Here is a 144179-nt window from a genome sequence, read left to right on the forward strand (position 1 = left end):
TGTAGGTCATAGGAACATTGTACTAACCTTTCTTTAAGTAAAGAGGTATTTTCGGAATTTTCTTATTAATGTGTATATTTTCACACTTATGTCAAGCCTAACTGGATGGTGGGGCTGGGGCGGGTGAGGAGTGGTACCGAAGGCTCTCACGTGCTTCAGCTCCATCATCCGGGGCAGCTGCAGACTTCCTTATATGTTTCTGTCGGACCATCACGGGGAGTACCCGTGTATGACCTGAGGTGGTTCGCTGGAAACACCTTTTTATTTTTTCTTTGTACTTTATAATATCAGTTATCTATATTATATCACTTTAGGGAAGTGTGATTTGATTTAGTAACAATTTTCATAATGATGAGTATTCAAACCTCTTTACAGTATTAATTAAGACCCGTTTCATTTAGGATGGTGACAGTTTTCTTTGTTAAAATTGAATATTATTTCCTCAGTTTTATCTATTCATACTATTATATTCGTGCAGACGTGAAAAGACTGGAACAATTAAAATATTATAATATTAACACGTGCAGACGTAGTGAAAAGACTGTTTTATAAATATCAAATAATTAATTTTCGTTATTCCTATGTTAAAGTTTAATATGTTTATCAAAGTCACCATGTATTGTATCAATAAATTTAAGGTTCCTTTAACGGGTACTTGGGGCGCTCTACACCCCAAGATATATGTGATTAATAAATTTAATGAAAAAGAAAAAAGGCCAGTAGGACCTGTAAACAAACTCTCATACACACACTCTTCACTCATCGTGGCGCTCTCGCATGTCCGAGGCGATATAGAAGACCGATGTCATATATAATACTGTATTCGCTGGTATTTTCGGTTGATATGTTTGATTGCTTAGGACGCAATGAATATAGTGTATTTATATTTAATCGAAGTGAGCTCATTGTTGTTTCTGGCGGTATTCAATTTCTGGTAATAGTTTCGCGATTAAAGACGTCGGTTCTCGGTTAGGTTTGGAATGTTCTTATTTGTTAATGTGCCAAGTGCTTAAATGCGGTTTATCGCACTTTATTAGTCGGCGTTTCAAGAGAATGGGTAATAAATGCAAATCAGTAGGTGCTTAGAAGACTTAAGTACGGCAGGAACCACAACTCACTCTGCTAGGAACGATTACCACTGCCTGTCTGCAGCAGACGACAAATGATTCTGCTCTAGCAGTGAATGTATATACCAGCTTGTAAACGCCATTGGCCAGTCTAGTGTTTATCATTAAAATATGCACATATTGGCTGCTTTCATGGAAAACGAGGCTTAATGCACGTCAAATAAGATTAGCCTGTGCACAATGATAAGCATATGCAATGCGAACAAGCTAATCAAGGACGACAACAGCGAACAACTTCAGTGCCTTCAGCGCTTTGATTTATAATATACATTATGTCCTATGTTATATGGCGTATAGCTACTAATATATGTGTGTATAAAATATGTTAACCGTCTTTATTTTTTAAATAAATGAAATCATACTGAAACTCTACGAATTGAGGATTTACATGTTTTTATGAGCTGTCAAAGATTATTACAAACAACAATTATTATCTTTTTAATGCAGACACTTTAAAAGACTGTGGGTGCGGACCCAGGATCCTGCGATAAATCAAACGGAAAGGTACTTTAGGTACTTAAGCTACGTTGAAGAAACTCGGACATTGTTGACGCCCTGTCTTCAATAAATACTGTTTTTGAGTGAGGTAAAACTTACAAATGTATTTGTTAGCCAATTGACGTGTATCGTGGTATTTTGAAATTATTTTTAAAATAACTGGGCTAAGCATTGGTTTCGGTAGAAAAGTACTGCAACAATTTCGCTAGATTTGAACACATTTTAACACTCCGCATTATGATATTTTGATTCAATTTTTCATATTTATACCAAGTGAGTTTTCATTTGACCGCCTTGCGGATACAGATCCATTAGCATGTGCTTGTGTATTATAATAACAATTAATGAGTTAATTTACTACTTACAGTATCGTTATTTTCATCAACATCATCGTTATCATCGTTATCATCATCATCATCATCATCAACATAATCATCATCTCATCATTATCATCATCATCATCATCATCATCATCATCATCACCATCATCATCATCATCATCATCATCATCATCATCATCATCATCATCATCATCATCATCATCATCATCATCATCATCATCATCATCATCATCATCATCATCATCATCATCATCGTCATCATCATCGTCATCATCATCGTCATCATCATCATCATCATCATCATCGTCGTCGTCGTCGTCGTCGTCGTCGCCCTCGTCCTCGTCCTGCTCCTCCGCCTCCACCGCATCATCAGCAGCAGCATCGTCATCAGCAACAGCAGCAGCATTATCGTCACTATCACCAACAACATCGTTATGGTCGTCATCGTCGTGATCATCATCATCAGTGTCATCATCATCATCATCATCGTCATTGTTATCGTCGTTGTTCTCCTCCTCGTCGTCGTCATCGTCATCATCGTCGTCATCGTCATTCTCATCATGAACAATTTCAACAACCGTAAAACCTATCGCTCAGCTCATTTTTGCAGTGAATTCGGATGTTATATCAAATATTTTTGATTAATAGAGTTTGCTGCTTAATGTATTAATAACTAAATAATAATGTTGATAATATTGAAAATAAATGGTTTCAATTTTATTTATCCGTTTAAGATGCAGTATTTGACCAAGTCAATTTGTCGCTAAAAGTATTCATTACACATTCAATCCAAAAAGCGTTACGAGTTGCTATTGAAACTATAATCGCATTCCGATAAAAATGGTGTCTGTATTAGGTCCTGTTTAATTTCTACGCTTCATTGCAATTCATAAAAATATTTTTAAGGGTACCGGTGTATCTAGACGCACTCTGTTATCCAAACAATCCTTGTGATCATAAACAAATAAACAATGAAATATAAATAAAATTAGATGATAAAAAATGGTATCATTCTATTTGCTGTTGCTAGTTATCAACAGAGTAGCAAAACTTTTAAATATAAATTATATTCAATTCATAGCACGCTTAAAGATTTGAAGTTTATCTAAATCTATAAGCACAAACATATTTATGTTTGTTAACACAAAGCTGTAGCAGTTTTCTGATTGCGCTTGAAAAGATGTGATTGTTGTTGTTGCATTAATAGTATCATTAGTTTGTATTTCCAGATTAGGTATTCCACCATACATTTTGTTTTTAATCAGATGTCTTATAATTGGCATTGCAATATTTCAATAACGAGTAATCAACACAATTGACTTTATGTATTTTTAATTGTTTATCCATATTATCATTAACACTTGAGGGAAAAATAAGCTGTGTCATTTTTTATTTTTTATTTTACTTATGGTTCAGACAACTCTGCTTTTACTATATGCCGTAATAATTATAAGTTTCCGTTCACTTAAAGATATTTTGTTTCGTGTTGGAAAATTTAAATACGAAAAATATTTAGAGACAAGTGTGTTATGTTTGTTTGTCAATTATTTAATTGAAGTAGAAATAATACATCAGTGTACATAATTTTATTGTGTTGTTCCCTTCGTTCTTTACTTTAAAAATACAACTTAACAGCTTTGCAATCAACTGAAATAATATATAAAAAGTAAAAACAATAAACGTTTGGCTTTCTTAATACGATATCATTTCAAACGCTGTTGGAAGGAACCATTGCTTATTAGAGGTTTACAAGGTAATTTACCCAAGTACGCAAATGTAATGGTCGATTGCCCTTAGGCATGATTCTGTTTTATTACTTTAATCCGGTTGTAAAAATGCATGACCGAAGGGTCATCAGATAAGCAAAAACAGGGCCAAAATCTGATAAAATAGCGCTGTTTAACTGACTGTACGAAAATCCGTATGTCCGAAAATTTAGAATCATGAAAACATAAATATTTTGGCTTAAAAAGGAAATGTAAGAAAATTTAGAATGTAAGAGAAAATACGGTGGTTTTATGGTGTTTAAATCGATTAGAAATAGCAAAACCTAAAGACATTATCTCAAGTGTGATTTTCAAAAGATTTTATATGAATGTACACACACGGTAAAACTAGTCTATTAAATATTGAAATGTACACGCATACTGAACATAAAATCATTAGCATAACGGCTAAGTTGGTTTTTACTAAGATTGCAATAGTGTTTATTTTATTATTATGAATCTTATGAGGATAATTTTGAAAGTATGACACAGAGTATCTGAAGAAGATATATACATAATCACATATGTTGTTGTTGTTGTGGTTATTGTTTCAATATTTTTATGAGTATCATACATTCAATGACGAATAGCTATTAATTTGTCATACAAACACCATAATTATTATTGGATTGCGGAGATTAAACAAATCGATTCCCTAGTAACTGATATAACTGATACATTTTTTAAGCGACAATTTGAAACTAAATCTAGTATTATTTAAATTTGATTATTTTAATTGCAGACTTTTTTTATTAACCCCAATTAATGTGAACGCAACGTTTCTTTTATTTAAATCGCTGAGTACGAAGCATCAAGCTATTTTTTAATTAATTGACATTGATCTTAAATGTATGTCATAATATAAATTGAAATCAATCTTAATTAAAGCTTGAGTGGTTGGTTTGTAATAAGTTTTGTAAATGTTGCTGTAGGATATGTATGCACAATAAATACTAACGCTCTGGCATATTGTGATGGTGATATGATTATATATTGCACAATGAATATGTGATGATGTTCTTGTGATAATATTGAGGCTATAATTAGTTTTTGAATTAAGCTAGCTAATTTCAAATAAGATACAAACACATCCCAATCCTAAAATTATCAGTAAGTTATAGTATTGTTTGCCTCTAGGCGCATAATTAATTGAAGGCCTAGTTTATCTGTTAATCCTCGCCCCATGTGGTGTCCCAGTGGGTACACTGATATTAATACACGATGTATTGGTCCACAATTAAATCTCTTATAAAAACATGTCTCTCAGGTGACTGAAAAATGGCTGTGTAGATACAACAAATACTACTACAACGGAGACTAAGATAACACATGTTACAATTTATTTGTCTTCCTTGCGTTCTTCTTATACGACAAACACTTCTAAAACAAAAAAGCAAAAAGCCGCTACTGCTACTGCTTCGGCTACTCTTACTGCTACTGCTACTGCTGCCGCTGCCGCTGCCGCTGCCACTGCCACTGCCGCTGCCACTGCCGCTGCCACTGCCACTGCCGCTACCGCTGCCACTGCCACTGCCGCTGCCACTGCCGCTGCCAGTGCTGCTGCTGCTGCTACTGATAGTGCTACTGCCACTGCTACTGCCACTGCCACTGCCGCTGCCACTGCCGCTGCTGCTGCTGCTACTGATAGTGCTACTGCTACTGCTGCTGCTGCTGCTGCTTCTGCTGCTGTTGCTACTGCTACTGTTACTGCTACTGATACGGCTACTGATACGGCTACTGCTACTGCTACTTCTACTGCTACTTCTACTGCTACTGCTACTGCTAGTGCTACTGCTACTGCTACTGCTACTGCTACTGATTCTGCTACTGCTACTGCTGCTGCTGCTGCTGCTACTGCTGCTGCTGTTGCTACTGCTACTAATGATAATAATTATCCTTCTACTTCTCTTTCTACTATTGCTAGCGATGCTTCATAATTTATTTTTAAATGTATCATTTTGTTAAAACAGGAAAGAACTGTTATATATATTTTCTTAAAGGTGTAAAGAATCTAAACTTTTCTGCGATTAAAGTTTTATTTAACTGGATTAGTATAGGCCACATAACAGACGCTATTGTACTGATTTGTACTAAACAACATTTTGTCATAATCAACAGTTTTTACATGCCGCAGTTTCCTTGGAAGTTAACCTTTGATTGGAGTTATGTATAAAACATTAACAAGGTATTTGTTGACAGTTTGTCCTGTCACAATTATATATTAGTTGAGCCAAACGTGTGATAAAGATCCCTTTTGGGGTGGCGATAAATACGATTTATATTGTTCAACAGTGGGAGACTGAGAAAACATATGTTACAATTAATTTGTCTACTTTGCCTGCTTCTTCTTTATATATTTTTCTTGCTAATCGTTTAAGTTTAGTTTTAGTTATGTAGGTATATCAATTTACATTTTTTGATAGATATTTATTCGGATAGTAATAGTATGTTTCATTTGACTTGACATCATTGAACCGGTTTATTCATTGATAAGATCGGGATCTCCACAGGTGTTTAATCTCGATTGTTAGGTGGGGAGAAGGGTCCGAATGATAATGTTGTCGTCGGCTTACGAATCACATTTAACAAGTTTTAGACAAATATGCATACGTCATAAACCTAATTTAAGTATAACATAGATAATAACTTATCTTTATTTTGATGAACTACGTTTAAGGTATAAAACTATAATTATCTATGTGTTGTGTGCCGCATACATACCATCTTGCTTTTTTAAATTTGATCACAACGGTCCGAAGTCATAAACATTCATTATGCATGGTTGCTAAAGCACAGTGTATACTAACTAACCTATGTTTATTGTTGTTTGTAAGGGTTATTATTATTATTTATTTTTTTTATTTGGGGGGGGGGTTAGGGCTTTTATAGAAGATTTCAACTAGTCCTTCAATTAACGAAAAAAAAAAAATTGGTATAGGAAATATAAAAGAGTAATAGACAGCTTCATTCATGCTGTTCTATTATGGTGTTTTAACGCATATAATTATGTATGGTTGATGAAGCACATTGTATGCTACCGATGTTTATTGTTGTTTGATGATGATGTTAAGTTGGTGTTGCTGTTGTTGTTAATGATGATGATGAGGAGGAGGAGGAAGAAGAAGAAGATGATGATGATGATGGTGGTGGTGTTAGTAGTGACGACGACGACGATGATGATGATTTTGATTATGATAATGAGATTTGAATTAAATTAATGCGCAAAGATTTATCTTTTTAGCGGCCAAGCGCAGATATCTGCGCTCGGCCGCTGTAAGGGTTATGTAATATTTGCAATCTACATAGGAGTCAATAGCAGATACCAAGCACCATATGCTTATGAGAAACAAAAGCAAAATATTGGCAATCGCTGAAATCTCGAATATGACTTAATCATTTTATTAAATGAAAACCGGTAACTATTTTAAACGGTTATTATATTGCAACAACTTAGCGTTGTTTATCCAAAAGACCATTGTTATAATTACAGGGACGTCAATAGGCCAAACTATTCAGGAAATATGATTTGAGTCGTCAAGGATAGATTTTGAGATCAATGTACGCCCGATGAGATTTAAAGGGAGTTGGAGGCGTAGGGACAGATTCGTTCGAGTACGCGATCATTTGAGAACAAATAATGTTGAAGCTTTATCGGAATTCCGGAAATTTGCGATCGGTACCGATTTTTCCTGGTTCTTTTTTATTGATTCTGATAAGTTAGCGGCCGGCACGGACATGAATATTAACTGACGAAAACCTCTTCGCTACTTTCCGAAAATCTTCGACATGTTGCAAATATCCGTAATATTCCGCATTGTACTCACCAGAAATTGCAACTAGAAAGACTACAATATATCAATTAGCTACGGCTCGGGCGGGGATTTACCTTTTATCCCTGTAAGGGACCTAATGCCCCAGACTACCGGCTATTTTTTCCGGAATTCGAACTTGATACACTTGATATCCCTGAATAAAATATTTATATCCGCAATTTTGATCTCTAGAGCGCTGACTGTTAGTATTGTATTTGACTGGAATGACTGTCGATTATGTGATTTTAAGATTAAAACAAGCTTACGAAGAACTTTGTGTTTGCTTTTTTGTACGCTTTCTTTTTAAAAATGTATTGTCCGCCACGGAAGCAACAATTGACCAAATGTACCAGATTGTGGTCTCTTTAAAGTGCTATGTTTTTACTGCCATGATATCTTTAACAAACTACACATTATTGATCGTGGACGTTTTATACTCTTATTGAATTTGTTTCCCCAAAATATGCTCTTTTATTAGTAGATGTTTAGGTGACGATGTTCTAATTATAGATCTTACACGGCCAAGAAACACTAGATAGGTTTTTGCAAAGAGAGCTGTTGGATATCGTGAATGCGTTCAATGTGGCCTGTTTATTTCAGAAAGCTATGTGCAATGTTTTATGGGGATTTCTATCAAATTGCCAATTGCAAAATTTGATTTAATTCATTCGGACCTACAAGCGGGAAACTTCTTCATTAAAATTCAATGGGCTTTTAAGAAGTTCGTTGAAAGGCCAAATTTGACGTTAAACAGCAACGCCGAAAAAAATGCTACTCAGTCTTATTTATCACTTTTTTTTGTAAGATTTACCAGTAGACGTTCTTCAGTGAAATTAAGCAAACACACAGTGCCGACAAATATGGAAGGGTATTTAGGTAAAAATTACATCCTTCTTTGTGACTGTGTCATGATTCTTGATGGTACTTTCAATTAGTATGTAGACACCTTTTCATGCTTGATGACACTTACATCTTGCCTGATGTCCAATGTCTATTTACATTCTGCTTAATGGAATCATGCATGTGTACAGATGCAACATTCTTGTTCGTTAATTGCATGCTGCATATGTGTATGTTGGTTTGTGCAGAGAGACTTGTGCAATAGGCGCAGTGCATAATGGAATCAAATATTAATGCGTTTAATAAATTAACGCGATGGTAAGATGTGAGTTTCACCCAAGCACAAAGCAACATACTATCATGCATGATACAATGATGTCAATTGACAGTCATTCCGAAATGCTACGGAGGACTACGGAAATGTACGGCGTATAACGGAAATTTTATGTTATAGGAGAAGTTGCGCACCTTTGTAAGATATTTGCTACTGAACCGAAATTAACCGCGTGTTTGTAGACTTAACTTTTTTTTGGTTAATGACTAACCATAATTTTTCTACAGTAATTTACCTTCAATAACCAAAGAAAGTCTATGGACATATTTCAATATATGCTACTAATGCATGTATGCAGAGCTCCAGATAAGACGCTTAAAGTCGTAAAAAATTGAATTAAATTTAGTAAAAAAGTAGACTTAAATTCTGTGCGTACGGTTACACATTGGAAAAATAAAATAAGAATTCAAAATGTGTGATCATGCGTAAAACTCAATATCAATGCATATAATGTAAACATTTTATCAATGAGTTCCCACTCGTCTAGGCCCTCATTACAATTATGAAATCAACAGCACTTTTACGTTATTATGAATAACAGACCATCTTTACAACAGTCGAAAAGCCGAACGTTTTCCATTATCTGGTCCTTTTATCGCAAAAAGTCTGCTGTAACCCGGCAATTGTCATGAGCTCTTCTAAGACTATAAACCTAAATGCGGATGTGCCAAAAAATATATTTACCTGAAAAAAAAGAATTAATAATAGACTTTAAGGCTGGATTATTATAGAGTGTAAACCAAGATTTTGCTGAAAAAGTTATCTGGAACTTTGCATGTATGTTGAGAGGAAATCGATTACATAATTTCAAATTTACTAGAGTACTTTTATATTGCACCACATAAAATGCTATAAAACTATAATATTGAAGTGCACATATAAACTTTATTATAGATGGGTAGGTATTTCGTGTCAATCTCTTTCACATATGAAAGAGCTGTTGGTCATGCTGCTTTAAGTACATATAGATGCATGACACAATTTAGATTAAGCAAAATAAAACACTAGGTATTTGCCAAGAGTCAAATATATACGAGCAGTAAGAGCGTAATCGTGCACAGCGAGACTTACTCATGTAGAATTGAAACTCTTTTTGCTTTCTTTCGAAATAATTTCATGTGTCCGATCTAATATGCAATATGCCCGGTGTTGTTTTTTTTTGCGGATTAATGTTCCGTTTTAGATCCATAATTAACGAATGCCTCAATATTTGCAAAAATTAACACCGGAATAATGTTCATCGACATTTTTTCATACAGATTGGATATAAATATTATAGAGCTTAACAAAAAATACATTAAGCCCTATTCTCCCGGCACACGTGCTGGACACACAGGTGGTTAGCGTGTGGCTATGATACTAATTAGTGAAAACATCTTTTTGAATGATAAATAATCATATTAAAACGAAAAATCAAATTTTCTATAAAAAAAAATCACTATCGTTTTATATATAACAAGGTATCCAACTCGAAATCATCCGAAAACGGGGTGCATCGTTTTGAGCAGCCATTACTAAATTAATTTTGCAGCGATTTTCATGACACGGTCTTATTCAACGCAGAAATGAATTTCCTTTTAGGAAATGTATACATGTTGTATATATTGTTATATTTCTACACATGCTGGGTCAAATTTTAAGAAATAAAGCTATACATACTTCGCTTGACCCAGTTGTGATCGATCAGACCGTATTTATGAATGAAATCTCCAGTTGTAAAGACACAACTCCGCATTGGAGCAATGAAATCACTCTTGTGTTTAAAATGTCAGTTGGTTGAAATGTATGTAAACAAAGGTTTGAAAATGCGCTGGACAGTTAGTTTTGATGCATAATTCTACGGCAAGCACGGTAAGAATGTTTTTTTTTCATACGTTTTATTGAATTATGGTATCGAGGTTCGTGAACTTTGCAGGGAAAATGCCCTTTTCCCCGTGAAGATTTCAGTCATGAATACTGTCTGATCGATCACAGCTGGGTCACGCGAGTTGTGTATCGTGTTATTTCTTAAAAGTTGACCCAGTATTTGTAAAAATATTGCAAGACATATACATTTCCAGAAAGGAAATTTATTTCTGCGTTGAATAAGACCAAGATCGTGAAAATCGCTGCAAAATTGATGAAGTAATGGCTGTTTAAAACGATGCATCCCGTTTTTGGATGATTTCGAGTTGGATACCTTGTTGAATATATATTTAACTTATTTTTTTTAAGAAAAGTTGATTTTTCGTTATAATATGATTACTTATCATTCCAAAATATGTTTTCACTAATTAGTATTATAGCCACACGCTAACCACCTGTAGCTGGACACTTTTAAAAAACACTATACAAATTCAAGTACTTATGCACTTAATTGATTGTAAACAATGACGGTTGAAATCCGTGCGTGGGAATTTTTCTGGTAACCAAGAGCGACGTCAACGTTCATGACAAACCTGTTTATATGACATTTATTTATTGATTTTTTCCAACTTGATTGAAAATTATGTTTTATGATATTTTAATACATGTATATGAAATAGTTGTTTTCTCAACGAGGAGTACAATAGTTGTACAGTACTAGACACGAGTACTTGTAACTTTCAGGTTTCTCTTTATACCACAGACATTATATAGTCATAAAATGATAAATATGTGTTTATAGAAATTGTAATTATAGCATGGTAAACAGACTAGAGAAATCTGAAAGTTTCACGCACAGGTCTGTGGCAATAGGGGTTTTGGCTACTTTATAAATATGAGGTCGATATGCAATGCACATCGGTAGATTACGTCTACTGTAATTATTTGGACTAGGGAAGGGCCACAATTCCAACACATCAGCCCCGTTATGTTCTGAATAAAATACATGTATAATTTCTTGAGTGCCAATTGCATCTTACAAATATCAAAAACATTCACGGCAGTCAATTCATTGTGTAAACCTACTGGTCTTCATGGCAATAATGAACGTATTTAGTTTAATGGAGATTATATAACGAAGGGAACTAATTCAGCTTATTCAGTTTACTAGTCAAAATGATTCGGATGTTTTCGCTTTTTTTCCGAAAAGTAATTTATTCAACATACGGAAAATAAACGCGCGCAACCTGTTATCATAATTTAGTAACTTGCATTCTGCTTACTGCCTGTTGCTAACTGCCGTTGTTAATGACGCTTAGTGGCAAAACCGATTATGACTGGTTTCAGGAATAATGCACACACAAACATTGGATAGCCACCAAGCATGTTGAAACAATCCTCAAGTATAACCGATAGAGAACAAGCATGTTGGAACTGTCATGAAGCATGTTAGAATAAACATCACGCATAATGTAAATATTCATCATGAATGATGTAATGTTGCAGCAATCATCAAGTATAAACGAATAGACAACAAGCATGTTGGAATTGTCATAAAGCAAATTAGAATAAGCATCAGTCATAATGTAAATATTCACCACGAATGATGTAACTTTTACCTAAATATCCTTCCATAGACATGTGTTGTTACTAAAATAGACATAGAGATGTGAGCATTGGGAGTGTCCTAATCATACTGTGCTTTAGCAGTATTACGGAATACCGTTAGTGCCATCGTGGTTACACATTAAAATCCATAGGGCTAGAACGCGAGAACGCGATAGTACGATGGCGACAATGTGACAATACGATGATGACAGGGTGACAATACGATGGCGACAATGCGATAGTACGATGGCGACAATGCGAGAACGCGATAATACGATGACGACAATCAGACAGTGCGATGACGACAGTGCGACAATACGATGGCGACAGTGAGATAGTACGATGGCGACAATACTACAGTTCGATAGTGCGATAATACGATGACGACAGTGCGAAAATACGATGACGACAGTGCGACAATACGATGGCGATAGCCGACAGTGCGATAGTACGATGGTGCCATTGCGGTAACGCGATAGTATGATGGCGGCAATTCGAAAATGCGATGGCGACAGTGCGACAATACGATGGCGACAATGCGATAGAACGATGGCGACATTGCGATGATACGATATGACTATCGCATTGTCGCCCCCGTACTATCGCACTGCCGCCATTGTATTGTCGCACTGTCGCATTGTCGTCATCGTACTAGCGCATTTTCGCAATCGTACGAACGCATTGTCGCCATCGTATTGTCGCACTGTCGTCATCGTACTTTCGCGTTCTCGCATTCTCGCCCTCTGGATTTTAATGAGTAACCACGGTGGCCCTAACGGTATTTTGTACAGTTAAGTGCGTAAAATCTGGTTTGGAATAACAATTTATATGCCGAAAACAGATGTTGAAAACCCGACTTTGTTTTATAAGTAGTAGTCTAAATATACAATGAGTTTTCCGAGCATTAAATAAACATATTAAAATAAAATTCATGTTCGTATCGGTTGAAGTTCTCGTTAATAGTAGAAGCAAAGAACACAATAAAACGCTGATTGGGCTTACTAATTTGAGGCAAGAAAAAACACATCGCGCTATTATATATAACATATAACGCGCATCCGCAAAGTTCGAGCGCCCGTCTCGGTGCCGTCGTTTCCGGTGAAAGTTTCGCACAGGAGCTACCGAGTTTGGATATGAGACCACGAATCATGGCTTGACTTTATATATCAGTCAGCGTAGAACCTGACCAGACTGCGCGGTTGGACAAGCTAGGATGGACCAACTTTGGCCGCATATGACATAAGACCCATTTTCGCATGACGCGGGTCATCTGACCTTTATAATGTGTATATAGCTTTGAATGGAATTTGCACATAGTTTTTGGCATGGACTTATTGTTATGTTAATGTGTTGCACGCTTTCAAAAGCAGAGGGCATATATAAGATCAATTATACTACGGAGTTCATTTTCTGTTGCAAAATGAAATGCAATAAAGATTGTTACTCAGCGGTGTGTACAGTATGACAGCGTTGTCTGTCTGCGATGCATTTATACTGGTTCTAAGCTGGCATACTCACCAATTGGACTCAACCATCTGCTCGAACAAGAAATGATAAGTTCTACTAGCATAAACCTTTAATTGTAACTCATTTTAAAAATATTCATGTTATTTATATTATTCAATTTATTATTCAAAATTATAATTATTATTTCCTTTATTGTTGTTTTTCGCATTTAGAAACTTATTCGGCTTACGAAACTGAAAAATCCCATTGGAAAAAAAAATTTAAACACGACTAAACGCATTAAAATATCGTAGTTGTTCATCATTTCATAAAATATGATGTTTCTGAAAGTTTCATGAATAAATCTCTCAAAATAAGAAAAAAATCCCATGGGATTTTTTTCTCCCATTTTAAAATGGGATTTTTTTATTACTATATATTTTTATATATAATTGGCATAAAACCAATATACAGTCCTTAAATAACGTTAAAATACTTGCAAACGCAAATAAAGCATGTTTTTTAAAATGTTCAAAATCCCATGGGATTTTTCTCCCATTTGCAAATTATGGGAGAAACAAAATCCAATGGGAGAAAAAATCCCATGGGAAAATCGAAAATCCCATGGGAAAATGCAAAAATCCCATGGGAACACCAACTTTGCTCATAAATTTCATAGTGAAGAAAACGCGTTTTTTGAGTGAAAATAACCAATTATTAATCAACGATAAGACTTTTATCAAATACTATGTCTCAAAGTAGCAAATCTTTAAGAAAAAGGGTACTTAAGTTTGCGAAATTTCGGTTTCGCAAAGTTTTTCCGGTGGCCGTTAAATATATTTTGGAGATGACTTGTCTGTATTCCAAATAGTGTTGAATTGACACACACACTTTTGCAATAAACGATACTAGTTACTCTGTATGTTGGCTTATTATGAATGGCCGCTCAACCTGTCACGCAAACATATTGTTCGAAAACATCTCACTCAGGTTAAGAAACTTGACAAGTCTCGTTTGGCATGCAACATCTGTGTATACTGATTTTGTTAAAAGAATACAATTAAGTGTATGCATGCTCATTTACACATATTACTTTTAAATCAAATACATTAAACAAGATACAAACAATTACCATGAAAGTAAAATGGAACTTTAGCTGTTACATAGCCCATCCAAACGCCTGAGGTCGGTAGTTTGCCACTGGTTTCGCTCACTTCAAAGAAGACGTTCTTGTAAGAAAGTTGTGGCGTAGCCATGTTACATTTTGCTTGAAACAATTCCGTTGGGTATCCAATTACTCTGTATTTCTCGGCTAAAATTGAACACAAACTCGTAGAGGTTGACCGTTTGATATTTGAAACAATCCACACTAGTGTTACATGTTTACAAAAAGTATCATGTTTGTATATACCTCATACTTTGCAAAGATAAAACAACAACTTGTATATAAATGTATCAATGTATACATAATAATTAACTTTTATACCATGTGCTGTGATAAAAACGGGTACACAAGCCAATTAGAAAATTGCTAAAAAAAATGGTGTCTTTTTTACTAAAGAGCACATTAAATTTACATGCAACTTTCAGAGAAACAAATTGGCAATGTTTCCTACACGGAAAATAATGTCCTTTTAACCTAAAACTTATTATACAACGCTTGATTTTGTAAACATAGTAAACTACGACCTTATATTTTACTCTTTCCAAACTCACAGTGTGTTGACTTATTCAACACTATCAACACTCCTAATATTCCTAACCAACACATATTGTCACTCTCACTCAGCCCTGAACTGGAAGAAAGTAAATATGCATTTGGTAATGTAAAATTTCATTGTTCAAAGAGTTTCCGGTTTTGACAAAACTCATTAACTTTATATTATAACATCACACCATCATACAAGTATGATACTTAGAAGTTATAACATGCTTAACATTAATGGAAACACAAAACGCAATGTTAAAGATATTGACTAGTGTTCATATCTCATCAGTGAAACGCTTGTTGTCATTTAAACAGTATTCATATCCTTAAGAATATCAAGTATAATTGTGAACAAAAAATTAGTTGCAACTTAAACATGTTCCATTATCACAATACTACGAAAACTTAATTAAAAAAGGAAGTTAAGTCCCTACTTTCTCAAAATGCAATCATTGCTATAAGATAAACAAATAATCAAATATCAATGTAATGTAGATGTATTATCTATCAGCATAAGGATATGCTTCTGTGAAATCCATAGTTTCAAAAGTCATATGATTTTCGACACTGTTCATAAGCACATATATTTCTTCCTCATACAAGATTGATTGCCTATTTGATTTTCTATATGTTCTGTTCTAAGTATGTACGTTTAAGTCTCTGAGCAACGTATACGTTTAATAATCTGTGACACATATACTTTAAACTCTTTATAAAACGTTGTACTTTTACACTTTGTGAAACATACACGTTTAATATTTTGTGAAACATATGCTTTTAACAGAGTGTAAAACATATACTTTTAACAGTTTACGAAACATACACTTTTGACAGACTGTTCAGCACATGCATCCAACAGACTGTGCACCAAAAATATTTTGACACACTTAGAAAGTTAAAGTCTTACAGCCTATTAACATATATATTCAACAGTCTGTTCAAATGTGTGCACAACAGTCTATGCATCATATAAGGGAACAATCATTCAAATGAACTAAACTTTAACCATAAACACATTACATGTCTGTGAAAAATATAAATGAAATAGTCTTTGCAACTTAAACGTTCAACACTGTGTGCGACCGGCGATCAAAGTAACTGGAACACAAGCGATGAACATACCGAACAGAACAGAACATAATAGTTTATTAGACTTAAGCATATATATACAGCTCATCGTCATAAACGTACATATGCAATGACAGCATGACCTTGAATTGAATAAAAAACATACCATATCAGCTTATTGCAACAATTTTATATATATTACATATTAAAATATTTGATTTATGTATATTTCCAATATTGTACTATAAATTGTGCAATAATGAGGTTACATGCCGAACACAAATAGTTGGACACCGGAATCTTAAAGTAAATATTGTTCCGCCCGAAAATCTAACTATTCCGGGCTCGATCCCTACTTAGGGAGCGTTTTAAAGATCTCCGATACATACGCAAGATCAGTATTGTTTTATTTCTGCATTTGCGAGTGGTAGCTAGATAGAACTTTTAATGTCGAATAAGTAAAAAAGAGCACAGATGAATATTCGTGGATAGTTTCTTTTACTTATTATAAGCTCTATAGGATAGTATAAATCATTTTTGTATAGGTATTGATTGCATGAATATTTTGGAAAAATGTACAGAAATATACATTGTTTTCGTAAACTTAGATTGCAAACAAATGATCATGTGCAAAAGAAAACATTTTTAAACAAAAGCATCATAGCATGAAGATATTTCTTGTGGAACTAAAAGATGGAAACATATTTGTGTGCATAATATAACAGGCTGTTTATCAATGATTTACTTTATATTGATGCATTAGTATATTTGATATAATATAAGGTACTGTTACTGTTCTTTTTTAAATCAATTATGCATTATTTGCTTACGAGTACAATTCAACAGCAATAAACATAAATATAGTTATTTCCAGATGGTCATGTTATAATATTATTGCTTTAAATGAAGAATAACGATCCTTTACTTGATAGTTAACAGGGCAAATATAAACGAATTACGCAAAATAGACTTCACATTAAATCTGGAATAGGAAAAGAGGTTTAGGTTTGGCGCACATACTCGTGTCGATAGGGATAGGGTAAGCGAGAGCAGATAACTTTTTAACACCAAACTACATACTTAAATGGGGTTGGTACTTAATCGATCAATGGTTTCGTTTTAGGATGAAGAACCAACAACATTTTCTAAGTAGTGTGGTGTTAAAGGTTGTTTGCGTCCGCTAACCCTATCGTTTTTCAAATTCAATATATTTTACACATGCACACTTTTGGTCATGATCTCGTCTATATTTATGTAGTTTTCTTGTCATGGATATGCATATGGTTTCATTTAAAGACACATGTTGATGGTAGGTTAACCAGATTATCATAAATTTGTCGATCGGTTTCCTGTACACTACAATCACGTTGACGTAAATATAATGAACCCCTTCATCAATGTCCATAATTTCAGATTAAATTTTGTGAATATGTTGGTCCATTTTACCATTGTCTTTTTACAGTTTATTATGAGGTGTGAAGCAAAGTCGGACGCTTTCTCTTTAGAGCGTTTTGAATATTTCCCATCATTTCAGGGCGTTATATATTGTATATATTCCTATAAATATTTCAAACAAATGGCGTTGTTGCTTATAAAAACATTCACAACGCTGTGGGAATAGACTTGTACTACATGTACTAATAGTTATGTGTGGTGACAAAACTACCAAGGGGGTTATCTAGAAAACAAACAAGTTTCTATTTTAACTCTCGATTTATTTTAGAAATGTCATACCATCATCTGATATCTAAATCTGTGAATTGTATGTCACTCGATTTTAAGACTTTATTTAGTGGTTTTGATTTTTTTATTTCATTAAAAATGTATAGTTACAATAAGTTAGTATACAAAAATAAGAACACTACACCTCAGCTGAAACAGAAGGAAAAACTCGTATTTACCGTTAGGGCCTTTGTTTACGACATGGAACCAAAAGCCGAACCGGAAAAACACACAAATACACTAGACAAGACGTCTAAGTACACGCACAAATGACCACAACTGGATCAACGCAATGGAACAAATTGATATATCGTGGTTGTAATGATATATTAGCGGTTTTGTGGAGCTCCGAAACTCATACATCACCCAAAGTAATTGACTTAAAAGGAACCTTAACACAATAGACAACACGGAAAACATTATTAACGTGAAATCGAGAAATATTAATAAAACTAACACATTGTGAAAAGTAGAATTAATTATAATTGCAAATAATATTAAGTAAACTGCATATGCTTGTATTTACTGAGTTTGGAAATAAAACCTTACGCTCAACCTCTACACATTTAAGGTTATTGAAATGAACAGCTCATTTTTAACGTGATGTTAGAAATACGCGTAGTATATAACTAAACCTTGATAAAAATTGTTACAACTACCTAAGTATGTAAACGACTTCGTTTGATGATTTTCTTCAAAAAATCCAACATGGTATTTTTAGTTTTTTTATGGAATCCAAATATCGTTTTGCTTATATTACACAATTTAAGATAAGTGCAATTTTTACAATTCTTGAACACGTCCATTTTATTCCGTTTTGTGTTACAGAAAACAAGATTCCTTTTAAAATTGAAGAAATACAAGTGAATAGAATATGAACCATACCACTGGACGTCCGAATTTTGTCTCAGTAATATATGTATCGGCATAAATGAATATAGACTATACATATAAAACTACTTGTAAAGATGTACAAGGCGTGTATAAATGTTACAATGAATTAAATCAATGTACGTTGACGTTGCATTCCATCTAGTTGACGAAGAACCAATATATCGAATTTGAAAAATAATGTGCCATGATAATAATGATGAATGATTCCATTTCAATATACATGTAGAAAAGTGTCAGTCTTAGGTTCTCAAACATATGCATAATCGTTCTCCATGAATTGTTTGTAAACGCCTGCGTATAGCGACATAAATACTCAAAATCAACGAATATTTCGTAAAATATTTCGTTAAAAATCATTTTGTATCTCGTTAACTTTATGCTACCTTACCACATCTAGCTTTGGAATTTAGGCTTTTGCTATAAGGAACACTGATTTTGTATGGGTAAATATTATTTTACGGACTAGTTTACGAAATATTCATTGATGTTGAGAATGTATGTGGCTTTAAAGTATGTCCGCAATTTAGGAAACGCCACGAGAGTTGACGTACGTGTAGGAAAATCTTTGCGAGCAAAATAGTAATCCTATTTTTAGTGGTTTAGGTAATTTGAAAAGCAACTAGATCTAACTTCAAGTTATAGGTTGATATAGGCTTTAAATTGACCCAAAACACATTTTACAGAACATGCCATCTGGCATAACTTTTTGTTTCATTAACTTCACAGATGCTTAACAAATAAACAGACATATTACACGATGCAGATAAGAATTACGTGTTCAAGTATAATACGTAATTGAAACGGAATATAATCAGGCCCATAGGGCATATGTCAAGATCTGTATGCATTGATATTAAAGTGGTTTCAGTCCTAATATTACGAAAAATACTATTTCTAAATTTATATTGATTTGCGATGACTGCTGATACAGATTAAAACATGTATTGATAGTAATGTACGGCAGGTTATGTTTATACATAAACTTACAAACATTGATAATGCCTACGCGTAATGTATTATTGCATTGAGAAAGTGAATTATTATGTGCATGAGTAATGACTAGCCAAATCTCCTTTTCAATTGCAGCAAAAATATTACACCTCACATTTTATTGAGCATAATTTTAATTTATATTCCATTTAACATACAACACGGTTAATCTATTCCATTTACCGTGTAACCCCATACTGTTGGGAAATGTACAAAAAAATGTGTTTGCTTTAAATTGCGATTCAAAATAATATTATGTATGCAAACCTAGTTTAAAATTCGTCCAAAAGTATCAATATTAAACACATTAGAGAATAAGCTATTTGTCCATAGAAAGTATGTGTGCTGAGGTGCCTTAAAAATTATGTAAAATTCCTCTGTGTGTTTGCATGGTTTTACTTGCTGGTAACATAATGGACCCACATTTCAATCTTGCACTATTTACAAGCATGATACAAATAATGTCGATAGATACAAATCAAATTAATTGTTAGAGTACTTAGGTACTATCTTAAATCAACAATCCGTTTAAATATACATGCGAATAACTCCTGCAGTAACATCACGCGACCGTGCGGGTTGTTGTATTTGTTAGAGGCAAACCTAGATCTGTTGTCGTTGACTACTTAAACTTTGACGAACGAATTTTTTCCATGACTGTCATCAGGCTTGTCTTATTCAGCAGCAGAGCCTCTTGCATGCGCCGCGCTCTTCACTGCTGAGCTATAATCGTCATCGCTTGACGAGAGAGCAGGTGCTTGTCCCATGCCGCCCACATGGTCATAGTCGTCGTTTTCCCGTGGACTAATCGCCTTTAGAGTTGCAGTCGTATCGTAATCGTTGTTTGTCGTGATGTAATCAATCTGACACGATCCATTGACGTGTTCATAGTTACCCTGGCGGTAAAGCTTCAGTTTATGGTATACATTGTCATGGATTATACAACACGATGTTGCGGCTCCGTCAGTGGTGCAATCATAATCAGTACAGTCGCCTTTGACGTTTCCACACAGTTCCGCCGCCGAATCATCAATAGAATGGTAAATGTTCTCATCAATAATGTCATTCTCAAGATCCTCTGTTCTGTTGTAATGATCGATTTGTTCGATCACTGACTCGTTTTGTTTTTCAAGTACAAAGTAGTTAGGGTTAACCACAGTTTTATGGACCCTTGCTACATTTGACGCTGCATTTGGCAACATGTCGTCATGCTTCTCATCCGTCCTATCGGGGGCTCTATTCTTCAAACAAGCAGGAATAATTCCTCTGTAAATAGTTTATGATTAGATTAAGTGCACAAACAGCTGAACGTACGAGTAATCTGCAAACAAAAAGTTTACGTTGGAAATAATTATTATATTAGCTTCAAAGGAGTTGCTTTCATAAAGAAGTATTATGCATTCTGTAGACCTGTCATGTAATTAACAGTTAATACACTTATTTCAAAATGTCAATTGTGTTTTAATCTTATTTATCTCATAAACATCCTTTTCTTTCTTTAACATTATTAATAAATTATGTCAAACACTTAACAACTGCAATCATTCGTATTATTATCTTGCTAATTTGCAAAATAATTTCCTGTTTTATATGTGATTTTTGTTTAAACTAAACATTGTTTACCGTCTTCGAAGCATCAATACGGCAAAACCTATTCCTACTACAACCAGTACGACAACCAACACGCCGATGCCTGCCCTTAAAGCTGGTGACTCTTCTGAATATGAACAATTTAAAAAATATAATAATACGTGTACGATTTTCACTCAGCGTAAACGTTATATATCAACAAAAACGTATTTTGAAATGATTTGATCGTTTCAACATACCTTTCAAAATGTAAATTTAGCCTTCATTTAGATCATTTTGATTAAATGCTTGCAATGTACAGACATTGTTTTTAATAGGTTGTTTAGACACTTTATTCTGTGGATATTTAGAAAACAGTACCATGTATGGACATCCACTATACACACAATCTAGTGATGCACATTTAGCTAATATGTACTAGATCTAAAAAATGCGTTTACAAGTCATTATAAAGTTTCTGCTCAAAACGCTTTCAACCAAAACGGTGTCTGTCATATGTCCACGGCTTGTGCTTATGTGCGCTCCCTGTTTTCGGTTGCAATATGTAAATAACCTTTAATAGGTTACCCTATGATCGTATTCTAAATTAATTTAAAATAAATTTACCAACGGTCATAATAATCAAAAAGTAAGAGTACATGTATATAAACTAGGCATAGCAAACCTTTGGATTTGGTCGTAGTCGCTTCTCCTTCAGTAAAACGGATTTGATGTGGTATTTTGGTTGAAATAGACATGAACGATGCTCGGTTAAAAATATTAAACACATATGCATACTTTTTTTACAGTACCTGTTAACATTAAAAAATTAGCATTTAACACAACGAAGACAGGCGCTTATGGTTGAAAAGCTGCTATTTATACATATCATTGAAGGCTTCTACATGACCTATTCAACATTCTTGTGTAGCTCATATGTATCATCAGTTATTAAATACGTGGGTAAATTTGTCTTTGGACTTTTCAATCACTTAAATCATATTGAAAAAGTAATGTTACCTGCGAAACACAGGGCCTGCTTTTTTCCCGTTTTTACGAAATGGAGCTTCTTTCCACTTCCTTTTACGAACGCGTATTCAGCATCCGAATACTTCGTGTGTCCTGAAGTGTGATGACTTCGATGGTATCTCAATCGTACCGTTTAATTTAATTGGGAATATGAATAATTATAAGTTAATTTTGTTCTATGTTAAAATGCATGCACGTATATCTTTGAGATTATTAAAAGGTTTGCGTTTAGGTTTGATTGTATAGCTATAAAATTATTATACTGTGAAATCAATCATGGTGAAAATTTTATATAAAAAGTTGAATTAATTAACATGTTATCATGTGAAGTCTCTCATTTTATGTTACTTTGACTGATAAGACAGCAATTAGGTAATGGTATAGGTAACAACATACCCAACAAACGTATGCCTGCCTTATTAATCAAGGTGGCTTCTCTTATTATCCCTGTCCAGTGCTCTTGATGTTGACCTGCATTTAACACAGATACTATAATACTCGAGAGGGAAGCTGGATGCTTGTTTTCCTTTAAACAGATTATATTTCCTTGGATCCAAGTATTGCTTTGTTTCGTTGGTACATATGCTGTAGCTGACGGATCTGATAATTAAGAAATAACAAGTATATTTAAGTACGCATTATTGAAACAAGCCTTTGATTATTTCAAAGAATTAGCCCAGAAACTGTGTCTTCTTCGTCCAAGTGTATGATGCCTATCCGCAATTGACGTTTTTATTATTATAAGACTGTTTCCTGTAGTATTTTGAAAGTTTATTGTTGAATGTAATTATATATAATTCTGTAAAACAGTACTTCTTGTACATCGCTATAACATTACATGTGTTAATGTTATAGCGCGCATCAATCATAATTTGAAAACCAAAGACAACATAATTAGAAAATAATAGTATGTGATTATATGCAAACAAGTCACATATGAGTACCTGCTGTTGGCTTTTTGCTACATATTACTTTTAGATTGCTTTCGCTGGCACATGATTGCCATTGGAAGCCTTGGTTCTTATATCTAAGGCAATCGCCAGTATGTTCCGTACCACGATCGATGACCATTGAATCGTTTACTGTGTATATAAAGCAGATAAACATGCATATGGGAATTAGAGACCAATGGAGCGAAGTATAAGGTAGTCAATTAGTGTGGTGTTTATAATGTTTATTTTGTTTCGTATGTCACATGAAAGTATCCATAAATAAGTCATTTGCAGATTAACCCGTTTACAGATTTTTATCCAGAATACTTTAAAACCTGTTCATGTAATCAACCCGTGTCCGTAAATTTTACATCCAAATATACGACATATTCAACTCTTTACGTATTTCTCGATGTATTATTATGTGTAGTGTCGGTGTACTTACCACTGATTTGAGTGAAGATGGCATAACCGTCTTTTTCACAAAGATTCTTTTGGTCGTTGTCGAAATGCCCAAGTGGGATTTCATGTACCGATGTATTGAAACAGATACATTCCTTTAGCGACTGAAGATAAAAACATCTTAAGATATATACATTGCTTACAGAAAACAGCCAACGTGTACATGTAACATGTAAATGCATCTAGAAATCGTAACATGAAATACATTTTGATATGTATGGAATCGCGAAATATATTTTTTAATTTGACAGGTATATTTATACTAAAATCAATATTTAAAACAAAGAACAGAATTAAAGCTTTACATGATTTAAAAAAAAGATGATTACATTATTACCAAATTCAAAATTTTGCTAAATAAATCATGAAAATAACATCCACAGGAAAACCAAGAAGATATAAGTAGATATGAAAGTGTTACATATTTCAGATATCTTCCCAGTGGGCACCCAAACGTTGCTGCAACGTTGTATTTAGGTTGCAGTCAAACGTTGCAGTTTGGTTGTACCAATGGTGTATATGAAAGTTTTCCCGACGTTTTTTCCAAACGTTGCTGCAACGTTTTTTCCAAACGTCGCTGCAACGTTGTATTTAGGTCGCATTAAAACGCGGTATTTTTAAATTCTATTTAAAATAAAATAAAAATATATAATAATATACTCTTTCGAGTTTTTACGACATTTTCGAGTCCTTTTCCTCGAAAGAACCAATACTGGATGTTTATAGAGAAGTTAATGAAACGTGCCCCGACTGGGAATCGAACCCACCAACTCCCGATCGCTAGGCGGACACCTCATCAACTACACCACGGCGACTGTTGAAAGTTTCAGACAAAAATGTTGACTATTTATTTTTGGCTGAAGCTTTGAAACTAGATTCTACCATTTTAATGCATAATACAACTTAAACAATATATTTTATCCGGCGATTTTGAGTTAAAGTTCATCTTTAGCATCTTTAAGTTTAAGCAACTGATTTGTATAATTTAAAACAATGAATTTCTAAAATTTACAAGAAATCAAATTTTCATTGATGCTATGCATGAACTGTATTATTATAAAGTACGATTCCTACTAGACTTGCGACACCTTAAGGGTTTCGCCGGATGGAATGAGTGGAGAGATGAAATCAAATTGAAAATCGATTATTTCTAAAAAAAAATGGTACGAAAAAATATGCGGGTAGGAAAAAAAAAACAAATTTGGGTACGAAAACAAATTTGAGTACGATAAAAAGGGTACAAACAAAATAAGGGAACGAAAAAACTATTTTGGTACGAAAAAAATGGGTACAAATAAAAAATAAGGTACGAAAAAATTTGTGTACGAAAAAAAAATGAGTACGAACAAATGGGTACGAAGAAATTTGGGTACGAACAAATTTGTGTACGAAAAAATTGGGTACAAAAAAATGTGGGTACGAAAAAAAATTGGTTATGAAAAAAAATTAGGGTACGAAAAACTATTTGGGTACGAAAAAAAGGTTCAAATAAAAATTTGGGTACAAAAAAAATTGGGAACAAAACGAATTTGGGTACGAAAAAAATTTGAGTACGAACAAATGGGTTCAAAGAAATTTGGGTTCGAACAAATTTGTGTAAAAAAAAATTGGGTACGAAAAAAAATTTGGTTATGAAAACCTATAGGGAACGAAAAAATTAGGGTACAAAAAACTATTTGGGTACGAAAAAAAAGGGTACATATATAAATTTGGGTACAAAAAAAATTGGGTACGAAACAAATTTGTGCACCGACGGACAGACGAAGCGGCGACTATATGCTCCCCCTAAAAAATTTGGGGGGGGAGCATAATAAACAAGTTATGGCAATTTAAAGGTGGTACGCAAACTTAATAATAGATTTATCAATTATATGCTTATTCTAAGTGAAAACAAGGGACAAAATTGTCACAAAACCAGGTTTTCATTGTGAAAAAAAAATCTGATAAAGGGAGAAAACTCAAACTGAACTTTTGAAATGACCAAAAAAAATTAACCCCCTTTGAAAGTTTTTTTTTTTTTAAATCTATTTTTAGTCGTGGCGGCCTTGACATTGGAGATATTGACGTGATTCTTTCGTGGGACACACCGTCCCATGATGGTGAACAAATGTGCCAAATGATTTTAAAATCTCACAATGAATGACATAGTTATGGCCAGGACAAGCTCATTTATGGCCATTTTTGACCTTTGAACTCAAAGTGTGACCTTGACCTTGGAGATATCGACGTAATTATTTCGCGCGACACACCCTCCAATGATGGTGAACAAATGTGCCAAATGATTTTAAAATCTGACGATGAACGACATAGTTATGGCTCGGACAAGCTCATTTATGGCCATTTTTGACCTTTGAACTCAAAGTGTGACCTTGACCTTGGAGATATCGACGTAATTATTTCGCGCGACACACCGTCCAATGATGGTGAACAAATGTGCCAAATGATTTTAAAATCTGACAATGAACGACATAGTTATGGCCCGGACAAGCTTATTCCGCCAGCCCGCCAGCCAGCCCGCCCGCATTCGCCAATCTAATAACCAGTTTTTTCCTTCCGAAAACCTGGTTAAAAAGGCCATAATTGTTACAAAATGCTTGATACAGTTATCTGCTCTTGTTTATACATTGGGGTCATGTTGGTTAATAAGCAAAATACATGGTGTATGAACGCAATATGTCAAGGGACATGCATATTATTCTAAGTGAAAAAGGGCCTAATTCTGTTAAAATGCTTGATACAGTAAATGAGTTGTCTGCTCTTGTTTATAGATTGGGTTTATGTCGGTAATGAAGTATGCAAAATATAAAAGCAATATGTCAATGGACATAGGAAATATATTTGAGGTGGTACGCAAACATTCCAATGCGCAAGCCGACGCCGGGTTGAGTAGGATAGCTCGACTATATATATTTCATATATAACAGTCAAGCTAAAATGTAAATATACCATAAACAACAGGCTAACCTCAATCACAACTTTAATGCAATGCTTATAACAATAGAGATACAATGATATGCCAGGGATTGAAACTAACTGTTTACTATTGTGGGCAACCATCTTTAGTATTTTGGTTGCCCAGATAAAGAATAACGAGCCCAGAAATATGAACATGTGAATATTATACATTCTTTTAATAAAATAATAGATAATTAAATACATTTGCTGACAACACATGTTCAATGCATGATGTTTTATTATGAGCCTGAATTGAATCATGTCCTATTCCTAAATAATGAATGTTATTTAACTAGTATTGATCCATGGTGATCAATTGTTTTTCAATTTTTATTGCAGTGAATTGTTTTAAGCTTTAAAAAAAAGAAGTTTACCAACTTTTGAAATTGAGTTGCCCAGGCCAAAATCTACTTGCCCCGGGTTCACGGTAAACCACTTATTTCCATCCCTGTATGCTCTTCATTTTCTGTTCTTCCATCGCATTCTCAAAATTAAATTTAAAGCCGATATTTTTTAATAACATTAGTATGAATTACTAACCATTATCACCCAAAAAACAATTTTACAAAGCTGTAATCCCGTCGTAGAGATTTAGTTTACTTTTATCAGTGTTCTCTTTAAATACCGGCTGCTAGCGATCTTGCCGGTTACATTAACTCTTGATGCCGGCTACTTTTCCCAAATATATCAAGTAAATGTCACAAATGCTTTGGTTTTACTGCATAGTTACCGGCCATATAACTGGCTACTCAAATTTTTCTGGAAAACACTGAACTATGCATGACAAACACACAAAAATTAAATACATCTTAGATTCATTGTAAAAAATAAATTGACACTTCCAGCTTGTCGTCACTAAAATCCAAAGATTCAAATAATTTTCCACGAGATACGTCAACAATTGCGTAATCAAATGAATGAAAAATAAAAGTAAAGAAAGCCGGATTTTACATAAATTTCGGGTTGAAACACAACAAGGTAAAGGTAGTCGGTGAGATATAATAATAATACAGTTAGTAAGGCTCGTACCCTGGGTACGGTAAATATACTAAAACATACCCGGGAATTTTAACACTAAATCGGTTGTTGTCGGCTATTTTGTAAAAATTAATTATGTTTACATTTATGTCAATTTTCTGTTAAATGGCATTTATACAATGTATTATCAAAACTCATTTTTACAATCATTAATGTGATTCAATTTAAAATCTTAAATTGTTTAAAGTCGCGTCATTGTATGACGTTGTCAAGTATATTTTCCGCGATGTCGCACGTTCACTTTTTACCATCATAGATTTTTTTAAAGAAACATTTTTTGGTTTGCGAGGTCCGTGAAATGGGGAACACCATATTTGGTATTTATATTATGTTTTAACAAATAATTCATGCTGTGTAATAAATATTGTATAAGATATTTCGATATTTATTGAAAATGTTTCAAATTGTTATTTATGAAACCTTTTATTCTAATGAGTGTATGCTATCATATTATACTTCGAATAGCAGATCTGTTGTACTATAATCGTATTATTCATTCTTTATTGTTAATTTCATTTATTGTAGAGAATCGTCAATGTTACATCTAGTCGCCAATCCTTGTCGTTAGTGTTAGTTTTCAATGCTTGTTAGCATTGCCGTCAATGTTAGTCGTCAATCCTTATCGTCATTATACATGAAGGAAATAAAAGCAGAAACAGAGACGTATTCTTGATTACTTGATTATTCCTATGGCGTCCTCTCAACACTCATACTAAAAAGCATGTTGATGCAGATTTTTTTTAAAGAGAAGTTTCTTTAAGGTAAACAATATTGTTTTACTTTAATCGCTAGCATGTTTAACGACATCGGATTTTTGGCAGATATACAACTCGGATACAATCTAATATTTGCGGGTATGTTTAAGTTTCTTTACCGTACCCGGGCTACATGTAAGTAAAGTTAAGAGTACCCGGGGTACATGTGCCGGTAAGTAGTACCGGAGCCGAGAATGTTAATTGAAGGTGTTAGAGATGCATTGAACCATAAGATTAAAAAGGGTAATTAACCACGGGCTTATTAAAATTAAAACGATGACATTACATTGTACCAGCTGTTTATTGTTGTATACTGTAAGCTTGAAATATTTTAAATAATGTAAACAACTTACCTTGTATAAAGTTGGCACATTGTTGTCAGGTGTAGAAACTATTATACTTATTTCTGTTAAGTTGCACTGGCTGAACCAAAAGAATTATGTAGTCGTTTCTAAATAATCACGAAACAATCTACTAATGCATATATGCTTGCCAGTTGCTGAGTTTGTGCATTTCCATTCATTATAATATCGGCCTTGGCAAACAGCGTAGACTCAGATTAGACGCCGCATGATGTCTGCTATTTGGTACGCAGAAGATTTGCATATCCACGGGTGTTTTATGTCAAATGTTATGGTTTTTCAATAGATCGTATACTTTTCTACAAAACAGCGAATTAGCGTTCACTTGACATCATTTTTAATTATGTTATTTTGTGAATACTTTCTCGCGATCTTTTCGCCTTTGGTCGACGCCGTCTGCTATTTCAAACGATGAAGATTTCCATATCCACTGGCGTTTTTTTATGTCAAATGTTAGTGTTTTCCAATGGATCGTATACTTATCTACAAAACAGATAAGTAGCGTTCACTTTACATCGTTTGAGATGATGTTTTTTTGTAAATACTTTCTAAGCGTTCATTCTGACGAAGTCGACCATTTTGACGGGTGTGAAGAAATACCGAATTTCCCGTCATTACCAAAATCCCCAGAAATCCACGAGATCCCACGAAATCCCCATTAATATTGATTGTGTATTGAAAAACTGCGTATTTTAATATAGATCGTTGCGAAATACACTGAAATCACTAATGAAACATTGTTTTATCAAAGTTTGATTTCGGGGATTTCGGTAGGACTTCGGTATATCCACATACCGCATTTTGTAATTCCGGTTATGTAAAACTTGCGAAACTTTTTCGTGATTTAATCAAAAACTATATTTTTCCCAGGTATAACGCCTACGCCAACAGGTAGATCGCATTCTTCTTCATGTACATGTCAAATTTCAGCAAAAGTTGCCGACCAGTTTTCAAGCGCCTCAAATCGCGGCTATATGCACCAACTTAATGAAACTTAGCCCCCTTTATCATTCGTTCGAATGAACGTCATCAATGATGACGTCCAATACATCACTCATTCCATACTCGGGGAGCGTTTTATTATCCCCTCTATAGACACCAAGTTCTTTCTAGGAAACGGACTCGACAGTGTGCATATCTGCCGATAATAGGCGAAAGGGCGGTTGGCAGTAAATATTTTTTATTTTAATATTATTTAAAAAAAAGAATTAAAAAATACTACGTTTGAATGCAACCTTAATACAACGTTGCAGCAACGTTGGAAAAAAAACGTCGGGAAAACTTTCATATACACCATTGTGACAACCAAACTGCAACGTTTGAATGCAACCTAAATACAACGTTGCAGCAACGTTGGAAAAAAAACGCCGGGACAACTTTCATATAAACCATTGTAACAACCAAACTGCAACGTTTGCATGCAACCTAAATACAACCTTGCAGCAACGTTGGAAAAAAACGTCGGGACAACTTTCATATACACCATTGTGACAACCAAACTGCAACGTTTGATGTAAAGTCCGGGTAATGTTTTGTATGCAACGTTGTGACAACGTTCGGTAATGGTTGAGCTAAATATTACGTTGCAGCAACGTTCGCAAAACGTCTGATGCCCACTGGGTCGGAGTAGAACATTGTTTATATCCTATATACGCATATGTTTATACACACAAAATGATTGTTGCATTATACTGAACTAAATATCTTATATGTATGCCACAATATTACATCAGATACATTAGTATTAAAAGATAATTTTGTGAAGACTCGAGACTATATATTAATGGTTCATATACGACAGGATCAATGTACCGTTCTTGAAAAAAACACGTCATACATGTACATTAGCAAGTACAGTGTGCATAAAAGAGTTTGCATGTATATAAGTATACGTCTATACACGTATGCGTATACACCGATGAGTATAAGCATACATAGATAAGTACACGAGTTTACTGATGCATTTACGTGTACGTATATGAGTTTATTTTAGTATAGATGCGTATGCGTTATAAATTAAGCAAAATAACAATCGAACGGATCGTTAAACACTATCACATATAAAATATCCTTTATTTTTGCTTTCTTCCGAAGATAAAATGGAATTTTGATGTGCTTATTGATTATATACCATTGATATACCGTATCATTATAGTTTTCGCGATTACGTGTAAAATTAATTATCCAAAATACATTAAACTTTGTAAAAAATAAATTATAATAACTATAATTGTCCGGTGTATTGTGCGCTTATGACCCTCGAGTTATATACTAATAGGTAACAATGTCTCAATTTAGCAGTGCTCGTTCATTAAGTATGATGCAAGTAAAGACTTACTGAATGGTTTAAGATATCTAAGCCATTTGGCGCCTTAATTCCAAAGGGACTGTAATGTCTACACAGAGTCTGGCAGTAGCCAATGCTTGTTACGCTGTTCGTTGTGTGCACCGTGTTTTGAACTTGTGCACAACCTGCGATGTATAATAACGTTGAACATGAAATACTTACATTAGCATATATCATATAATTTATATTGTTGTCGGAAACGTACATTTAACGTTATTTGAATAAGATATCTTAAATTAAATAACAGTATTCGATTCGACCCATAACTCACTAATTTAAAACCTGAAAACACAAACAATGCAACTATTCATATTATTCGAATTAAAGCATTTACCATGAAATACAAATGGAACTTTCACCGAGACGTATCCTAACCAAGCTTCGTAATTGTTTGATAAAACATCAATGTCTTCAGCAACCTCAAAATGTGCATTCTTGTACGCAAGCCTTGGTTCCGCAAGATCGCAAAATGATAAAAGCCATGGGGTTGAGTCACTGCTTAGAGCGAATTGTTCAGCTGAAATCCAAATGAAATCATTCTTTGTAAAAGGTAAAATTGAAAGTGTTTAAGACTTTTTATTTACAATGATAGAATTAAAAAACAGATTTTAAAAAGTTGTGCGTGAATATATATTTGTATCAATACGTCAAAAGACTACTTAAAATGTTTTTTTTCACTGGGGTTACATTTGGATGAGTTTCGATTATGGCATAAAAACGTGTTAATACACGTTTCATTGTGTTTCTTACACAACAGCCTAGCTATCATTGAAACGCTATTACATCTGTGTTCTGATATATACGGTTATTTTTGAATCCCTCATTTGAATATTGCATTTCATCGTAATTCTTACTCATAAAATAAAGTTACGATTAAATACATGCATACACTGACATAGTTTAACCAAATATTCATTACTTACCTTTGATCGACTGATTTAACAGCAGGAAAATTCCAAAAAGTCCTTGCCACTCCATGTTATATCTGCTCGGTTTGGTGCGAAACACTAACAGGTTCATTTTCATTTATGAAACAAGGAAAACATATGCAATATTTGACGTGAATTAAAATAGTGTACGCGTTTCCGCTTTTCTAAGTAGCATTTTCATCTCCTAAACTATTAACTATTCACTTACATTTTTGCTTTACGCATTTACTACCCAAAGTCCCAGAATAATTGATGATGTTAAATGCATGTGATCAATATCAAATCAAACTTGTAAATAAAAGATATCGCGGTCTTGTGTATAGCATACATATAGCAACAACTTAACTTAAAACTGAACTTAAAATTAAGGGCATGTGAACAACTGGACAAAAACATAAAACACTTGTCGTGTGATGTTTTATAACACTGGGTCTAGAAACCGCAGCAGATGTATGGCATTATTTTCATTATTTTTATGAAATGTTCATATTTTATTATTTCCGCACACTTCAGAAATACGGCGTGACCAGTAACCTTTAGAACACATTTCATTTTTTGGGGTACTTTCGGAATATAATTATACTTGAATTTGTTCTTGAAATATAATTCGACTACATTATACAGATAAATGCACTCGCACAATTGAAATCACAGATACATGTTAATGAACGATGATGATTACTCTTCGTGAATTTAACATGTTAAAATATCATGTTTCATTTATTATTTAAGAATGAATCAAAACTATTTAAATTAAGTATGTTTTTTTATGATGTGAATCATAGCTCTTACAGGATTTGAAGATATTGCACTTGGAAGAAAGATGTTCAAATGGTTTCGGATATAAAACAGGAAATATATTACTCAACATTAAAATATATCTGCTAATTGTAAAGATTTACATACTTTAACAGGCGTTTAACATATTCGCCAGTATTTAATACAATTCTGTACTTCCCACTTGCATTCCAAAATATTATCCCGTTATTTTTATATCCAAAACTAAAGCATTAAATTTAACGTGTACATAATACATATAGCTTATAGTTTCATTGTCACACTGATCACGAAACCTATATTTGTATAAACTATGATATGCATGCCTTATACACAAGGCTCTCAACACGAAATCAGCACGAATCCATTACAATCATTCAATAGATTTCATATATGGCTACACCAAGTACATATTTTGTTTAAACTTTACTATTTTAAACATGTACTTAACTGTTAGTCTGCATTATGGTGCAGTATAAAAGAGGGTGAAAGTATTGAATACAACTGTAATGATTTGATTCTGCTAATACACGGTTTTGTTCTGTGTATTGTTCGAGGTTTTCATACATGCTCAATCTTCCAAGGTACCCTGTTTCGTGTAAGCATATATCTCCCTATGTTACTCTCATTTTAAATAGTCATATACATCATCAATAGCAGCCGCAGCACAACCACCACCACCATCATCATCACGGTCATATCATCGTAACGTTTATATAATGAATGTCGGGGCCAAAGATCAGATCAAATGAAAAATCACTTTTTCAAAGCGGTTCGTCTTCAAATGTGCAAGTTATAGTAGGTTTCAAGTACATAACATACGTTCTGACTTTAATGCGTTAAGTATTTCTTTGTCCAGAAATGTCAGCAATAGAAAGGAAATAAGTCAAAGAAAGTTTTCAAAAGGAAGTGAATAAATGTGCTCTTCAAATGAAGACTGACGTTCAATTTCACATTAATGTCGGAATGAGACAATTGGGCATATGCTCCAATGCCGTTAAACAAATCCATAGGTCCAGATGAGAGGAGGATACTGGAAAAAATCACCCTTGCTCATGCATCAGTTTCATGCAGATCCATTAATAGTTTTAGCTTATTTTTAATCAGCACATGAACGATAATACCGCCCCATGGTTTATGAAATTAAATATAAACAACTGCAAATAGCATTAATTAAATGGACGTGTTCACATATGTTCGTATATTTGAAAAATGTCATATTATACTTTTACACACACATATAATATGTGTTTAATAGTCCTAAATAACTATAATAGCAAACCACAACATGAATAAAACTCCTAAACTGACGTGGAAACGTATTGAAAACAATGATTTCCGCAAACATGACATGGAGCAGTGGACAGTACGCGCCACAAGGGATCAAGAAATGATGCGATTAAATCTGTGACTAGATATAGACTTCCAACTCAAAACATGTAGTATTTTATGATGACAAATTTTAATCGGAATAAAATCACACGATAAGAAAGTATTGACAAATTGCAAGGAACACAAAAAGTCACGTGACCCCAAAAGTCAATGTCAGTAGGCGTTTTATGAAGGGCGACAGCCGCGTCAGGTAGGTTTTTTATCAATATCTCTGCTGATCGCATATTGGCTCGCATACGCTCTAGTGCAGGCAATAAGGCATGCATACAGCTTGCAATCGGTGTATCACGCGTTGTGTGTGCTGCTTTGGTTTTCGAGAACACTTCGACACATTGTAGAAGCAAACGTCATTAGTTAAATTACAAAGAGTCGGTGTTCATATAAATAAACGATCACACAACTGTGTGTTACCGGACAAACATGTATTACATATTTAACAAACAAAAATATGTACCGGATAATAAATATACGTTTAAAGAGTAAAAACAAATATGACAAACGTCAGTAGGACGAATACAAAAGGCAAAAGTCAGTAGCCAAAATATTGACGAATATATGAAGGCATTCCTTCTTCCTTTTAGGCACACCTATTTATATGTTTTCTTATATAATGAAATTCACTCTAACAAGTATTATATTTCTGTTAAAGAAAGAGAGTTAGAACCTTGATAGTATTTATTACCACGCACATATAAGGACTGAAACTGCGCTGTACAGATAAACCCATTAATGACCAGCGTCCTATATTTGGGACACCTAGGAAATCTGGTCAGCGTTAATTATTTCAGTGATACATATACAGTTATCTCTGTTGTGATGCTGTGCTATCAGTCCTTTGTAGCAGTTAACAACAATTAGAGATGAAACAGAAAAAGATTTCATGCATTCATAAGGCTGCATTTAACGACAAGGGGCAATTGTTTCTTGGACTGACAATGGCTTAAAAAAGGTATGTATTTATTTATGCTCAATTATAAAAAAAATTGTAATAAAGTCAAAATTATAGATTTGTAATATTGAACTATGTGATTTTTATAATGAACACTTATGAAAATATAAGTATTTACTTATTTTCCCTTTACTTTTTACTAATCAATATAATGTCCCAAATTTGGGACGCTAAGCACATATCGAGGGGTTAAAGCCAGAACGTGATAAGTGCACTTTTTATCAAAAATCACTTTTTTGCACTTTCATAGAGTTATTCCAACGCTCTACAATATGCACTATTCCCTGGAATCACATCTTGAATACAACATAGTTTATCCGAAAGAACCAAGGTGCACTAAGTGCTTATCGACAAATATGGTGTATGCCAGAATGCTTCAAGTGCATTTAAGTCATTTTGGCACAATAAGTTTTCATACATATTGAGAGGAAAAACATGTGCCAAAAGGATTTAAGTGCACTTAAATCATTTAAACATAAGCCATGTGTGCATATATTTTAAGGTAAAAACAAAATATGAAGCCCTTTCCTTGTTAAGGAATTATTGCATCTTGTTTATTTAAACAGGAATACACAAACTATTGTGCTTATTTGTAATTAGATAGGGAGAATATGCCTTCATTGGTGCTTATCTAAAAGTCATTATTCTCCCACTAAGATGGTAAAATAAGATTTGATCTAGAGGCTGTTTTACCGATTCCATGTTCTCGTGTGAGCCAAGTTTATTATAAAAGAAAAAGAAAAAGTTTCAATATTTTCTTTTACTGTTTACAAAACACAAGTTTGACATGTTTATTGTGGAACGAAACTGAAGGAAAATGCGGCTGTGAAGTGGGAACCTGTCTTTTGACTTACATGAAATCCCTTCCCATCACAGTAAAGAATGTCTGTTTTTATTCTGACTGTTGTAGTGGTCAAAATCGAAATTAGGTTATTACTGTTGCATTGAAAAATGTAAAAACATAGACACCATTGAACAAAAGTATTTAGAAAGTGGACATACCCAGATGGAGTGTGATAGTGTACCTGCTTCCATTGAATGAGCAAAGAAATTTACATTGGTATATTTACTAATGGGGAACCAATTGTGAGGGTTACACCAAAGAGAACTCCGTATGTTGTAGTGCCTATGAAAAACTATGACGCTTTTTATATCAAGCATGTAGTTTAAACTGTAATGCCGCCAAATGTTGTAAATGTAAGTGGACAAAAGGTTATATGGACAAAAATAAAATTGATAAAACTACAATTGTGATCCGGGTGTGTGTTTTTTAAGTGCAGTTTTGATGTCACCAGTTTTCAGTGTGGTAAACTCATATCCTCTATAAAACCAAATCAAATCCTCTATCAAAGGACCTTCTATAAAATGTGACATTCAACCCTTGTAGATTCCAAACTTCCAATTACAGCAACAAAGAAGAAAGACCTGCCATCACTTTGCTCTGAAGGGATAATTCCTTCAGAATATCACCAGTATTTCAAGAATATTCCAGACCCAGATACAATAGAAGATAGATAAGATGCAGATGTGGAATAGAATATCTGAATCTTAACTTTCTTCCATTGTTAAGGTTGGAGACACATTTGCATGTCCTGTTCAAATCTAGAATGCAAAAGAAAATAAGTATGTACTTCTACAAAAAGAATTACCATTATAATTATTAAAATAAACTTGTTTTAAGTGCACATGTTTCGTTTAGTCTCGTAAAATAGATGCATAGCACAAGGCTGTTATGCTTTAATGGCACTAAGTCCTGTATGGCATAAGAAAAGCAGGGTTCAATTCTTATGCAAAATAGCACCAAGTGCACTTAACACAGTTGTACTCTGAAAATATATATGTTTTACGTTTATGCCAGAATGAAGTAAGTGCTATTTTGAATACAAAAGCATTAAAATATTGTATGCAATCATATAATATGTTTACAATGTCATAACAATACTATTACCTATATTATAACCAAATATTACGCTGATATTCATATTCATTTAAAAGTTGTAGTCTGTCAAACCTTAATTTTGCGTTTTTCTCCACTATTTGAAAAATGGAGTTATCACGTTCTGGCTTTAACCCCTCGATATGTGTAAAAAAATGAGATTTAGTATGGTCTGTAAATAATAATATTTTACAACTAAATGTATATAAATTTATGTCAACAGGCTCACTCTAAATGATGTGTTGCATCTTCTTGAAGATGATACAGACTTTCAAGAAGCTGATGTGTTCAAGACTGGACCAGAAAATACTACAAAAATTGATGAAGATAGCGGGGATGAAGACCTCGGAGGCAAAATAAACAATTTGACAGGGAACCAACTTGCTGCTGATGTGACTGTTTCTGTGCGAAGTGCCACCAGATCAGTCTCAAACATCACAGACACTAACCATTCGGACACATCGCAGGATGAAGGTAGTGCTGTAGATTCTGTGTCCGATGCATCAGACACCACTATTAACTATGACGTTCAGATCCATGTGCAACAAAACCAGAATGAGCAATAGATGGCCAACATTCCTAGAAGGGGAAGAAGAACATGGTTGTGCAAATTGCATGGATCCTGTACAGGTTAACCGCCAAATTTCAGAACCAACCCATGGATTTTTTAGATTTCAGACTGGAAAAATGCAAAGTTTATTGTATGCGGTATTCCCAACGAGCTTTGCGTGGACGTCCGGTTGGGAGGGTCATGCACATTAATCGCAGTGTACCGGCTGCTGTTAGGTAAGACAGGCGCGACCACTACAATGCGCCAAATAACACACAGAGAATTTGTGCCTTTTGTGGCGGAAAGTCAACCCGGATCTGCTTGAAGTGTAATGTTGGACTCCCATGACAGATGTTTCATAGCATTTCATCGCCAGTGATAAGTGGAGATATATATTTCACAATTCATAGACAGGTGATTGAATTGTCATAAACATGAAGAAACACATACATTCGTGCATATTTGGAAGTAAATGTGTCATTACTGAAAGATGGAATATATACGAATATTGATATCTTATGTGTCTGGCGTCCCAAATTTGGGACATGACTAAAATTGCATAAAGCAATGATATTCCAATAGTAAATATCATTATAAAGTTGTTTAGTAGCATTATTATATAGTTCCTTACAGTTTTCAATAAAATTGCAAAAAAATAATTTGGTCATTAATGGGTTAATCAGTACGAAATATGAATAAGTTCCTTTGAAATAGGACGTTTATGGACGAAAATGGTAAATGAGCTCGACGCGCGTGTGTGTGGTGTACATGTAATTTTCTCTAGAATGGTCGGCAACTGTTATAAATAATATGATATTTATTATAAATCATAAATATATGACATTAAATGACTACATTACATTATACTTAATCTTAAATATGTTTAATCTTATTCATTTTGAAAGATTAATTATAACAAGAAATAATTATTCCGCAAACAGTATATATTTATAAACTATCCAATGTCTTTGTCTTCAAATAATTTGTTAACAGTTTACATAAGCTGTGCTAAGTTTGTTAACACGATGTCAAGTTTTGTATTCGGTATTTCTAATCTGTTTTCAGGTATGACATATGTGTGTCGTTTTTTTGCGGAGACGCTCTCAAAGCCAAGTGGGGTTTAAAACTGCATGATGACAGGCACATCGGCTTGTCAAATATTCATGTTGTGAACAGGTATTAAGTAGAAAATAGGACCTCACCAAAAACATGTGAGTAATTGTTAAGTAGACAACTAGAACAATTAAATGACATTTTTAATAAGTATCGGAACAATATTCATGTTAACACTAATTCATTTAAAACTCCTTTAATAAAAGGGACTCTGTCACTATAGGACTCCAACAACTCAGAAATGAAGATAATACTATGTGTAAATAATAATACTAATTACGCAAAATCGCTTTGTCTGTTTAAGTGATGTTGTATTTACCAGTTAACAATTTGCATTAACATGGTTGCGAAACATACTACTGCTTATGTATTATAAGCAGGTGTTGGTGAGATAGTCCTACATAAGGAAGCACACATGGTGTGTTTCGTGATTTCGCGTATTTAACTTTTTGAATTAAAACACATCAGAATTTAAGAGGTGCTTTCTTAAATCCCAGTTACTTATACTACATTTTGAAAATTATTTAACGGCACAAAATAATATGATAAGTGAATAATGATTATTTTAATCAAATATAGTTACGCCGTGTATATGTGTGATTAAATTGAACATAACGTATTGTTGAACATAAATTTATAGCAATGCTTGATCAATTATCTTTCGGAAATTGCTCGAGCATTGGCGAAGTGCTTTTTGAGTTTGTAAAAGTTCATGGTATGAATTACACGTGTTCACAACATTCGTATGAAGATAGCTACATATATATGTTTCAATACACTTTAAATTTGTCGTCCGCTTTTGTCCCGCATTTAATTGTAGGTTAATTAGTCACTTCCGAAACATAGAGGCAATCGCATTTATTTTAAGATGTATACCGATAAAACTGTATTAATAATTACAACAACTCCAACATGTATAAACCAATATGCGCCAGTATATCCGTTTAACATGAATATGTCAAACTACAATTGTTTGTTCAGACTTTTTGGTAACGCATCAAAAATTAGGTCAACATATAAACGAGTAAGGAAATAATTTACTTAATATAACGTTACATAAGTAGATTAATGGTTCTTATCAATTACGTATTGACTTTCAGGTTAGCGCATTGGTTTGAACATTCTCTTCTCACCTCGGTGGCCTGGGTTGAATCCCATTTTCCAAACACACATGAATTATGTTGGTGGATACCATACCGGAAATACCACACCAAAATTGGGCATCTTGAATTAACGACTAGAATTAGCTGGACATAGCAGCTATTTTTCTATATGTGTCCCCATATTGTGTGAGACTCGTTAATTAATTAAGAAGGAGTGATTGTGCACACTCTTTCTCTACACATATTGCAGCCTCAGATGCGGCAGGACCTCATAAACTTCGAAATACACACGCACACATCAGTGTCAAATCAAAGAAGCTAACATACAATATAATTATTTTTAATTAAAACCACCATATCGTTACACCACTGTTATGTTAAGATACTTTATATTTACGCCTCTTTACAAGATCATATATATGAATATGTGCATACATACATTACACTATAAAAAATGTATTTACCCTTAACTGTCGCAGTAGACAGTACAAAAACCTACATACGTGTGTAAAAGCACATTAATTTCCGTTGTTAACGGCCCTTACGATTTAGTCCGACTGAATGAGGAAGTAAACTTAGTCCATCTACGCAGTAATATGGTAAATAAAGCGTGTTTTCCCGGAAAGATTTACTTTCAGGTTAACTAGCAAACGTGCATTTAAACGGTTTGTTGACATATTTGTCGGTTGCATAAACTCGGCTGGGTTTAACATCCACACTTTAACATTGACCATGAACTATGCTGAAACGCTGATCAGTATTAAAGGGGCCTTTTCACAGATTTTGGCATTTTTTTAACTTATTCATTAAATGCTTTATATTGATCGTAAAAGCTCCAGTAAAAAATCAAGAAAATATTTAAAAAAAGGAAAAGAAGATTGCCCGGAGCTGGTTTCGAACCAGTGACCCCTGGAGTCCTGCCAGAGTCCTGAAGTAAAAACGCTTTAGCCTACTGAGCTATTCCGCTGAATACACATTTGTGACGTATTTTATACATTATATAAGCAATCTTCGTAGTTTCACAAAATTTAACGACAAAAACAGAACTCTCCAAATTATTTAATCGTTTCGCGTTGCAACGCTTTATAATATTTAGGTTTTAAAATCGTCAAAAGATGCATATAATGGCTATATTAGAGCATGGTTAATGTTCAGCATTACTGTTTCCTCACAAATATCATAACTAAAACGAAAACTTACGAATCTGAAACAACTTTTTTCAATTTTGTCAATTTACCAAAGCGTGAAAAGATCCCTTTAATGGTGTATTGTTGTTAATCTGTATACCACTTAAAGCGATCACAGTTTGTGTTATTATAGTATTCAAGTGGCATTAATCTGTATAACGCTTATTGCGATCACAGTTTGTGTTATTATAGTATTCAAGAGGCATTAATCTTTATACCACTTATTGCGATCACAGTTTGTGTTCTTATAGTAGTCAAGTGGCATCAATCTGTATAACGCTTATTGCGATCACAGTTTGTGTTCTTATTGTAATCAAGTGACATTAACCTGTATAGCATTTATCGCGATAACATTGTGTGATCTTACAGTATTCAAGTGGCATTAACCTGTATACCACTTATAACAGTATCCAGATTAAGTTTGCAAATCCAGATTATTTGCAAACTTATTTTTTTTATTTATTGAACAAGTGTTATGAAATTTTGCATATTTGTAGGGGGCATTGAGTACATACATATAATTGAAAAAAAAGAGTTAAAATGTTTTTGGAAAGTAGAGTTATTTGATGATAAAGTTGCCATCCCCCGTTGGATCCCAACGGGGTTTTGGCTCCCCCGTTAAGAATTGCAATTCTCCAATGGGAGTTTTTTCCCGACGGGAGAATTTTACCTATATTTTACAAAAAATGTAATTTAAATATTATGCTTTGTTTTCTGTTTCAATGTTTACAAATACAATGTTTAAGTTATAATTGTAAGAAATATGTACTTAAATAAGAAAATAAAGTGTTTGTAGATTTTCTTCTCCCGTGGGGTTTTGACCGGGGATCCCGTCCATCTCCCATATCCATTAAACTCCAACGGGGTTTTCACGGGGGACCCCGTCAATCCCCCATTTAAATTAAACCCCAATGGGTGTTTGACGGGGGATCCCCGTTAACCCCAATTTATAAAGAACTCCAATGGGAGTTTGACCAGAGAAGGGAGGGGGGGGATCAGACTTCAATAAACTGTTTATACCCATTGCAAAATATTCCATTGTATAAAGAGTAAAAGACACCAAACTTTATTAAATAATTGATGTTTTCTTTTTAAGGTGTCAAAATCAATTTATAATTTTTGAATTTTCTTAACTCGGTACGTTACGTTGAATAAAATGTCTTTTTGAAAGAGATTAGACCCACATATTGCTATTTCTGTAAAGATGAATTTAAAACGTTCCATAATTTTGAAAGACTGTATAAATAATATAGTGACTTATCTCGAAAATATATTACATTTACCTTTTGATAATCCAAACGTTGCTTTTATCCATTTCTGTGATGATAAATACAATCCAGAAAGACAATAACATTGGAAACATACTTATTGTCATTCGGAATTGTATTATTGTGTTGTTTATTCCCCTTTAACAGTTTTTGAAGTTTTTTGCTCGAAATTTTGGGTCCGTCTATAATGCGTATATGACTCATTTTCGCGAATATGAACGAAACGAACGAATATGATCGAATATTTGCAATATTGATGCTTTTTCTGCAATGTTTTTATCAACAAATTACAGTTTAATTTAAAATACAATTAAGACTGTTAACATAAATAGAGCAATTCTCTAGCCATTATCATGTTTCGAACTCTAAAGTCATGTTCGCGAATATGAACATTGTTTTTAGGCTATACAATAAGCACGACGACTCCACAATACAAGGTTTACAGTCAACTCGTACCTAAGTCAACTCGCACGGTAGTCAACTCGCACGTTGTTTGGTCAACTCGCACGGAAGTCAACTCGTACCTAAAAGTCAACTCGCACGGTAGTGAAACTATTGATGTGTTGATGGGTTCTGAATGAGTTATTTATGCATAAACACAAATGAGAAATACTTTCAGAGTTTAGTTCAATACTTTTTATTGCAATATTTTCACAAAATAACACATTTTTTAACAAATTGTGTTTACACCAGGTTACATTATCGGCACATTATAACAGACAGTAAACGTACTTTTTAAAATATATTTTTTAAACTATTATTTTTATTAAAATATTTGAAACACACATTGTCAAAGCTTTATCATGTACACAAGTAGACATTCATCTATATACTTTCATTTTCATATTTATTTCAATATTTACATACAGTATCAAAGCTGTACAATATGTACACAAGTAGACATACATCTATATACTTTTATTTTAATATTTATTTCAATATTTACACACATTATCAAAGATTCACAATATGTACACTAATATTGAAATTTAATGAATAGGACATAAAGACTGATAGAACTATGAATTATTAAGAATTTAATATTTGTCATAAAACTATTAATGAAGATCCCGTTACCTATGGAAAACTTATTGCGCACACAATTATAAGTAAAACACGTATAACAATAATGTTAACGTGAGTACAAATACGTATAGCTTAGCATCATATAAACCGAGTATATATGATTATCATACCTACATGTATTGAAACATTTTTGTACGCAAAGATTATTAATTTTACAATAATAATCAGTCATAATACAATTTTACAGAATCAAATGTGTATTTAATTAATAATTTAATAAAATTGCCCAGCATTATTAAAATTTGAACATGAGTTACAGTTCTACATTAATTAATTAAATATTAAATTGTAAAGCATGACAAATTAAAATATTTATTTAAGTATTCCATACTACAGCCTTATTTCTAGGCAACCCCTATCAGTAATAGCCTTATCTACCCCTCGATTATCAGTACCCTCATCAGCTCTGAATGACTGACAGATTATCTGTTTATTGTAATTTTAGGGGTGGGAAATAGGATATGGTGTTTTCAGGTATTGTTACTTTCTTGACTGATTAGGTGACATATGGTTTATTATTAAAATTCCAAATTAACAATTAAAGTGATATTATGGGCATGTTTCACTGTTGAATTGAGCTGAACATGATTAACAGGTCAAAAGAGTTTGTTTAAATGTGGTTACTGACGAATTATCTGCAACTCATCTTGCTGCCAGTTGTTTATAAAAAGTATATATTATAGTCGATATTTTACATGACTCACCCAGTCCTCTAAGCCGAAATGATCCGTAAAACAAAATGGTGTATTTGTGTCGTATGAACGAATCTGCACTAAAACTAGATTTAGATTCACTTCGTAAATCAAATCTTGTGTGTCGTCAGTTGTCAAAACGAAACTACGGTTGATATTCAAATGCATTATTTTTCTCTTTCCGGGATATTGTTGTAGTATGTTGATGCTGCATTAACAAATATAAGTGTATATGAAGTGAAAACACCAAAAATAAACAACGGTTGCGATAGACACCTATAAACTGTAATATTCCTATAATATCACTTTAACATACTAACGTATGAACATTTCAAAATCTGTCATAGCTTATTAAAAAAGTAAGACATATCAGCTTATATAAAATTTATAACAATTAAATAAAAATTAGAATACAAATAATTAACAAAAACAAAACATGACCGCTGAAAAAGAGCTCTACAAAGACTACATAGACATTTCACAAATGTCACGAAAAACCACTTAAATGTTCACTCGATCTTAACAGAATAAATACATCAGGAAGAATTATATTCATAGAAGAATTTCCATATCAAAAATGTTAGAAAACCATTTTAAAACAGCCGATATCTGTTGATATTCGCCCCTTTCGCGAATATAGTAATATACGCTCTTTAGTCGTACCGAGCACATATCAGTGAAAGGGGGAAAAAATACATATCTTTAGGGTATGGGTAACCTATGGTCTTTAAAAATCGATTAGGAATTTATAAAAGGTAATTCTTGTGTTAGGTTTAAGAAAGAATGTCTCAAAATATTGTAAAAAAAACATTGAAAATTGAAACTAGCGACAGCTCCCTTGCAAGGATATTTTGGATCTCCAAAAAGGAGGTTTTTGCGAAGGTCAATATTTCACGCTGCAGAAACAGAACAGAACTTTGAAGGTAAATTGTGAAAAATATAAAGACTTCTAGGTAAATAAGCACAGCACATGGTTGAAATTAATGAGTAATGTAGCCAAAACTAGAATTGCATTCTGTTTGAATGTACTTTGCATGCCATGAAATGGGTAAAATTTCTCAATTTTTCATTAAAAAGTAGGTGGGTGGGGGAAAGGGTGTCAGACAATTCACCCCCAAGACAATTCACTACAGAATTTGATTTCCTTGGACAATACATCCCCAAGACAATTCACTGCCATATTTTTTATATGATATTGTATTGTCATTTGCTTTTGTCATATTTTAAAATAAGTTGTGAACAGATGTTTGGGGTTATAATTTTGACTATGTAGCATAATTTTGATGTGAAGATAAAAAATGTAGTATGTAAATGAAAGATGAAAAAGTGTTTTTTGTCAAATGCAATCCAACCAATGCTTTTTTTTCTATAAACTGTGTTACAACATATAAAATTGAAACAAATTAAGTATTTTGTATTTATAATATTTGTGCATTGGATTTAAATAACAGTCTGCGAAATAAGCGCACGCTATTATAAATTAATAAGGCTACCAATATCAGACGCTCGCGCAGGTACCGACTTCCGCGAAGTTACCGCATTTATTGTTTAACTAATATCAGTAATTATAACTCTTTTACAATAGCATTTATCGATACGTATTTATTAAAATAATAACAAAATGGTTTTCACTTGTTTCTGACACACACAGAAACGCGATTTTTAATGGGGATTTCGTAAAGTTACACGAATTGGGTACCAACATTCTCAATTATTTTACATGCACACATAATACATACTTAATAATGCTTAGTTATTGCTTATATGACATTTCAAGTTTGTGAAATAAATAAATGTTCTTTAAAGGGGATCTCAATAATATTTTAAGCTTCCACACGCTCTTGTCAAGACCGCATTTCCGCGTTGGAAATGGTATAAATTGAATTCATCTAACTTATCTTTCTGGATACCAAATGTCAGAGTTGCATTAACCCTTTTTTACACCGTTTTTGCCATATTTCATTTCCGTTTTTTAATCCGAACAAAATATAGAAACTCGTTTAAAAAATGAGATCTAGGCATTCGAGCTCCTAGTGTGGATTAAAAGCGTTTATTGGTGACACCACATGAGCGCAAATGTGTAGATACGGTTAATAAGATAATAAATCACATGTCACCTTCAAATAACATGTATGATGTCAATTAAGTGCATTACTATCAGAGTAATAAAACACAGCATGAATTAGGCTTCATGGTGGGTTTTATTTCTCTTTAAGTAATGCAGATGAACCTCGCTTCTGACCTAGTAACTGATAAAACTATTTAAAAAAAGTGAAATATTATGTGATAATCAGATCGATAACATAAACTATTTAAATCTGCTAGTATATCCGATAAAAATATATTATAATTGTCTTTGACAGTGTTGACGTTCAGTTGTTCGTGGTGACGACCGCATGTATTTATACATCTCTTACAGTTCTCAAGATCTCTTTTCGGCACTGGAAACGATATAAATTAAATGTCACCAACTAATCTTTCAGGATATCGATTGTCCGAGTTACATAATCCCCATTGACACCGTTTAACCATTTTTAATCGTTTTTTTAAGAGGAAAACAAAAGAAACTCATTGGAATAAAAGTGAACCTTAACATGTAGCTTGTCTAGAAAATGGCGGACAGGTCGTTGCTAACGAGTGCGCCCGATTAATCGATCGCTGATTGTTGGATCAATTCTAGTGGGTGGAGCGATCATAGATAAGGCTTCATGTCAATTGCAGTGATGATTAGATGAACGAAGAAGTTGTTTATCACATGTTAAATACTTATAATTAATAAAGGACATAATTACATTGACTTGTTATATTGTGTTGCAATTGTTTTTGCAATAGGCTTTACAGTTAACATACCCTGGATACAATTTTACTTTTAATAGATTAACTGCTATTGAAAGATGAAACCCTTTAACAGGGTGTATATTTTAACAAATTTACTTTGGGCTAGTAATTTTGCTGCTGGGCTACTTGTCTTAACCATTCCAGTAGCCCAAATGGCTAGTGGATAAAATGAACTATCGTGAAGACTGAAATAATATTATTAGGTTAACTGCTATTTTATTATTTGAGAATTTTGTCAAATATTGAAGTTGATTAATTAGTTTCATTTAATTCTTAGAATTTTACATTATGAAAATTACTTATTTATTCATGTTAGATGGGATAATTAATTTTATAAAATATTATGGTTTAATTGATAAGAAAACCTTAATTAAAGAAAGGAAATTTAATCTGGTTGGAAGCGTGCTATTAATGGGTATTACAATCAAGCATTCACACACCTGACAAGGCTTTATCAAATTGTCAACACAGATAAACAAAGACTTCAGTTACACACATTGACAAATAATTATGTTGGGCTGGGCAATTCTAAGACATGGTATTGTATTAAAAAATTCCATTGTTGTTCACCTGATATTTTGATTATTATTTTTATTTAACTGCCTATAAACAAAAGTGTTTCATTAAAAAAAATATTATTTTTATTCTTATTATCCATTAAGTTGTTGGATTTTCTCTCATTGAAGGATTAGTGATAGAAGTTGTGTTTTGTAATGTTGTGTATTGAAACATATTTTAGTCTGCAATTATCAGTATTCTTTTCAAAGCCAGTATCAAATTCACACCATTTTATGTTATAATTTTTTAAAATGCTACTTATACACCAATACATCATGATTTATTAAATCTACTATAATACCGCTAGTATGCTCCTCTTAAAAATGTTTTGAAATGTAATGTACTTTTTACAAAAATTGTACTCAATTCAAGTCCACTTCAATCATACAGTATGTTAACTCATTCCGTACTACAGCCTTATCTCTAAGCAACCCCAATCAGTAATAGCCTTATCTACCATTAGATAATCAGTACCCTCATCAGCTCTAAATGCCTGACAGATTATCTGTTTATTGATACCTTTATGGGTGTGAAAAAGGTTGTTTTTTAGGTGTTGTTACTTTGTTGACTGATTATGTGACAAATATTTTATTATTATATTTCCCATTTAAAAATAAATATAGTAATTTTATAAAAATTTCGAAATCTTGCATAACTTATCAAATAAAACAATTAGATTATTTCCAAATAATGTATCCAATACCATTATTATTTATTTATACACTTTTTACAAATATAAACTGTTTTAATGAATATAATCAATCTTAAATAAAACATAAACACATAATAAATTATTTAATGACATAAAAACAATAATAAGATATTGTTAATAATAATATATTGTTAACTAGAAATGGCGCGGCAGAGGCCGACGCGTATCCCCACGCCGAATGTTTGACCTAGGTGTGCCCCAGGGTTGGTAATGGGGCCATGCATAGCTGAGATTGACCGTATTGTCATAAGAGAAGTTCATCATCAATTAGAAGTGAATTGGTGTAGAAATGAAGAAGTTATAGTAAAAGGCAATTTTGGGTGGGTGTGACATATGTGGGCAGGGCGCCCCAGGGTTGGTCATTGTGCCATGCATAGTTGAGATTGACCGTATTGTCATAAGAGAAGTTCAGTATCAATTTGAAGTGAATCGGTGTAGAAATGAAGAAATTATAGTAAAAGGCAATTTTGGGCAGGTGTGGTCTATGTGGGCGGGGCCCCAGGGTTGGTAATGGGGCCATGCATAGTTGAGATTGACCGTATTGTCATAAGAGAGGTTCAGTATCCATTTGAAGTGAATCGGTGTAGAAATGAAGAAATTATAGTAAAAGGCAATTTTGGGTGGGTGTGGTCTATGTGGGCGGGGCGCCCCAGGGTTGGTAATGGGGCCATGCATAGTTGAGATTGACTGTATTGTCATAAGAGAAGTTCAATATCAATTTGAAGTGAATCGGTGTAGAAATGAAGAAATTATAGTAAAGGCAATTTTGGGTGGGTGTGGTCTATGTGGGCGGGGCCCCAGGGTTGGTTATGGGGCCATGCATAGTTGAGATTGACCCTAATGTCATAAGAGAAGTTCAGTATCAATTTGAAGTGAATCCGTGTAGAAATGAAAAAATTATAGTAAATGGAATTTTTTGGTGGGTGTGGCCTATGTGGGCGGGCGCCCCAGGGTTGGGATTGGGGCCATGCATAGTTGAGATTGACCCTAATGTCATAACAAAAGTTCAGTATCAATTTGAAGTGAATCCGTGTAGAAATGAAAAAATTATAGTAAATGGAAATTTTTGGTGGGTGTGGCCTATGTGGGCGGGGCGCCCCAGGGTTAGGAATGGGGCCATGCATGGTTGAGATTGACCGTATTGTCATAAGAGAGGTCCAGTATCAATTTGAAGTGAATCGGTTACCGTGTAGAAATAAAGAAGTAAATGTAAAATAACCTACAAAAATGAGTGATAATTTCTGACGCGGCCCCACCCCAACCGCTATAACTTTTGACCCAGGGGTCAGATCAAAATTCCAAATAGTGCAGGGTCGCACATATGCTCATAGCTACCATGTGTGTAAGTTTCAAGGTTCTAGTGCTTTTAGTGTAGGAGGAGATAGTTGCCAGGACGGACGGACAGACAGACGGACGGACGGCGGAGATAACCACAATATCCCCACCTTTTTTTCAAAAAGCGTGGGGATAATAACAAAAAAAAACATCAATAGATAAAAAGCACAGTTATGTTTCAATTGCAAGTAATTTTATGAAAAAAAGAAAGACATTCTGAAAACATCTTAATATGCTTTTATTAGAACTTCATAAAAATAACAAAGAATACAAATAACTATCCTTTGAAAACAGATATTTGTAATTACTAAATCCTAAACAAACAGCAAAAGATAAACAAAATTGTCCAGGAGCAGGGGTGAATTTTCTAGGGGGTGAATTGTCATGACGCCTTATCAGTGATCGCTCCGCCCACTTAATCACGTGGCTCAGCGGGAAGAAAACCTAGACAAGCTTTCACCAAAATGGCTTCTTTGCCTGTAGACTGCATATAGATTTATGCGATATTCCGGATGATTTTATGGACTTGTTTAACACCATATTACACTTGTAAAGGGGTTGATGCAATTTAGTTATTCTGCAAATGCAAAAAAAATATACGATTAAAGAGAACATCAGCTATTTATAACGGGTAAATGGGTACATTAAACACGCTCCCAAACACTTGCGCGCTTACCGAAATCGAACCAGTTATTAGGTACGTGTAATGGTGGAATTTGCAATAAATTAAAACTTCACCGGTATTTACCCGTGTTATTAACAAAAATATTTACCGAAACATTCCCCCCTACCCGTATATTTGACACGAAATAGCGCTTTATAACTGGGAATTTGGTGAAGTTTTTACGCGCTTTCTGACGCCGGGTGGGTACCTCAATCCCACATGTCATTGCGTATAAAAGTGATATTAATCATATTAAACATTGCTTATGGGACATTTATCAATCACTTTAATTTAAAGCGCAAAAACAACACAGTAAGTTTGGACATTGTCTGATATAAAATTAGCGTTGTACGAAATGGAATACGGTCAGGCTATTATAAATTAATAAGGCTACCAATATCAGACGCTCGCGCAAGTACCGACTTCCCCGAAGTTACCTCATTTATTGGTTAACTAATATCAGTAATAATAACTCTTTTACAATAGCATTTTTCGATACGTCTTTATTAAAATAATAACAAAATGGTTTTCACTTGTTTCTGACACACACAGAAACGCGATTTTTAACGGGGATTTCGTAGTAAAGTTACACGAATTGGGTACCAAAATTCTCAATTATTTTACCTGCACACGTGACATAATACATGCTTAATAATGCTTAGTTATTGCTTATATGACATTTCAAGTTTGTGAAATAAATTAATGTTCTATAAAGGGGATCTCGGTAATTCTTGAAGCTTCCACTCGCTCTTGTCAAGACCGCATTGCCTCGTTGGAAATTTCCGCTTTGGAAACGAAATAAATTCAATGTCACCAACTAATCTGTCAGGATATCGATTGTCCGAGTTACATAATCCCCATTGACACCGTTAAACCATTTTTAATCGTTTTTTTAAAGAGGAAAACAAAAGAAAGTCGTTGGAATAAAAGTGAACCTAGACATGTAGCTTGTCTAGAAAATGGCGGACAGGTCGTTGCTAACGAGTGCGCCCGATAAATCGATCGCTGATTGGTGGATCAATTCAAGTGGGCGGAGCGATCATAGATAAGGCGTCATGTCAATTGTCTTGGGGATGAATTGTCTCGCTTCCGGGGAGAAGATCAAGGGCAATAGTTTCACAAGTGAAGAAGCTGGCCTTGTCTTTGGTTTTATTTTCAATGCATGTTGCCTTAGCGCTATGTTATGACACTGACACAAATAGGCGTTCTTGTGTCACTTTCTGTTTTGATGAAATGGATTTGACTGTTTGCTGCCTTTCGGAACTTTAAATTTGGGCAAAAATATATCCCCTGCCCCCTTAACCCTTTGCATGCTGGGAAATTTGTCGTCTGCTAAAATGTCGTCTGCTGAATTTCTAAAATTAGCATAGCATTTTCTTGGATTTTTTTCAAAGAATACTATCAGAATAGCAAACAGTTTGAATCCTGATGAGACGCCACGTTTTGCATAGGCCTTTACAATTCGGTTCCCGCACTGAAAGGGTTAATGAATGTTATCCACTTTTATAATTGATTTTTTTGTTGTTGGTATTGAATGTATTTCCTACAACAAAAATTGTGTTGGTCGAATGTTGAAAAAAATCCATTAATTGAACAATGATGAAATTATTCACATACTTAAGTGCAATTCAGTGTCGTTACAGTACTGTAGATTTCGTCTGTGTGGTTAATCAAGTGTATCTACTGTAGATTATTTTTAATTTATTGAACATCATTTTTTCACACCTGAGGATGTTTACGTCTGCTGCATCTTTTAGGCTTGAAAGCCACAGGTTGTGAACAAATGTGTGCATGTGTGCACATATTTTATTTCTTAGTTCCTTCCTCACCTGAATAATTACATGACAGTGTGTGATGATGAATATGTATTATCATGCTTATGACAATGTGTTGACCTGGAGCTCCTGCAGTTAAGACTCAAAATGTGGGAAGAATGTTCAATATTAAGAGCTTAATTCTATGCATTAGTCTCTGACTCACTGAAAAACATATTTTAAAGTTGACATGGTCATGTGCCATGTGGATCAACCAGAGTACCTAATTTTAGCTCCACCTATATTGTATTGTTACCACCGAAACAATTTACATGGACCCTGGTCCCAGAATGGAAATCGAATACTGGTTGCTGGTGTGACTGCACCAAATTGGCCTTTATTATCAGGCGATCAATAACTTGTAAATGAAAATCTACGGTGGAAACTTTTTCGCATTATAATTATTATTAATATTTATTATTGTTACAGTTACATGTAAGTTGTGTCAATACCATCAGTGAATTCGTAGAAATATGGGATATTACGTAACCAAATGCATTGATGGTGTGCACATCACAATTTCAGCAAGAAAAGATTTTTCAGATACCAAATAGACAATTTTATGTGTTAAGTTTCTTTTTGATAAATTAATGCAGTTGTTTTTTACTAACAATATAATATCACCACTATTGAATGCCCATAATCTATGAGCTGTTAGTTTGTTAGTTTCCATTTTTATTTAATGTCATTTATTAATTTAAAAAATCCAAATAGTGCCTTATGCCCTCTTAAATACATGCATCCAGTCTTATCTTATTTTGTCACCTTAGACCCCTAGAGAGCACAGTCACCCACGGTTTATTAGATTACAATCAGTAACACAGTAACTGATAAGCTGAAGGACACACTCCACACAAATATCTTATTATCTCCAGGTCAAACAATCTTGAGATTTGAGGGGTTTTTATTAATTTTAAATGAATACGAAATAAGTTGTTTTTTTATTGAGGAAAACAAGTATTATAATAATTGTTTTAAACAATGTGTTTGCATGGTAAATCTATCAGTTGTATTTGATTTAATTATTAAGAACAATGCGCTAATGAATCTGCAGATTAATTTCACAAAGACAATATTATCAGTTTTAAATACATAGTTTTATTTGTTTGTAATACTACTGGCAATCTTCTTAGTTTTTTACTACAAATCCTTACTTTTTGTTTATCCCTTTACCCCTTAGATACGTATTTTGACGCATTTGTAGTCACTTAGAAAGTTATATTTAATTCAAGACCTTTCTTACTAGATCCAAGTTTTAAAGGCTTCATTTCCAACCCTTAGATACTGATGAGCAGCAAACAGCATAAAACCTGAAAAGCCTGCGTTTTATTCACAGGCTGTTCTGAAGTTATGCTGTTTGCACATAGCCACTTCCACTTTGCTTTTGTGTGGGAAAGGGTTAAACAAGTGTTATATTTTTATGCTTCCCGAAATAAAATTTTGGCGGAGCATATAGTGGCCAGTTTGTCCTTCCTTCCTTCCTTCTTTCAGTCACACTTTTGTTACGGTTTCTCATAGCGCCTTCAACACTTTACCGATCTCTTTCATATTTGGCATGTAGGTACCTTGCATGGACCTCTACCTTTTGATGAGGTTTGAGGTCACTGGGTTCAAGGTCAAGGTCACCGAGGCTAATAATAGATTTTCTGTCACGCTTTTGTTACAGTTTCTCATAGGGTCGTCACTTCTTTACGGATCTCTTTCATATTTGGCATGTCTAAGGTACCTTGCATGTACCTCTACCTTTTGATGAGGTTTGAGGTCACTGGGTTCAAGGTCAAGGTCACAGAGGCCTATTAATAGATTTTCTGTCACTCTTTTGTTTCAGTTTCTTATAGGGCCTTCACTACTTTACTGATCTCTTTCATATTTGGCATGTAGGTACCTTGCATGGACCTCTACCTTTTGATGAGGTTTGAGGTCACTGGGTTCAAGGTCAAGGTCACCGAGGCTAATAATAGATTTTCCGTCACGCTTTTGTTACAGTTTCTCATAGGGCCATCCGCCTTCACTACTTTACCGATCTCTTTCATATTTGGCATGTAGGTACCTTGCATGGACCTCTACCTTTTGATGAGTTTTTAGGTCACTGGGTTAAAGGTCAAGGTCACCGAGGCTAATTATATATTTTTCCGTCACACTTTTGTTACAGTTTTTCATAGCGCCTTCAATATTTTACTGATCTCTTACATATTTGGCAAGTAGGTACCTCACATATATAGACCTCTACCTTTTGATGACGCTTGATGTCATTTGGGGTCAAGGTCACCGAGGCTAATAATAGATTTTTTAGGTGGTTAGTAACACATAGATTGACAAAGCGCATCATCGGGGAGCATTCATCGCTTTCAACGATACTTGTTGTTAGGAGTTTACTAAGGAGTTATAATGCTAGGGTTAAAAATGATTGAAAAAGTACCAAACAAATATTTGTGCAAATGGGGTGTCACTGGGCCAATTGTTGTACTGCTCATTTTACACTTTACAGTAAAACTTGTTGTTCAATGTTATAAGTTGGCAGTCATTTAGTCCAGCCCAAAAAAGGGACCTTTTACACATTTCAATATTCAGTCTCATAATTTAAGATTCAATGTGACAGACTTTCAATTGATTTAAGGGCTTTTAAATGCTCACACCTCACATCAAAGATGATAAACAGTCTCTGGCAAAACCACAATGGGATTTCAATCAGGCAACATTCATTTTAATTTGTTCCCAGCATTTCATAAGCACTTTTTATATTGATCATTAAATTGTTCATCATAATCCATAAATAAACATTTAAAATTTATTTACAATTTCTTTTGAACATTCTCTCCAAATGCTTTGTGACACTATTTCCAATATTCTATCAGAAATTGTGTTTTTGTTTTGTCTCTTTTTAATTCACCCTAGGGTGTGATGAAGAAACAAAAAAGTATGTCAAGGGAAGCTCTGATTTTCTCATTAATTATTTCAAGATAAAAGAGTTGTACATTTCATGCAAATTAAATATGCTTCAAAACATTAAGGGTATTGCACATGCTTGATAATAGTTTCTTTGTGTCTCACATCACTGAAGCACAAGCTGCTATCTACTGTTGTGCAAATGTCAAATTTTAAATCTAACTTTCATTTTTACCTGAAGTTTTTAGTACAAATACCATTTCATAATTATTTGATGAGTTGATAAAACTTTTTACCTGAGAAATGGGGTTATATTTTCAATAAGTTGCCAGTAGCAGACATGGGGTAATCATAATTGTTAATCTGTTATCATCATGATTATTTATTGATTACTTTTTTCATTAATCATGGATTGATCATTAATTATAGCTTTTGTATTACTTAAATAATAATTTTATAGATTACCTCTACAAGAGGTCATTACTCATTATTATTTTATTATTATGATTACTTTTGACCAAAAAGCAGATTCAATTTCAATTCATGAAGACAAATGACACATTAACAACATCAGACACTTGCCAACTTATCATGTAGTTAATTACTCAAGTGGTGTAGATCTCTGATAGCTCTCGGTCCGAGGGGTATTTAAAGGGATTAAGTCTGAACAATAGTTCTTATTTGGAACTTGCCTACAACTGGTTTTTCCGCTAATTTACATGAGGTACAAATAAAATTGACCTAGATCCACGGGAATGCGTATTGTTATTCCCCCTACAGGTGAAAATGACTTACAGGTGACTTATGGTTTTTGCTCTGTCTGTCAGTCAGTCAGTCACACTTTTCTGGATCCTGTGATAACTTTAAAAGTTCTTCATATTTTTTCATGAAACTTGAAAATATGGATAGATGGCAATATGGAGATTATGCACGTCATTTCATTTTGTTCTTACGTCAAGAATTCTGGTTGCGATGGCAACAAATAGATTAGAAATATTGCTGAAAATAGTGGATCCTGCGATAATTTTTAAAGTTCTACATATTTTTTCATGAAACTTGAAACATGGATAGAAGGCAACATGGAGATTATGCATGTCAATTCATTGTGTTCTAATGTCAATAATTCTGATTGGTATGGCAACAAATAGGCTAGAAATATTGCTGAAAATGGTGGAGTTTCATCGGTATTGGACTTATATTGCTTGGAAATAGTCTTGTTCAAACTAAGTAAGTGCGGTACCAGAATATTCATGTGACACCAGGGTCATAATGGTAAAAAGTTTATTGTACCTAACGATTAGTGGAGTTCCGAATACAGTCCATTGCATTGATGATCTGCATTTATGCAAAAAATAAGTGTTGGAGCTTAATTAGGTGTGGGAACAACCGTTAAGTAATCAGTCAAATAATTGATTTCATGAGAATTTTAGCGAACCATGTTAACCCATGTATACAAGTTACATTTTGAAAAAGCAAATCATGCAACTTCTGCACCAGTGGAGAGACTCTGGCATTTTCTTTCCTTTCTGATAGAAGTTGAATGAGTGACAGCACTTTTCAAATGCCCATGAACATCAAATGCAATAATCGTGCAGTACCATGCATCTTTCTTTTTTGTGCAAGTTAATGGGATAAGAATTAAGGGTGTCACGGTACTCTGTGGGACGGTATATCGTAATAGTCTCCTCTCAGTACGGTGCATGATACGCCTTCGAGTGCGTATGGTACGGTACAGCATTTTTCATATGCGCCATTGCGCCAAGTAAACATTTAATGTTTGGATGTTGTAACAATACGCGGCAAGAAAGATTCCATTGGCGCAATCAATAAAATATGTGGCACAGTAATTGGATCAATGTTAACGGAAATTCTCCCAATATCATCTCATATCACATTTTTAAATGACAAATTTTGTAATCATGAATTTAAAATAAAATAACATTTTTTACAAATTAAAGAAATGAATGTATGTAGAGGTCTTTAAATAAAATTGAAAAAATGGTTTAAAATGGTTTGTATGTTGTTTCCATCTGACAATACGTATCCCGTTACGTATTGTATCGTACACACTGTACCGCGATACGTATAGTAATGAAGGGGAGCGTATCATGACACCCTTAATAAGAATAGGATTTTTTTTTATAGATAAACAGTGGTTGATAAAGGGTCTAGAAGCCCAAATATTATTAAATGCATGAATTAATACATTTGTTATCAATTTGATCACTTTGGTTGAGATTTCCAATTAATAATATATCAATGAAAAAAACATTAATCATGTTAAAAAATAAGTTAAAATAATTAATTTCATTTATTTTTTTTTCGAGTAATTGACCACATGTCTGCCCAGTTGCAACTGAGAGTAACATTCTTTTGTGACATAGACATTTTGCTTCACTTCATTATAAGAGCTATCAAACTGCAGTTTATAAATTATATGATAAGATAAGCTATTGGGGGACATCACCGACCCCAGTAGACAGATTATCTCCAGAGCCAATTAAATATGCAGGTTTTGTTTTTTGCTATAATTAGCACATGCTTAACAGTTACATGTATATGTTTCAATTGTACTTTCTCGTGGAAGCTGTCTAAGCCAGCTTTTCACCTTACCTGACCTATGTAAGACAGACTGTCCAATAAAATTTCCTGCGGCTAGACACAAATAAAGACATTTCATTTATTCCATTGGCTGATTTGAGCGATGTATATATTTGATATGTCAATAAAAGATTCTTATTGTGTTTTCAACAATATCATGAAAATATTATTTTTGATTATTTCACCATATTGACATTGCCAAATGTGTGGGGAATGCTTGCAAAAAAATAATGATGTTATAATATATTATACATTTTGGGAAGTAATTTAAGTATTTCTTTGCATCAATAGAAAATAACATAAAATAATGACCACTTAAACATTAAAATTATTGAAATCCGAACAAGATGTAGCCCCCCTCCCTAGCAATTGCTGTGAGGGGTAACAAACACCTGAACATTAAACCCGGGGGGGGGGGGTCCGCTGAGACTTGCGAAATGTGACCCATTTTTATATTGGAACTCTGATAAAGTACACCCATTTTGATACAAGATTTTTTTTTAAAGCATACCCATTTGTATACGATACCATTGAGAATGTGGACCCATTTCAATACAAGAAGTTTTATAAACTGGACCCATTTAAATACTAGAATTTGATAAAGTGGACACATTTCATACTTGAATTTTAATTTCTGTCATATCAATACAGTATACTTATTGAATTTGCTATGATATCTTTAACGCTACTGAAATATACTTTTTGATACCCATTTATATGGTGTGCGGTAAAAATGCCAGAGGTAACAATGCCATAGGTAAAAATGCCAGTGGTAAAAATGCCAGCGGTAAAAATGCCAGAGGTAAAGTGGTAAAAATGCCATAGGTAAAAATGCCATAGGAAAAAAAAATGCCAGACGTTATAAAGTAAAAAAGATTTTTGAGCAATATTTTTTAAAGAAAATTGAGTATTGTACGGAAACATTTTTTTTTAAATTGAACATGTTGTTAGGTAATGGTTGGGAATTTGTGTTTCTTTGATGAATCGGTCATTAAAGAAAACTTGTTAAATTCATTGTAAAAGGATATTGAGTATTGTACGGATACATTATTTTAATTAAACATGTTGTTTGAGAATAATGTGTCAGTAATACATGTTATTTTATATTGTATTCTAAAGATTCACATTCTTTTTTTAAGAAATGAAAGATTCAAATGTGTCTTATTCATATTGTTTCTGTGTCTTAAATGTGTCTTATTTATATGTGACTACATGCTTATTTTTTGAAGAAATGAAAGATTCATATGTGTCATATTTGTATTTTATCCATGTCTTTAATGTGTCTTATTTAAGACTACAGGCTATACCGCCGGTGCGATGCAATTGATCTTATTTCTTAATCTCCACTTTCACACTTAGCGCTGTCTTTAATAAGGCTACCTCTATTTCAAGGACAGATTACTGAAAACTAAATAAAAAGTACAACGGTGATGTTGATCCATGTTGATGTGTATTCTAGCTAGATCATATTTAAGTAAATTATATAAGTTCGGAATTATACAAGTGCTTATGCTATGCTTAGAATATATAGACATTTATTAACATTTATTAACTGTACTGATATCCACATCAAATATTGATTTTACCTGTATTATTTGCCATTGAACGCGTATTTAAAATAATAATGGTAAATAAAACGGACGCTTGCAATAATTGTCATTAACTTTTTCAAACGGTATAAATATAAGACAATGGTAGAGCGTTTACTATTTATTGAAGTTTTTTTAAGGTACACAACAATTTAGCAATAAATGAAATCAGTTATTTTGGCAGTAAATCCAATTTTTCCAGTACAGTAGCCAGGTGCCTGTGTATTGAGCTAATAAGATAGTGATCAACACAGCAGGTTGCTAATACACAGTGTAGACTTCCCCTGACTTTGATTCGAGCACAATAAATCCCAATATTATAAAATTAACAGAACAGAACAGCGAGTTTATTTGCGACATAAGCATATACAGCTAAACATCAAACTACCATAATAATAAATACACAATACACATGCATCAAAATAACACCAAAAATATGTTTATGCATTTTGTACAAATATATGACTTGTGAGAATGTGTGATGTCAGAGAAAGCTCTTTCTGATTTAACAAAGTTAAGTGAATTTTTAAAATCCGCAATTGATAAAGAAAAAAATACAGTTAGATGTTATGTACAAAATTTTAGTTGTGGGGGGAAAATTTACTCTCTAAAAAATCTTTATATTATCTGCTCTAAGTTTAAATGCTGTAATTAGCAAGACGTGTCAATACATGCCTCATTTAATAATCAATCTATTATGCATTTATATATAAGCAAATTTCTGATTTCAATAGTTTTATGGTTTCCCATATTTATGCCCCCTTCAAAGAGGGGGTAGATTTTTTTGTACATGTCGGTCAGTCGGTCAAACCACCGAATGGTGATGTATATCATTTGATGTATATCAAAGTTATAATGGCAGACACAGTATGGTGCCAGATGAGAGATTAGCCCTCCCCAATTAAATCAACTTTTTATAATAATTTAAACATTTATAATTTGACTTCATTCTCATTCACAATCTTACTTTGTGTAAATTAGTAAATAATGGTTTGTTTATTTTGTGTAGTTAAAATCATCGAAGAATGTGCTTAATTAAAAAAGTGCTTCAGTTTTATAAGTTAAGGAAAGTTTTAATAAATTGATCATTTAATATATGATTTAATTTATAAATTTAGTTTTGAAACAAGAGTCATTTAATAATTAAGATAAGAATTTAATTAATAATTTAATTTTAATCCATTGATCAAGGAATATTTAATCTAAGAATTTAATTTAAAACAGGTGCTTGTTGATCAATTTATAATATAGGAAGATAATTTAATAAGGTGTCTTAGCTCAGGTAATATTAAATACCACACAATACCTGGAAATAAGACAGCATTTTGTCTTATTACCAGTTATTGTGTGGTGTAAATGGTGGATTGGTTGTTTATTGTCTTTCTGTGTTCATTTGCTGAAATATGACAATGAATTTATAAAAATGAAGCTCATTCTATTACAAGAAAAGGAATTTTGTATAATGGAAGAGTTTTTAAGTTACAATATTCATGTAACACACATAAATCCTATTTTAAAGGTAATTTGCCGTCAACTGCAGTAGTCTGTTGTATCTTATGGAGAAATTGCCATTATTACATTATGCAGTAACAAGTCAACTAAACAGCCTGAATGTTGTTGGGTTAAAATGGTTAAAATGCTGATAGAAAGAAAAAGAATTCACATATGAAACATTATAAATTGCATGCTTATGTGCCTTCTTTATAAATTCCATGAGGCCTTTATATTTTATGCCCCCGGTAGGGTGGCATATAGCAGTTGAACTGTCAGTATGTCAGTCTGTCTGTCCGTCCGAAAAAAAATTAACGTTGGCCATAACTTTTGCAATATTGAAGATAGCAACTTGATATTTGTCATGCATGTGTATCTCATGAATCCGCACATTTTGAGTGGTGGAAGTTCAAGGTCAAGGTCATTCTTCAAGGTCAAAGGTCAAATTGCGGCACAGTAGGGGGCATTGTGTTTCTGATGAACACATCTCTTGTTTTATCTAAATTTAGAATAGCATATAATACATTTCATATTATTTGGTGTTCATCTGATATGCTCATTTGTATTTTCAGTTTGGCCATGCCCAGGAGGGAGTGACTGAGTTATGGGGTGCAGAAGAAGCACAAGCCATCTCGACATGATGAATCATCCCCAACAGCGCTTGAGGATGGTTTCTTGCTCGATGAGGATGAATCCATTACTGAGAACTGAGGATGATACTTCTCTCAACACTGCATTGTATGAAGACAAAGCAACTCAGTGTGGTTAGTCATCGTCAACAACAGAACCAGACTCAGCTGACGTTGGAGACTGTCAAGTTGAGATCACTGTTCCTATCAGGGTTGAGTGTTACATACTGAACGAAGTGATCCAAAGCAATTTTTGTCAATACGCACGCTAGAGACCTGGACATTCGCTTTTTACATTCAGATCAAAGCATGGCAAAACATATTTAAGGATGAAAGTATGTGTTAATGAAGCAGGACACACTACTGAATATGTTCATGGTAAGGAAGTTGCCCAGAACCATTTTTTGTGGGAAGAAATTTCTAGTGATTATCTTTTTGCCCTTTAGCTCACCTGAGCACAATGTGCTAATGGTGAGCTTTTTTGATCGCCTTTTGGCAGTCATGGAGTGCGTGTTGTGTGGCGTCAACATTTGCCTTGTAAACAATCTTGAGGCCACATTAATTGTCCAAACTTCATGAAATTTGGTCAGAACATTTTTCCAAATGAAATCTTGGACAAGTTAAAAAATTGTACCGGTTGGTTCAAAAACATGGGCACCAGGGGGTGGGGCATTTTTCCTTATATGTCTATATATAGCTATAGAAAAACCTGGTATCCGGACAATCGCTCCTACAGACAATTGCTCCTACGCTAAATTTGATAGGGCGGACGGTCGCTCCTACGATGTTTTGACAGGGCGGACAGTCGCTCCTACGATGTTTTGCAAGGGCGGACAGTCGCTCCTACGATGTTTTGACAGGGCGGACAGTCCCTCCTACATTATTTTGCCAACCCGGACAATCGCTCCTACATTATTTTGTCAACCCGGACAGTCGCTCCTACATTATTTTGACTCCACGGCAAAATGTAGTGTACGCCGATCAAAGGCTAACACCTATGATTAACCGACAATTAAAATTGCAAACTTGTGTCGAAAAATGCGAAATAAGCCAGATATTTAAATTTGAAATCGAAAATGTCTGTACATTTGAATTCGCCATTATGTTGCATTTCATGAATTTTGTATTCAATGTATAATTGATTGAAGCGATTGAATAATTTGGAAAGTTCCAGTGATGTCGTTTAAATTTGTGAAACTACGATGATATAAGGTATAAAATACGCATCTTATGTATCCTTGGCAGGATAGCTCAGTTGGCTAATGCGTTTTTTACTTCGAGTCCTGCTGCGGGCTACTATTGTTTTCCTTTTTTAAATTTTATTTTTGATTTTTTACTGGAGCTTTTAAAATTTAATGTTTACATTTATCAATATAAAGCATTTAATGACAAACTTCAAAACATGCCAAAATCTGTGAAAAGGCCCCTTTAATGTGACGCCATTCTGTAATCTTTATGCACGGTTCGCACATCATAGGTGTCAAAGTGGTCATTATCGATTGATACTACCATTGTTGTTATAGCAATTATTGATTTAATGCGGTTTTTATGTTTATTCCATTCGCAAAATGGCACTTATTCCAATAAATGTAGTATAGGAACGAATGTCCCCGATAGGAATAATTTAGGAACCATTGTCCAAAGTGCCCTTATAACTACCTTATATTTACAGAATCGACAAACTGTAACATAGTTTGTCAGTAAGTAAATTAATTAATTAAAATCAAATTGATCGGCTTATGTTAATTAAATTGGCTTTCTGTTAACAGGTTGGCAATTTTAATTGTTGGTTAATTATAGGTGTAAGCCTTTGATCAGCGAATAATATGTTTTGCCGTGGAGTCAAAAATAATGTAGGAGCGATTGTCCGGGTTGACAAAATAATGTAGGAGTGATTGTCCGGGTTGGCAAAATAATGTAGGAGCGACTGTCCGCCCTGTCAAAACATCCTAGGAGCGACTTTCTGCCCTGTCAAAACATCGTAGGAGCGACTGTCCGCCCTGTCAAAACATCGTAGGAACGACTGTCCGCCTTGTCAAATTTAGCGTTGGAGCGATTGTCCGTCGGAGCGATTGTCCGGGATTCGAAAAACCTTTTCAACACTCTATAGAGTGTCCCAATGATATCATGAAAAACATGGCCACCAAGGGGCGGGGCTTTTTCCTTACATGACTATGGTAAAAACATGTTAACACTCTCAGTCGCATTTATAGTCCAATCTCCATGATGAAAAATTCTTATGTGATTATGAATTTTCTTCAGCAACATTAATACCCTGCCCCATACGATAATGGCTCTTATGCTTACATGTTTGTTGCCTGCATCACTGCAGAATATTGTTTTCTCCCGATATGTTATTAATTTTGTAATATCAACAACTTGCTTAATACGTGTAATAAATTGCTTATTTTTTTATGCCAGTTGTATTGATATGTGTTTATGAATGATGAAGTTTTGATGAAATATCATTAAATTGTAAAAACTATGTTCATGCATTCTTTTATTGCACAGACTAAAATTAAACCTATTTCGCCAAAACCACTAGATGCGCGAGAGTTTGCCGATATTTGGCGAGCTGCCTATCTCTGTTATCTATGTCTCTGATAAAACTAATTACTGCTGTGTTGTTTTTTTCATCCTTTCCATTTGTCTCTTTTATATGTCTGTCAAATACAGGGCATATTAAGGCTCGATTGGTCATTGTCGGCTCGGGTACTACTTACATGTACCTTGGGTACTCTTAAGTATACTTACATGAACCCCGGGTACGGTAAATATACTAAAACGTACCCGGGAATTTTAAAGCTTAATCGGTCGTTGTCGGCTATTTTTATGTCCCCCACTATAGTAGTGGGGGACATATTGTTTTTGCCCTGTCTGTTGGTCTGTCTGTTGGTCTGTCTGTTTGCGCCAACTTTAACATTTTGCAATAACTTTTGCTATATTGAAGATAGCAACTTCATATGCTTGTGTATCTCATGAAGCTGCACATTTTGAGTGGTGAAAGGTCAAGGTCATCCTTTAAGGTCAGAGGTCAAATATGTGGCCAAAATCGCTCATTTTATAAATACTTTTGCATTATAAAAGATAGCAACTTGATATTTGGCATGCATGTGTATCTCATGGAGCTGCACATTTTGAGTGGTGAAAGGTCAAGGTCATCCTTCAAGGTCAGAGGTCAAATATATGAGGCCCAAATCGCTTATTTTATAAATACTTTTGCAATATTGAAGATAGCAATTTGATATTTGGCATGCATGTGTATCTCATAGAGCTGCACATTTTGAGTGGTGAAAGGTCAAGGTCATCCTTCAAGGTCAGAGGGCAAATATATGTGGCCCAAATCGCTCATTTTATGAATACTTTTGCAATATTGAAGATAGCAACTTGATATTCGGCATGCATGTGTATCTCATGGAGCTGCACATTTTGAGTAGTGAAAGGTCAAGGTCATCCTTCACATGGTCAAGGTCATCCTTCAAGGTCAAACGTCATATAGGGAGACATTGTGTTTCACGAAGATAGCAACTTGATATTTGGCATGCATGTGTATCTCATGGAGCTGCACATTTTGAGTGGTGAAAGGTCAAGGTCATCCTTCACAAGGTCAAGGTCAAACGTCATATAGGGGGACATTGTGTTTCACAAACACATCTTGTTTTTAATTAAATATTTTCACATTTATGTCAATTTTCTGTAAAATGGCCTCTATATTATCGAAACTCATACTCACAAAGCATGTTGAGGCAGTTTTTTTTAAATAGAAGTTTGTTTAAGATAATCGGTAGCGCGTTTTACGACATAGGATTTTAGGCGGGAATACAACTCGAGTACAGTCTAATATCGACCGGGTACGATTTAGTATATTTACCGTACCCGGGGTACATGTAAGTATACTTAAGAGTACCCGGGGTACACATAAGTAGTACCCGAGTCGACAATGACCAATGGAGTCCATATTAAGGGATTAATTATGTCATGCCTGGGGTCAGGCAGCTTCCAGTACTTTGTCCGGAGTATTAGTCTTTAACTATATCACCTATTCACATGAAACTTCATATATGCATATATGGATAGATCTCACTGATGAGAAGTTCAGTGCACAAGAACTATAGCTATAGCCCCTTCATTACTTTATTTATCTCACTTTTTTATTGTCCGGGTCATAACGTAATTACAATAAGACCCATTTACATCAAACTTCGAACAAAGGTAGGTTGTGGTGTATAGAAGTGCAGCGTTCAACAATCGCAAGTCGAGAACTCTGGCTTGCATATTTCACAATTCTATGCCTTTGTTGGTTTCACATTTTTTCTTGGTTTCCTGTTTTCCTGAAACTACTAGTTCATGATTGAAAATTAAGTTTTTATTACATTTAGAAAGGAAATCATACTGCTTATATGGGTTATATCAAATATTTCAGCTGTGTGTGGTATTTTGTATTTTATACACAATAATGAAAAGTGATATAAGTCCTTGGTGTTATATGTCTGTTTGTTTAGAGGGAAAAAGACAGCACAGGAACTAACGTCTGGGATATCATATCCTTATCAGAAAACAAAACAGTTAATAACTGAAACTGCAAATATAACTCAAATGTATTTAAACATCATCGATTCTATTGGAGAAGTGGTGTGTCCCATAATTGAAACTAGCCAGTACAGTATGTTTTAAGAAGACTCCCGCATGTCTCTGCTAATAACGCTACCAGTGCACGGTGTTGTTAAAGATAAAAAACAAACAACTACAATAACAAAACAATGAACCTAACACACTGCCCTATTCAGGCATTTTGTGTAAAAAAAACAAACTTGTGGAATGCAACCGGTACACTAAGGTACGACATTGCACCGAAAATGTTTGCAAGCTAAATTTCTAGGAAAAAAACCTCCAAAACTGTTACACGGGAATAAACAGCAAAAGAAATACAATTCCGAATGACAATAATTATGCTTCCAATGTTATTGTCTTTCTGGATTGTATTTATCATCACAGAAATGGATAAAAGCAACGTTTGGATTATCAAAAGGTAAATGTAATATATTTTCGAGATAAGTCACTATATTATTTATACAGTCTTTCAAAATTATGGAACGTTTTAAATTCATCTTTCCAGAAATAGCAATATGTGGGTCTAATCTCTTTCAAAAAGACATTTTATTCAACGTAACGTACCGAGTTAAGAAAATTCAAAAATTATAAATTGATTTTGACACCTTAAAAAGGAAACATCAATTATTTAATAAAGTTTGGTGTCTTTTACTCTTTATACAATGGAATATATTGCAATGGGTATAAACTGTTTATTGAAGTCTGATCCCCCCCCTCCCTTCTCTGGTCAAACTCCCATTGGAGTTCTTTATAAATTGGAGTTAAACGGGGATCCCCCGTCAAACACCCATTGAGGTTAAATTAAAATGGGGGATTGACGGGGTCCCCCGTGAAAACCCCGTTGGAGTTTAATGGATATGGGAGATGGACGGGATCCCCCGTCAAAACCCCACGGGAGAAGAAAATCTACAAACACTTTATTTTCTTATTTAAGTACATATTTCTTACAATTATAACTTAAACATGTGTATTTGTAAACATTGAAACAGAAAACAAAGCATAATATTTAAATTACATTTTTTGTAAAATATAGGTAAAATTCTCCCATCTGGAAAAAACACCCGTTGGAGAATTGCAATTTTTAACGGGGGAGCCAAAACCCCGTTGGGATCCAACGGGGGATGGCAACTTTATCATCAAATAACTCTACTTTCCAAAAACATTTTAACTCTTTTTTTTTTCAATTATATGTATGTACTCAATACCCCCTACAAATATGCAAAATTTCATAACAATTGTTCAATAAATAAAAAAAATAAGTTTGCAAATAATCTGGATTTGCAAACTTAATCTGGATACTGTTTTATCACGATCACAGTTTGTGTTCTCATAGTATTACAGAAGCATTAACCTGACAATTGATATATATATATATATATATATATATATATATATATATATATATATATATATATATATATATATATATATATATATATATACATACATACATACATATATATATATATCGCTATACTGCTTTTAAGACTATAGGGTTTGCAGTCTTGAATTCAGGTCGCTAATGCAGATGCTTAAAACACGTATAACGTCGTGTAATTTATGCGTAAGCCATACATACTATGGAGGATAGACATGAGTCTGTTAAAATCACCACACTAGAATGTTAAATGCATATTTTGTATACAAGAAACAAGTTTGTTTTCCGTGTGTTGTAATTGATTTATATTACGTTTATTTAATGTAATCTTCCTCAACATATTCAAGGGAAACCCTGGTATTATAGTATTCGTAATTGCAGTTGTCATTTTTTTCACTTTCAATACCCTACTCCCTTTCTATATTGTAATAGCGAGCTTTGCCGTCAGCACTATCAATACTTATGTCCAGTTCAGAGTAGTTTGTATTGTGTCTATCTCTGTCACCCAGGTCTTCATAGCTTTGCTCTGGTCCATTTTCAAACGTGTGCTTGCCAGTATTAGAAGTCGATGTAGTCTTCCAACAAGGTAATAATTGTCTGAAAAACAACTTTGTTATATAAGCAATTATTAAATGACAATCATAATCTTTATATTACTGTGTATCGATCTGAGAGCGTGTTAATTTTCTGTAAACAGGTTGCAATTTATAATATGTTAAGTATTACATGTAAATACCATAATACATGAAAAAGCATTGAAATAGCCGTGTTCGGATTATATGCCTCGAGAATATCCGGTTAGTATAATCATTGGTTGCATTGTTTATTTGTATTTGAGGCAAAGTCGGTCACTGCAATTCAATGTTAAGCAAGTGGTGAAGAAACTTTTCAAAAAATAAATAAACATGAAATTAATGTGTTGTTATAATAGTCATATGTTTGCTAAATTTTGATAACACATATATAGAAAGGCATCAATGGTTAAAGGGTAAACTATTAATATATATAAACTGTATCGGTCATCGAACACACTCAAAGAACAGCCCGCTTATCATCAAGAGCCATGCTATGGAAAATAAAAGGATGTCTACTTTTGTAATGTCATGTCAAAATAACAGTGCAAGTCGAGATCTACTTAACATGAGATAACAGTCCAAACGTCTTAAGTTTATACGATATTGGGTAATTAGAACTGTTAAGAAAGAATAACCGTATCAGGGGCGTATGAATATAAATTAAACGTGACATTTTCGCAGGTCACACTTTTATTAGGCTATAAATTCACATAGAAAATAAAAACTACCATTAACAATTCTGTTTAATAACTACATACTAATGGCAATATTTTAAAATTTGGTATAGCATTGACAATCATGTCCGAAAACTTTATGTAAAACGTGTAAAATGTAACAATACACCTACGAAGTCAATAGCTTTTGAATGTTTTTAAAATGGCATCTTAATGTGTAAACTGTATTGACCGAGCTTATCCTGAAATTTGATTTGGTCGAATCTCTAATTGACCGTTATTTTCCTTGCTGTAAATCTGTATTAGCTGATTTTGAGATGTATAAGCGAGGTTCGCTTTGATAGTAATGTCCAATTAAGGGGATTCAGGTCAAATACTATTAAGAAATAACTTGTTTTTCTTAATCGCGCCATAGTTCGTTAGTATTATTTCAACTGTTTGATTACATTACGGTATTTATATTTTCCTTTGTAAATTGATGTAAACAATTTTTGTTTGTTTAAATATAATACCATTATAACAATTGTTATGCACTTTAAATTAAATATTACACAACCTATACATTCAGGTTTTGGCCAAACAGGTGTTAAATTATTATACATTTCAACTCCTGGTGATCTATTGATTTCTTTACAACATTTCATCTCGATTGCCTGAATGATACGGACTTAAAACTATATAAGGACAAACCTTTTCTTAAGAACGATTACAGTAATCGTTGCCCCAACTAAACAGATAACTGCAACTGTAATGCCGAGTCCAATACCGATGGATTTAGATTCTGAGGATTCTGCAAATATAAATAGTTAAACAATGTATTTATTGTAAAGCAACCCACCACATGGTACAATAATGCGAGTGCGGTTAAACATGAAAGTAACATTGCGCTTATAATTGAAAACAAAACATCGATACTAACCGCAGGTAACGAAAGAAAGGCTTACTTTCTAGATTTTCATGACTGGTTGACGACTGTGATAGCGCTGAATGATTTCATGTAGTACTGCCATGGCTTGGGTTACTTGGAGAGGTTGAGGCTGTTTGATTTCCTTTTTTGAAATACAACCGTTAAAAAAACAAGCATGTTTGGTATTCATTCATTCATGTTGAATATAATGTATTTAGTTATTATTTATTCAATCTAAAAATAATATCTTTAAATTATAATTTCTAAAAGACAATTAATGATAAATAAAGTGTGTTTTAATTTTAAAATGATATAGTCTTAAATTGTATATTTTGGGAAAATACTTATTATAAGTTACCTTCGGTCAGATTAATTGTCGTTGACAAGTTAAACGTTGATGTTGTTGTTGCTGCTTGTGCTGAAATTGACAGTTGATGACTTATTTTGAGGATTTGAATGAACACTGACAACATAAACATTCATAACAGTACACGCTTAACGGTGACACCGTGAGTATTGCTTGTTTTCAAGAAAACGTAAAATTTAAAATTTAATAAAGACCACACAGTTTAACATGTATCTCAATTTTTACAATTAATGCGATCGAAACTAAGAGTTTTTATGTACATAATATTCGGCTTCACAAAATGTTGGTGTCATGCACAACAAATATGCGATATGGTATCCATATTGTTCATCAGACCAGGAACATGCTTATTCTTAGTTCAGATATCTTAAGAATACATACTATAAACACTCTCATAAAGATCGTATTAGCAAACCATGTAAGTTTTAGACTGTTAACAATGATTCAGTTTATCAATAAAAATACATACATCCCAAACCCCTTGCGGAACTGATTTCAAATTAACCAGAAGCAATATTAAACACAGCTTAAATCCTGAAATATTTTTTTTTAAATAATTTAAACATGTTTTATGGATTACACCTTTTTAAAGAACACTTGACTTTCTCTAACATTTTAAAGCAACAGCATTATTTCTAACATAAGGTTATATTCAATGTTCCTCAAGTGAATAAAATAACTAGATTGCTTTATATCGCATGTTGCATATATATTTTTTTAAATCATTTATCTACTTTTCAATCACTTAAATCATATTGAAAAAGTAATGTAACCTGCGAAACACAGGGCCTGCTTCTTTCCCGTTTTTACGAAATGTAGCTTCTTTCCACTTCCTTTTACGAACGCGTATTTAGCATCCGTGTGTCCTGAAGTGTGATGATTTCGATGGTATCTCAATCGTTCCGTTTAATTTAATTGGGCATATGAAAAATTATAAGTAGATTTTGGTCTATGTTAAAATGCATGCACGTATATCTTTGCGATTATATAAAGGTATGCGTTTAGGTTTGATTTTATAGATATAAAATCATTATACTGTGAAATCAATCATGGTGAAAATTTTATATAAAAAGTTGAATTAATTAACATGTTTTCATATGAAGTCTCTCATTTTATGTTACTTTGACTTATAAGACAGCAATTAGGTAATGGTATAGGTAACAACATACCCAACACACGTATGCCTGCCTTATTAATCAAGGTGGCTTCTCTAATTATCCCTGTCCAGTGCTCTTGATGTTGACCTGCATTTAACCTAGATACGACAATACTTGAGATGGAAGCTGGATACTTGCTTTCCTTTAAACAGATTATATTTCCTTGGATCCAAGTATTGCTTTGTTTCGTTGGTACATATGCTGTAGCTGACGGATCTGATAATTAAGAAATGACAAGTACATTTAAGTACGCATTATTGAAACAAGCCTTTGATTATTTAGAAGAATTAGCCCGGAAACTGTGTCTTCTTCGACCAAGTGTGTGATGCTTATCAGCAATGGACGCTTTTATCATTATAAGATTGTTTCCTGAAGTATTTTGAAAGTTTAATGTTGAATGTAATTACATATAATTCTGTAAAACAGTACTTCTTGTGCCGCGTCGTCGCTATAACATTACATATGTTAATGTTATAGCGCGCATCAATCATAATTTGAAAACAAAATACAACATAATTAGAAAATAATAATATGTGATTATATGCAAACAAGTCACATATGAATACCTGCTGTTGGCATTTTGCTACATATTACTTCTAGATTGCTTTCGCTGGCACATGATTGCCATTGGAAGCCTTGGTTCTTATATGTAAGGCAATCGCCAGTATGTTCCGTACCACGATTGATGACCATTGAATCGTTCACTGTGTATATAAAGCAGATAAACATGCATATGGGAATTAGAGACCAATGGAGCGAAGTATAAGGTAGTCAATTAGTGTGGTGTTTATAATGTTTATTTTGTTTCGTATGTCACATGAAAGTATCCATAAATAAGTCATTTGCAGATTAACCCGTTTACAGATTTTTATCCAGGATACTTTAAAACCTGTACATGTAATCAACCCGTGTCCGTAAATTTTACATCCAAATATACGACATATTCAACTCTTTACGTATTTCTCGATGTATTATTATGTGTAGTGTCGGTGTACTTACCACTGATTTGAGTGAAGATGGCATAACCGTCTTTTTCACAAAGATTCTTTTGGTCGTTGTCGAAATGCCCAAGTGGGATTTCATGTACCGATGTATTGAAACAGATACATTCCTTTAGCGACTGAAGATAAAAACATCTTAAGATATATACATTGCTTATAGAAAACAGCCAACGTGTACATGTAACATGTAAATGCATCTAAAAGAAATCGTAACATGAAATACATTTTGATATGTATGGAATCGCGAAATATATTTTTTAATTTTACAGGTATATTAAGTCTAAAATCAATATTTAAAACAAAGAACAGAATGAAAGCTTTACATGATTTTAAAATAGATGATTACATTATTACCAAATTGAAAATTGTACTAATTAAATCAGGAAAATAACCTCAACAGGACAACCAAGAAGATATAAGTAGAAATGAAAGTGTTACACAGTTCAGACATCTTGGAGTAGAACATTGTTTATAACCTATATACGCATATGTTTATACACACAAAATGATTGTTGCATTATACTGAAATAAATATCTTATATGTATGCCACAATATTACATCAGATACATTAGTATTAACAGATAATTTTGTAAAGCCTCCAGACTATATGTTAATGGTACATTTACGACAGGATCATTATACCGTTCTTAAAAAACACGTCATACATGTACATTATATGAGTTTATTTTAGTATAGATGCGTATGCGTTATAAGCAAAATAACAATCGAACAGATTGTTAAACACTATCACATATAAAATATCCTTTATTTTTGCTTTCTTCCGAAGATAAAATTAAATTTTAATTTGCTTATTGATTATATACCATTGATATACCGTATCATTATAGTTTTCGCGATTACGTGTAAAATTAATTATCCAAAATACATTAAACTTTGTAAAAAATAAATTATAATAACTATAATTGTCCGGTGTATTGTGCGCTTATGACCCTCGAGTTATATACCAAGAGGTAACAATGTCTCAATTTAGCAGTGCTAGCTCATTAAAAATGATGCAAGTAAAGACTTACTGCATGGTGAAAGATATCTAAGCCATTTGGCGCCTTTATTCCAATGGGACTGTAATTTCCACACAGAGTCTGGCAGTAGCCAATGCTTGTTACGCTGTACGTTTTTTGCAAATGAACTTGTGCACAACCTATAATAACGTTGAACATGGAATACTTATAATTTAGCATATATCATATAATTTATATTGTTGTCGGAAACGTACATTTAACGTTATTTGAATAAGATATCTTAAATTAAATGACAGTATTCGATTCGATCCAGAATTCACTAATTTAAAACATGAAAACACAAACAATGCAACTATTCATATTATTCGAATTAAAGCATTTACCGTGAAATAAAAATGGAACTTTCAACGAGACGAATCCTAACCAAGCTTCCGCAGTGTTTGATAAAACATCAATTTCTTCCTCAACCTCAAAATGTGCATTCTTGTACGCAAGCCTTGGTTCCGCAAGATCGCAAAATGATAAAAGCCATGGGGTTGAGTCACTGCTTAGAGTAAATTGTTCAGCTGAAATCCAAATGAAATCATTCTATGCAAAAGGTAAAATTGAAAGTGTTTAAGACTTTTTATTTACAATGATAGAATTAAGAAACAGATTTTAAAAAGTTGTGCGTGAATATATCTTCGTATCAATACGTCAAAAGACTACTTAAAATGTTGTTTTTTTTCACTGGGGTTACTTTTGGATGCGTTTCGAGTATGGCATAAGAACAGGGAAATAAACGTTTCATTTCGTTTCTAACACAACAACTTAGCTACCATTGAAACGTTATTACATATGTGTTCCGATATATACGGTTACTGTTTGAATCCCTCATTTAATAATGCATTTTATCGTAATGCTTACTCATAAAATAAAATAACGATTATTTACATGCATACAATGACATAGTATAATAAATTATTCAATACTTACCTTTGATCGACTGATTTAACAGCAGGATAAATCCAATTAGTCCTTGCCACTCCATGTTATATCTGCTCGGTTTGGTGCAGAACACTAACTAGTTTATTTTCATTTATGAAACAAGGAAGAAATATTCGATATTTGATGTGAATTACAATAGCGTACGCGTTTCCGCTTTTCTCAGTAGCATTTTCGTCCCCGAAACTTTTAACTATTAACTTACATTTTTGCTTTACGCATTTTAATTTTACTACCAAAAGTCCCAGAATAATTGATGTTGATAAATGCATGTGATAAATACCAAATCAAACTTGTAAATGTAAGAGATCGCGGCCTTGTGTATAGCATACATATAGCAACAAGTGATGTTTTATTTTACAACAAACAGTAATTATTTTTTAAATTAAGTGCATGTGAACAACTGAACAAAAACATAAAAACATTGTCGTATGATGTATTATAACAGCAACCGCAGCTGATGGATGGCATTATTTTCATTATTTTAATTAAATGTTCATATTTTATTATTATCGCAGGTTTCAGATATAGGGCGTGACCAGTAACCTTTAGAACACATTTCATTCCTTGGGTTTTTTTCGGAATATAATTATACTTGAATTTGTACTTGAAATATAATTCAACTAAATTATACAGAAAAATACACTCGCACAATTGAAATCACAGATACATGTTAATGAACGATGATGATTACTCTTCTTGAATTTAACATGTGAAAATATCATGTAGCATTTATCATTTAAGAATGTTATAAAAGTCTTTAAATTAAGTATGCTTCTTACCATGTGAATCATAGCTCTTACAAGATTTGAAGATATTGCACTTGGAAGAAAGATGTTAAAATGGTTACGGATATACAACAGGAAATACATAACTCCAAATAAAAATAGATCTGCTTATTATAAAGATTAACATACTTTAACAGGCGTTAAACATATTTGCCAGTTTTTAATACAATTATGTACTTACCACTTGCATTCCAAAATATTATCCCGTTATTTTTTTATCCAAAACGAAAGCATTGAATGTAACCTCTACATAATAATTATAACTTATAATTTTATTGTCACACATTGTCTATATTTTATAAACTATGATATGCATTATGCAGGTCGACATTAAGCTCTCGAAACGAAATCAGCATGAAGCCATTACAATCATTCAATGGATTCCATATATGGCTACACCAAGTACATATTTTGTTTAAACTTTACTATTTAAAACATTTACTTAACTGTAAGTCTGCATTATGGTGCAGTATAAAAGAGGGTACAATTATTGAATAAAACTGTAATTATTTGATTCTGCTAAAACACGATTTTGTTCTGTGCATTATTGGAGGTTTTCATACATGATCAATCTTCAATGTGTACTTTTTAGTGTAGGCAAATATCTTCCTATTTAACTCTCATGCTAAATAGTCATATACATCATCATCAGCAGCAGCACAACCACCACTATCATCATCACGATCATTATCATCGTTTTATATAATGTATGTCAGTGCGGCAAATCAGATCAGATTAACAAACAATTACTCTGTCACAGCGGTTCTTCTTCAAATGTGCAAGTTATAAGTAGGTTTCAAGTTCATAACATCCGTTCAGAATTAAAGGCGTTAAGTATCTTTTTGTCCTGAAAGTTGTGCATTAGAAAGTGAATAAGTCGAGGAAGTTATCAAAAGGAAGTGAATAAATGTGCTTTTTAAATATAGACTGACGTTAACTTTCACATAAATGTCGGAATTAGACAACTGAGCATGTGCTCCTATTCCACAAAAACAAATCCATCGCGGCAGTGGAAATGAGGATACTGTTAAAAGCTCACCCATGCCCATGACTCAGTTTCTTGCATATCAATTAAAAGTTTTAGCTTAAATTTTATTTTAATCAACACATGAACTATAATGCCGTCCCAAGGCTTATGAAATTAAATATAAATAACTGTAAATGACAATAATTAAATAGACGTGTTCACATATTTTCGATTTTTTGAAAATTGTCATTTATAAGATCACACATATTAAATGTGTATAGTCATAAATACGTATAATAGCAAACCCAAACATCAATACACGTATTTCCTTTCTCTGGGATTCAAACTTGAGATCTCTGGAAACACAATCTAGGGCGCTATGATGACCCACAATGCTTTAATTCAAATTATACATATAATGAAGCAATAACGGAGTTAATGGAGTAATTATAAATACATCATTTGTTAAGTGTGTGTAAAACTTAATAAGTGTGCTTTTTGAAACGATCGTTTGTTTGCAAAAACAAATCTATATTTCGATTTTTAGTCTCCGCCATTTATGTCATTTCACTCCCTGGTAAACCGTTTTATTATATGTTTTTTTTTAAATCTATGAGAAAAGGTTCCTTGAGCGGATGTTTTCGGCGAAGTTACAGTCGTATCATATTGGCTCATTGTTGCGAGGCCTCTAATCTGACCGTGTCTTTTGACTGCAGCATAGTCACCCTGGCGGTCAATCCTCAGTTTGTTTTAACCAGTGTCAAGATTATGCTGCCATGTAAGCACTGTAATCGTAGTCATCAAAGTCGAATTCGACGTTTCAACGTTTGATTGATGGAATGGTTAACATCATCTTCCAAGTTTGCTTCGTTTGTTTCTCCTGGTTTGTTGTACGGAGTTGTCGAACATAGCTACATTTAATGATCGCACTTCGAACAATTGTGTGTCGTCTGCATTATTGAAGGTCGTCGTCTTAGAAGATGTAAGCTTTCTTCTGAAATCAATAACATAATGTTGTCATTTCAAACAACCAGAATATTGTCAGCACAATTCATTTTAAATGATAAGCCATTTCAAAGCTTTATTATGGTACATGCAGGAGGTGACCTCCTACACCAAACGCACATGGTTGCGAGAATGGGCCTTACACCCGGGTCGCCTAGGCTAGAAGCGCATGTACAGAACACTTCCCTAACCGGACAGCCTTTGCGACGATGTATACATTTGATTTATCATACAATAGTTGTCAGCTACCGTCCAGACATTCATTGAATTGACTCATGCGTCTCCTGATAATTATAAAGCATGGACAAGAAGACGCACTCCCAAATCTGTTTTAGCATAATGCTTCGGTTAATAAATTGACATTGTGAAAAAAACAAAAATAATAAAAACAATAACACTTTTGATGAGAAGTATCCTTATAGTTTCTGTAGAATAATAGCTGATGATGTATGCAGTAAGTATGCTCCATTCGTACGAAGCATTGGTTGTGTACTATACTCCGTTCATACGAAGTATTGACGGTATAATATACTTAATGCGTATGAGGCATTGACATCTTGCCAACTGCCAATCAGATTCTTATCTTATTATCGATCAACCAATCAGCGATATATTAATCGGGCGCGCCGTTTGCTAACGACCTGTCAGCCATTTTCCTGATTAGCCGACTGTTTTAACGAGTTTTGTTTATTTTGTTCGAAAAATAATCGAAATAAAATATGGTACAAAGGTTTAAATAGGGTTTATGTAACTCATACAGTCGGTATTCTGAATGTTAGTTAGAGTAATTTAATTTACACATTTCCAACGCGGAAATGTGGTCTTGTGCGAGTGGAAGCTTAGTGTAGACTTACCGAAATCCGCCTTATAGAACATTGATTGATTTTAAAAACTAAAAAAGATATCATATAAGCAATATCAATAATGAATTATATCAAGTGTATATGTAAAATAATAGGGGACATTGGTACCCACTATGCGACACTTAACGACCTCAACAATATAAATCGCTTGCTATGTGTCAGAATCAAGTGAAAATAAGTTTATGTTACTATTTTAATAACAGGGTATCGATAAATGTCATCGTATAAGAGTTATTTAGTATATCACCAATACACGCGGTAACTGCGGGAGCGTCTAAAACTGGTAGTTTTATTAAGTAGCCTTACCTAAATTCCCTTCATAGAACGCATATCTATATCAGAAAATGACCAAACTGATTTTGTTTTGTTTTTTCTATTTAAATTATGATGATTGCTTAATGTTCCATAAGCAATGTTTAAAATTATTAATTTCTTTTGTATACGTAATAACAAGGGAGATTTTGGTACCCGCTCAGCGTTGGAAAGCGTGTTAAACTTTACAGAAATCCCAGTTTTAAAGCGCTATGTCGTGTCAAATACATGTTTCGTTAATATTGATATAAATAGTACGGAAAAATACCAGTGTAAAAGTGTAACTAAAACAACCATTACACGTAGTAACAGGTTATATTTCGGTAAGCGCAAAAGCGTTTGAGAGCGTGTTTAACGTACCGAAATACCTGTTATTTAAGCTCATGTTCTTTATAAACTAATATTTTTTAATTCTGTATAATAATTAAAATACACAAACCCAAGTTAACAGTGTTAAAGATGGTGAGAAAAAAGGCTACAACAATCATCCGGAATATCGCGTTATCTATATGCAATCTACAGGCAAGAAGCCACTTTGGTGTTAGATTGTCTATGTTTTATAACCGCTAAGCGACGTAATTAAAAGGGCGGGGCGATCGTCGTCCAGGCGAGATGTACGCATACTCGCTTAAACTGGAAAATCGTATTAAAAATTATTAATTATAAATGGAATATTTACATTCATTCATTTGGTACGGCGAATATGTCATATGATAAATGGGAAAATTATGTTAGTTGTCCGCTTTAGTTTGTGGTGCATCAAATATTTTGATAACCTCATCAGGCTCTGCAAAATGGATTATATTCTCTCTCACGTATCTAAATATTTATAACTTGATAAACCAATTATCTGACTTTAGCGGTGATCACAAACAGGCATATGCAGTGTGTACTTGTTTTAAGGAAGTAGTTAAACAAATGTTAAGTAGGCCTATCCGCCTTTGTGAATTATTTTATATTGAACATTTTATATAACTAACATTCGCGTATTTAAGTAATTTAATGTATTGCTAAAATAAAAGTGTGTTGAAGGTTAATAAGCTATTCATGAGTTGTTTGGGCTTTCGGACGATCATTTGACACATAAAAGATTGCATGTTTAGTCAATATAGATTAAGATTCGAGTATGTGGGGTATGTCCTGCAGATGCTATTAGCAAGTTTATTAAAATCGGTAAAAAGTTAGTTTCCATATTAGGCTGCGATTTGTATTTGCCGATTGTCAAATGCGCCTTAAAAATCTTATTTTAAAGCTATATCGACTGACTGGTTCAGTTTGCCGATATTTTGTATACATTAGGTTATTTTTTTAAATGAATGAAAGAAATATCTTCCTATCTACCGAGTCAGGACCAGAGGGACGAATATTAAGTTATGAAAATAATTTTATGTTAAAGTATTTAACGTACATAAAATTAAATTAAATAATAAAGAGTAACTTGATTCCCATTGATGTTACTCACACAGACACATAGCATTGCGAAACCTAGTCATAAACAACGCAAACACATGTCTTCAACATGAAAACAGCTAAATAAAATTAAGTTCTAATTTCAATTACACAAGATTTGCGTGATCTTCATTTATCGGTGTGATTTCTACACATCAAAACTTGCCGATATCATTATGAAATTAATAATACTCGCTCAATACGAGTTGTTTAATGTTCATTAACATGTTACAATACAGATTGGTTACGAAATAATTAATATGATGCCAGGTGAAATTTAAAAAAAATGTTGAGTCAATTTTTATATGATACAAATTGTAGAATTTTATACAGGTTACCGGAATTAAAAAAAGTAACTTTAAACGAATGATATTAGCTGTCAAATGCGTCATCCAATCTTCTTAAGTTTAACTCGTTTAACTGTTATATGCAGGTACATCACGATTATAACTCAGCGACAACGATGAATACAATATGTATGTATTTTGTGTGAGCCACTCCATCGAAAATGGTCCAGCTAATATCGTTTTTTTTATGTCGAACCTTCTTTTTAAAGGCTATATTTCAATAAAAAAATATATGTTGTTAATTTACCTTTCTCTGTTTAATAAACCACAAACGACAAGGTAAAACATGAAAAGAATGCTTGCATTATTTGAAGTGTACAACGAGTGCAAGTTTGAAGTTAAACCAACCTATGGGTAAAACTGGCTCTCAATGTTACGACAAAGTTGTATGGCAAAGGGATACGTTGAGGAAACAAGCCCGAGATGCCTAAATTGGAACATCAACTAAGGGAAGCCTAATTAAATACATATGTTATGATTAAAATATTTTTACCAAAGAGAGCGTTCGAATCGAAATTATGTATAAAAAGACTGGCAAGCTCGAATAAAACCCTTTCTATAGTATGTATCGAATTAAATAGAGACAAGTCCACATTCAAATATTCCATGAAAAAACAACACTGCAATCAAGTACTTTTCCAGCAACTTTCCCCGGGGCAAAACCATCGTACCTGTTTTGTGCTGTACAGAGTAACACAGCTGTTCACATAAATGTTCATGCAACATACGTTGTCACAAACGTCACCATTGTCATCAACGCTAATTATACGAAAAAAGGGGCTATTTTATATTCCGTGAGTACTGTTTACAACTTAAAAATAAATCTTAAGAATATTAACAAGTGCATATAAGGCAGATTTTTATGCTGCTTATGGCATTTTGAAATACATCAGAATTACTTTATTTAATATGCCTGTTGTTTTGTTCAAAATTCGATTTGTACTACACAGTTATGCTTGACGCAACGTGAAATTTTGTCACCGATTTTAAACGTATTCAAGGACTTATTCATATACCTTAAGACATCGGCACAAACTGCAAAAATACCCCGTCTTGTATGCAAAAATAAAGTTCTTTACGGTGCGATTACATTCTGTCCAGTCCGTGTGTAAACCCCTGAAAACCCCGTTGATCTGCACCCTGGTTTATTAATCATCGGTATTCTCCACTCATATACCGCATATTATACGACATTACATGTATATGATTATATATATATGATTGAGTCTCGTTCAATAAGAACTGGGCACAATGCAAAGGCTAATCAGGGACGACTCTTCTCGCCTAAACTAGACTTTATTGAAAAGTGACTTTATTTAAATGAAAAATTCCATACAATATGAAATTGTCATCCGTGATAATCCTCTGCTGTGCACATGCTCATCTGAGTCGACACCTTGAATTACACTCTAGCTGCAGACGATTTATTGCTTATCTTACGGAGAATTCCGGAGACAGTCGATGTTTCACGATTGAAATTAATCCTTCTTACGGAGAATTCCGGAGATGTATCACGACTGATGTAAATAGTCCAGTTATGCGTATCTTACGGAGAACTCCGGAGATTGTCGATCTATCACGATTGATGCATTGAATTATGTCCAGTTTTCCAAGAACAAGGCTCTTATGATTATTTTTATGTCTATTCGACGTCGACGTATTTCTGCACACAGTTTCTACAGTTTATCATTCACTGGTATTCTCCACTCATATACCGGAAAACATTACACATAACGTGGTAATTATTCGATCAGTTCAACGTTGACGTGACGCAAGAACCGCCCGCGACGTTAGAGGACGACGTTCACATCCGACCAGGCGCTGAAGCTAAAGCTCGAGTACGCGCGCACCGACTACGTCAGCCGACACCGACGGTTCAAGTTGGCGGCAACGCTGCAGCTGACGGAGAGTCAGATAAAATTCTGGTTCCAGAAACGGCGGGCAAAAGACGAGCGGATCGAGAAGGCCCAGATCGACCACACTCTGAGGTAATATATTGTATAAATTATTGAAGCTCGCTCTGTGTAAATGGTATTTATTGAATTTAGGAAAGTGCCGTCCCAGATTAGCATGTGCAGTACGCATAGGCTAATCAGTGACGACACTTTTCGCCTCACCTGGAAATTTGCTATTCAAAGACTTTCGCTAAACATAAAAATATTATAAAAGTGGATAGTGCAGTACCTGATAAGCCTGTGCGGACTGAACAGGCTAATCTGGGACGACACTTAACGCACATGCATTAAAGCTCTTAATAACTATATTCGTCCTGATGCTGTTTCTTGGTTTAACACAATAAACCTTTTTTGTAGGCGAGTAAAGTCGCTGATTTCTAATTTTGGAAATAAATTAGGAATTTAAGTTTGATTTAAAAGTGAGGAATTGACGTCTCTATCTCACAGATCGATGGGACTGCCGTATGTACAGATGTCATATCCGTCATCGGTTACGCACTCCGATTCCTGCAGCACATGCGCAGTGCCACTTCCGTTTCTCATATCAATTACGCTGAGGTTACTATAGGGACAGTTCATTTCGGTTTCCCACACCATTTCCGGTTAAAATGCCATTAGGAAAGTTTCTATTTCGGTTCTCACATCGCTAGCGGTGAGGTTGCCATCGCGAAAGTTATAATGCCTGGTACCATATCACTTTATTATATTTTATATGCGTTTTATATTGTGACGCCCACAGACTATTTAACTCAAAGTTAAAGCTAAGCAAAACAAAACCCAATCATATGCGGTGGTCCTTTTTGTGTTTAATATTTAAGTAAGCTCTTTCATATTCAAAGTCTGTAAAAAATATTCTTAAAATAACCATTTCTATGTTGTACAATACAATCTACATATGAACTCGATGAGCAATTGAAATATACGACAAGTGCCCGCTTTGAGGAGGGTATATTCAGAAAAGTTGAGAATTTACGCGCTACTTTAATGTTTGAACTCTTATCTGTCTCGTTAACATGCCACGTGACATAGAATGTGTGCATGCTAGTTTGAATGGTCTATAGTCCAGTGACGAGTGACGTCACGCGAATTTGCAAAGTCTGAGAGCGTAATCACGTGATAGTCAAGATGGCAACGTCCATGCCGAGACAAGTAGTATTCGCCTTTTAATTAATTTATTTTTTTACGTTTGTTTAATCGCTCACTTCCCAGTGTTATAAAAAAGTTATAAACGGCGAAAAGTACCTGTCTCGAGGTCCCCATCTTGACTATTACGTGATTACCCCCTTCTGATTGAGCTTTGATTTCAATATGAGAACAATGGAAGTGCATTTAACAATTTAATTGTATTGAATGTGTATGTGCGCGGATGTACGACTTAAACTAATGACTTTATTTGTCCACAATATTGACGAGAGGGCCTACAACGTTACGTATTGTTGCATTAATTGTATTCCATTTGTTACTGACGTGACTGTGAAGTGTTCGTGTTTGTTTCGAACTTCGCGCGCTTTTGTTATTTAAACACGTCGTTTTACATATACTATGACATCAAATGTAGACAACGTATCGGCACATTTCAATGTCTAGTTTCATGTACGGTTCATTCATTTGTTGTTATTACGATTTTTTTCTTTTAATTTAAAAACAATCTCGACAAGCCAGTATTATGATATCTTTAGGAAATTGGGATTTCAAGAAACGTGACAACAAAAACTCATGCTATTTAAACAAAACCCAACCAACAAACAAACCAAACAAACAAATTCACAGACACACACTTTTGTCTTCCAAACATTCCCTCAGTTTTTGGGGTAAAGATATAAAAACATCTTCGTGCGTTTATTTTCTGTTTTGTCCTCGACACGTGGTATGGTAAATTAAGAGGTTAATATCTTAAACATAAGCAGTTTATATTTTGTCTTTACAACACGTGACGAAAAATGTTAAAAGGGACTTTTCAAAGATTTCGGTGTGTATTGAATTTTGTCATTAAATGCTTTATATTGATAAATGTAAACATTGGATCTAAAAAGCTGTAAAAAAACAAGAATAAAAGTAACCCTCAACTGGGCTCAAACCATTGACCCCTGGAGTAAACGTCTATCGCTTAGACCAGTCTGTGCTCATTATATATTTGTTGTATGTTATACTATATAATAAGCAATTATCGTAGTGTCATATTTTAACGACAACAACAAAAATCTCCAAATTATGGAATCGTTTCGCGCTGCAACGTTTTATAATGTTCAGTTTTTTAAATCGTCAAAAGATGCATATAATGGATATGTTAGAGCACGGTAAATGTTCAGTATTACTGATTCCTTACAAATACCATACCTACAACGACAATTTGCGAATCTGATTCTTTTTAAATGTTGTCAAATTTGCAAAACGTGAAAAGATCCCTTTAAATTGTTAATATGTAAACAAGTACAGTCGCTCGAATATTATTCAATTTACTTTAAAAGTACACTTTATTTATTTCCCTTTAAATAATAAGCTGTCGTGATGTTGATGATATTTCTCAAGTGCGTTTCCTGAAGAAAAATTGTCTGCGTTATGACTTGGTAAGTTCACTCTATATCAGCAGACGACATAAATCAATCTATCTTACAGAGGATTCAGGAGTTAATAGACGTATACCTCTCTTTCGGAGGGTTCCGGAGAAAGCCGATGTGTATATCTAATGGAATATGCAGCAGATAGTAGATTTATCACGATTGGTGATGATTCATCAAGAGAAGACAGAAACATCTCAAAGGTTGTGGCACTTAAAGCATTTGCAAAGTCCACCACCCTAAAGCACATATTATTTTCTTCAAGTTTATTAAAGGGGCGACTTTACTGCACGGGTGTGGAGAGTGGGGAAGGGGCGCAAACAGATTTGGACATGACTGTTCGTATGTTAACATGCCGAGTAAAGTATAAAGTGATGAATCTTCACACAGATATCCGCGTGTGAACCTGCGCGCCTGGGTGTTTTTATTCAGTTTTTTTTTCGACTTAACTGTCTCCCCCAGACTTTTACCTTAATTTACCTTTGTTATTGCAGAAAAATATCCTAAGAAAATTTCCGGCAAATAGGCTCAAATGAATAAATGTTTTTTGTATTAATGAAAAATAACAAAACTGCGCGAAATAGAAAGCGTGGAATCTACAAAACTTTATCCCATTAACATTAACAGGTAATTCAATTGACTATCTATTTTGCGTAGTATAGCGTGAATTTATATGAATGGAATTTAGCACTGCGTTTTGCAACGATGTAAACTGCGCAAAACTATTTTGTCTACAGTAGCAAGGCTGAAGGGATACACCAGCTTCACACTCAATTCTAGAAATCAATACAGTTTGTGTGTGACCCTTTATGTGTTTGTGGACAACTAAAGTTATTGGTATGCGTTGTAAGTCAGTCTGCTCTTAACTACGCTAAGAACAATAACCACCGCATCTGCCTGTTTATGCTTCACCACTGGTACACTGCAAACAGTGTGTGTGGGGGTGGGTGTAATCAATAGTGTTTAACAGGTTGTGCGACGACATTGGCCAGTTTGTCATTGAAATCTGTTCATATTGGGTGCTTTCAGGGAAAATGGGGCTTAATGCATGTCAAATAATTGGTTCCCAGATAAGCATGTGCACACTGATAAGCCTGTGCAATGCGCACAAGCTAATCAAGGACGACACTTTCTGATTTTATGGTGTTTTTCGTTTAAAGAAAATATCTGGTACTGGGATGACAATTAATGCATATGCATTTAGCCATGTTTTCCCAAAATAAAGCTTAAGTTATCTTTTCTATGAATGATTTGAAAAAAAAGATAAAAGTGATAATTCGAAGTAACCACGCTGACAAGGCAAATAAAAAATCTTCTAAATGAAAGTAACAACCAATGAGTTCTAAATGTTTACCTTGTGGCATTGTTTAATAAACATCTAAAAGAACCTTTTCACAGATTGTCATTACATGCTGAATATTGATAAATATTAACATCGGATCTTAAAAGCTCCATGAAAAAAAAGAATAAAAGAATAAAATTAAAGAAACCAAAAAAAGTTACCCTCAACTGGGCTCGAACAACTGATCCCTGGAATAAAAGTCTATCGTTAAGACCACTCGGCCATCCGTGCTCATACACTGAGAGATGTATTTTATACTTTATAAGCAATCCTCGTAACATTATAATATATAAAGACTACAACAGAACTCTCCAAATTATAAAATCGTTTAATTTGTCAATTTAATAAAACGTGAACAGGTCCCTTTAATGTTTTCAGACTTGCAAACTGAATGAGTTCAATACACTGTCAGATCTTACATCACGAATAACTTACAGGTTTAGTGGTTGCCTGTTAGCCTGGAGCCAGTAGATTTAAGCCCAGGAAACTTAATTTCAAAAGTTGTTTACAGTTGGGCTAAAAAGCAGGGCAAATAGCGTTTTCAAAGCTTGAACAACTCAATCCAATTAAACATAAAATACAAATTGGCGACTGGGGATCAATTAGGCCTAGGAAATGATTCAATTCCGGCTCACAACAAGACATGATGCAATAAAAGTCTGTCATGTAGGCAAAATTGTTGCTCAATAATTTAAAGAAAATATATAAAGTATTAGATACACATACCACAACTTGTACATGATTCTAGGCTTGTTAATCTTTAGCAAGGCAACCAAAATTATAAAGATGGTTACCAGTGCAGCTACCCATTTCGAAAAAAGAGACATATTGTTGTTATTTTGTCTAAGTTATCTCTAAAACATATATTTGAGGATAAACAGTGCACACACATCTCGACCTTTGCTTTAAGACACACTCTTTATAAATTTGAATGGGTTGTGTTCATTTCAAACTTGCGAAGTAACAAAATATAACTTAATTTTGAAACTGAGTTGCGTCTAAGTTTATGCAATAGCGAACAACATCATTGTCTTCAGCGCTTTGATTTAACATTGTCAGCACTTGAACTTTTATACTTCAAAGGCTATGTTCTCATATTTAGTAATTTATAAATGGCTACCATATTGCATTCTTAGCAATTGTAATTTTATATCTGTTGTTACCAATCCGGATAGTAGTTTAAACATAATATTTTCTTTCTTTTTTTCAAAATTGGCCTCTAGACATGTTAAAAAATTAAGTTTCAAACACTACGTAGATCAAGGAGTTGAATCGTGACCTCATTTAAAATGCACGACATTCCATCCCGCTAGGTATGAAGGACAGTTCGCGGTCAGTATGTCCCGGAATCGACATTTCAACGCTACCGAGTTAACTGGAATTATATTTTGACCAGTCATAACTTTAAAATAAGGTATACAGTTTATATAATTATCATGCACACAGTGCATGTCAACAAAATATTATTTATGTACTATCAACAATAATAGTATAAATACTATTTTAGATTGGTTTGATAAAGATTAGTTCACCAAAGTGAGCAATATATTTAGCATGATCGTGATCAGTATGGGCTCTATCAATAATCGAATCAAATAACAATGTCCGGCACTGCACTAACACAGGTCTGTTAGAATAACGCGCGTGTAAGTATTTTAAATATGCATGGATGATTCGTGTTTGGCGGTTTAACTTTTTTTATATATTTAATTTCCATTCTTTGTTTTTATGTATGCATACATATATGATAAAAAGAATATACAAATGCGATATAAGCCACGAAATCTTTCTCAACACCCCGTTATTGACTGTCGTCTAATGAAACTAAAGACTGAACGTAAAAAATGCCTTTTTTTATCTCATTGATACAACTTTCGTTCACCAACACACATACAAATCAACGCCCTATATATCATTTTAAAGATATTTCTGGTTGTAATTATGGTATTTAGTTATGGAAAACATAAATACAAAAACAGAAAGTAAAACTGACAGAGTAAATAATTTTTCAAACGTAGAGGCATTTGAACTTATGCACCTAGTTATTTTGGTGCACTTGTTTTGATTATAGTGGAGATTTTAGACGCAAGTGAAATGTGAGGGAATCCTTGTCGGACTCTCCTACGGACAATGTCCCTTAAAAATCGTCAAGAAAGCGCTTAGCGTTCATATCGTAATAATATTCGCCCTATATCTCGACTCTCCTCGCTGCGAAACTTCTTAGCGGGTCACATAAATACAGAACCCGCTAAGAAAATGAGCCGCGAGTAAGGTCGAGAAAAAGAGCGAATATTAATAAGATGTAAACGCTGATCACTTTCTTGCTGATATGGAGTGGCAATTAAACAGATAATACAAGTAATAGTATATAAAACGGCGAAAATACCTGTCTCGGCATGGGCGTCGCCATCTTGATTGTCACGTGATTTCCCCCTCTGCTCATAGTGAGGGTAAACCAAATCTCACAAGTTAACACCGTCTGACTTGAGAAGGCTACGATACGTAATGTTATATAGAAATCATTTAAGTACGGTAGAAAAACAGGTAGTTTTGGTAATTTCATTGTAATGTTGTTATCTGAATAAAACACACTTTACAAACACGTTACTCTTGCTTATTTTTATGTATTAAATACAAAGTATGCTTCGGCCATCAGTTTCATTAATGTAAACATAAAAACAAGCAGTGTCGACAAGACGTCAACTTCATACATTAATAAAACTTTTGCGGTTTATAAATAACACATGATATTACACAATACAAAGATGATTCCGATTAGAAGCAACGGCCTATCAGTAGCGATGTAATTATATTTTTAATCATAACGTTGTTTGGGTATTAACTTTTAGCGGTATTTTCCGTTTATGCTTGTTATTTGTTGTTGTTTTTTTTCCGTTCTATTCAATTTATTATCCTCGTCAATAGGTTTTGGGGATCGAGGACATACCTCTTCACACCAATACATCAACAAATTATATATATAGAAGATACTAATGCATGATTTACAGTTTTGTATGGTAGACTAGTGCAAATAACTGCATAATAAAAAGGACTGTTATAAACGCAATACATGAATACCATTTACAGTATATAAATATTACATGGCTGACAGGGTGACAGTAAATTTGTCAACTTGAGGAAATACTGTCAACCGAGGCGAAGCCAAGGTTGACAGAATTTTTCCGAAAGTTGACAAATTTACTGTCACCCTGTCAGACATGTAATATTTATTTTATTATACCGAATAAACTATTCAAACATGAACAATTTATATGAACCATGAACAATTTTAATATTCAATAATTGAATTTAATTTCAGCAATTAACAACCATTAATATGTTGAGTGGTTCAGATTTACGGGCAGAGCAAAATGAACTTCGCTTTATTCGGCACCGACCTAGTAGATCTAATCAATTTATCCCATCAATTTTCTTAGTCGTCAATTATTTCTTTGAAAATATATTACAGAACCAGCTTTCCGTATTTTATTTACATCACTTGATTACGCAATTTATGACGTACTTGTGTGACGTCATTTCGGTGACGAATCATTTTGGGACAACAATATCACGCCGGGTATGCGAATACTTCGTTTACGGATGGCACTTCACTTACAGAGAACAACAAACGCCACGCGCGAGAGGTGAGTTCTTCAGCTTTTTTGTATTTATGTTCTGTTTATTTGGTTTTTAGACACAGAACATTGTTTGGGTGATTAATGGTAAAGCACTTCGTATTGCGAAGAAAGAAATTCGCGGAAAAACGGTGAATTATTTAAAAAAAAACGATAAAATTTCATCGATAATCAGCATGAATTGAATGATCAGTTCATATTTAAACAAAATAAACATACTTGGAAATAAATCAAGAACGTGCTTACTATTCGAAATAAAAGATCAATATATCCAGTAATGTTACAACATGTTACATTTTAGTTTACTAATGTATTTGAGAAAATTCAAATGTTTTAAGAGTCGCATGCACATTTTTCATCTGCACTTCGTTTACCGATCATCTAAAAAACAATGGCACTTCGTTTCCTGACATCTAGACACTTTTTTCCAGATATAACACACTCGTATTTTTTGAATAAAAAATGCAGAATTCGCTGTGGAATACTGTTAAAGTAAGCAGGCAATAAATAAAAATGTATGTACTTAGTACGCAAATAAAAAACGATTAACCGAAGCATGTTCTTATCCCTTTGAAATATGATTATGATTTGGTATAAATGTGAAAGATAAATGTTAAACAAATTGGATATGTCTAATGAGTAAAATCTATATGACCATATATTTTAAATTACGTTCTAAGCGGTTGATCTAAAGATTTATCTTTATGTCCAAATGAAGGTACTAAGGCTATTTTCTTTTATATTAGATAGCATGTCATGAATAATCACTCTGCTTAAACTGCCTCTCAGAGATTAATATCAGCAGCGATGCAGGTTCGAAATTCTATTGGAACTTTTTGGCTCAATGCCAATAAACGAAAATAGCAATAAAAGAACGGGCGGGGTTGATTTAATCACACGATAGTGATGTAAAAATTATGCATATCCGTCTTTTTTTTAATATAAACACAACACATGCTGCATATGAAGTTCTATCCAATATAGCACCCTAAACTTCGTTTGTGTGGGTATACTAAGTACTGACTCCATAATATGACATAGAGGATATTTGTTGGATTCGGTGGATTATCGATTTTAATTCACGAGTGATCATAGAAAATAATATTTTCACGAGTGGCGCAGCCACGAGTGAAAATATATATTTTCTATGATCACGAGTGAATTAAAATCGATAATCCATCGAATCCAACAAATTTTCTTTTTATTTTATGCTTTATTTCACAGTTTATATACATTGTTAAAGAGTTTAACTAAAGAATTTCGTTCGGAACATGACGTCATTTCGTAAAAAAAATGACGTCATTTAACATAAACAGTGAAAATTATCGATAATTTTCACTGATAATTTTCATTGTTTGAAACAGTGAAATTATCAGTTTTAATTCACTGATATTTCTCTATAAACCACCGGAAAGCATAAAATAAATGTACGCATTCCTTTTTTTCCAGAATCAGTTGATTTTACGATTTAATTTTAACCGTGATTCTTAAAACTCAACCAATACAGTGATTTAGGGTCAGGTGAATCGCACTTCGAGCAAATGTTAGCGTTGCGTAAAGGGAAGTGCTCCCTATAAGCAGGGCTCAAAATACAGGGAGTTTTACCATTCTCTTTTTAATTTTGTTGCTACGCATAGGTATCGTCTTGATGATGCGATTCAAATAAGCACAACCGACATAGGATTTTATGAAGAACAAATGTGTATTTGCGTCATAAAGACCCCTTCACTACCGTTATCTAGAGCCCTGCTATAAGTAAAATTAAACACGATTGTGTTGATTCGCATTATCCGTACACATTTATTTAATAATAAATATTATCTTATTTGAAAATTGCAATTATAATAAACATAGTATAAATTAATAGTCATGTGATTTTTGAAAAATATATTTTAAAAATGTTTCGTATGAATAGCCATAATATAAATAAATGCATATGAGGTAGAAGATAAAACTCAGTTATTAGAGTGCCCGCTTTGTTGAAAGTCTCCGTAATCTGAAGTGCCCTTTATCGGTAAACAAAGTGGCTGCAACTTTATGTATGCCACCTATTACAAAATGTACTATCTTTGTTTATATTTCATTGAATGCTATCAAAATTTCAGTATTTGAAGCACAGTGATTACTCTACATGCTGGAATAGCAAAAAATTTCTTGCAATAATTCTAAGTAGTTTTATTTTGTTAAAATGTTTACTGTTCATCCAGTTTATGCTGTTTTCCGATCAAATTTTCTATTTTTTGGGCAAAACTGTTCCATTCTTCCGTAAAATTGTGTATTCCCAATACAAAAGGATACACCATTTATCAACTCGACCATGTGTCTTGTCTTAAAAACTAATCTTTAGGATATAACTTTAAATAAAACAGAGGAACTTACCTCTAGCGCGTGGCGTTTGTTGTTCTCTGTTAGTGAAGTGCCATCCGTAAACGAAGTATTCGCATACCCGGCGTGAATATGGACGTGGTGGGTTTTTGTAACAGTAAAATATTTGTTTAAAGCATCGAACGAATCCAAAACGTATTTCGGATTGTGTGTTTGTCATGCATAACACCTTAAGAACAGACACTGGAAGTGTATATCGTTGAAACTTTATTGTCATTAGCATTGGATTAAAGTTGCCTTTGAGGTAAGCGTGTCGTTTATACTAAATTGATTTTCTTTTTGACTCCTGTCAAAGCTTAAATAATGGCATTAATCTATTCTACCGCACAGTTTCAGATGCAATCGATATTTTAATTATCCAAATACAACGGACACGCAAAACTGCGTACTGCGCATGCGCGAATGGGACAGTATAATTTTCGAACATTCCGCACGTGATTGCTAAGGCAGCGGGATACAGTATTTTTTGTCAGTTAATTTTTTCCCGCTGGTGGCACGTGATTGCTATGGCAGCGGGATACAGTATATTTTGGCCAGTAAATTTATTCCCGCTGGGTCTGACAGTATTTCTATGTCACGATGGCCTATGGGAGTTTAGCATTGTAAATAAAAGTGAGGTATAATAATTTTAAATATACGTCTGATTTATGCAAGTCACAATGCCACATTTACAGTATTGCTTAGTAGCCAAGTACTCGCAGTTACATAATAAGAGTTATAAAAAAAATGCATGAAAGGAACATACCACTTGCAACATGTAGTGAAATTAACAATATATGGGATAAATTATGCAAGTCACATTTTTTAACGATACAGACTAGCAAAGTACCCCAATCTTTATTTAAGGTTATAACACAAGAATCTAGGTTGCAGAAGACAGTTAATGCTTGTTATATCTGCACAATAGCATTTTGAACTTTTTTTACAAACTTTCACCTGATTTTTGGGTCACAGTTTAGGAAACATACATTTGTTAAACTCAAGTATACGGGAAATACTACATTTGATTGCAATTACATGTTGAATGGCATGTTTTAACACGTTATTAACCATTCGTTCGCATTATTGGGTATTGCTAATTTATGTTTCGGCGGTGTCCATAGGTTAACGTTAGTCTATTTACGGAGTCGGGTGAAATATATCTATAGACCGAATCTGTTATAATTATGTGCTAAATCATCGGTGTGATTTCTGTATGACTATCATTCACTTACGAATTGAATTGCATTTTCAGCATTGTATTCGTATATGAACTGTGAAAAGGGGGCTTAATGCATGTGCGTAAACTGTCGTTCCAGATTAGCCTGTGCGGTCCGCACAAGCTATTTCGAGACGACACTTTCCGCTTTTATGATTTTTCGTTTAAAAATGGTCTCCTCTCCGCAAAAATCTTGTTTAATTGGAAAGTGTCGTCCCTGATTAGCCTGTGCGGGCTGCACAGGTTAATCTGAGGCCACACTTTACGCACAGGCATTAAACCCCTTTTTCACAGAGCACGGTACATTTGTATGTCAACTGTCGAGCAAATAATGCCTCCTTAGCCCACACACATCGAAATTCTTATATTAAACTTAATTACTCTGATGAGTATAATATGCCATTTAAATATTCAAATGACCGCTTAGAAAATGTATCCCCTCAACTGCGAATCCGCTTGAGCATCGCTTTGGAGAAACCGGGCTTCATGCATGTGCGAAAAGTGTCGTCTCTGATTAGCCTGTGCAGTCCGCACGGGCTAATCTAGAACGACACTTTCCGCTCGAATGTCATATTTCGTTTATATTTGGTCTCTTCTAAACCAAATCCAGTACGGGCGTAAATTATCGTCCCTGATCATCCTGTGCGGACCACTGTAAGCAAATGCACTAACCCCGTTTTCCCAGCTTATATATACCTTTGTCCGGACACCAATCTACAAAAAACCATTAGCCCCGTTTTTCCAGGTATAGGATCATATACACCGTTTCCCGGATGCCAGTCTACAAGGAACCTTTAGCCCCGTTTTCCCAGGCCGCGGAGTATATTCAACTATGCCCGGATATAAAAGTTGTTTTATAACTAGGTTTCAAGGAAAAAAAAATACAACAATTAATTCGAAATAGAACGACATTGCAATAATAGGTGGTGGGTTGATTGTGTTCATCTCTAATACATTAAAGCAAACGCACAACAATTGAAATTAAGGAAATTAAAGCGATGTTAAGAGCATATTATATAAGAATGAATGACATCATGTGTTATCATGAATTGATGGGTCATTCGTGTTAAAATTATAATAATAAATGTAGCCAACAATTAGTGATTTAGTGACTTGTGAAATATGCTGACGTGTTAATCTGCGACTTCTGTGAAACGAATGTGCTGTACATATATTTATAAGGTGAACTAAATATGGCATGTATTATTGCAAAACTATTGACAGTTGCCGACGACACAGCCACGAGTGAAATAAACTTTTTCTATGATCACGAGTGAATTAAAATCGATATTCCACCGAATCCAACAAATTTTCTTTTTATTTTATGCTTTTTTTTTCATAGCTTATATACATTGCAAAAGAGTTCAACTAAAGAATTTCGCTGGGATAATGACGTCATTTCGTCAAAAAATGACGTCATTTCAAAGTAAACAATGAAAATTATCGATAATTTTCACTGATAATTTTCATTGTTTGAAACAGTGAAATTATCGGTTTTAATTCACTGATATTTCTCTATAAACCACCGGAAAGCATTAAATAAAATTGTGTTATTTTCACTGCTGTTATTACACTGCAGAAATGTCATATTTTATCATTAGACATAAAATAAATACGCACAATATCTACTAGTAAGCGGTCGATAGTCGCATAATTTTGTACACATAATAATAATGTTCAATGTCAAATATCTTTAAATGCAACAGATGTAAGGTGTCTTCTGATTGGCTTACACTCAAGGGTAGGTGAAATTTGTAGCCGAAGTACATTTCTCGTTCTACCTAGTAGGTCTTGTAGACTTTCGACGTCATGGTACGTCATATAGACACTAAGTCTAAGTACTTGTCCTACCCACGAAACAGTGTGTTTCATCAAATGTCTCAATTCAACTTAAAAGCTTGCTAAAGCAGTTGCATTTAGCATACAGTACATTGATTTAACATAATCAAAATCATGTGATGTGTCAAATCAATTTTGACTTACAAATTGTATTCTTATTTATTATCAATGTATAATTATGTGTAACAGCATAACAACATCCTTGTTTCGCAATTAAAATATTTAATAAATACAGGTATCTTGCAGGTTTCTTTTTTTTTTTTCGCAAACTATTGTTGAAAAGTTTAAATTTTGTCGCCACTAAAAAACAAGCCATTATGAAGCAATTCTTAAATCACAGTCTAAACTGCATACACTTATCTCTATAGTTACAATGTGAATGCAAATATTAGAATGCATCATGTTATATCATCCATATTTTTTATTTAAACATCCAAATAACGCATAGTTAGCACAGAACATTTATAAAAGGTATGTGGTATTGTGTGGAGATACAAAACACTATGATTTATATGCACATAAAATAATAGTTACACAATAAGTAATACTAAAACACTGTCATCAACCTACAGCAGTGGACAAAAATATTTCTAACCTGCACTCGTCCTGCAGGACGAGTGCATTACAATTTTCACTCGTCCTGCAAACACATGCACTCATCCTTCAAATATGTGTGAAAAAAAGATTGCAGAGGGCTTATATGAATAAAAAAGTTTCCTATATCACTGCTAAAATGCTGCTTACTCAGTTATTCATGCCGGCTCATCACAAAAGAAATGATAAGCAGTCAAATAAGTAACTTTATTTATGAGGAACACAAAAAAATTAAGACAAATATTTTGCTAACTTCATGTTGTATAATTTTCAAATCTCTTAACATGTAACAGGAACAGGACTGAAATAATAAAAAAAATAAACTTTACTTGATAAATAAGCCTTAATTATTTTAACTATTTATATAGTATAGATTGACTGAGGCACTTGAATGAACATATCATCAGCAAGTGGGAATCGTGATTTGAGGCGAAATTCGGACGGATTTAAAACTGTACTACGCGGTTAAATAATTCTTTAAAAATCAATACTTACAGTGAATGCAGTCGGATGGTTCCCTGTCAACATTGACGCGAAAAGTTTACACCAAAAAGCAAATATTTACTCGGGACACAGATATATGCTTTAAGAAAACGATTTAATTTAATGAAAAAGAGTCTTACTGGTCAGAAAATACATGTTTTACGAGAGTGAAAAAACCCTGGTGTTAAAACATGTATTTTCTGACCAGTAAGACTCTTTTTCATTAAATTAAATCATTTTCTAAATCAATGATCAACAGGTACTTAGTGCTTTTACATACTTGTGGTAAGATTTGTATTACTAGTTTGACATTTATTGGCAGACACATGTCGATATACAGACTAAATTTGCACGGGAACTTTCATATTTTTTCAGCATAATTGCCCTTCAAATTGTTAATTTAACAACCCTTTGACAGTGTTTGCACATCTGATCTTATTAGACCAAAGCTGATTTTTGTTTATAGACAAATATAGACTTTTCAAAGTTCTATAAAAGTTCACACATGTTTCATCCAAGTAAACCAACAGAACCAATAAAGATCACCACAGATAATAACTGTGTGTATAGCTTGGAAATAGTTCAGGAATCCCTCCTTTGTTGATTTCTGTAAACCAAAAATGTCAGTTTTTCCGGATAGAATGGCTTGTGGGACAGCTCTTGCCTTGGCAGAATAGCTTCTTAAAACGGAAAACCAACAAATATCTTAAGATTTGTTCAATAATGCAGACAATTTATACATGTCTTGTTTTTTGTTGATTTCGAATCTGGAAGATTTTTTACGTAAGATTGTGGTACGGAAATCCAACGGTATCGGATTTTGTGGTTTTAGGCCTAAACTTATTATATTGATATGTAACCTTTCGGGATATCGGTAAAGCGCGAGCAGACAAGGTGTAAATACGCTAAAAATTAAAGATAAAAGACTAAAAAGTTAGATCGGAATATCTTTAAATTTTGTGAATAATGGTGTTCCTGATGGATAACAACGACAACTTACCAGAAAATTGCTCATGATCACACGTAAAACTTCTTTCTGAGAGCGAATGGAAAATGCGTCACGAATTCTGACAAATAAACAGTAGGGTGTCGTTATTGAATACCGCGAGAATACTTTAAGAATAGAGATGCCAACTATAATGTTTAAAACAAATATTTTTTTAACAAGCGTTTGTGATTTGTCAGGATAATGATAACAATAAGATATCGAAAAGATCAAAGCAAATAAATTCGACAGAAATCTGAGATTCGGCAATATATTTAAGACGGGTTTTGTCGACGTAAATTGTGTTTGGTAAAGACTGTCACTATATGTAGTGAACCAGTCTTCGGCTTACACCCACTGAAGATGAGTATTCAGGGGAGATAATTAAGTAATGACTTATTTCTGGAACGGTTGCGAAGGAAAACAAATAATGCGAGAATATTAAGTGCGATTCGCTACACAATTATGATGTCATTGATATAATTTTTCCTGAGGTATGTATTTACATGTGATTTAGCATATATCAAAGTGTTTTGATCTATTCAAGGTCATAAATACCATCGCGAAAATATATGTCGCGTGGCAAATTTTTTTGAGACGCATCCCTATGTGGTATTCTTATGTAATTTTATGTCTAAAATTCCATATGTATGAACGGTCAACGCCCGCTTCGCGGGCTTTTGTCCGTAATAATTGTAAACATGTACGCTATTATATAACTTTTCTTTATTCGTCAATCGCGGTTGACAGTCCCTTTAAGGGAGTGCCAATGACCCAACGTCTCTGATTTCAACTCCCTGGGTTTTCTGTTGGGGTTACCTCACCCTTAGCCTTTGCCGATCCAACGACAAACCACAAGGCAGTGGTTTCCAACTTAAACCAGTAGGCAGGGAACCTTATAACTCAGGGAACACAGGGGCCATTTTTCCGTTTGGCTGGGGGTCTGTTCATGGGCATCAAGGCATTTCCGCACAGCGTTGGGCCTGGCATGCCGCATATCTGGGGGCAGACCACCTCCGAGTCCCTGTAGTTCAGCCTGAGGCCGCGAGGTGCTCAGTTGACGTGTTTCGCCAATAGAAGGTACTACATAGGACTTGTACTGGCCGTGAAGACTTACGCACTCGGCTTCATTTTCGCTCAGGGCTAGCCAGAGGTATAGACTGAAAGCGAAGGTGACAACCACACAAGGCAAAACACTACACACGAGACGCATCAACAGACCAATTGACACACTTGTGATATTGTAATCACCCGTTGTCATTTTTTAGCTCGTAACCACACACGAAGACACATTTTTCATCCAATCTTGTTGAAACTTTGTCAAAATGATTATCTGGGCACCATCAAGACCAAGTTTTAATCCGGGTCACGTGCTTTTAAAACAAGGTCAAATCTTAGGAAAACATTGTAACCACTCTAGAGGAAACGTGTATGACTCAATGATGGCACTTGGTAAAAAAAATTAATTGAGACACCATCTACTGTGTGGGGGTTGAGAAGGAATAACAAACTCCTTAATCAAAAATATGAATATGATTCACTTTTAAGCTAATAAAGCCTTAACTTAGAAATAATGTTTGAACGTTTTTAGGCAGAGTTTGAATCTGTGTTACGTTCTTCCAAAACAAGGTCTCTAGGTCGAATCTTTCAAAAACCGTTTTACCTTTCTAGAGGTCACATGTAAGACTCAATCGTGATGCAACTTTATCATAATGTTTTTTATCAAGGCCGAGTTTGAATAAAGGTCAATTTCGTCCCAAAACTATGTCATCTGGTCCAATGTTATGAACACTTTATTTAAGGAAATATTTATGAATCACTCTGAATGAACTTTAGTTGGAATGTTTATCATGACTTAATCTTGACCGAGTTCGAACCTGGGTCACGTGCGTTCCAAAGCTAGGTCACAAGTAAACATATTGCATTGTATTGTGCTCAACCATCATGGCCAGTTACGAGCTAGCGGAAGACCCCATAGTGCATTGTTATTTGCTCAACCACATTAGCGAGAAACGAGCTAGAGGAATACCTTATAGTGCATTGCTTTGTGCTCAATCAACATGGCGAGTTACGAACTAGCGGGAGACCTCATAGTGTACTGTTTTGTGCTCAACCACCATGGCGAGTTACGAGCTAGCGGAAGACCTCATAGTGAATTGTTTTGTGCTCAACCAACATTGCGAGTAACGGTTGGCGGAAGACATCATAGTACATTGTTTTGTGCTTAACCAACATTCCGAGTTACGAGCTAGAGGAGGACCTCATAGTGCATAATTTTGTGCTCAACCAACATAGAGAGTTACGAGCTAGCTGAAGACATCATAGTGCATTGTTTTGTGCTTAAAAACATGGCGAGTTAGGAGCTAGCGGAAGACCCCATAGTGCATTGTTTTGTGCTCAACCAACATCGCGAGTAACGGACTGGCGGAAAACATCATAGTGCATTGTTTTGTGCTCAACAAACATGGCGTCTTACGAGCTGGCGGAAGACCTCGTAATGCATTGTTTTGAGCTCAACCAAGATGGCGTGCTGCGAGCTAGCGGAAGACCTCATAGTGCATTGTTTTGTACTCAACCAACATGGCGAGTTACGATCTAGCGAAATACCTTATAGTGTATTGTTTTGTGCTCAACCAATATGGCGTATTACGAGCTAGCGGAAGACCGCATAGTGTATTGTTTTGTGCTCAACCATCATGGTCAATTACGAGCTAGCGGAAGACCCCATAGTGGACTGTTTTGTGCTCAACCACATTAGCGAGTAACGAGCTAGCGAAATACCTTATAGTGCATTGTTTTGTGCTCAATCAACATGGCGAGTTACGAGCTAGCGGAAGACCTCATAGTGCATTGTTTTGTGCTTAACAAACATGGCGAGTTACGAGCTAGCGGAAGACCTCATAGTGCATTGTTTTGTGCTCAACCAACATGGCGAGTAACGAGCTGGCGGAATATATCATAATTCATTGTTTTGTGCTCAACCAACATGGCGAGTTATGAGCTAGCGGAAGACCTCATATTGCATTGTTTTGTGCTTAACCAACATGGCGAGTTACGAGCTAGCGGAATGCCTCATAGTGCATTGTTTTGTGCTCAACCAACATAGTGTATTACGAGCATGCGGAATACCCAATAGTGCATATTCTTTAATGACTGTAGACATTAAGAAGGCCATGCCTGTTGTGCTTATTATTTTAAAGATGCGTATGCATGTCATTGTTAATTATGATGATGGTGATGCTAATGCTGCTGCAGCTAATGCTGCTGCTGCTGTTTTATTCTGCTTTTGATGCTTATAATTTTGCTGACAATGAAGATGAAGAATGAGAATACTATGATAAGATAATACGGATACGGATGATAATCATTTTGTTGTGTTTTTTTGTTGATAAAGAGGATCCTTGTGGTGGTATTGACGTTTACAAAAATTGCTTCAACATCAAATTTCGATGTATTGTAATTATAGTCAATACAGATTATTCTGCAGTTCTAAAGCGGATAATATGTTAAAAATCCTTTTGGTGGTATTGACGAAGATTACATTTCGATTTATTGTATGTTTAGTCAACTCAACAAAACTTTGCAGTTTTAGAGCGTATTAAATAGCAATTACCATACATTAGAAAGGCAATAATATTATGTTGTTAATTCATATGTTAAAAACCGATACCTGAAACAAAGACTTTGATAATAACACTATTTAGAGATTTATACGCATTTCATGTTATGACTATTTTAATGTGGTATTCAGGATCGGGAATCACGTTTTGGTTTTCAATGTAACAACGACACATTTTTTGAATTATTGAATAGAGCGATCAGCGATAATGATGTCTACTGTGTTTGTTCACCCTTTCAGCAACTGTTCACGACACTATACAATCCAGCGGACAAGATTCGAAGGTGGCAAACTACGATCCGAAGTCACCGACAACACCCGTGACATCATCAGCGGGTATCACAGAGTTTGTGACGTCACTAGTTACATCAGAAACTAACGGTGTCGTTGATAACGTTAACCACTAGCGCAGCAAACAAATCATCTGATTTGCACTATTCCACCAGCGACACTAAAGTCGTGTCAATGGTAGTCAGATCGCCTAGTTAGGATGTAAAACTCCACCCAACGCCCCTAAACCCATCCCCATCTACCAGAATAACAGTTCATATTAACTTTTGGTGCATACTAATTACCGCAGAACCTAAGGGCATAATGCAGTGTAATTTGTTTGCATACCGTTTAGTGTTTGTGCAATGCTTTATTTGTATGGTCAATTTAATGCTGAATATGGTTAATCATACCCCTTTTTATTTAGGCCTATCATGTATTTGTGTGAAATTGCATAAGATCAAAACTGAAATGATGGGCATTCAGTGGGTGTTTTCTCCAGATAAACCAGTGATGGAAGAGAAAATTCTCATAGAGCTTATCAGCGTGGGAGTTACAGTGGTAACGGCGTTCGTGGTCACCGTCATTTTCTGCTGCAGAATCAAACGGTATCCCCTCCTTTCGCATTTCGAAGCTTATGTTGCCCTTCCGCGCCTTGGTACTGAATATATCTGTTTCATTTCAGCCATAAATTCTTACACTTGATTATAATAATGTATCTTAAACACACACATGCGTTATATTTTAATGTAACTGCGCTTCAAAATGTCAAGACTCTCGCGTCCATGAAGAACTGAATGACTAATGCAATCTAGTGACGTAATATCAGAAGGAAAAGGCGCACAGCTTGTTGATTCGGTTTGCCTTTAGTTAAAACATCAAAAGAAACTGATTAATATTTTGCGGCTATTATTATTATTATACGATAAATTGGTTATAAATATATTAATTCAATGCTTGAATGTATTGAAATGCAGGCACACATGAATTTGGTTTGCGATTCAGTTGAACGAGATTGATCGTGTTAATGTGCTAACCGCCTTTGACATTCCTTTGACATTTATCAGAAGTGAAACGTCAAGAACGTAGTCCGCTATGTACATGAAGTGGCACTGTAAAGACTGGTAGTCATGTAAAGCACACGTTTACATGACACCTAGAGTTTCTTTCTATAAAATCATTAAGCTGTAGGATTAAATCAGAATTATTGCGGGTGTACCTTACAAGAAACCAAACAAAGACCGCAGGCCAACCCTCTCCGACGGCTTATCCGAAACGGATGCAATAACGGCTGGTCCTAGAACGGCACGGTCTCGGTCGTCCATTATAGAACGCGAATACGACACGATTTCAAATTCCAAAGCGACGGATAAATCCAAACGCCAGGTGGCGGTGGTGAAGGCTTACAGTCACGTGGCAATAGTCCCAGCCAATCAGAGACGCGAGAGCAATTCAAATATGGAAAATGCATACGACGTGTCCACGTTGAATAAGCAAACGACCATGACAATATCATACCAGGGCGGTACTGGCAATGTTTACGGTCATCTGGGGGTTACATAGCTGTACATAGGTGACACATTTCAAATGCTTTATAATGTTGTTTTCACCTCGTTTCTTATACTTTGAATTGTTATCGAATCGATATAAATTTTAACTCAAACGGTTTGCGCAAACATACACGCTTATATGTTGCATGCATAGTATTTTCTATTGAATATATGCTATTTGTTTCCATATAAGTTCTTCCTGTCTTTTTCTGAACTGTAATAGTGATACACTTTGTTATACATATGATCCCACATTCAATTTAAACATAAAGATGTGGAAATTTGTGAATGTGGCATCGGGTAAAATAAATACTGCTTCATTTATAAAATCTAATTGGATATTTGTGGATCGATTTAAATTTCTGCAGAAATGATAATTGTTTAATATTCATTAAGTGTTTACCTACACGTTTACAATATGGCCTAGGCATTTCCAATACAGAAAAAAACTTTTTTATGTGTGAACATGACTTGTCGGTTAGTATTCGTTGCTATTATAATGTTGTCAAAGTCCTTCGAGGCGCATACTTTTGCATTTACATGTTGGAATATGAGTTTTCAGTTAATATCATTTGTAAATCACTATGGAAGCCAAGTACTATCTCGTTTAAATTCAACTTTACAAGAGCTGCTGGCCATAATTTATATTTGTTATTGGGAACTAATTTGAGAACACATGTGAACAAATGTAAAACCCTGTTGAAGGTGAGTTGCTCACGTCAATGATTCAAGTGCTGATATAGTAAGTTGTTTTTATATGAGCCTAACTCTGTGAAAACCACTCTTTAAGCATGTGCGTACAGTGTCACTCCGTATTAGCCTAGTCTTATCAGGGACGACACGTCCACCTTATACTGATTTTTTGTTTTGTTTAAAGGAAGTCTCTTCTAGTATAGGCGGAATGTGTCGTCCATAATAAACCTGTCCGGACTGCATTGAGATCGTTCTCCCAGATCGCGACTCATATTTAACCCTTAACCACTGAGATATGTATATAACCCTTTACCACTTAGATACGTTTTTAACCCGTTACCACTTAGATACGTTTTCAACCCTTTACCAATTAGATACGTACATGTATTTTACCCGTTACCACTTAGATACGTATTTAACATTAATATGATGATGAAATAAACCTCTTGTTGAATCCGATTCTAATTTATTTCAGTATCTTTTGCACTTGCAATTCATCGTTGCACTGGTAGAGCTACTTTATATCGTATTTTCAGCCAAACTCATTTCTATACAAACTAAATAACGTTTTCAACGGTCTTGAGTTATGACATAATTCCGTCACCAGATGGCAAAAGTCCACATGTTTTTTTATCGAATTGGGAAATGCCAGAAAATGAACATTGGAGCAATACTAATATAACACTGAGATTAATTGTACACCGATTGGGAATCTTATTTTTAAATATTCTTACAATTCATGTTAAGCGAGGAATGGACAAATACTGAAGACTATTCAAGCGGTTTAAACAACTAAATTGTGATTCATTTTAGCAACCAGAAAATAATTTTTTAAACGAATTAAAATACATTAAAAGTATTCCGTATCGAAACGTCGCTATGTACCGCAGCCAAGTGAGATTAGTTTGTACATTGCATTTGGCTCAACGAGACATAGCTCGTGATTATTTATTACAAATTAAGACGAAACTATTTTATACACAGCAATTGGCTACATAAAAGACACGGGAAGTGATGGAGATTGCCTTGCTTACTACAACGCGGCATTCAGTTGGCAAGCCTGTACAAGGCAAGACTCTATCAAGCCATTGTGTAGTACCAGCATAGCTACAGGTATGCACACAAAGATGAAAATTTAAAACAAATATACAGTTAAAGCTCTTCAAATACATACCAATAATTCAGCTTGTACATTTATATTAAACCGTTAAAACAATAAACCCTAACTCAAATAGCATGCCTGATAAAGATTGGTCTGAACTGCTAAAAATCATTCATGTTTGGGAAACCATTAGGATATTGTTGCTTGGACATTACCTTACCAACCCCAAATCCCGCCTAACATTGAATTTGTATATTTGATACTTTAAATTGACTTCTCAGCTCGCACTGGTAACTTTCAAATAACTGCGTCTTGTTTTGTTGGTGGTGTATTTAAATTATCTGGGTATGTTATAACCCGTATCATTGAATGCGTTGCATAATACGCAATCACTACTAATTAATATAACCATTTAAGTTGACTACGTATGCTTATGTTTTTTGTCAGATACATCTGCAATAGCAGTAATAGGGGACCACCGGGCAGACACATGGAGCAAAGGGAATGCGGTTTTTTTGGACGCCGACCGGTTTCCAGCGACCCTCGCAAGTGTGAACAATACCAATGTATATACTGATGAAAAAGAGCAATGCTACTGGACAGGAATTATCAGAGCAAACACCTTGCTCAGAAGAGACTCCATTAGCAAGAACCTTTTATATAAAGCGGACATATATGATCTTACAAAAAATCAAAATAACGTTGAACAATTGCAACAAATCAACGAAATTTAATATTTGGGTATACTCTCCTTCTTACAGTCAAACACTTATGTATCGGATACATGTTAACTGTTCTTAACAGAAGACACGTATGCTTGTTTAATCTTCAACAAGCGCCTCAAGTTTATCACGAACTATCTCTACTAATATCATTTAATTATATCGGACAACTGAAAGTAATGCATAGGGTCTGCCGTAGACTGCAAATTTTCGAAAAAAAGGACGTACTTCTGAACAATATGCTTACTTCAAATTTACAAAGAAGATTAAACAATTCAGCTTCTCCACCCCTGTCTATATAGGCTTATGGTATGTTCCCAATGTAATTTCAATTATTGTTTGATAATGGGCAAACTGTCATCAGTTAGATTTTGTTCACACTTAAAGACATACGTAAAGTTTAAATGTGAAGTAGTTAATTTGTTTCAGAAGAATGCAAATATACACAAGGTCACACAATGAAATGAATTTAAGTATATATAACTTATATAAGTAATTGACAATACTATACTGACACATACAACTATCTTATGGAGCTTCTACTTTCTGGAAAAATTAAGAAGCACGAATAGGTTTCCTTTGAATAGAATATAATACAACATTATATATTATACAGCAATATTTAATGACTTCTATGGCCATGCATAAACACGATGTTTGAGCATATTTTAATATTTGTGTGTATGTTTAAGACATAACCTACCATAGTGATGTATACGGATTCTTGGATGGATACACCGGGAAATTAAATTTCACACGTGATGGAATCAAACAAGCTCTATGTGCATCAGGTAATATATGGTTAAAATGAATCAGTGTCTAAGCTAATAGCTGGTTGTTGTGTTTTTGCAATATATTTAAATCAAAGACATTGTTTGTGGATTGTAATATAATACATATAACTAGGTTTAAATTAATTATGTGTATATATAATGTTGTGAAAATGACGTAGTGTTTTATGTTCGTAAATATTATATAATATTGATAAGTTAACACGAGTTTTATTTGAATATGTACATATATCGAGTAGTTTTATTTTAAGTTTAATAAAATGCTATATATCATATTAGTACAATTAACTCAACATATATATCATCTTTATCCATTTTAATAGAAGGTCCAACAGGTGATACAACATCAACTGAACGTCATACGACTATTAGAGGTGTCACCAAATCTACTGAAGGTCAAACAACCATGAGAGACGTCACAAAATCAACAGAAGGTCAAGTTATTATAGATGATACAAAAGGGACAACAGTCCGATTTAGAGGTAGGTCAAACATGTTTTCAAGATTGTGTGGCAGAGTTTGATAAGACAGAAATTTACAATGTACACTTTTTTAAATTATGTTCAGACATCATATTCCTGAATAACTTTCTATCGACAAAAACGTTTCTGTCAACCAGAATGTCCAATTTCAACGTATATAATTAATATATGACGTATTTGTGGTATTAACACTTACTTACATTGTTGAAATATGTGTAATATTGATATGTACGCTGTCCCAGTGCAAGAGGAATCAAAGGTTTGTCTTTCACAAAACTTCATCCGTTGTTTTGCATTAAATAACACACACACACACACACGCACACACACACACACACACACACAAACACACACACACACACACACACACACACACACACACACACACACACACACACCACACACACACACACACACACACACACACACACACACACACACACACACACACACACACACACACACACACACACACACACACACACACACACACACACACACACACACACACACACACACACACACACACACAAAAACACACACACACACACACACACACACACACACACACACACACACACACACACACACACACACACACACACACACACACACACACACACACACACACACACACACACACACACACACACACACACACACACACACACACACACACACACACACACACACACACACACACACACACACACACACACACACACACACACACACACACACACACACACACACACACACACACACACACACATATATATATATATATATATATATATATATATATATATATATATATATATATATATATATATATATATATATATATATATATAACGTTAAAATATTTATGTAATAGCCGAAGAAGATGCGAAGACATCGTCTATTGTTACATGGGTTTCAACAACACTTGGCTCATGTTTGGTTATACTGGTTGTTATCATCGCTTGTTTGTGCTTCAAGAGGAAACAAGGTTAGTAACATTTCGTACTTGTTTATATGCAGATCTTTTACTAAAAATATGTTATAAAATATGCTGCCAAAACTTATGATTCCATTTGACAGACTATTGTTTTTTACAAATAGACTTTTTCATAACAACGAATTCTTATAAGTAATATACATAATTATTTTCAAATTATGTATGTTTTTTTCGTTTGGTCTTGTAACGAAACATGTTTTTATTCTAATTTCAGGGAACCTTACTCGAACTACCTTTCAACAGTAAGTATATACGTAGCATACGTTTAATAAATATTCCGATTTTGGTAACATTTATATTTTGTATTAAATAGGTCTGACAAAACAATGGTTTAATTGAATTGAAAGCAACGTTAGAACTATCAATGTGAAGATCATACCATACTGTTTCTTCTCAGGAACGAACTTGTACAGCCATCGAATGCACCGCATGATTAGTTATTTACTATGTTTTATACTGAATATGTTGTAAACCGTTACTCAGACGGCATGCCATTAATAGATAATACAATCACATTATTTGTTTCTCTATATTTTACAGTAATATGCAGTTTATTTGCTTACAAAATCATAAAAAAATGTGTTCACAATGTTTTTAAACAAACCGAACGCATAAACACGTATGACGTGTGGTTACCCTTACAAGGCATTAAAAAAACATTGTGGTAGATTTTATTCTCTTTGCAGAAGGTCATGACAACGTTCATTATGACGTCATTCCCGACGATATAAGAGAGCGTGAGGCAACATCGTACACCTCACTCCAGGTTTGTTGACATGCTTCTAGTTGGCTTGCTTTGATATGTAATGATGTACCTATGTTACAAATACAGTTAAGTCCAGTACTTGTCTTCTTCAATATGTGACATGCAAAGTCATATACTGCTGAAATTGACGTTCGACGTAGGCCAGTAGTAAACGCGAACACAGGCCTTACTTTTAGTACAAAATTAACATTTAAGTAATGAAATTGATTATAGCAAGCATATTAACCAAATTTGACCATCACGTCAACTTAGTAATGCTCCATGCATTCGTTCGTTATTTAAACCAGTGTTTCATATACTCGCGGTTCTTGACTACAGTATGTTTTACTCGCTGCTTTAACTGTTAAATTAATCAAAATATTACAGCTGATGCATTGTTTTTAAATAAATACCTTAAAAGCACTTTTAAACATACAATTATACAGGTGTAACCTATTGTAATATTTGCATGACTTGAAATCCGTTTTCAGTACAAACGGATTTCAGTGTCAAAGCATAGCATCAAGTCGTAATTATGTTATTTCATGTTGTTGTTTTGTCTTTCATTTATGTTTTGTACAAATAATTTAATAATTCGCTATGAATAAACGTTGGTTAATACAAGATTAATTCGAGTGGTGTCTTTTTAGTTTCATTATTCCTTTGATTCTGTTTTATTATTCAACAGATGACAGCAAATCATATGTACACTACATTGACCGTTAGGCTAGAGAATAATGATAACGCAGATGTCGAAGTTCCGGACAGCGACGGTCAAGGGCAGACACATACCGATTCCGAAGCCAAAGTTTATTATTTTGTTGATAATTAAGGTACACGTTTAATCAAGGCTTCGATAAAGGCTAAGATATGTTTAGGTTTAAGCTTGAACTATAACAGAATGAGATGTTGAATAGCTCAACACCGAATTAAGCTTATGTTCGAAAATGTCAAATCATAATACATGTATAAGGTTATTTAATTCAAATCAATATTTTATAAAAACGCGTGCATAATTATTTGAATACAGTTAAACTTCCATGGAAGTGTTAAGTGTAGTGTGTGTGGAACCAGCAGCTCAGATAGCACAGTTGTTTAAGCGCCTCTGTAGCATCCCGGCGGTAAGGAGATCGAAACCGCACAGGAATAGTCAATGTCTTGATATCATTCAATAACAAAATGACTACCTATTGTGAGCGCTTTAACACTGTGTCTACCTTTCATTTAAGATTTTGTGTTTACATTTTTCCTATGCGATTTCTTCCTATTCAAAAATTGAATCATTTATATTTAAATTGTAATCAATAATATTTACTCCAGATTTTTAAAATAATTAAATAGTATATACAAGCTATTGTGTGTTAAAATATATTTTGTATCTTAATTCTTTCCAAACGTTTATGTAGAACGTAATGACGTGTGTAACATATATTGGGGTAGTTAAATTAAGTTGTTTCATCGCATGCAATGATCTTCTTTTTTTTCGTTTTCAAATATGATGAACTACTAATGTACTCATAAGTCAGCATAACAAAACCACGTGGCATTTTTTCATTGCTAGTTCTGTATCAATATAACGTTGTTTTTCGTGTTAGGTTGGAACGAACTACGCTTGAAAGATCAAACTTTCTAGGATTGAATCCATTGCAGCTCACTCCCTACGACAGCGAACCATCCTCTTAAAATTAAAAAAAGAGGAACCGGAAATTGATCACATAACGGAAATACGCCACTAAGGTATTGCCTAAACGATACCGCACGTTAATATTCATGATATTTAGGCTACCTACTCTGACGTCAAATGTATACATTGGAACAAAACTGAACATGAACATAGTGTACTCGAATTCAATTTCGTTACAACGTAAACAAAAAAATATTAAACATGTTTAAACACATCGTGCGTAATCACTATGCAAATATGTAAATCGTGTAAATTTAAAACACTTATACCGTATAATAATATACTTAAATACTGATATTTAAAATGTAGAGCTTCATAAATCTTCACAATTGTAATTGTCTATTTATTGTTTCTATTGTTGTTCTTATTTTTTTCTTATGAATCCCCAACTAAAATGCTCCTTAATAAGTGTACATATTAAACAAATTTAGTACGTGTTGTGTAGATATTAAACATATATTTATATTTCATTTATCCCATTCTGATTTTGTGTATTGAATTGTACTCGCAATGTTTCTCTTAAAACAATAAAAAAACGTAAAATAGAATACAACTTATGAAACACGCGTAATACGAAAATGCCATGTTATTCACTCACTTGACCTATAAATTCTCATTTTGTTCACACGAAAAATTACACCTCAATATTTGTTATATATAACAATTCTTAATCATTATTCGTCTGTAATATAATGTTTGTGTTATATGTATACTAAAATCGTGTTTATATATAGCATTTGCCCTGACATAAGATCCATCTGTGATGTTTTCCATAACAAATGAAACGTTCAGAGTTAGTTCATATTATAATTAAGATCATATGAAGATTTGACCAAGATCATATAATGTAGTGCCTAAAAGATTGGAAAAAATAGGTTTTCGCCATGCATATAAACCTTGGCTTGTATTTAAAACTTTCTAAAAAACTACAATAAAGATGGAATCTTAAGACTATTTTACCAATTTGTTTTGTTTCAAAAAACCAGATTGAACGCCATTTATTTCAAGTTTTCAGCACCGTTTTTCATGTATTCATAAAACATTGTAAACGAAGAATAGGTAAGGGTTTTGAATTTTTTAAATATTATTAGTGATCATATTATAGAAAAACGCAACGAGACATGTATTGTATTGCTTGTTCTTTAATTGAAGTTCCGTTAAATTAGCAAACCATCCTAATTGTTGGTAGTTTCTATTATGGTACATTGTAATGCAAGAGCTCGTTTATTTTGTCATTTTTTGTTTGTTAAATACTATTTACACAGTGAGTGTTGTATTTTATACTTTATATAAGCAATCCTCGTTATGTCACAAAAATACAAAGATACCAGCTGAACTCTCTTACTGATTCAATTGTTTCGCGTGTGTAACGCTTTATAATTTCCATGTTTTTAAAACGTCAAAATATGTACATAATTTAACAGCATGGTAAATGTCCAGTATTACTGTTTCCTTGCAAATATCATAACAGCAACGAACATTTGCAAATGTGAATTTTTTTTCTCAATTTTGTCTATTAACCAAAATGTGAAAAGGTCCCTTTAAAGTTTTTGATACGTATAAATATAATGGTACAAGTATGTGAAGTGTATCTCACGACCTTCATTTTATACACAGTGTTAGAGCGGTTTAGGACCATTTTATCTTAATGCCCCATCGGAAATAAGAGCTCGGAATTTCGTGTACTGTCTTACGTTATGCCACAATATAAAGTTCGGCTTTTTATTGTAACATCACAATAGAGTTTTCATTGTGTTTTTTGAAAAAACTTATAATGCGTTCTCTATCTTTGTCCATTATAACCTGATATATTAAATAACAAAAATCCTTCTTACATGTTCGTCATGACGACTGTCAAAATGTCTCCTAAAATGTTTCAAAAATAAATTGTACATAATTATTAATGTTTGCACACGGGTCCTTTATGTGTACATGTTATAAATTAAAACAAAACGTTCGAAACAAAAATACTTTAAAAGACAAACACACAGATTATATAGTAGGTATAGAAATGTACAAGCAATCATTTTAAAAAAGAAAAAAGAGACACCTTGCAATTAAAACAGCTTTAAAGTGACAGGGGAGGTAAATACTCGTATTTATTTTATGAGGTATTTATTCCCCTTCATCAACAAAACCTTGTTTGAAAACAACGACATGTCTTTTGGAAATTGATTGGCGAGATTTAACCTCGTGATAATTGTATAACAACAATCGATGAGGTACACAACGTAATAATGTAATTGCTGATGCGTTGAAAATAATCATCCAAGACGTGTAAGACTTTGATAATGTGCCAACGATGTTACTTCAAGCATTTATATTCACTAATCTATTGTTTTCATGGACCAGACACATTGTCGTCGTTTCTTTTTCATTTTCTCAATAGCTGAAGTAGCAATATAAAAATTGTATTAGTACTTTCCGACTCGGGTACTTTTAAGTATACTTAAATATTCCCCGGTGACGGGAAATATACTAAAAAGTCCCACAGAAAAAAAAAGCGTTAACAAAATTTCTTTTCTTTTCCTTTTAATAGTTTTAGTTGTTAATAGTTTTCCAAAATTGCACAACAAATGATGGCAAACTATTAAAACTTTTTTATCACATTGCGATGAAGTTCCGACATATGATCCTCGTTGCTCTATGGGTATGATTCTCGCTATGGATGCGAGAGGTCCCGGGTTCAAATCCCAGACAATCCCTACTATTTTGAAAATGTCATAAATACAATTCATAAATACAATGAAATTAATAAAAGGTCTTGGTTTTCATTCAATTGAGCATCTGAATTATCTCTAGAATATTGAAACTAATTGTCTGATAATTACACTGATTTGTCTTGCACATAACTTATGGGACATACATAATTTTTGAAACGCTAGGTTCTTTCCGTATTTGAACGAACATAATCTAAAAAATCCAGCGATGACGATTATTGCAAATGTTTAATGTTAAAATCACTTCTTGCTGAAAGATAAATGAAGAATGTTTCATTCGTCATTATTTTTCATTATGCATAATAATCAAATACAGTATTTATAAAGAAAAACAACTGACAAAACTTGCATCGGGCGGATATCGAATCCGGGCCGCACGCGTGGCAGGCGAGCATTCTACCACTGAACCACCGATTCGCTTTTTCGCCTTTTTCAAAACAAGCTCGGCGTGAAGCGATGGATCATCGGTGTTTTTGAAGTTTGTTAATAGCTTTCCTTAATAGGTAACCGACGACGTCCGTTTAGTGATGCGCACGAAATCTGTGCTCATAACTGCGATTGCGTTTATGAAGGGGTGCATATGTACTCCCAAAGCCGCAATAGCAAAATTTATCAAAGGCTCTTGGATAGCGTTTATATGGACTATATCCCCCGTAGCCAAACTTACATTACTTCTCAATTTAATTATTTGAAACTGTATTTAGAATCAAATTATACAAGACTTCAGTATTTAAATAATACATTTATGCACTGATTCCTTGCATTCTAACGAAACAATAATTATAGTAATGTATGTATAAACACAGTTTTATTTCAAGAAAATCACTTGTTAAACTATAAAAAAGAGCTGTTAAAGGTATTCACAGTTTTTGAATTGGGTACACATATTGTTGGAAGTTTTAAATGTACAATAATTTTTTAAGACATGCTTTATATACATGCATCAGGAAAATATGGCACAACGAAGTGCAAAAATAATGTACGGGCATTTTAAACCATTGATAGATTTTGGTGAAAAATTCAACCGACACATCTAACACACGTGTGAAAAGCAGTTTTTTTCAAATCGAAAATGATCCATCGGTTTACGCCGAGCTTGTTTGGAAGCGTTTTAAGAAAAATGCGCATAGGCGGTTCAGTGGTAGAATGCTTGGCTGCCACGCTGGCGGCCCGGGTTCGATTCCCGGCCGATGCAAGTTTTGCTAGTCTTTTTTTTGTTTTAAATACTGTATTTGATTGTTATGCATACTGAATAATATTGTCACATTTTTTTTAGCAAGAAGTGTCTTTAATATTTAGATTTGAAATTATCGTTATTGCTGATTTTTTTAAATTCTATGTTCGTTCAAATACGGAACGACCCTAGCGTTTCAAAAATTATGTATGTCCCATAAGTTATTCCGAAGAAAAATCAGTGCCATAATCGGACAATTTGTTTAAATATTCAAGAAATAATTCAGATTCTCAACTGAATGAAAATCAAGACATTAAATTTATTAAATTGTACTTATTAATTGTATGGATGCCATTTTCAAAATATTAGGGCTCGTCTGGGATTTGAACCCTGGAAATCTCGCACCAAAAGCGAGAATCATACCCCTTGACCAACGAGCCAATATACGTAATGTACGTTCTAATAGTTTGCCATCATTTCTTGTGCAATCTTTATAAATTACCGTTATCGCGATGTAATGGCTTTATCAAAGATTAAATATAAGAACTATTTAAGATACGTCACCATAAGTATGGCTCGTTGGTCTAGGGGTATGATTCTCGCTTAGGGTGCGAGAGGTCCCGGGTTCAAATCCCGGACGAGCCCAACATATTGTTTGCAAACAGTTTGCTTTGAGTAAAATAATGACAATCTATGCCTTCGATATGTTGAGATTTATTATTTAGTAGTCGTAATCAAAGGCAATTTTCGCTGATCTAATGGTATGAGTATTCGGGTGCGAGAGGTCCAGGGTTAAATCCCAAAGAGCTAACATATATACATACAACAAACTTGGAAACTTGAAATCCAAAACACGCAAATCAAGGTCTACATTTTCTTTCGAAAACTTAAAAATACTTAACGCCATCATAAAGTAAAAATATGTTTTAACCGCTATGGACATTTTTATTGTTATGAATATCGGTGTGTTAATGCATACTGATCATGTACATTAACATAATTTTCATATTGCACTTATCTTTTTATACAATGCAAATACGGCTCGATCGGTCATTGTCGGCTCGGAAACAACTTAAATGATTTAAGTTTAAACTTATTTATTTAAGCTCGATTGCATCGAAAGCCTTAGGCTTATTTGAAACGTTCTCGAGTCCCGTTTCCTGGTACTACAACCAATACTTGGAGTCTTTGTGTGAGATCTAAAGAACGCTACCATTGGGATTCGAACCCTCGACCTCCCGATCCCGATCGCTAGGCGGACATGATATCCGCTACGCCACGGCGACCAAGATGTACCCCGGGTATTCTTTAGTATACTTAAATGTACCCCGGGAACGGAAAATTTACTAAAACGTACCAGGGAATTCGAAAGCTAAATTGGTCGTTGTCGGCTTTTTTTTTCAATTTAATTATGTTCAAAATTATGTCAATATTCTGTTAAATGGTCTCTATGTTACCGAAGATAATACTAAAAAAGAATGTTTAGGCAGATTTTGTTCAAAGAAATTTGCGTTTCATATTCAATGGCGCCTTTTACGACATCGGAATTTGGGCGGGAATAAAACGCGGGTACAGTCTAAATCGGCCGGGTACGTTTTATTATATTTTCCTTACCCAGGGTAAATTTAATTATACTTAAGAGTACCCGGGGTACATTTAAGTAGTACCCGAGCCGACAATGAACAATCGAGCGCAAGTAGGTAAGCAATATCAATGCGCATTGACGTGGAAGTAAAACTTTTACATCCGTTATTACGAATCTGAATCCCTCAAAGCCGACATGCTCAAATGTACATGTAAAACCAACAAAACACAAACATCCGTGTAAGTTAATATAACAGAAATTGAAATTAACAAGATGTATTTCAAAGTATACCTTACTTATATTCGTTTACTTATGTGGAAACGGTAAGTTTTGTGAATACATTTAAATAACTCCGTTCATTAATCGTCGCAGACTGCCAGATAATTCAACGCGGAGTGCCGCAATGTCCACTGCGTACCGCGGCGGTGTCTTTCCGCGGCGATTTTTTTAGCGTCGTGATTATTCCCGCGATAAAACCGCGCCTGTGCTTCATTATGGAACGAACCGGAGTGTGTCCCAGCACTCACACCGTAATAACTTGCAAATCTCATGAAAGTTGGGGCGAATAATGTATTACTGATGCGATGTCCAGCTTTTAAGTAATTATTAACATATTTTGGCTGTGGTCTTGGGTTATGAGGGTAGCCGGAGTACACTGTCCGGTTTGGTGACCGCCAACAAAACTCACATGCTTCCGGAAACGGGGATTAAACGCGGGTCGCCTAAGTGAGACGCGCGTGACAAAATCTTCATTTATTTGAATGCATAATTATATATATGGGCACTTGCCGCGAATTTATTTTTGAATATTTCTGTGTTCATGTGGTAGGGAAAACATTGTAATTTGTACTACTGAAATTCACTGTTGTGCTTCTAGGTTGGAGACTACTTGAGACTTTGACAGTTGGCGGGAAACCCTTATCAATTGGAGAGAAGCCGGTAAAAAGATGGCCGTAAAACAGTGACCGTTGATTCGCGTCGAGTTCTTTCTTACGTACTGTATGGCCAATTTTTTTATTGTTTAAATTAAAAATGTCTTGGAATGCTCTTCAAGAAAAGGTATGTATGGTTAATTGGTTATGAGGGTCTCTACGCGCAAAAGTTTGACTGTTTTAAGTTAATCCTTGTACATCGAATTTGTGAAGGATTTTTTAAAATTAAATTGTGACCTTAGAGTACATGTCCGAAATAACAACACTTTAAAAATAATGCTTTTGCACACTACATATTGCAGTTATGATTAAAGTTTATTTTTGTATCATGTAACGTTATGTTTCTGATGGTTTGTTAACATAATGTAAGTCTGATGAGAAAAAATACTCTTAAACTCTATTTTGGTAGATAGCGACCTTCTTTTAAAGTTTGTTAAATGTTAAATTTCGCCTTAAATATAGTTTTGATAAATGCTCATAATTATAAAATCTTATTTTAAGATAATTGTTAACGATATGAACACTCTACGATGAATATGTTTTAGTTATTTAGGATTCCAGAAAAGCACCGTTTTACATACTTTTTCCATCATTACCCTAAAATATCGGTTTTGCACCACGAGTTTCTTTGGCACTTTATTTCATTTATATGTGTTAAATGGGGAACAGGTATGCCCAAACAGGTTTGCGTGCTCATTAATTCACGGAAACAATAATGAAAACTGCACTTCTTTATTTTCAACGGAAAAACAGAGCAGAACGTTATTTTATCATACTTAATTATAATTGATAAAGTTGTTTAACGAACATATTTAGCACCTTTTTATGGAGCCGGTAGCGGATCCCGTTCTGCCAGGTATTCTTGCCTGTCAGATTTTACTCAGAGTGTCACGAGAGAAAGCTGTGAACAAATCATTTAAATATTCCACTCAAACCATCTAACGGCGGTAGACATACGTTAATTGGTTAACAATGTTACGTCTAAGTTGGGTATAAAGAAATTTATTTTCGTGGTAAAGTCATTCAACTGTTATATATACAAAGATTAACATCAAAATAAAACAGTGTTTCAAAAAGATTTTTTTTTCTGCTTGATTCTAGGTAAGAACTTTAGTTTATTTTTCAAGTTTTTACTTATTTCTTTTAAATTTAAAATATTTTCGCAAAATAATTAAGAAACTTGTCTTATTATATATATCTACAAGCACATTATTATATTCGTTCTTTTTAACCGTAGACGTTACGTATTAAATTTGACCTCGTTCTGGAAAAACTGGGCTTAACGCATTTGCTTTTAGTGTCGCCACAGATTAACCTGTGCAGTCACATACGTTAAACCCCGTTTTCCCAGAGCGAGCCTATTAATATATGTATTATATATACACTGTACAATACAGCGCATTGCCGAAAACTTGCAATAGCTAATAGAATGATGGTGTTTTACTCAACATCTAGATCTATTGCATTTAATATGTTATTCGAACCTTTTATCGCATTAATATAGTACGTTTATTTGTTTCACTCAAGTATACATATTACACATTTTATATAATACTTATAACATCATCATAATTAAAAATGTTAATAATATTGTATATGTATACATGCTAGAATAACACTTCAACCCTTTTCCTTTATGACCGATTGCATCAACAGCCTAGGGCGTCTTGAGTCAGTGTCCTGGGTAGAACCATGACTTAGTGTCTTAAGACTGGACTCTTTGAAATCTCACTAGGACCAAGCCCGGGCCCCCCTCAGATCGCTAGACGGATGCCATTTTGTCACGGCGAATGCAGATTTATGTTATATATTATATTTTATTAACTATGCATCACATTCTATTTTATAAAGCAGATAATTTTATTATATATAATTTATTATATATAAAATAATATATATTATAAATAATCTATTATATATACGAGAAAATAGCATGTTGATTGAATATTTTACAGACAAAACCAGGATTGAAAACATCATAATTATATCAACGGTCACAATCATGGGCGACGCAGTTGCTACCGCAGTTGTATTCGCAGTATATATCTGCTGTAAAATGAAAAGGTATTGTCTGATTTGTGTATTAAAACCTAAAAATAGCCGAAAATAGAATTTTGCCATTGCAAGGCGAATATGGCTAAAGAAATGTTGGAGCCATAGGAAGTCCTGGTGTAAATAATTTAAAGTTGATGGGGTCCTCCCGCTTTTGACGCTACATATGCCCGGAATGGTCTCATTTATTTTAGCCGCGCTCTAGGATAACGGGGCTTAATGCATCTACGTGAAGTTAATTGTCAGATTAGCATGTGAAGTCCGCACGACACCTTACGCTTATATGGAAATTTCCGTTTAAATAACGTATATTGTTTACGTTAATCCAGTTTAGGTGGAAAGTGTCATCCCTGATAAGCCTGAATAGACAGCAAATGCGTTAAACCCGGTTTCCCCAACTCTTGGCTCCTATTTATTTATTGTTAATGCACGTGCAATATATAGTTAGTAGTTTTTGCTTCCTCATTTATATCAATAACATCTACTCGCTACTTCGTAGCAAGTGTAAAAGTTGGTTCAAGTACATGCACTACCGCCATATTTATTGTATGGTTTAGTTTTTTTGAGTGAGAGCTTTAATTAGTTTCTTAACATAAACTCGAAACATTTTACGGTGTACATTGACTTGATATAAAATAAACGAAATCATACTGAGCTTTTGTCTTACAGAAAAGCGAACAAGGACCATCGACCAAGCATATCCGACTGCATTTCTGAATTAACTGATCCCCTCGTAAATTCCAAAGATTCCCTGCACTACACAATCAGTGACGTCAGCTACCAAATAAGTGACGTCAGCGAATATGCCACGCCATCAGACGTTCCGGATGACTGGCCGAGCATTGCCCGTTCCCGTCCGTCTGATATCAAGGGCGAATACGACACTATTTCCAATTTCAAAGCGACAAAGAAATCTAATAGCCGAGTGGCGTTGGTGCACGCTTACAGCCACGCGTCAATAGTCCCAGCCAATGAGGTACGCGAAAATGATTCAAAGATTGTAAACGAATATAAAGTGTCAACCTTGAATAGGCAACCTTCTGTGACCATTTTAGACCAAAACGATTACAGTCGCGTGGCAATAGTTCCAACCAATCAGCAACCTAAGAGAAATTTAAATATTGGAAACACATATGACGTGTCGACCTTGAATAACTTATCATCTGTGGCCATTTTAGACCAAAACGCTTACAGTCACGTGGTAATAGTACCAACTATTCAGAAACTTGAGAGAGATTCAAACATGGAAAACTCACATTACCTATCGACCTTGAAAAGGCAACCACACTCGTCCATTTTAGACCAAAATGCTTTTAGTCAAGTGGCAATAGTTTCAGCCAAACAGTCAAGCGAGAGTGATAAACACATGGCCTGTCGACCTTTAATAAACAAACTACCGTGACAATATCACACCAGGATGCCAGCGGAAATGAATACGGTCGTCTTTGGGAATAATAAGCATAACATTTGCTGAAGAAATAAGTGATATTTATTTTATTTATATTTTGTTGTCTTTTAAATTCCTTTTTCATCTGTGCTAATGACATTATTATTAAATAGGGTGAAATTAAGCAACATTGCGGTGCTAGTTATGTTATGTCATTCATTGCTGAGACTGATTTCAAATTTTCAGAAAAAGAGTATTCATTTAAAAATGTAAAATCATTTCGTCAAAATAAACACATACTTTAACAATTAACGTCTTACATTGTCGGCCGTCTGAGAGTGCTGTACGAAATACGGCACAATCAATGGAAAACGTTTTTCATGCGTTAACAATAATATCAGGCCGTACTACGTTCGGTATTATAAACCTACATCCCATGAATCTTAATGACTGTCACTAGAATTTAACAGAGGGGGAAAACACGTGACATAAACGATGGCGACGTCCATGGCGAGGCAGATATTTTTTGCCGTTTTATTAGCTTTATTACTTTTATTAATTGTCATTATATCGCTCACTTTACTGCCATATCGGCAAGAAAGTTATTTGCGTTGATTTCGTATACATATACGCTCTATATCTCGACTTGACTCGCTTCGAAATTTCTTAGGGGGTTTCACAATTACAGATCCCATATTAAAGGGTATAAAACGGCGTAAAGTACATGTCTCGGCATGGATGTCGCCATCTTGTTTGGTACGAGATTACCCCATCTGTTTAAGTTTTTAGTTAACAATTTCAATCTTAAATATATTGTCTCTGTACTGAAAATAACACATTTATGCGAATACTTCCAAAGAATCACATACACATATTAAAAAGTACAAAATTTCACTAGTTCCGATTTTTGTGGATATAATCACCATGTACTTTCTTTTAAACGACACATCACGGTACCGCAAAATATTTAATCCTTTATATATTTGTAAACATATGCCACGTATTCAACAACAACAACAACAACAACATTTATTCAGCAGTAAAGCGTATATACGCTCATAGCTTACATTATATGCATTATGCAATATATGAGTACTGGTAGAAGATAGATGTTTGACGATAGTTATATTAAATGATTAATAATGTATTGTTGAAAGGAATAAACAATTGCATCTAAAATTGCAACTGTACATTTTACATTACTAATTGTCGTACACGACATACGCTTTGAAGATACGCTTGTATTTCCCGAGACGATATCCGAATATTTATTAGCAAAACACGGAAACACGATGTAGTTCTCATGAGCTCAATCGTAACACTTCGTCCATCTCCGGATTCTCCGTAAAGAGTAGACTCGTACCTAACTACCAGCCATCTTGGCTTTGATACACCCAATGCGTGATCCGCCTGCGTTATAAGGCGATATACTACGCATAAAAATAGTGATGCAATACACAGAGGGTAAACGCATTATTACCATTCCAAATCATTTTCTTATTATTTTTTTATGCAAAAACAAGCAATTGAATTATAATTATATAATTACATAATAAATGATAAGTTGACTTTTACGGCAAACGGTATATTGCATGGTATTGTTTACATTTCAGAGTTAAAATGGATTTCATGTCTGATCTAGAATATGCGACGAGCAAGCTGAAGATAGAGTTTAGTTTTAGCGACTACCAATTGAAAGCCCTAAAGAGTCTTTATGATTTGAAAGATACGATCGCAGTTCTTCTAACTGGCTCAGGAAAAAGCATTATTGTTCAGGTAGTAAGATGTTTTCGCGATCTTTACCACGATTGTTATATTGTGTTGAATGACAATAAGCAATTTGCTAATTCCACACCTAGCGATTATTCGTAAATAAATCTGACTGTTTATTATTCATAGATTTCTGAGTCACTATGGACACATTTCTAGTTTAAAGAATGAAAAAAGTTGAATTTTCTGATTGCATTTTCCAGTTCATTCAAAAATCGTGTTATAAAATAAATTAAAAATGGATTGCTGGAATTACGACAGAACAACATCATATTTGTAATGTGTCTTGTTTTTACAGGGGTTCAGATTTCTGCAAAGCGTTCAACAGACTTGGAGACTTGACATGTTTGTTTCCCAAAATACCTCACTTGGCACTTACAGCGACAGCAACATCAAATGCTATAGAAAACCTTATTGAAAGCCTGCAATTCAAGAACACGACAAAGTATTAGCCAACCCTGACTGCCCTAATATTTGTTTGGGAAACATAAGAAAGAATGCCAAATATTCACAAATATGAAAAGTATGATATGATAATGCATGAAGTGCTGCCTGAATTAAGAGACCAACATATTGAGTTTATAGTCACCATGAATTATGTACTGTGATAATTTGGAATCTCTAGGCTATTGCTTTCAACTACTTTGCTATGAACTAGGAAAACATGCATATTGTCCTGAATCCAGTACACAACCAGAAGATTGAATTGTAGCACCATTTCACAAAAACTACAAGGACAGAATGAAAGCTCACATTATTTCTGAGCTTAGAAAAAAATCCAAAAGTTTGTTTAGTGCTTGAAACAGTTGCCTTAGTTATGGGTCTAAACGCGCCTTCGATTGCAAGAGTTATTCATATGCAACCACCTACAATACTTGAAAAGTACATGAAAGAAATCGGTAGAGGAGGTTGCAACGGTGAACCTGCAAGTGCCTTGACTGTGTTATTATAACAACGCTGACATTTTGAAAAACAGGAAAGGAATGGACATTGAAATGTTCTCATACATTCAAAACAATTCCACATGCTTGCGCTTACATTTGGTTAATCGTTTTGGCTACAGTAACAGCAGTGTCTTGTTTTCAGGGAACCAAAATAGTTGTTGTAGTAATTGTATGGCTGGTTAAATGACTGAGAGATGCCAATTAGAACCATCTTCACTCTGAACCATGAAAGAATTTATTCACAACTATGTTTAAAGTACTTGTTTGTTTTTATTCAGATTACATACATTATATAAACATGCAATTTAAAGTATATAATAAGAACAGGGACTATACAAACAGGTATGTATAGGTCCCTGCTAGAATTGGGCAACATCTTTCAATCAAGTACATGCTATGTTTTATCCTTAAACATGACACAGTTGCTTGACCTTTCACATTTGATCAATCCAAAATTAATTAACTTGAAATTGAATAAGAAATACCAGATGTTTCCTGGTCAATTTTTTTCTGAAAATTGTCTAAAATAGATGTATTTTAATGCGAAAGACAATGTCATGTTTAGTGGAGTATTTTAAAACTATAAAAAAAATTAACGGATTTCAGCTAATCACATTTTAATGTTTTTTTTGCAATCAGGTCAATATCAAGGTGTTTATAGTGCATTCTTAATGTTTATGTTGGGTACTAATCAGTTCTGATTATGATGACTTCCTTAATGCATACATATGTGTGACACTATGTGTATTCCAACTAATTTATGTAAAAAGTGGACAATGTTATTCAATTTTGCAACTAACGGCCACCGGAAAAACTTTGCGAAACCGAAATTTCGCAAACTTAAGTACCCTTTTTCTTAAAGATTGGCTACTTTGAGACATAGTATGCGATAAAAGTCTTATCGTTGATTAATAATTGGTTATTTTCACTCAAAAAACGCGTTTTCTTCACTATGAAATTTATAAGCAAAGTTGGGGTTCCCATGGGATTTTTGCATTTTCCCATGGGATTTTCGATTTTCCCATGGGATTTTTCCTCCCATGGGATTTTTTTTCTCCCATAATTTGCAAATGGGAGAAAAATCCCATGGGATTTTGAACATTGTAAAAAACGTGTTTTATTTGCGTTTGCAAGTATTTTAACGTTATTTAAGGACTGTATATTGGTTTTATGCCAATTATATATAAAAATATTTAGTAATAAAAAAATCCCATTTTAAAATGGGAGAAAAAAATCCCATGGGATTTTTTTCTTATTTTGAGAGATTTATTCATGAAACTTTCAGAAACATCATATTTTATGAAATGATGAACAACTACGATATTTTAATGCGTTTAGTCGTGTTTAAAAAAAAACAAAAAATCCCATGGGATTTTTAAATCCCATGGGATTTTTTCTCCCATGGGATTTTTTCGCCCATGGAATTTTTTCCAATGGGATTTTTCAGTTTCGTAAGCCGAATAAGTTTCTTAATGCGAAAAACAACAATAAAGGAAATAATAATTAAAATTTTGAATAATAAATTGAATAATATAAATAACATGAATATTTTTAAAATGAGTTACAATTAAAGGTTTATGCTAGTTGAACTTATCATTTCTTGTTCGAGCAGATAGTTGAGTCCAATTGGTGAGTATGCCAGCTTAGAACCAGTATAAATGTATCGCAGACAGACAACGCTGTCATACTGTACACACCGCTGAGTAACAATCTTTATTGCATTTCATTTTGCAACAGAAAATGAACTCCGTAGTATAATTGATCTTATATATGCCCTATGCTTTTGAAAGCGTGCAACACATTAACATAACAATAAGTCCATGCCAAAAACTATGTGCAAATTCCATTCAAAGCTATATACACATTATAAAGGTCAGATGACCCGCGTCATGCGAAAATGGGTCTTATGTCATATGCGGCCGAAGTTGGTCCATCCTAGCTTGTCCAACCGCGCAGTCTGGTCAGGTACTACGCTGACTGATATATAAAGTCAAGCCATGATTCGTGGTCTCATATCCAAACTCGGTAGCTCCTGTGCGAAACTTTCACCGGAAACGACGGCACCGAGACGGGCGCTCGAACTTTGCGGATGCGCGTTATATGTTATATATAATAGCGCGATGTGTTTTTTCTTGCCTCAAATTAGTAAGCCCAATCAGCGTTTTATTGTGTTCTTTGCTTCAACTATTAACAAGAACTTCAACTGATACGAACATGAATTTTATTTTAATATGTTTATTTAATGCTCGGAAAACTCATTGTATATTTAGACTACTACTTATAAAACAAAGTCGGGTTTTCAACATCTGTTTTCGGCATAAAAATTGTTATTCCAAACCAGATTCTACGCACTTTACTGTACAAAATACCGTTAGGGCCACCGTAGTTACTCATTAAAATCCAGAGGGCGAGAATGCGAGAACGCGAAAGTACGATGACGACAGTGCGACAATACGATGGCGACAATGCGTTCGTACGATTGCGAAAACGCGCTAGTACGATGACGACAATGCGACAGTGCGACAATACAATGGCGGCAGTGCGATAGTACGGGGGCGACAATGCGATAGTCATATCGTACTGTCGCCGTGGTATCATCGCAATGTCGCCATCGTTCTATCGCATTGTCGCCATTGTATTGTCGCACTGTCGCCATCGCATTTTCGAATTGCCGCCATCATACTATCGCGTTATCGCATTGGCACCATCGTACTATCGCACTGTCGGCTATCGCCATCGTATTGTCGCACTGTCGTCATCGTTATTTCGCACTGTCGTCATCGTATTATCGCACTATCGAACTGTAGTATTGTCTCCATCGTACTATCTCACTGTCGCCATCGTATTGTCGCACTGTCGTCATCGCACTGTCTGATTGTCGTCATCGTATTATCGCGTTCTCGCATTGTCGCCATCGTACTATCGCATTGTCGCCATCGTATTGTCACCCTGTCATCATCGTATTGTCACATTGTCGCCATCGTACTATCGCGTTCTCGCGTTCTCGCCCACTGGATTTTAATGTGTAACCACGATGGCACTAACGGTATTCCGTAATACTGCTAAAGCACAGTATGATAAGGTCACTCCCAATGCTCAAATCTCTATGTCTATTTTAGTAACAACACATGTCTATGGAAGGATATTTAGGTAAAAGTTACATCATTCGTGGTGAATATTTACATTATGACTGATGCTTATTCTAATTTGCTTTATGACAATTCCAACATGCTTGTTGTCTATTCGTTTATACTTGATGATTGCTGCAACATTACATCATTCATGAATAATATTTACATTATGCGTGATGTTTATTCTAACATGCTTCATGACAGTTCCAACATGCTTGTTCTCTATCGGTTATACTTGATGATTGTTTCAACATGCTTGGTGACTATCCAATGTTTGTGTGTTCATTATTCCTGAAACCAGTCATAATCGGTTTTGCCACTAAGCGTCATTAACAACGGCAGTTAGCAACAGGCAGTAAGCAGAATGCAAGTTACTAAATTATGACATCAGGTGGCGCGCGTTTATTTTCCGTATGTTGAAAAAATTACTTTTCGGAAAAAAAAGCGAAAACATCCGAATCATTTTGACTAGTAAACTGAATAAGCTGAATTAGTTCCCTTCGTTATATAATCTCCATTAAACTAAATACGTTCATTATTGCCATGAAGACCAGTAAGTTTACACAATGAATTGACTGCCGTGAATGTTTTTGATATTTGTAAGATGCAATTGGCACTCAAGAAATTATACATGTATTTTATTCAGAACATAACGGGGCTGATGTGTTGGAATTGTGGCCCTTCCCTAGTCCAAATAATTACAGTAGACGTAATCTACCGATGTGCATTGCATATCGACCTCATATTTATAAAGTAGCCCAAACCCCCATTGCCACAGACCTGTGCGTGAAACTTTCAGATTTCTCTAGTCTGTTTACCATGCTATAATTACAATTTCTATAAACACATATTTATCATTTTATGACTATATAATGTCTGTGGTATACAGAGAAACCTGAAAGTTACAAGTACTCGTGTCTAGTACTGTACAACTATTGTACTCCTCGTTGAGAAAACAACTACTTCATCTACATGTATTAAAATATCATAAAACATAATTTTCAATCAAGTTGGAAAAAATCAATAAATAAATGTCATATAAACAGGTTTGTCATGAACGTTGACGTCGCTCTTGGTTACCAGAAAAATTCCCACGCACGGATTTCAACCGTCATTGTTTACAATCAATTAAGTGCATAAGTACTTGAATTTGTATAGTGTTTTTTAAAAGTGTACAGCTACAGGTGGTTAGCGTGTGGCTATAATACTAGTTAGCGAAAACATATTTTGGAATGATAAGTAATCATATTATAACGAAAAATCAACTTTTCTTAAAAAAATAAGTTAAATATATATTCAACAAGGTATCCAACTCGAAATCATCCGAAAACGGGATGCATCGTTTTAAACAGCCATTACTTCATCAATTTTGCAGCGATTTTCACGATCTTGGTCTTATTCAACGCAGAAATAAATTTCCTATCTGGAAATGTATATGTCTTGCAATATTTCTACAAATACTGGGTCAACTTTTAAAAAATAACACGATACACAACTCGCGTGACCCAGCTGTGATCAGACAGTATTCATGACTGAAATCTTCACGGGGAAATGGGCATTTTCCCTGCAAAGTTCACGAACCTCGATACCATAATTCAATAAAACGTATGAAAAAAACATTCTTACCGTGCTTGCCGTTGAATTATGCATCAAAACTAACTGTCCAGCGCATTTTCAAACCTTTGTTTACATACATTTCAACCAACTGACATTTTAAACACAAGAGTGATTTCATTGCTCCAATGCGGAGTTGTGTCTTTACAACTGGAGATTTCATTCATAAATACGGTCTGATCGATAACAACTGGGTCAAGCGACATATGTATAGCTTTATTTCTTAAAATTTGACCCAGCATGTGTAGAAATATAACAATATATATACATTTCCTAAAAGGAAATTCATTTCTGCGTTGAATAAGACCGGGTCATGAAAATCGCTGCAAAATTAATTTAGTAATGGCTGCTCAAAACGATGCACCCCGTTTTCGGATGATTTCGAGTTGGATACCTTGTTATATATAAAACGGTAGTGATTTTTTTTATATAGAAAATTTGATTTTTCGTTTTAATATGATTATTTATCATTCAAAAAGATGTTTTCACTAATTATTATCATAGCCACACGCTAACCACCTGTGTGTCCAGCACGTGTGCCGGGAGAACAGGGCTTAATGTATTTTTTGTTAAGCTCTATAATATTTATATCCAATCTGTATGAAAAAATGTCGGTGAACATTATTCCGGTGTTAATTTTTGAAAATATTGAGGCATTCGTTAATTATGGATCTAAAACGGAACATTAATCCGCAAAAAAAAAAACACCGGGCATATTGCATATAAGATCGGACACATGAAATTATTTCGAAAGAAAGCAATAAGAGTTTCAATTCTACATGATTAAGTCTCGCTGTGCACGATTACGCTCTTACTGCTCGTATATATTTGACTCTTGGCAAATACCTAGTGTTTTATTTTGCTTAATCTAAATTGTGTCATGCATCTATATGTACTTAAAGCAGCATGACCAACAGCTCTTTCATATGTGAAAGAGATTGACACGAAATACCTACCCATCTATAATAAAGTTTTTATGTGCACTTCAATATTATAGTTTTAAAGCATTTTATGTGGTGCAATATAAAAGTACTCTAGTAAATTTGAAATTATGTAATCGATTTCCTCTCAACATACATGCAAAGTTCCAGATAACTTTTTCAGCAAAATCTTGGTTTACACTCTATAATAATCCAGCCTTAAAGTCTATTATTAATTCTTTTTTTTCAGGTAAATATAATTTTTGGCACATCCGCATTTAGGTTTATAGTCTAAGAAGAGCTAATGACAATTGCCGGGTTACAGCAAACATTTTGCGATAAAAGGACCAGATAATGGAAAACGTTCGGCTTTTCGACTTTTGTAAAGATGGTCTGTTATTCATAATAACGTTAAAGTGCTGTTGATTTCATAATTGTAATGAGGGCCTAGACGAGTGGGAACTCATTGATAAAATGTTTACATTATATGCATTGATATTGATGTGTAACCGTACGCACAGAATTTAAGTCTACTTTTTTACTAAATTTAATTCATTTTTTTACGACTTTAAGCGTCTTATCTGGAGCTCTCATACATGCATTAGTAGCATATATTGAAATATATCCATAGGCTTTCTTTGGTTATTGAAGGTAAATTACTGTACAAAAATTATGGTTAGTCATTAACCAAAAAAAAGTTAAGTCTACAAACACGCGGTTAATTTCGGTTCAGTAGCAAATATCTTACAAAGGTGCGCAACTTCTCCTATAACATAAAATTTCCGTTATACGCCGTAAATTTCCGTAGTCCTCCGTAGCATTTCGGAATGACTGTCAATTGACATCATTGTATCATGCATGATAGTATGTTGCTTTGTGCTTGGGTGAAACTCACATCTTACCATCGCGTTAATTTATTAAACGCATTAATATTTGATTTCATTATGCACTGCGCCTATTGCACAAGTCTCTCTGCACAAACCAACATACACATATGCAGCATGCAATTAACGAACAAGAATGTTGCATCTGTACACATGCATGATACCATTAAGCAGAATGTAAATAGACATTGGACATCAGGCAAGATGTAAGTGTCATCAAGCATGAAAAGGTGTCTACATACTAATTGAAAGTACCATCAAGAATCATGACACAGTCACAAAGAAGGATGTAATTTTTACCTAAATACCCTTCCATATTTGTCGGCACTGTGTGTTTGCTTAATTTCACTGAAGAACGTCTACTAGTAAATCTTACAAAAAAAGTGATAAATAAGACTGAGTAGCAATTTTTTCGGCGTTGCTGTTTAACGTCAAATTTGGCCTTTCAACGAACTTCTTAAAAGCCCATTGAATTTTAATGAAGAAGTTTCCCGCTTGTAGGTCCGAATGAATTAAATCAAATTTTGCAATTGGCAATTTGATAGAAATCCCCATAAAACATTGCACATAGCTTTCTGAAATAAACAGGCCACATTGAACGCATTCACGATATCCAACAGCTCTCTTTGCAAAGACCTATCTAGTGTTTCTTGGCCGTGTAAGATCTATAATTAGAACATCGTCACCTAAACATCTACTAATAGAAGAGCATATTTTGGGGAAACAAATTCAATAAGAGTATAAAACGTCCACGATCAATAATGTGTAGTTTGTTAAAGATATCACGGCAGTAAAAACATAGCACTTTAAAGAGACCACAATCTGGTACATTTGGTCAATTGTTGCGTCCGTGGCGGACAATACATTTTTAAAAAGAAAGCGTACAAAAAAACAAACACAAAGTTCTTCGTAAGCTTGTTTTAATCTTAAAAACACATAATCGACAGTCATTCCAGTCAAATACAATACTAACAGTCAGCACTCTAGAGATCAAAATTGCGGATATAAATATTTAATTCAGGGATATCAAGTGTATCAAGTTCGAATTCCGGAAAAAATAGCCGGTAGTCTGGGGCATTAGGTCCCTAACAGGGATAAAAGGTAAATCCCCGCCCGAGCCGTAGCTAACTGATTTATTGTAGTCTTTCTAGTTGCAATTTCTGGTGAGTACAATGCGGAATATTACGGATATTTGCAACATGTCGAAGATTTTCGGAAAGTAGCGAAGAGGTTTTCGTCAGTTAATATTGATGTCCGTGCCGGCCGCTAACTTATCAGAATCAATAAAAAAGAACCAGGAAAAATCGGTACCGATCGCAAATTTCCGGAATTTCGATAAAGCTTCAACATAATTTGTTCTCAAATGATCGCGTACACGAACGAATCTGTCCCTACGCCTCCAACTCCCTTTAAATCTCATCGGACTCACATTGATCTCAAAATCTATCCTTGACGATTCAAATCATATTTCCTGAATAGTTTGGCCTATTGACGTCCCTGTAATTATAACAATGGTCTTTTGGATTAACACCGCTAAGTTGTTGCAATATAATAACCGTTTAAAATAGTTACCGGTTTTCATTTAATAAAATGATTAAGTCATATTCGAGATTTCAGCGATTGCCAATATTTTGCTTTTGTTTCTCATAAGCATATGGTGCTTGGTATCTGCTATTGACTCCTATGTAGATTGCAAATATTACATAACCCTTACAGCGGCCGAGCGCAGATATCTGCATTTGGCCGCTAAAAAGAAAAATCTTTGCGCATTAATTTAATTCAAATTTCATTATCATAATCAAAATCATCATCATCGTCGTCGTCGTCACTACTACCACCACCATCATCATCATCATCATCACCATCATCATCATCATCATCATCATCATCATCATCTTCTTCTTCTTCTTCTTCCTCCTCCTCCTCCTCATCATCATCATTAACAACAACAGCAACACCAACTTCACATCATCATCAAACAACAATAAACATCGGTAGCATACAATGTGCTTCATCAACCATACATAATTATATGCGTTAAAACACCATAATTGAACAGCATGAATGAAGCTGTCTATTACTCTTTTATATTTCCTATACCAATTTTTTTTTTCGTTAATTGAAGGACTAGTTGAAATCTTCTATAAAAGCCCTCCCACCCCCCCCCCCCCCAAAATAAAAAAAAAATAAAACATAATAATAATAACCCTAGCAAACAACAATAAACATAGGTTAGTTAGTATACACTGTGCTTTAGCAACCATGCATAATGAATGTTTATGACTTCGGACCGTTGTGATCAAATTTAAAAAAGCAAGATGGTATGTATGCGGCACACAACACATAGATAATTATAGTTTTATACCTTAAACGTAGTTCATCAAAATAAAGATAAGTTATTATCTATGTAATACTTAAATTAGGTTTATAACGTATGCATATTTGTCTAAAACTTGTGAAATGTGATTCGTAAGCCGACGACAACATTATCATTCGGACCCTTCTCCCCACCTAACAATCGAGATTAAACACCTGTGGAGATCCCGATCTTATCAATGAATAAACCGGTTCAATGATGTCAAGTCAAATAAAACATACTATTACTATCCAAATAAATATCAATCAAAAAATGTAAATTGAAATACCTACTTAACTAAAACTAAACTTAAACGATTAGCAAGAAAAATATATAAAGAAGAAGCAGGCAAAGTAGACAAATTAATTGTAACATATGTTTTCTCAGTCTCCCACTGTTGAACAATATAAATAGTATTTATCGCCACCCCAAAAGGGATCTTTATCACACGTTTGGCTCAACTAATATATAATTGTGACAGGACAAACTGTCAACAAATACCTTGTTAATGTTTTATACATAACTCCAATCAAAGGTCAACTTCCAAGGAAACTGCGGCATGTTAAAACTGTTGATTATGACAAAATGTTGTTTAGTACAAATCAGTACAATAGCGTCTGTTATGTGGCCTATACTAATCCAGTTAAATAAAACTTTAATCGCAGAAAAGTTTAGATTCTTTACACCTTTAAAGGGGCCTTTTCACAGATTTTGGCATTTTTTTTAACTTATTCATTAAATGCTTTATATTGATAAATGTAAACATTGGATCATAAAAGCTCCAGTAAAACATCAAGAAAAAAAAAAAAAAAAGGAAATGTACATTGCCCGGAGCAGGGTTCGAACCAGTGACCCCTGGAGTTCTGGCAGAGTCCTGTAGTATAAACGCTTATGCCTACTGAGCTATTCCGCCGAGTACACATTCTCGACGTATTTTATACCTTATATAAGCAATCTTCGTAGTTTCACAAAATTTAACGACAAAAACAGAACTCTCCAAATTATTAAATCGTTTCGCGTTGCAACGCTTTATAATTTTTAGGTTTTAAAATCGTCAAAAGATGCATATAATGGCTATATTAGAGCATGGTTAATGTTCAGTATTACTGTTTCCTCACAAATATCATAACTAAAACGAAAACTTACGAATCTGAAACAACTTTTTTCAATTTTGTCAATTTACCAAAGCGTGAAAAGATCCCTTTAAGAATATATATATAACAGTTCTTTCCTGTTTTAACAAAATGATACATTTAAAAATAAATTATGAAGCATCGCTAGCTATATTAGAAAGAGAAGTAGAAGGAGAATTATTATCAGTAGTAGCAGTAGCAGCAGCAGCAGCAGTAGCAGCAGCAGCAGTAGCAGTGGCAGAATCAGTAGCAGTAGCAGTAGCAGTAGCACTAGCAGTAGCAGTAGAAGTAGCAGTATCAGTAGCCGTATCAGTAGCAGTAACAGTAGCAGCAGCAACAGCAGCAGAAGCAGCAGCAGCAGTAGCAGTAGCACTATCAGAAGCAACAGCAGCAGCGGCAGTGGCAGCGGCAGTGGCAGTGGCAGTAGCAGTGGCAGTAGCAGTGGCAGTAGCAGTGGCAGTAGCAGTAGCACTATCAGTAGCAGCAGCAGCAGCACTGGCAGCGGCAGTGGCAGCGGCAGTGGCAGTGGCAGTGGCAGCGGCAGTGGCAGCGGCAGTGGCAGCGGCAGTGGCAGTGGCAGCGGCAGCGGCAGCAGTAGCAGTAGCAGTAAGAGTAGCCGAAGCAGTAGCAGTAGCGGCTTTTTGCTTTTTTGTTTTAGAAGTGTTTGTCGTATAAGAAGAACGCAAGGAAGACAAATTAATTGTAACATGTGTTATCTTAGTCTCCGTTGTAGTAGTATTTGTTGTATCTACACAGCCATTTTTCAGTCACCTGAGAGACATGTTTTTATAAGAGATTTAATTGTGGACCAATACATCGTGTATTAATATCAGTGTACCCACTGGGACACCACATGGGGCGAGGATTAACAGATAAACTAGGCCTTCAACTAATTATGCGCCTAGAGGCAAACAATACTATAACTTACTGATAATTTTAGGATTGGGATGTGTTTGTATCTTATTTGAAATTAGCTAGCTTAATTCAAAAACTAATTATAGCCTCAATATTATCACAAGAACATCATCACATATTCATTGTGCAATATATAATCATATCACCATCACAATTTGCCAGAGCGTTAGTATTTATTATGCATACATATCCTACAGCAACATTTACAAAACTTATTACAAACCAACCGCTCAAGCTTTAATTAAAATTGATTTCAATTTATATAATGACATACATTAAAGATCACTGTCAATTAATTAAAAAATAGCTTGATGCTTCGTACTCAGCGATTTAAATAAAAGAAACGTTGCGTACACAATAATTGGGGTTAATAAAAAAAGTCTGCAATTAAAATAATCAAATTTAAATAATACTAGATTTAGTTTCAAATTGTCGCTCAAAAAATGTATCAGTTATCTCAGTTACTAGTGAATCGATTTGTTTAATCTCCGCAATCCAATAATAATTATGGTGTTTGTATGACAAATTAATAGCTATTCGTCATTGAATGTATGATACTCATAAAAATATTGAAACAATAACCACAACAACAACAACATATGTGATTATGTATATATCTTCTTCAGATACTCTGTGTCATACTTTCAAAATTATCCTCATAAGATTCATAATAATAAAATAAACACTTTTGCAATCTTAGTAAAAACCAACTTAGCCGTTATGCTAATGATTTTATGTTCAGTATGCGTGTACATTTCAATATTATATAACAACAAGTGTTCACAAATACCTATGTTTAATAAATATTAAAAACATGAGAACCAATGAAGGTATTTCATTTTAATAGACTAGTTTTACCGTGAGTGTACATTCATATAAATTTTTTTGAAAATCACACTTGAGATAATGTCTTTAGGTTTTGCTATTTTAATCGATTTAAACACCATAAAACCACCGTATTTTCTCTTACATTCTAAATTTTCTTACATTTCCTTTTTAAGCCAAAATATTTATGTTTTCATGATTCTAAATTTTCGGACATACAGATTTTCGTACAGTCAGTTAAACAGCGCTATTTTATCAGATTTTGACCCTGTTTTTGCTTATCTGATGACCCTTCGGTCATGCATTTTTACAACCGGATTAAAGTAATAAAACAGAATCATGCCTAAGGGCAATCGACCATTACATTTGCGTACTTGGGTAAATTACCTTGTAAACCTCTAATAAGCAATGGTTCCTTCCAACAGCGTTTGAAATGATATCGTATTAAGAAAGCCAAACGTTTATTGTTTTTACTTTTTATATATTATTTCAGTTGATTGCAAAGCTGTTAAGTTGCATTTTTAAAGTAAAGAACGAAGGGAACAACACAATAAAATTATGTACACTGATGTATTATTTCTACTTCAATTAAATAATTGACAAACAAACATAACACACTTGTCTCTAAATATTTTTCGTATTTAAATTTTCCAACACGAAAAACAATATCTTTAAGTGAACGGAAACTTATAATTATTACGGCATATAGTAAAAGCAGAGTTGTCTGAACCATAAGTAAAATAAAAAATAAAAAATGACACAGCTTATTTTTCCCTCAAGTGTTAATGATAATATGGATAAACAATTAAAAATACATAAAGTCAATTGTGTTGATTACTCGTTATTGAAATATTGCAATGCCAATTATAAGACATCTGATTAAAAACAAAATGTATGGTGGAATACCTAATCTGGAAATACAAACTAATGATACTATTAATGCAACAACAACAATCACATCTTTTCAAGCGCAATCAGAAAACTGCTACAGCTTTGTATTAACAAACATAAATATGTTTGTGCTTATTGATTTAGATAAACTTCAAATCTTTAAGCGTGCTATGAATTGAATATAATTTATATTTAAAAGTTTTGCTACTCTGTTGATAACTAGCAACAGCAAAAAGGAAGATACCATTTTTTATCATCTAATTTTATTTATATTTCATTGTTTATTTGTTTATGATCACAAGGATTGTTTGGATAACAGAGTGTGTCTAGATATACCGGTACCCTTAAAATATTTTTATGAATTGCAATTAAGCGTAGAAATTAAACAGGCCCTAACACAGACACCATTTTTATCGGAATGCGATTATAGTTTCAATAGCAACACGTAACGCTTTTTGGATTGAATGTGTAATGACTACTTTTAGCGACAAATTGACTTGGTCAAATACTGCATCTTAAACGGATAAATGAAATTGAAACCATTTATTTTCAATATTATCAACATTATTATTTAGTTATTAATACATTAAGCAGCAAACTCTATTAATCAAAAAGATTTGATATAACATCCGAATTCACTGCAAAAATGAGCTGAGCGATAGGTTTTACGGTTGTTGAAATTGTTCATGATGAGAATGACGATGACGACGATGATGACGATGACGACGACGAGGAGGAGAACAACGACGATAACAATGACGATGATGATGATGATGATGACACTGATGATGATGATCACGACGATGACGACCATAACGATGTTGTTGGTGATAGTGACGATAATGCTGCTGCTGTTGCTGATGACGGTGCTGCTGCTGATGATGCGGAGGAGGCGGAGGAGCAGGACGAGGACGAGGACGAGGGCGACGACGACGACGACGACGACGACGACGACGACGACGACGACGACGACGACGACGACGACGATGATGATGATGATGATGATGATGATGATGATGATGATGATGATGATGATGACGATGATGATGACGATGATGATGATGATGATGATGATGATGATGATGATGATGATGATGATGATGATGATGATGATGATGATGATGATGATGATGATGATGATGATGATGATGATGATGATGATGATGATGATGATGATGATGATGATGATATGATGATGATGATGATGATAATGATGAGATGATGATTATGTTGATGATGATGATCATGATAACGTTGATAACGATGATGTTGATGAAAATAACGATACTGTAAGTAGTAAATTAACTCATTAATTGTTATTATAATACACAAGCACATGCTAATGGATCTGTATCCGCAAGGCGGTCAAATGAAAACTCACTTGGTATAAATATGAAAAATTGAATCAAAATATCATAATGCGGAGTGTTAAAATGCGTTCAAATCTAGCGAAATTGTTGCAGTACTTTTCTACCGAAACCAATGCTTAGCCCAGTTATTTTAAAAATAATTTCAAAATACCACGATACACGTCAATTGGCTAACAAATACATTTGTAAGTTTAACCTCACTCAAAAACAGTATTTATTGAAGACAGGGCGTCAACAATGTCCGAGTTTCTTCAACGTAGCTTAAGTACCTAAAGTACCTTTCCGTTTGATTTATCGCAGGATCCTGGGTCCGCACCCACAGTCTTTTAAAGTGTCTGCATTAAAAAAGATAATAATTGTTGTTTGTAATAATCTTTGACAGCTCATAAAAACATGTAAATCCTCAATTCGTAGAGTTTCAGTATGATTTCATTTATTTAAAAAATAAAGACGGTTAACATATTTTATACACACATATATTAGTAGCTATACGCCATATAACATAGGACATAATGTATATTATAAATCAAAGCGCTGAAGGCACTTTAGTTGTTCGCTGTTGTCGTCCTTGATTAGCTTGTTCGCATTGCATATGCTTATCATTGTGCACAGGCTAATCTTATTTGACGTGCATTAAGCCTCGTTTTCCATGAAAGCAGCCAATATGTGCATATTTTAATGATAAACACTAGACTGGCCAATGGCGATAACAAGCTGGTATATACATTCACTGCTAGAGCAGAATCATTTGTCGTCTGCTGCAGACAGGCAGTGGTAATCGTTCCTAGCAGAGTGAGTTGTGGTTCTTGCCGTACTTAAGTCTTCTAAGCACCTACTGATTTGCATTTATTACCCATTTTCTTGAAACGCCGACTAATAAAGTGCGATAAACCGCCTTTAAGCACTTGGCACATTAACAAATAAGAACATTCCACACCTAACCGAGAACCGACGTCTTTAATCGCGAAACTATTACCAGAAATTGAACACCGCCAGAAACAACAATGAGCTCACTTCGATTAAATATAAATACACTATATTCATTGCGTCCTAAGCAATCAAACATATCAACCGAAAATACCAGCGAATACAGTATTATATATGACATCGATCTTATATATCGCCTCAGACATGCGAGAGCGCCACGATGTGTGTATGAGAGTTTGTTTACAGGCCTCTTCACGAGATTTGTGTAGCCCGACCTGAATGATGAATGAAATGGATGTAGTAACAGTTATATGAACACGATATATCCGTACCAATATCCATGTGAGCATATACTAATAATAATTAATTTTTTAATCGCCATAATCTTGAAAATAAACGTAAATAGATACAACAAAGACCAATTCGGAGACTTTAAAATTTTTAAATTACCTCCCCTGCAATTGAAAATATATAATTTATATGGAGACTCGCATTCTATGGAATATCAAAATCTCAATATATCTTTCTCCGAAATTTTTTTTCTGGTAAAAATCATCTTAAATTTAGCTGTATATTCGTATGTAATTAATTAAACAAGAGTTATAAAAAGGCATTGCAAAAAATATCGCGTTTTACTTGAATAAGTTACCTCCCTTAAGCCTATCGGAATATCAAAAATACGTATATAAACAAAACGCGTTCCTTGCATAAGTGATAATAAAGCGCGTGCCCGTGCCACTCGTCCTCCAAATACTTACTAAATATAGTACAACGTATCTACAATCATTGCGACTAACTCATACCTCAGTAAATAAGTAACCAGGATAAATATACGTTTAGGTAATTAAGATATAAAACATACATATAAAAATTTACATGTTCCCTGTCTGCCGAACCCGATCCATGGACTATAGCCACAAGAGGTTTCTATGTACCTATGTAGCCGGATTGCGCCCTCAGAGCGCCCAACACCGACACAGATCACGCTACTCTCCGGTCAAACACAATACTGCATAGGACTGCTGCCTTTGTCACCATATTATCAGAATCATTAACGTGCAAAATGGAAACTTTCAACTGTCCTTTCACTTCATACATAAGCCATTGCCGATCTTCAATGATCGCTTATTTCCGAGAGATGCATTTTATTTTTTTCAAACTTCGAATTTTGATATATGTTTAACTTATTCATTTAGATTACATTATTTTCACTATAAATATTGACTTTGATCCAATTATCATCTGAAAAATACGATTTCGCGATTTCTTCAAAGATCGAGCGAGCCTTTTTACCTGTTTACTTATATATATCTAATTTAAGGTTACACAGATGTAAAGTTGTCGTGGTCGAGTGGGTAAGGCGATGAAATTGAAATCTTTTGGGATTTTCCCGCGCAGGTTCGATTCCTGCCGACATCGCATACTTTTTGCGACGCGTTTTATTTCTTTTCTAACGTAATTTGATTTAATATAGCACATAAGCTATGTTTATTGTTAAATATGTTGAAAATTGTATGCACATCCTTCAATTTTAAAATTAAAACAACGTTATGGCTAAATTGATTAATTTACTGCTGAAAATACGAATGATGCATGTTGCATTTTTATTTTTATTTCAAAAAGTAAACGGCAAATCTGTCTATTTTTTGGTATTTTTGCTGTATATAGTGTTTCTATTAAAACTTAATTTAAAATATAACTTAAATGATACTATTTTGAATTTTATGACACTTTGTTTTTAACCGACCCAATTTTTACTTGGCTGAAATCACTTACATTTCATGGCGCTATTCCATAGATTAAAATTTGTAAAAAATAAATGTCTGTAAAAGAATACTTATTTCATCTTGTTTAAACTTTAAACACCTTTACTGCATCTGTACACACCAACTGCATGCCCATATTTGGAAATTTGAATGAATTATGGAACTTTTATATACCCCAGGGGTGAAAATAAACTGGACAAAAGCCGAGCGTGAGGGTGGTTTTGAAAAAATCGGTTTATTTTTTTTTAAGCATGGAAAGCTACCTACAAATTTGCATGTAGTTTAGTGAAATGATGCTGATTAGGAAAATAATTAATTAAATTATATTTGGATATGTGCCCATTAGAGGTGCGCAAGCTTAAAAACGTAGAATTACCGAAATTCCCGTTCTTACACGTTGTAGCATGGATCGGGTATTGAACCCGATACACGTGTGTATTAGCACCCTACTGTAGTCCCGGCGGGGTTATCAACTGCACCAATACACCGGTAAGCAACAACAACAACAACATAACCTTTATTAAGCTCAAATCACATATACAGTGACACATGAGTATACAGTGACAATACATCTTTTACAAAGAGATATTAACAATTGTGACAGGGTGTTAAACTTTACATAGAAAATAGAAAAGAGAAAGAGAAGTGGAGATGAAAAAAGATATGAGACATACATTTGAATTGAGTGGGGGAATGATGATGTTGACCCGAGAAATAAACAATTTTTTTTTTTTTCCTTTGGCCTGAATAACCTGTTTGTTTACATGGATTCCTGATACAGACTATAGTTATGGTTTTTCCATTCGGTTCTATTTAAAACCCGGTGAATTTGATTGGTTAATTTATTTTTGTCTGCAGCGCTTCGCTGATCTGTGTGTAAACCCTGGAATTAGGTCAGAAATGTGCGTTTTGTTTGTGTTTTCACCGTTTCCTCTGTAGAATAATAGTGGAGAGTGTTTCATTTATAGATCGCATATTAACTAAACTTTCAAAAGTGACGTATAGATTTAAATTTTGTAGACCGAAATTGTCTGTTAATGTAATTCTACTTGGGATTAATTGGTGTGTTTAAATGAAGTAATGATCAAATGTGAAGTGAAGTGACCCATTCACGTGACATTGACCGATGTTGTGTCAGGCCACATTTACCATGCCCATGTTTGTTCCTGTGTCAGTGACCATGTGATTCGTAAGTAAAGGACTTTATGTTATTGTTTCAGCAAGTAGCTTTATATAATCATGTACTAAATTGTGTCGATTTGACCTGCAGTAGTGAGATTGCATGACAAAAAGTACTTTACTGTACATGTATTTGTGAAGTTGTGTAAATTTACACATGGCACATGAAATCAATGGTTAAAGGCATTGATGGGTGATGGAGAGGGGCGATGAGTAGAAGTGCTGCAATAAGTAATAAGTGTCAAGTGTCATTGATTAAAAAACATATTCCAGCAAGGTGAACAATAAGCTTGAGATATAAACATACAGTTTTTTGTACTATCAATTTGGCAGGGTAACCAATGTGGACACTACCCTTGGGATTGTTCGCTCTTTCTTGTTTGAAGCGATTCCAAAGCCTAGCACGCGCTTGGGTTATTTCCTTAGGGTAGTCTCTATTTATCCCGTATTTAGTGCCCTTCAACTTGTATGCATTAGCCAGTATATCTTCGATGTCGCGCTCATTTTGGAAACGGACTATAATTGGTCGAGTTTGTTTGTCATTGAATGACCCGATACGGTGTATTTTGTCGATATACATGTTTGTTGTGTCAAGTTCGAGTTGGTCATTTATGAACGATGCTATAACATCTTCTAAGTTTTCCCATTTACGTTCGGGGAAGTTACGAAATATAAGATTATTTTTTCTGCTTTTTGCTTCATTGTCAATGATTTTATATTCCAGTATTTTGAGCCTGGTACACGTGCTCTCGCTTTCCATTTTAAATGACTTGACTTCATGTTCTATGCTGTCAATTTTCTCCGATAACAAGTTCGTATTGTGTAACAAATCGAAAATTGTAACTAATTTCTCATCAGTATTCATTCGCATAAAGTCATCTTTGGACACAGTATTTTTATTGATAGTATTTTCAGATATAGTGTCAAATGTCCCACCTGTGGATCTCCGTTTTCTTTTTGAGTTTTGATTTGCCTGACACGTTTGACCATTATGGCCGCCATTGTCCTTGCCACGTCCTTTGTTGTCGTGCATTTCCTGACTAGTTTGGCCTTTTTTACGCTGATTTCCTCTCATTTTGTATAAGCACTGCCAATAAAAATCCCTTGTTCAGAGTTTAGAACACTTTTAGTCACTAAAATGTCCAGAGAAATAGCAAAAAGAACCAAAATATCAGAGCACGAATTTTCGTGCACGTTTACACCATGTCACGTGAACCCGTCTATGTCACGTGAACCAGGGAATATCATATGAAAAAAGAACTATCATGCATGTTTGATTTGTTAAAGTGTGTCACACAATTTCCCTAACTGCCGATGTCGGCTATAATTTCGGTATAAACATGCAAAGAAATTAACATATATATAATGTTAATGCCGATATGTTATTGGACATTTTGTATGTCAAATGTTCATTATTTGTATTAAAATTAAGACGATGCTTATTTGCCAGAAAGCGTTTATTTCAAATTCAAAACAAGCAATAATCATACATAATTTTTTTCTGTGTCTTCAATGTATCTTATTTATATGTGACTGCGTGCTTAGTTTTTTTTCAAGAAATGAAAGATGCAAATTTGTCTTATTTTAATTTTATCCATGTCTTAAATGTGGCTTATTTATATAAGATAAAATGATATACTGCCAGTGTCATGCAAAAAAGGATCTAATTTCTTAATATCCACATTCACGCTTTGTTCTTTATTAGCACCGTCTTTAATTAGGCTATCTATTTAAAGTACAGATAACTGTGAACTTAATAATTGTGCAACGGTGATGTTGATCCATTATCGTTGTTAATTTAAAATGTAGACAACAAGTTAACAATTAATGAAATCAGTTATTTTGGAAGTAAATCTAATTTTTTCTGTACAGTAGCCAGGTGGATGTGTATTGAGCGGATAAGATAGGGATCACCACAACAAGTTTCTAAAACACAGTATAGAATTCCCCTATTATTATTAATTACCTGATTGGAATAAATAAAGTGTTAAAGATCATTTCATGTGAAAAGCAGGATTTCTGACATAATTTCAATCGTTTTGCTTTTATACACAATTTCATGGAACAATGAATATATTGGCGCGATGGAACACAATTTATAAATCAAGCTGACAGTATAGTATCATTTTTTAATTATGTGTAATTTAATTCGCATCTCTCCCTTAAAGGGATCTTTTCACGCTTTGGTAAATTGACAAAATTGAAAAAAGTTGTTTCAGATTCGCAAATTTTCGTTTTAGTTATGATATTTGTGAGGAAACAGTAATACTGAACATTTACCATGGTCTAATATAGCCATTATATGCATCTTTTGACGATTTTAAAACCTAAAAATTATAAAGCGTTGCAACGCGAAACGATTGAATAATTTGGAGAGTTCTGTTTTTGTCGTTAAATTTTGTGAAACTACGAAGATTGCTTATATAAGGTATAAAATACGTTCAGTATGTGTACACGGCGGAATAGCTCAGTAGGATAAAGTGTTTTTACTTCAGGACTCTGGCAGGACTCCAGGGGTCACTGGTTCGAAACCTGGTCCGGGCAATGTTCTTTTCCTTTTTTTAATTTTATTCTTGATTTTTTACTGGAGCTTTTACGATCCAATGTTTACATTTATCGATATAAAGCATTTAATGAATAAGTTAAAAAATGCCAAAATCTGTGAAAAGGCCCCTTTAACTCGTTCAATGACACGTGAACTTATATCAATTATAAAACATCACGTGCATCATTAAATATTTTTTTTTTAATTATGAAAACATATATGTTCTACATGGTTTTGTTTATTTATTTTTTTTTTCAACCAGAGAGACATTATAAAACATTGTTATATATAAAGCGCTTTACTTTTCTACATTACATAAAGATATATCGATTTTTTTTGTTAAGTGTACGTGCTTGACATATTTATAAAAAGGCAGTGTTTATTTTTGTAATAAAATCGAAAATTGACATTTATTTTGATGCAATCCACATTGTTTAGCGGCCAAGCGCAGTATTCCGCTCTCGGCGGCCGATGGTGTATTGCAATATATACAATGAAAAGCTGGGTTTCTGACATAATTTCAATCGTTTTGTTGACGCGGAAGTGCTTTTTGATGGCCAAAAATACTATTGTTCCCTTTATTTAAACCTAAATCAGTATTTTTTTACACTTGAAGGTTTGTACAGCGGGGATTTCGGTACCGGCGCGGGTTTATGTGCTTCTTAAGAATTACCGAAATCCCCGCTAAGAGGCAACATATTATCCTGATTTATGCTTTGATTAAACATTGATAACTAAATTGCAAAAGTGTATAGCATATTGTAAATAAGGTAGTACGATATCATTTGTTTCATCAGATTTGTTTGGAAAATACTTTCTGAAGACTTATTATTACTATGTCATGTTATATTTACATATACTTTTGTGTAACCAATGTTTGAAATGTACATTTTACCTTTTTTACATTCTTTTACACATTTTTCACATTAATAAACTATTTAATAATGGAAAAAATATTCTGATAAGAGTGTTTAAATGATTAACACTAATATGATTGTGTACAAATCAACATTAATGCAAAGCCAAAACCCAAACATAATGACATATAGACCCTTTAAGGCGTAATATGGGGGATTGGCGTAAACATGGGTGATTTCGGCTCTGGGCGTACGAATGTAGCAGTACCGAAATCCCCGCTAATTATTTTCCAAAAGAAGTAACCGAATGGGAGATAATACATGTCACTGGTTGCAAATGAAAAAAAACACTATAATAATTTTGTTGACACTTGAAGGTTTGTACAGCAGGATTTCGGTACCGGCGCGCGTTTAAGTTCTAGTGTAGAATTACCGAAATCCCCACTGAGAGGCAACTTAATGCTGTCAAGAGTGCTTAATAATTAAAATTAATATCATTTTTTTGCACCTTAACATTCATGTGAAGTCAAAAACCATTCATACCGATGACCTATTGACCCTTTAAGGCGTAAATATGGGGATTTCGGTACTAGGCGGGCGAATGTAGAATTACCGAAATCCCCTTTTCATCATCGCACATTAGTGTAACATAAATTTTAACACAATAAATGTAGGGAAACTCATATGATTCGCGTAATGTGAAAATGATTATTATGCTATATTTCGACCACGAAACTTGACGTGACTTAATACCGGA

At 34.1% G+C, this 144179-nt stretch overlaps 1 protein-coding gene, 1 long non-coding RNA gene and 1 other non-coding gene across 9 annotated transcripts; 2 read left to right on the top strand and 1 right to left on the bottom strand.

The window, feature by feature from the left end:
* Nucleotides 1-20040: 20040 nt before the first annotated feature.
* Nucleotides 20041-74303, bottom strand: LOC127831732 (uncharacterized). Its single transcript, XM_052356769.1, has 10 exons — nucleotides 74174-74303; nucleotides 73582-73764; nucleotides 73250-73377; nucleotides 23975-24095; nucleotides 23542-23679; nucleotides 22994-23197; nucleotides 22589-22690; nucleotides 22254-22280; nucleotides 21623-21716; nucleotides 20041-21265 (listed from the first exon to the last, which is right to left on the bottom strand). Exons 1-10 carry the CDS (start codon nucleotides 74226-74228, stop codon nucleotides 20674-20676), a joined length of 1644 nt encoding a protein of 547 aa, XP_052212729.1. The 5' UTR covers nucleotides 74229-74303; the 3' UTR covers nucleotides 20041-20673.
* Nucleotides 74304-89308: 15005 nt separating this feature from the next.
* LOC127832025 (uncharacterized) lies at nucleotides 89309-119579 on the top strand. 7 transcript variants are annotated; one of them, XR_008026628.1, is made up of 13 exons: nucleotides 89309-89412; nucleotides 100747-102349; nucleotides 104004-104132; nucleotides 104569-105152; nucleotides 105536-105634; nucleotides 105958-106116; nucleotides 106994-107107; nucleotides 107331-107358; nucleotides 107803-107882; nucleotides 108550-108694; nucleotides 109457-109598; nucleotides 115902-118020; nucleotides 118678-119579. It is a non-coding gene; the product is annotated as an uncharacterized LOC127832025 (long non-coding RNA). The 7 variants fall into 7 exon arrangements; XR_008026629.1 differs by lacking the exon at nucleotides 106994-107107 and having other exon boundaries at nucleotides 115902-115963; nucleotides 117912-118020; XR_008026627.1 differs by lacking the exon at nucleotides 106994-107107.
* Nucleotides 114013-114084, top strand: Trnap-agg (transfer RNA proline (anticodon AGG)). The gene has a single exon. It is a non-coding gene; the product is annotated as a tRNA-Pro (tRNA).
* Nucleotides 119580-144179: the final 24600 nt, after the last annotated feature.

This window comes from Dreissena polymorpha, chromosome 5, assembly GCF_020536995.1.
Source record: "Dreissena polymorpha isolate Duluth1 chromosome 5, UMN_Dpol_1.0, whole genome shotgun sequence".
Classification (NCBI taxonomy): domain Eukaryota; kingdom Metazoa; phylum Mollusca; class Bivalvia; order Myida; family Dreissenidae; genus Dreissena; species Dreissena polymorpha.

Coding starts and splice junctions, on each gene's coding strand:
- LOC127831732 (XM_052356769.1), bottom strand. CDS start 74,228: ATGGAGTGGCAAGGACTAATTGGATTTATCCTGCTGTTAAATCAGTCG. Junction 23,198..23,541: donor TAGCAAAAAGCCAACAGCAG/GTACTCATATGT, acceptor CTTAATTATCAG/ATCCGTCAGCTACAGCATAT. Junction 22,691..22,993: donor GGCAGGCATACGTTTGTTGG/GTATGTTGTTAC, acceptor ATCACACTTCAG/GACACACGAAGTATTCGGAT.